Raw genomic sequence first — 144,179 nt, 5'->3', positions numbered from 1 at the left:
AGCCCTTCTCCTGCTGTTGGTTCCCTGACAACTGGCACTATAGCCAGTTCTCCTACGGCCAGTTCCCTGACAGGGTGGTAGTCGGACACCTTTGAACTTTCCAGAGGCACCAGGCAGGGCTGCCCTCTATCCCCTCTACTGTATGTCTTAGCCATGGAACCTCTAGCAATATCCATCAGATGTAACCCATTGCTACAAGGTCTACACGTGGGCGACCTAAAAGAAATAATAAGCATGTATGCATGTAGCAGATTCAGGCCCCTCCCTGACTGAATCCTTATGAACTGTTAAACACTTAGGTTCATTTTCGGGGGTCAAAAGTAATTGGGAGAAGTCGCAAATTCTCCCACTCGATTTTGCTCCCCAGACTGAATTCCAGACCCGATTGCCCCTACAGCATGTAAATAGTATCAAATACTTGAGTGTGAGTGTTACTAGGTCCCTGATTGATTATGTCTCTCAATGTGGAACCATTGTGTGCCCTGATCAAATCCAAAACACAAATATGGGCGCGCCTCCCTCTCGGGATACTGGCCCGTATCACTTATACTCCTCCATAAAATTCTATATAACTTATGGCACACCCCTGTGTATCTCCCACTGAAATATTTCAAAACCATGGATGCAATTCTCAAACCCTTTGTCTGGGGGAAGAATAGACATAAATTAGCATGGCGATTACTTAAAAACCCCACCGACCTGGCCGGTACGGCCCTACCTTGCCCTATACTACCTAGCGTCCCAACTATCCCAACTGTTCCACATAGATAAGACTCACAGAAAGAGATTTACTTTGCTTCTATTCCCCACCTGGGCCCAATTGGCAAATGACCCTATAGCAGCTGGCGTTGAAAGTACTACTAAATCAGAGGAACACAATTCCCTATTAAGCCACTATAGGAAGATATGGAGACTGGCCTCCATGAAACTAGACATATCTACACTTAACGACTATTCTCCCATCTGGCATAATAAGACACTACAGGAATTCTTGATTATACCAGACTCGGAAACATGGTGCAGAAGTGGAATTTTCTACCTATCACACTTATGCCGCATACAAAAGATCAGAAATTTCACCAGCAAAAGTCCAATGAGAGCTTTTGGTTGCAAAATGTAATCGTGTGTATGCTCCATTGGACTTTTGCTGGCGGGACTTCCGCCAGCAAAAGTTTGAGAGCATGTTCTCAAATTTTCGGTCGGAAAAAAAGTTCCTATCCGAAAAACTGAAAATTGTATACTCACCTTTCCGTAATTTTCCTTTCCTGATGCATCTTCATGGCACCACACACTGGGTTGTGACTCCGCCCCCACAACCTGACAGGATTGGTTAACTATAAATTTGAAGGGGAGACCTCCTGCTGCATTCTCTGTAAATATCATCATAAACTAAACAAACGGGAGGGAATTGTGTGGTGCCATGAAGATGCATCAGGAAAGGAAAATTACGGAAAGGTGAGTATACAATTTTACGTTTTCCTGACGCCTTCATGGCAGCACACACTGGGAAATAACTCGCCAGACGGGTGGGTAAATGCAAAATATATTTAATTCCTATAATGCCGAAGAGTTGGCTCTAATAACAGATCTACCAAAATCTGCCAAGGACAAATGGGCAGAGTTCACTCTATAGTGAGAAATGAAAGTATGTTCTGAAGACCATGTTGCTGCCCTACAAATCGTCTCTGGAGAAACTCTGCAATATGCCGCCCAAGAAGTAGCCACTGCCCTAGTAGAATGAGCCCTGATGTCTTCTGGAATCGCCAAATGTTGCGTGGAATATGCCTTTTTAATGGCTCTCACCAACCAGGACGCAATAGTGCGTGAGGAAGCTGGCAGTCCGCGTCCTAAAGGAGATAGTAGCTGACAAGTAGTTGGTGATGGTGGATTTAATGTCCAGCGGATGAGGATCTCCCTGATCATCAGTGAAGGATGGAAGGACAATATCTTGGTTATAGTGAAAGGAAGAAGCCACTTTGGGTATGAAACGATCTGAGGGTCTAAAGCCCCGTACACACGAGAGGACTTATGTCCGACAGACTTCCGAAGGAGTTCCGTCGGAGTTCTGCCGGAGTTCCGACGGAGTTCTGACGGACTTTTCGGCGGAGCGGACTTGGCCACACACAATCACACTAAACTCCGACGGATTCGAACGTGATGACGTACGACTGGATTCGAATACGGAAGTTCATAGCCAGTAGCCAATAGCTGCCCTAGCGTCGGTTTTAGTCCGTCGGAATAGCATACACACGAGCGGAGTTTTCGAAGGGACCCGGGTCCGGCGGAGTTCCGTCGGGAAAATTTGAAGCATGTTCCATATTCTAAAGTCCTTCGGACTTTGGCGAGTCAAAAGTCCGTTGCAGCCCACACACGATCGAATAGTCTGACGGACTCAGTCCGTCGGACTTTGGACGTTGAAAAGTCTGCTCATGTGTACGCGGCATAAGAACTACCCTGTCTGGAAAGAAAACCAGATAAGGCTCTGAAATATCCAGGGCTTGAATTTCCGACACTCTTTTGGCTGATGTTATGGCAATTAGAAAAGCAAGCTTCAAAGTCAAGTCCCATAGTGAAATAGATTCCACAGGAATAAACGGTGGACTAGAAAAAGCATGGAGAACTACCGACAGATCCCATGATGGAAACATAGGCTTCCTAGGAGGCTTTATCTTCAGACTAGCCTTAAGAAATTGGATGACCAGGGGATGAAAAGCCCATTTAGTGCCTGTTTTAGCAGAGAGAGCCGAAACCTGCACCTTGAGGGTACTTGAACTGAGGCCTTTGTTAATTCCTGACTGAAGGAACTCCAGAATTTGAGGCGGTCCCGGAGCAAGAGGATTCCAATTTCTTTCTCGGGCCATAAGGCAGAACTTCTCCCAAATCCTAGCATAGATGGAATTCGTGGAAACTTTCCTAGCCTGCATTAAGGTAGAAATGACCTCCTGGGAACAGCCTTGCGCCTTCAGCCTAAACCTTTCAACTTCCAGGCCATCAGATGTAACCTCTCGGGAGCAGGATGAAGGAACTGTCCCTGTGAGAGAAGGTTTGGTTCTAGTGGCAGAGCAATTGGTGGCTGGACACTGAGCTGTAGAAGGGTTGTAAACCACGGCCTCCTCGGCCAGAATGGGATTACTGCGATTACCGTTACTGAGGACCTCCGAAGTCTGGACAGGAACCTCGCAATTAGAGGAGTAGGCGGGAATATGTACCCCAACTTGAAACTCCATGGATGTATCAGGCAGTCTATTCCCTCGGCTGATGGAAACGGATTCCTCGACAGGAACCTGTGACATTTGGTGTTTAAAGGAGTGGCTGCTAGATCTATCTCCGGTGTCCCCCAGGTTTCCGTCAGGAGAGAAAAAATTTGAGGACTCAAAGACCACTCGTTGTTGGACAACGGCTTCCGACTCAGATAGTCGGCCAATGCATTCTGCGTTGCTGGGACATATACTGCTCTCAAGTCCGCTAGGTGAACTTGGGCCCATTCTAAAATGGGACGAACTTCCTCCATCAAGGTAACACTTCTTGTATCTCCTTGTCTCTGCACATAAGATACTGCCACCTTGTTGTCAATCCTGATAAGCACACTCTTCCCCGATAGCAGAGACGTGAATGTCGTTAGGGCATGGAAGGCCGCCCTGAGCTCCAAAATATTGGAAACTACTCCTAGGGCTTGGAACTGCCACTGGCCTTGGACTGCTAGATCCTTGTAGTGTCCTCCCCAGCCGCTCTGGCAAGCATCCGAAGTCACCACTTCTGGGTCTGGAGGGACTATTGGCTTGTATTTCTCTAAATTGTTCTGGTGTGTCCACCACCATACTGATCTTTTCACCGACTTGGAGATGACAATGGTCTGATGCATGGACACTCCATTCCACTGCTTGAGAAAGGAGTTTTGCAGGGTCCTCATGTGCCATTGGGACCATTGCACCATGGTCTGACATGGATCCCAGCATGCTTAGACAGACCCTGGCTGACAGATGACTTGCTGACAGCAGTCTCCGCATCTTTTGAATTAGGAGCTGAATCTTTGCCTGTGGTAGCTGAACTCTGTTCAGTTCGGTGTCCAGATGTGCTCCTAGAAACACCATCTTCTGAGTGGGTTGTAAACTGCTTTTTTTCAAATTGACGATCCATCCGAAGTTGTGGAGAGTTGAAAGAAGAATTTCCCGATGCTGAAGCAATAACTCTCGACTTTTTGCTAACAGTAGGATGTCGTCTAAATAATGGTGAATTCGAAGACCTTTTCCCCTCAGGAACGCTACTAATGGTAGGAGAGTTTTGGTAAAAGTCCTGGGAGCTGACGAAATGCCGAATGGAAGGCACCGAAACTGGAAATGGGAATGATTGATGGCGAACCGAAGAAATTTCTGAAAGGCCGGGTGTATAGGGATATGAAGATAGGCGTCCGACAAATCTACTGACAGCATTCAATCGCCCAGACTTATTGCTAAGAGTATGGACTGGAGACTCTCCATCTTGAAGGCTTCTATTTTGATGTTCCTGTTGAGCCTCTTGAGATCCAGTACTGGACGAAAATCTCCTGTCCTCTTTTTCACCAAAAATAACGGAGAGTAGAAGCCTCTCCCTCTTTGAGTCGATGGAACCTCCACAATAGCCCCCTTCTGTTTTAAATCTGCTACATATTCTATCAGGAGATTTTTCCTGAATAGTGTGGAAGGCAGTCTGGTAGGCTGAAAGTGGTTTCCTGGAAACCCGTTCACGAACCCCCATTTGTGCCCATACTTGATTGTGGACAGTGCCCAATTGTCCTGTATATGTCCTGTCCAGATCTGAAGAAACCCTCTTAGCCTGGCGCCCACCTGGGCTGGGTGAGCGGGCAAACTTTCAAAAGGACTTTGGATGCTCCCCTGCGGGTGTAGCCTTGGTCTTCTGCATTCTCAGAAAGGAAGGCTTAGTATTCTTCCAATCCCTCCTGAATTCTCTGCCGGGACGGTAGGATCTGGACTCCCTATACTTATCCGGAAGATTTCGCCTAAAAGAAGGCCCTTTCTGAGCCTTGGGTCTTCTATCGGAGGGAATTAGTCCAGATTTCCCTCCTGTGACTTTGGAAATAGCCGAGTCCAGTTTGGCTCCAAAGAGATTAGAACCATCATAAGGGATCTTGCACCAATTAATTTTGGAGGCTGTATTGGCCATCCATGGCTTCAGCCATAAGGCCCTCCTTGCTGTCACTGATGCCAACATTGTTCTGGCTGAGGATCTTATGATGTCCACTGAGGCCTCTGCTACAAAGTCACCTGCCAATCTAATCTCTTGCAAAGAAGAGACTAATTTCTCCATTTCTGTACCTTCTAGAAGATCCTTCTCCAATTTAGTAGCCCATCCAGAAATTGCTCTTGCCACCGCTGCCGTGGTAATAGCCGGCCTGCAGGAGCCCCCTGCCATGGAATACGCTTTCTTTAACTCCAAGTCCATTTTACGGTCCAGTACGTCTTTAAAAGAGACCGCATCTTCGATGGGTAAAGTGACATGACGGGCCAGACGCATCAGGGAGGAATCCACTATGGGAGCATTAACTAAAGGTTTAACCTTTGATTCGTCCAGAGGATACATTTTCGCTAATCTGTTAGCGATGCTTGGTCGTTTGTCTGATTCCCACTCGTCTTTAATAAGATCTCCGAGTTCCTCAATAAATGGGAAGGACTCTGGTCGTCTTTTTAAATTGGGAAAATATTTGCGGGTTTTCTGAGGTTCAGAAATAATATCCTCCCAGCCGATAGCCTCTTTGACTGATCTTGCAAATGGCTCCACCAAAGAAAAATCAAATCCTGCAGACATCTCCTGGCCGTCATTATCTGATGATGATTCCGAAGCCTGGGAGTGATATGGGTGTGCAGTGGATGTGCTAGGGCCTGCCACCTCCATAGCGGGTGCTGTTGCCAAAATAGATTCACGTACTGATTCCCTAATAAGGTCAGTCGCAATTCTGGCGTCTGCTTCCTTCTCCTTAGTTGCTTCATTGAAGCAAGAGCGGCAGGCAAGCTTCTCCGGAAGGGCCGGTGCGCCACATATCCAGCAGGCGTTAGCTGCGGGTCTGGCGTGATGGCTGTGATGAGAGGAAGGAGACCTGTGGTCCGAGCGGCTATGCCGAGGGCGACCGTGGTGGGAGCGACCATGTCTCTGACGAGATGAGGACCTGGAGCGACTTCTGTGCGATCTCCTACTGGAAGTGCGACTTGAGCCTCTTCCATGCCTGGAACTTGCTCCTCTTGATCTGGTAGGGCTGCCAAAAAAAGCAGCATCTTTAGCAGTCGGCACTCTTTTTCCTCCCCTTCTTCAATACTTACCTACGACGTGTAGAGCCCCTTACCTTTCTAGTTGTCGATGGTCTGCGTGGGCAGTGGACTCCATGAAAAAGGGTAGACAGAGTAGACTGAAGGGAAGAAAAAAAGAATTTTCCTTGCGATACCGATAACAGATAAATAATTAAAAAAACACACATTTTTTTTTTTTTTTATGAAAAAAGATTATTATTTTTTTTTAAAACCTGCCCCTTTAAGAACTAGTATTGAACAAGAAGCCTTGCAGAATACACACAAAAAGACTATGCAGATATAGTAGAGAAAAAGAATATTCTTACCTTATCCAGCCGAACAATAGAGATACAGGGCAGTGTTTGGTAAACAGCAGCATGCAGAAGCATACAGCTGTAATTTTAAAAACGGCGCCATAGCGGCGCCGAATGACGCTCCGCGCATGCGCAGAACGACTCGAGGATACCGGCGCCATCTTGGAAGAGGGAAAAACCCTCTCTTCAGGGAGAAAACAAGGATCCAGCTGCAAATAGACATGCGCAGAGCGATGAGGACACTAGCGGCGGCCATGACAGCTGTCTGGAGGACAGCAAGACCCAGCCACTCCTCCAGGAAAAAAGGTACCATTTAATAAGGAAGGGATAGGATACATAAAGGAGAGTCCACTGCACAATAAAAGCTTATTTAAAGCTTATAAAAAATTCCGTGAGATGTCCCCTGAGACCACCAGAACGGGGATTCCCTCCATAAAGCTCATTTAGAGACTGTACAGGAGGGACTTCCAAACAGGAGAGGCTTGAACCTGCTGGGGTGAGACGGTAAGAGGCTTATTCATCTGTAGGTATCTTTGAAACTCGAACAATCCAACCTGTCAGGTGAGGATAAAAAAGAGAATGCAGCAGGAGGTCTCCCCTTCAAATTTATAGTTAACCAATCCTGTCAGGTTGTGGGGGCGGAGTCACAACCCAGTGTGTGCTGCCATGAAGGCGTCAGGAAATCAGTTTTTGGATAGGTGGTTGCAGGAAAAAAACTTGCACCATCTATCGTCTGCTTAAGTATACAAACTTCAAGATCATTCAGATTAGTAGGAGTAGGATAGACATAATTCAAAGAATGTGAAAATGAATGAATGACTATAAAATTTTGTGCACTACTACACTTTACCAATTAGGTTTGGGGAGGGTTTTGGGGGGTGGGGGTGGCAATGAAATACTGCTAGAAAAGGGAGAGACAGAAGAGCATTAAAATGGATCTAAACCCTAAATAGATGACATATTGGTTGAACTAAATGGACTTGTATGTATATATGGGGGGATTTACTAAACCGGGAGCACACAAAATCTGGTGCAGCTGTGCATAGTAATAAAAATCAGCTTCTAAATAAATTTTGTTCAATTTAGCTTTGACAATAAAGAAGCTGACTAGTTACTATGAACAGTTGCAGCAGAATATGTGTGCACCAGTTTTAGTAACTCCAACCCCCCATAGTTTGATAAAGCACTGTATGTAGTTTTTTCTCCATAAAATACTGTTTTCAACTTTTTTCATAATTTTTGCATCTCATTGTTGCTCATCTCCTCCAGACAGCTGCTTTCTGTCTACACTTGCTCTAGAGTTGTCTGCACATTGTATTGGTTTCCAGGTAGTGAAAATGGTGGACCATGCCTGTCCAGGATGACAACACAGGAGCACACTATTTTTAACTAGAGTTCAGCTTTAGGCCTCATGCACACTGGACGTTATAAAAAAGCCAGTTACATTAGCTGTAGCGTACTTTTTTTAGCATTTTTGTAGTAGTTAGTGTTTTTTATCCTTTTTGAGCTTATGGCTGCGTTTTTCAGCATTTTTTGGGTTTTTAAGCTGTTTTCAGTTAGAGCGTTTTTACAGCGGAAAAACACCTCTCAAAACTCACTAGTTCTGGGGGGTTTTTCCAGCTAGAAAACGCCCCTGCCAAAAACTGCTGATAACAGCCTATGTGTTCATGGACACAACTGCATAACATGCTGGCGATTGTATTGACTGCAGAGTAAAACGTCTGAAGCCAAAAACAGCAGCTGTAAAAATGTCCAGTGTGCATAAGGCATAAGCTTCAAAATCTACTTTAACAAAAAGTATAATAAAATAAGTATATGTGTTGATTAAATATTTTCTACGCCTTTTCCTAGGCCTTTCCTTGGATGCATGAGACTATCACAAGTTGGACGGAAACCTTGAGATAACAGTGGTCACAACTGGTACAAAGATTGGTTCCCTCTGCCAAATGTTAGCAATTGGTAGTCATTCATATGTAAAATAATTTAAGATGTTAAAGCATGATCTGACCACCTTTTGATGTCTTTTGACCCAGCTCCTGTCCAAAACAGGAACACCCTAGTTGCATGAGCATTCCTGGCTGTGATGGAAGAAGGGGAAGGCTTGTTGCAGACAGTCTTTGTGCAAGAAATTCTGACCTTTTTTCTCTTGAAAACAAAGGACAGGGCTGTCTGGAGCTGGTTCATTGTTATTAGGTTATAGTCTGATCTAGCCAAAAATGACAAGCTTCAGAGACTGCCCTTGTTTGTCTAAGAGCCCCACGATATCAGACATTTGTTGTCAGGTCCATGAGATTTGATGCACAGTACACAGGAGATTGTAGTGCCATCTTCAAGCATCCTCAAGCAAGGTTAGATGAAATGAGTTGAAACTGAATATGTTGGTAATTTAATGATAGCGTTTGCAATGATATACAGTATTATTCAAGGAACACAGTGTCCTAGAATTTTTTTTCTCCAGGGAGGGCACCTAGAAGGGAACAATAAAGCCGCACGCTGTGTATGCTGCAGCAAATTGTAGGTCTGGTAAAACTGTGCTAACAGTGGGAAGGCCATACAGTGGAATTCCAGCCAAGATCTAACTAAGCTTAAAATGGCTCCCACCCACCTTCCAACTCCTATATTAACTACCCTATAAAAGGAAGATACTTATACTTGCATATTCTCAGGGCGCTTAGGTGTGGTCACGTGATCTCCCCAGCAGCCCGGCTTCAGGGGAGAGGAGAGAGCACCGACAACGGATGGAATGCCTGGGTGGATATGTCACCAATAGGCTTACTATCTGTTGCTGGATATCCCTCCTCTTCTCTGAAGCTGGCTGCTGGTAGCTGATCACATGACCGAACTGGAGCACCCTGGATATAGGTAAGTATAAGCATCTTCCTTTTACAGGGTAGTTAGTATAGGATTCAGGAAGGAGGTGGGAGGGGGGATTTAAGCTTAGTTGGAGCTAGACTGGAATTCCACTTAAAAATTGAGCCTAAAAAATAACATATGCCACAGTCCTTGATCCCAAGTTCCTTATGCACATGGACCTATGAGTACCTGTATAGTGTAAAAACAGGCATATTTCTGCATCCAGGAAGCTTAAATGTGGACTAGATTGGCTGTGCATGGGTATACAGTACTTGTGTAATCCCATGTATGGCAAATGAACGAATGCTCTGAAAGCAGAATTCTAAATTCAGGCAACAAATGTTGTATGCTATATGTGGGCTTACTCAAGTACCGCCCTATACCCAAATACAGCTACTCGCAGCCATTCATGTCTGTGGGCGGCTGTATGCAGCACCTGGACTTCCTGGGCATACAACATAATATGTCATACACACCCGTGAGAATGAAGCCAAATAGTTCAATAGTTTGTATGAGCAGTAAAAACACATGAGAGCAGTGGCACTAAACCAAAAAGAGTCCTGGGGAGCCTGGCTTATCACCTCCTACACGGTTCATCCATATGTGTTGTTCACATCGTCAAACACTTCCTCCTAGCCAATGCAACCAAACATAGTTCTCCTCTTGCTACTGCACTGTCCTGTCAATGGTGGAGAGACACAGGAGAATCCCCCTGGCTATGTGACTCCAGTACCTAAAAGTAGCTGCTAGTCTGGACACTCTGGGAAAGGTTTAGCCCTTGTACACACGGTCCGAGAATCTGTCGGAATGAGTCTTATCGGACTGTGTCGTCAGATAATCCGACTGTGTGTGGTATGCATCAGACTGATTCCGTCCGAATCTCCGTCCGACCCAATTTTCCAACATGTTGGAAATATTTCTCGACCAACTGGGCCGGACGGACCTAATCCGATCATGTGTAGAGCATTTTGACCGGACCAAGTGCCACGCATGCTCAGATCAAATTCCTACATCAAAGCTATTGCCTACTAGCCTGAATGTAGTCCCATCGTAACGAAATTACGTCATCACGTTCTGAAAGATCTGATTTTTCGCCAACTTGGCCCGACCGTGTGTATGCAACAGTTTCGGACACAATCCGTCGGACTAAATCCGACGGGCAAAATCTGACGGATTTGGTTGCCAAAATCTCCGACCGTGTGTACTTGGGCTAAGACCCCCCCCCCCCCCCCCCATACTGTGCTTTAAAAAAGTATTCATATCCCTTGCAATTTTCCACATTTTGTTATGTTATAACCAAAACAACTAATATATTTTATTGGAATTTTATGTGATAGACCAACACAAAGTGGCACATAATTGTGAAGTGGAAGGACAATGATAAATTATTTTAAAAATATTTTACACATAAATATGTGAAAAGTGTGGCATGCATTTGTATTCAGCTCCCCTGAGTAAATACTTTATAGAACCACCTTTTTCTGCAATTACAGCTGCAAGTCTTTTACAGCTACAAGCTTTGTACATCTAGAGAGCAACATTTTTGCACATTCTTCTTTGCAAAATAGCTCAAGCTCTGTCAGATTGGATGAAGAGTGTCTGTGAACAGTAATTTTTAAGTCTTGGCACAGATTCTCAATTGGATTTAGGTCTGGACTTTGACTGGGCCAGTCACATGAATATACTTTGATTTAAACCATTCCATTATAGCTCTGGCTGTATGTTTAGGGTCGCTGTCCTGCTGAAAGGTGAATCTTTACCCCAGTCTCAAGTCTTTTGCAGACTCTACTGCGGACTTTCCGCCAATAAATGTTGGCTAGCAGGTTCTCAAATTTTCCGGCAACAAATATTTGCTCTATCGGACTTTCTGATCGCGTGTACACAAGTCCGTTGGACAAAAGTCCACGCATGCTCGGAATCAAGTACAAGCCAGAGATATAACTAGCGTTCTTAATGGAGATATCACATGCGTCTTGTACGTCACTGCGTTCGTAATTGTTGGCAAATATTTGTGTGGCTCTGTGTATGCAAGACAAGTTGGAGCCAACACAAAGTCTGATCGTGTATACAGGGCATAACAGTTTTTCTTTAAAGTGGGGTACCCCCTAAAAAAAAAAAATTAAAAGTCAGCAGCTACAAATACTGCAGCTGCTGGCTTTTAATAATCGGACACTTACCTGTCCCGGGTTCCAGCGATGCGGGGGAACGAAGCCCCCCCCTCGCTCCCCGCTCCGCTCGCGGCACCGTCATGCATACTGTGGGCACCCGGCTGTGGCTTCACAGCCGGGCACCCACTGCGCATGCGCGAGCGGCGCAGGGCGCCGTGATATGCCGTACAGTCACCTGGGACACGTGACAGGTCCCAGGTGAATGTGCGGCGCGAGGGGAAGTGATGTCACCAGCCCGGGCAATGAAGAAGGCAGACTACGAGGGACCCCCTAGCAACCGGTATTTAGAGGTGAGTAAAAATTTTTTTTTTTGCCAATTATTTATTTTTGATTTTTTTTAAGATTTTTAAGTAGTTTTATTTTTTGGGGGGCAACTCCACTTTAAGTTTGCCCTGTATTTGGCTCCATCTATCTTCCCATCAACTCTGACTAGCTTCCCTGTCCCTGCCAAAGAAAAGCATCCCCACAACATGATACTGTCACCGTCATATTTAACGGTGGGAATGGTGTGTTCAGGTGTGTTAGTTTTGCTTTTAGGCATAAAAAGTCAAATTTTGGTCTTATCTGACCAGACCCCCTTCTTCTACATGTTTGCTGTGTCCCCCACATGGCTTCTTGTAAACTGCAAACAGGACATCTAATGGCTTTCTTCCTGCCACTCTTCCATGAAGACCAGATTTATGGAGTGCATGACTGATAGTTGTCCTGTGGACAGATTCTCCTATCTGAGCTGTGGATCTCTGCAGCTCCTCCAGAGTTACCACTGGCCTCTTGGCTGCTTCTCTGATTAATGCTCTCCTTGCCCGGCCTGTCAGTTTAGGGGGAAGGCCATGTCTTGCAGTTGTGCCATACTCTGTCCATTTTTGGATGATGGATTGAACAGTGCTCTATGAAACGTTCAAAGCTTGGGATATTTTTTTATAACCTAAATCTGGTTTAAAATCCACAACTTTATCCCTGACCTGTCTGGTGTGTTCCTTGGCCTTCATGTGGCTTTTTGTTCACTAAGGTTCTCTAACAAACTTCTGAGGGCTTCACAAAACAGCTGTGTTTATACTGTGACTAAATTATACACAGGTGGACTCTATGTATTAATTACCGTAGGTGACTTTGGAAGGCAATTGGTTCCACTAGATTTGAGTTAGGAGTATCAAAGTAAAGGGGGCTGAATACAAATGCACAACACACTTTTCAGATATGTATTTGTAAAAACAATTTGAAAACCATTGATCATTTTCCTTTCACTTCACAATTATGTGCCACTTTGTGTTGGTTTATCACATAAAAACCTAATAAAATACATTTATATTTTTGAAACATGACAAAATGTGGAAAATTTCAAGGGGTATGAATACTGTTTCAAGGCACTGTATGCCGCCCTTTATCTATGCCCCTGTGGTAACAGAAAACACAAGAAAGCTGCATTATTTTCTTATGAGAATATCCCTTTTTTGAGTGAAGCGATATGGACTGTCAGCAGAAAGCATAGTGTTTCAGTGTTTCTAGACATCGCTTGTCCAGTTTGAAATCAGTGAACACATATCTGTGCATCCAATAAACTGAATTATGGGACGTATAGTTCTCCTTCAGACTATTACTATGCAATTATGTACCCTAAGACTACACATCCCAGGGATCTTCGCGGTGACATCAAGGTTGCTGGGAGTGACCATAAAAGGAGCGAGAAGCCCACGCAGAAGTCTCTTCCTCCTGGGCCTGATGCGGGACAGGCCTCTCTGTGTAACAGGGAGAGAGGGGTTGTGGCCTACCAGGCGAGGCCTAAGGGGCCTAGTCCTGTGATTTGCTGTCAGACATCCTGTCGATAACCTCACTTGGATCGGCCGCCTGTCAGTGTGGGTGAATGGGGCAAGTTCGGAAGACCGAGACAGCAGATCCACTAACCGAGTGCTGCTACACGTATTCCTGTCCAGAAAACCTCGGATCAATTTGGTCGTGAGAGGGAAAATTGCTCGACCCTTTATCTATTCATTGCCACTATTACAGAACACTGTGCACAGACATCTTTACCCCAAGAACACTCTGCTGCATTGCTTGAACACTGTGCTCAGACGCCTTAGATCTGCACCACTGAGAACCTATTGCTTTAGTTACAACCAAACAGTTAGCAAGCTCCAACTAGCTAGCGAAGGACATCAGCTCTGCAATGTGGAACACTTTTGCCATTACTCAAAGGATAGCATAGGCTGGCTAGATTACATTTTTTTCAAAGTAGCCACATAAGTAGTTAACTGAAAAATCCATCTAGGAGGGGAATTCGGATCTAAGTATAGTGTACATATATGTATATAATATTGTTGTTATTGTTTAATAAGTTCCTCTATTTGGCTCAAGTAAATTATTTCATAACCTAATATTACTGAGTTGTTCAAACCTTGCTGCACAGTGTTACAAGAATGTCTGAACCCTGAGTGTCAGGTGGATTGTAAGGTTAACTTGGTCACGGCCGTGCAGATGAGCAGGTAATTTCAGCAGTCCACAAGGGGGCAGTGCTACATGAGTCTCATACTTTTTATCAGCTTTATCTTTGTATTTAAACATGTGTACTTCTGAAGAATATAATTATCGATCCTTTGTTGCTGGGCCAAGCAAATTGACCTTGATACCAGGTTATATTATTTATACTGTGAATTCTCAGGTCTGTCCTGGGAAGCTTTCATATATGTGACAGCTTCCAGTATAGTGCTGTATCCTCTGCCTAATTTAGCTATTGGCTGGGAGATTCCTTGGCCAAAAGCTAAATGCAGTGCCATCTTTTCACATGGGCATGCTGGGCAGTTGCCTGGGGGCCCCACCCGCCCAGCGACTCCAGCCAAGCATCGCTCACAGCCCTCAAAAAAGAGTGTGGGCTGCCTGGGAGTGGCGGGCGAGCCCCAGCGGCTGCCTGGGTTTGTTGGAGCTATTGTAGGTGAAGGGAGAATAGAGCCACCGCCGCCTGGTTAATTAGAGTGCAGGGAACATAACAGCTTTCATTTCAATAACTGTGTGTTCCCCGCCGCACACCATAATTTACAGCCCCTCCCCCTTGTCCAGGCACTTTGATAGACAGATCACCCATTCCAGGATTGGACGGGTGATCTGTTTATCAAAGTGCCCGGATAAAGGGGGGGTTGTATATGACGGCACGCGGTGGGGAACACACAGCTATTGAAATGAAAGCTGTTATGTTCCCCGTGCTTTGATCTAACAGGCAGCTGTCCTCTCCCTTCTCCTACACAGGTAGGCTGCATTGGGGACACACCTGCATTGGGGACACAGCTGCAATGGGGACACAGGCTGCATTGGGTACACATAGCTGCAATGGGGACACAGGGCTGCAATGGGGACACAGGGCTGCATTGGGGACACAGGGCTGCATTGGGGACACATAGTTGAAATGGGGACACAGGCTGCAATGGGGACACAGGCTGCATTGGAGACATATATAAAGTTGTTAATATCTATATGGTTATTCTGGTCCTGGGGCACTGTTTTTTTCATTTTTTTTTATATTTCACAGGTCCTAGGGTACTGTTTTTTTTATTACCTTTGCCAGCTCCTTGTTTAAACAATTATTTTGTTGGAAGTACCAATAAATATAGCCTTATTGATAATTTGCATTTTTATTCTCATGCATGATTGTGTAGACAGGGCCCAAGTGCACTGTATTGCCCTGGGGCCTATAATGCTCTTAAGATGGCACTGGCTAAATGTAAACAAAAGGGCCAAAGATACAGCTGATGTGATTACCCAAATAGGGGCAAGGCCCATACACAGGGCCGTCTTTAATATTGATTGGACCCTGCGCAAAAATGTTCTTAGCCCCCCCCCCCCCCCCTCCCCCATGCAATTTCGCTCTCCACCTGCTCTGAGACATACAATAAATAGCAGCTAGACTTAAAATCAGTTTACTGTATCAGTTCAGGCAGCAATTTTAATTGGTTGCCAGAGGTTACAGCATATCATTACTGCTTACTGACTGGTTGCTAGAGGTTACAGCACTCCTTAAGGCTCACTGATTAGTTGCTAGAGGTTACAGCACATTTCTGCTTGTTGATTGGCTGCTAGAGATTACTGTACAGTAATACTGCTCACTGGTTGCGATAGGTTACAGCACATCATCTCCTCACTGCAGGGGGGCATCATATACCTATGAATGCTGCCTTTATTTACATATCAATGCCGTTGGCCTCAGCTATTTACATATGCATGTGACTGCTATTTACATATGAATGCCAGTATTTACATGTAAACACAGGTCTGCGGGGCGTGGTCGGATGCGGGCGGATCCGAGAGTGAGTGAGTGAGAGAATGTGAACGCTGGACGTCCGGATTTAGTCTCCCCTCACTCCCCCTCCATGCGAAAGAAAAAAAAAAACCAGCCTCTTTGTAGAGTCGGTATCTAGCCGAGCCCGGTGCAGCCTAATGTAGCGGCCCTAGTCCCCTCACTTTGAGTCCGTGGAGATCACCACGCTGAACGCCGAACGCTGTAGAGCTCGGCGATACTAGCGGGTGCTCTCGCGGGAGTTCCTGTATCAGCGCAAGTCCAGGACCTTATCTACTAGCATTGTGGCATCGGGAGAGAGCCGAACGAGCCAGCGGGAAGCCCAAAGGAATCTTCTCAAACAGAGTCGGGACACCGCGAGACCGGCTACAGCAACCCGGCGGTGCGTACCGCGAAGATCCTGGTGGTGGCCTGTGGATACTTGCGAAGAAGCCTATGGCATCTACCTAGGCTAAGGGTAAATCGGAAGCGAGCCGGGGGGCGCTGAAGCCGGTTGCTGGCATTTAAATGATCATATAGATGTCTAATATAACGGTTTAGTAGCCATTACCCCACTAAACTCCCCTGCTGGGAGGTATAGGTTGCTGGCTTCTTGGTGCCACTGAGGCTTTTTGAACGGCCCAACGATCCTGCTTCCAGGAGGGACTTGGGGAAAGCCCTCTCTCCCCTCTTCTTTTTTTTTTTTTTTTTATATGGCTGTATGGGGGTGTTTTTAGTGCGATGAACTGTGCGATGAACTGTGTTAACTACTTTCGCAAATTCAATACAGTGCTAAGCATCAGATAAATTGTCGATTGAACAACCTCCTCCCCCCTGCTTACATGGTCAGCTTGTATGGTCAGCCTGTTGCCCTTTTGATCTGAGGCCACTGCAGAATTCTGGCTATTCCGTACGGATTTATACCATACTATACTATATTATACTTACACTAACCTTTTCTTCTTTTTGGGAGTAACTTTGTTGCAACTTAGTAATTCCACTATTACTCCTATAATATAATATATCCTAGGTAAGGTCTATTGTGATCTATTACTCCTAGCTGCCTGCTATGCTTAGCAAGCGGGCTAACGAGGATGGGCTGATGGGCGACGGGATTCAAAAAACCCGGGCAGCTAAAGAAAAAGCAAACCAGGCATCTGCTACAGCGGCAGCAAAACTGGAACGCTTCGCTCATGCAATCTCTCCTACCAGAAAGGGGCCCCACCAGACAGCAGGGCAGCCAAGGTCGCAGGGGGGTACCTCAGAAAGGAGAAGTATTACTCAATTAACATCTAACCCAAGCCGATCACCTAGTGGTAGCAAGACGCATGACGCTGCTATAGCAGCAAGTAAGATAGTGCATAACGCAATAACCCCATTGGAATCTCCTCTGACAGAGGATGGTGAACCTACACTGCGGGACATATTGCAAGCGGTTAACGAATGCAAGGTGTCTATAGGCGGCCTTGACAATCAGTTAAGCAGCATTAAAACTGAACTGCACTCCATGGGCCAATTACTGAGCAACACAATGGAACGAACCACGGCCCTGGAAGGAAGAATAAGCACGATTGAGGATGATTTTTCCCCATTACAGCAAAAAATAATTGGGTTACAGAAACAAATGGCCATACAGACAGCGAAATTAGATGCGATGGAAAATAGGAACCGTAGGAATAACGTTCGTCTGATTGGCCTACCAGAGGGAAGTGAGGGGCCTAACCCTATAAACTTTCTGGAAAATTGGTTCAGGGAACTTCTGGGCGACACCTCCTTTACTACCCTTTTCGCCATTGAACGGGCCCATAGAGTTCCCATAGGCATGCACCCACCAGAGGGCCGTACTAGGCCCCTGATACTGAGACTGGTGAATTATAACGACCGGACTATTTTGCTACGAAAGACCAGGGAATTGAACGATGTCTTCTATAAGGGATCCAGGGTCTCGTTCTACCCAGACTTCTCACCAGACCTACAGAAACAGAGAGCCGAGTTTGTCCCCACTAAGCGAACTCTCCAAAAATACAAGATAAAGTATGCTCTGCTGTACCCTGCCCGGCTGCGTATAACTGCCCTGGGCTCAACTTTCTTTTTTGGCACTCCAGAGGAGGTGGAAAAGTGGCTGGAGGAACACAAAAAGGATCTCTAGCCACTTTCTCCATCACCGGACCCGGGGGCCCGGCTTCTGGGGGGCCCTTCTTCCTTGGGGGGGTGGAGGGGAGCGTGACTGTTATCCTTCTTCTTTTCTTTTTTTTTTTTTTTGCATTGCATAGTATCTGCACGAGAAATAATCTCATTCACTAGTAATGTTGATTGTCCACTATGATAGCTAGAGTTAGCGTGAGGCACGATACTACAAGGCTACCTAGCACCTATTAAAGAGGGGTGAGCTAGGGTGTTGGTAGGAATAGAATAATACAATATAAATATCACTATAAACGTCACATAATCAAATCTTGGAGAGGCCGGTATTGAATATCCTCGGCCTTTTTTTTTTTTTTTTGCATGGTATAATATCGTAGGACACTTGCACTTGAAAGAACCTTATTTACTAGAAATGTGGAATGTTTATTATATTATTATGGCGATATGAGGTATGTTATTATAAGGTCACTTTTCACTGGGTAGTAAAGTGGGGAGTGTCAGGGGGAGGGTAGGAAGGGTACAATATAGTATAAATACTATCAAAACGTTTAGTAGTTAAGCATTGAGGGGGCTGGTATTGAATATCTCCCGCCCCTCCCCCCCCCCCTCTCTCCCCCCCCCCTTTTTTTTTTTTTTTTTTTTTTTTTCCTTTCCCTCTCCATGGTATAATATCGCAGGACACTTGCACTTGAAATAACCCTATTCACTAGTAATGTGGAATGTTTATTATTATTAGTATGGCGATACGAGGTATGTTACTATAAGGTCACTTTTCATTGGGTAGTAAAGTGGGGAGAGCCAGGGGGAGGGTAGGAAGGGCACAATATAGTATAAATATCATTAGGAATGTTTAATAGTTAAGCATTGAGGGGGCCGATATTGAATATCTTCCCCCCCTCCCCCCCCCTCTCTCCCTCTTTTTTTTTTATTTATTTATTTTTTTTTTTTTGAGAAGGTGGCGGGTCACCGCAGACCAGCTTGGGCATATGCCGCATTGAAAGTGGAGAGCTCGAGGAGTGAAGGGCCCCCAGCTAATTTGGGAGAGAGGGGGGAGTGGGGGGGGTGTGGAGATGGACGTCCAGGGTGTTGGAGAATATGGTAAATCGGGCCACAATAGTGACCCCTAGGGGTTGCCCAGCTGGGCTGGGGGGGGTGGGGGGGGGAGGAGAGGGGGGGGTGATGGGGTGGGTAGCAGGGCTAAGGGGGGCACCTCGGGCACGCATAGCTGGTACAATGGAATCGGGGGGGGCGGGGCGGTGGGCCCGTCGTGGGAGGGCGGGCCTCCTCCTCTCCCTCCTCCTTTCCCCCGCCCGGCTTAGAAAATAGCAACATCTATGGGTAGTGTACACATTATATCATGGAATGTGAGGGGGCTGGGAGATCCAAAAAAGAGGGCAGCAGTCTTGCTGGAAACAGCAAGGGGAGGTCCCGGCCTGCTCTTTTTTCAAGAGACACATCTTACCCCTAGCACAGCCCCACTGTTAAGGAACCGGAAGTTTTCGGCATATTACCACTCCTTTTACACATCCTACTCTAGAGGGGTGAGTGTTCTTGTTAAAAGGGGTACGCATTTTCTGCGTAAGGAGTCCTCTATTGACAAAGAGGGAAGATTTGTTTTTCTATATGGCCTGCTGAGCGGGAGACAATGTATCTTAGCCAATATTTATATACCCCCTCCTTTCAAACTGGAGGTAATGATTAAACTGATGGCGTTCTGCTTAGACAAGCCAGATGTCCCATGGATAGTAGTAGGCGATTTTAATGAAACGCTGGACTCACATATGGATAGATTTCCGGCTCCAGCGGTGACCAAAATAGGGCGCTTGCAGGGCTTTGCCTCCGAAATAGGGTTAAATGATCTATGGCGAACACGTCACCCTCAAGCAAGACAGTATTCTTGCTTCTCCAGTACCTATTGCACATTATCAAGAATCGACATGGTGCTGGGTAATAAAGAAGCTGCGGAGGTGGTCCAGGAGATAGAATACGGAGCAAGGGGGGTTTCAGATCATTCCCCCTTGTCCATGACACTGTCTTTGGGTGCTAGACCAGGTCCAAGGGAGTGGAGGATAAACCCGGGTTGGCTGGCATTAATGGGTGGCCCAAGTCCCCACCAGGATAAGATAGGGGAATTTCTTCAAATAAATAGGGGCTCTGCCCCTTTGGATGTAGTCTGGGATTCCCTAAAAGCCTACATCAGGGGCACATTAATACAACAAGTCGCAACTATTAAGAGGAAAGCTCGAGAACAGGACCTAGCAATGAGAAATAAGGTCGCCCAGGCAGAGCAAGCTTATATAGTAGCTCCATCGACTGCAAGCCAGCGGGATTGGTTGGCTAGTCAACAAGTCTATAAAATAGCTCTTCTAAAAAAAGCAGAGAATAGACGGATATTTCAGCGCCAGCATTACTTTGGCGAAGGAGAGAGGGTAGGTAGAACCCTCTCCCTCCTGGCTCAAACTAATGGCGCGCCAACAGTAGCCCAGGCAATTAAGTCCCCTACAGGCGATCTTGTCACCAGCCCCCCCGCGATTATGAGGGTACTCCATGACTACTATAAAAATTTATACAAATCCGTCATCCAGGGACAAGGTAACTCAGCTACCGATTTTTTACTTCGGACAGTAATACCAACTTTATCAATGGACGACAAACTATCCCTCGAGCTACCACTTACGCTGGAAGAATTAAAAAATGCGGTAGCTGCAATGCCCAACGATAAATCTCCAGGGCCAGATGGCCTCCCTGTAGAAATTTACAAACGTTACGGGGATGTGCTACTTCCGGAACTCCTGGGGACATTGAATTACGCATTGGAGACGGGGGAACTCCCCGCCTCGATGCGGGAGGCCAATATTATCTTAATCTTGAAGGAGGGGAAGGACTGCCAGGAAGTTCCATCATACCGCCCGATATCCCTGCTATGCTCGGATATCAAAATACTAGCCAAAGCATTAGCAATTCGGCTAAATACATATATCCATAAACTCATACACCCAGACCAGTCGGGCTTTATCCCGGGCAGGGCAACCAGTGCTAATATTAGAAGAGTCTTCCTTAACGTTCAAATACCCAGAGATAATGAGGGGGCGGGGGCTATTTTAGCACTGGACGCTACTAGGGCCTTTGACAGTTTGGAATGGGGCTATCTGTGGAGGGTCCTGGAGAGGTTCGGATTCGGCCCCTTATTTATCCAGTGGATAAAATTAATGTACAATAAACCCAGGGCCAAAATTAAGATGGGTACTGAAGTCTCTGAACTATTCCAACTGGAGAGAGGTACAAGGCAGGGGTGCCCGTTGTCCCCCCTCCTTTTTGTGCTGGCTATGGAGCCTTTGGCGGCTCTGGTAAGATCTTCCCCGGACATACAGGGATTTCGGCGGGGTAGTGATGAGGAAAAAATTGCCCTATTCGCGGACGATGTCCTATTTTTTATCGGCGACGTGGACTCTACCCTGAATAGAGTGATCCACCTGATGGGCGAGTTTGGTCAACAATCAGGCTTAGAGATCAACTGGGGCAAATCAGCCCTTCTGCCACTGTCCAGGCATGGGGAACAGGGGGTGCCCTCAACGATAGTAGGCCTGGAGACGGTGACCAAGCTGAAGTATCTGGGTATCTGGATATCTGGGGATGTAAGCCAATATGCCAACGAGAACTTAGCACCACTACTGCTGAAAATGAAGATGAAACTTAATAGGTGGTGCGGCCTCCCTCTCTCGGTGGCGGGACGCTGCAGCCTAGTAAAAATGCTTTGGCAACCCCAAATACTTTACATTTTACATAATTCTCCAATTTGGATTAACCAGAAATGGTTCCAAACCATGGACTCGCTCATCCGGGAACTAATCTGGAAAAAGGGGCATGCTCGGATAGGGTTGCATACGCTGCAGCTCCCCGTCGCGGAGGGAGGGCTGGCCATTCCCCACCTGGGTGCATACTTCCTGGCCGCCCAACTTCAGCATTTAGCATGGGCAGGGTTTCAAGAGGGGGGGCCTATTAACCATAAGTTGATGATGCTGGGAGCACCTCATAAATTGGTACCCGAAGCCCTGGAGGCTAACTCCTTTTTTTATAGATGCCCTACTAATATTCTAATGAGGAAGGTATGGCAGCAAGCAAAGCAAAAGCTAGGTTATGCGGGTGTAACTACTTATACCCCTCTATGGCGCAATTGCCATCTGCCCGAACTAAATAAGGTAGATAGAGCTCCGGAATGGGATAGCCAGGGGATTAACAGAATAGTGCATCTCTACGAGGGGAACGTAATGAAACCTTTTGAAACGATCAGACAGGAATTTAATGTCCCTAATAGGTCGTTCTATAAATATTTGCAGTTGAGACATGCAATTCAAGCCCAATACGGGTCATTCGCTATCGAACGCACTGAAATCCCTCAGCTCCAGGCCCTTATAGATCATAGGCATGTAAAAGGCCAGATTTCGAGGCTATATACAAAGCTTAGAGGCAGCTTTTTGAAAGGGGAAGGCCCAGCCAAGAGTAGGCAGGGTTGGATAGGGGACGTTGGCCCGATATCTCGGGAACAATGGGCTAAAACGCTCGAACAGGGGCATTTGGCCTCTATATCTCCATCTCAGCAAGTGTCCCATTTGTTCCTTATATACCGGGCATACTACACCCCCCAGAAGCTATGGAAAATGGGCAGGAAACCTAGGGATGAATGTCCTAGATGTGGGGCACCGGGTGATCTCTTCCACATGGTATGGAAATGCCCAAAACTGTATAGCTACTGGCTAGAAATAGTTCTTAAAATAAACAGAGCTTTCAAGACCACTCTGAAACCCGAGGCCAGGGCCTGTCTACTGGGGATATTTGAAGAGACAAATATTCCGTCGCCGATTAAGCCATCTGTCTTGAAGTGCCTATATCAAGCCAGGCGACTGATAGCAATTAACTGGCAAGCTAAAAATCCCCCGGATATTGGACATTGGGTTAATGCAATTAACTCTTTAATATGGTGCGAGAGAGCAATGCTTATAAAGCTAAATAATTTAAGAAAATTTGAGATATTATGGTATCCTTGGCTGAGCGACATGGGGTTCCCTTTGGAGTGAGGCCAACACAAGAATGGTTTAGTACCCGCTGGCTGGGGGGTAGGGAGGAGCATCTTCCCTCCCCCCTTAGGTGGACTCTTTTAAGGGTGGATTTTTCTACCCCTTTTTTTAAACGGTTATAGCTATCTGGTTATGACTGGGGCGGTTGCTGCCGGCGCTGCGTGCTCGAGGTGGGGCTAGGGTTGGGAGGGAGGCTCGGGGGGAATAGGGGGGGGGGAGGCGTATTGAGGGGAGGTACTAATGAGTAGCCGTGGTACGGCAGTCTTAGCGTATTAATTTGCTTGATATGTAACCTGTCTCTTTTTTCCCTTTCTATACAATATAATACCGCTATCTATGTGCGGAAAACTCTTAATAAAAAGCATTTCAATTAAAGAAGGGTAGGAGGAGGGAAAGAGAAGGAGAGTAAGATAGGAAAGAAGGGAAAAGAAAGGATAGGGAAGGGAAACGAAAAAAAAGAGAGAAAAAGAAGGGAAAAAGAGGAAAAAGGAGGCGTATGTTGGTATAGAGCGGGGGAGGGGGGGTTTCGTCTCCCACCCCATAACACAACTTTTAGTTGGGGCGTTGAGGTGTGGGGTCGATGCCACCACCCCTCGCCTATTACTAGCAATATACTCACCATTTAAGCTCAAACGTGATTGAAGTTATGTCTACGTTTTACTCAACTGCATTATATCCTATACCCCAGAATATATTAGGCTATGCTACCCTGCCTTTTTTAACTTGTTTCTTTGTATATGTGGAAACCTCAATAAAAATCATTGCAATTGAAAGAAAAAAGACGAGCTACAATGATGTGATGTGAAGACGAGGAAAACTAAAATGAACGCTAAGTTGATTGGCGCCTCGCAGATGAATTCGCTGAAGTAGCCCAAAAAAAAAAAAAAAAAAAAAAAAAACACAGGTCTGCAGGTGAGTCATCTGTACACAACAATAGGGCAGAGCTGGGCAGCATTAGTAGCAGCACAGGACTAAAACTTCAAGGGAATGTAAACTGGGATAGTTGGCAAGTATGAGGCAGCTGCTTTGGGCCCCACAACAATGACAGGGCCCTGGGCAGCTGCCCCTTTTGCCCTGCCTTAATGATGGCCCTGCCCATACGTGGGAAATGATCTGTTACTAGGTGGGCTGAGCCTGAGAGACTAACTCCCTATCAGATGACTTCACTTTTGTCACGTGCACAGCAGTGAGACTTGATGGGGGACAGATAGCTCAGATCAGAGCCGCTGTGCTAACAATACAATGTTAGTACAGCAACCTCCCCCGTTGTTCCTTTGTTCTGACATAAACTAAAGATAGGTAAGCTGCAATATATTACAATTTTGGTTTTAGGTTTTATACCGCTTAAAGTGTGGTACAAGTTTTTATTGCTTTTCACAGAGATCACAATATTGACCGTGATGATGCCTTCATCTGTTTTTCTTTACAGAAGGACAGACAAGTTGATCAATAGATCGATTTGTGTACAAATAGCCCATACAGGGATTGAAATTTGATAAAAAGAAGGGAAGGGGATAAAAAATGGGCAACGGGACTTTATATGAAACAAATTACTTAGGGTGTTCTTACTAACAACAGCTCTATTTGTTGCCTTTCACCAGTTCTTTTTGGGTTCATTCCCATGAGTGTTAATTGGCCCCAATGATTCCCATCCACAAGAGCCCTTCAACCTATCTCTATGGCCCGTTTGCCAGTCCAGGATGTCACCCCAGCTCCCGGGGAGGCTATTATACCCCTCCCAGCGCTTTTTATGTACACTACTACTACCATTCATTATATATCCTATCCGTCATCCATAGGTAAGAGTGGCTAGGACCATTGTTATGCTCCCCCTCTTTGCCTATGTATATAATTAATTACCATTGATTATTATTGTAACATGATTTATCACAAGTGTTCCAATATACAGCTGCTCCTGATGAGTGGAGACAATCCACGAAACGCGTTGAGATTTTCACCAATGGATGCCATGCCCCGGCGGCCTTGATTCTATTATGGGTTTGATTTATTTCAATCATCAATTCAATTTATTGGTTATTACTATATACACACTTTGGAATGTACTGCCAGTTTAGTGTTTACTATGTCATGTTCATTATTATCATTGTATCATGAATTTTATTGGACTATGCGACAATTATACTTATTATATTATTTAATTCTATATATCATATATCTGATTATTATCAATATACCCACTGTACTACCTCTTGATGTGTTTCCAATAAATTAGTAATTTGATATATTATATTGATTGAATTAATTCACCCTAAGTAATTTGTTTCATATAAAGTCCCGTTGCCCATTTTTTATCCGCTTCCCTTCTTTTTATCAAATATCGGGGATGGAGTCTTGTGTACTGGATGGTCACGGCTCATATAAAGTCCCACTTGTTCTCGCTTTTATTTTCATTTCTTCTAAAACAAATTAGGGATGGAAACAATTTACTTTTTTATCTTGATTTATCTCTTGGCCAACTGTGGGCTTGACATCCATTATAGCCAGTAACTATATATGCTTTATTGCCAACATTCCTGTGTTTACATTTTAGGTTATCCATCATTCGCTGGGGGGAGGGCTTTTTGCCCAATCCCGGGAGCTCCGACGTGCACCGCGGCTATCCTCCACCCCCCTGGTTAGGTTGCTATGGGGATGGTGGCCTGCCATCGCTGCACGTCGACACCACGCCCACACGCCGTATGTCCGGCGTCATGATGTGATGCCGCACGGCGGACGTTGTTTGTTTTTCCAACCATGTCCAAACACGTGGGACGCTGGGCTCCCCTATATGAGCGCTAGTCGCTCAGACGTGGATGCCTCTACCCCGCGGATATGGACACAGTTTAGCGTGATGTTGGTGTACATCCTTGATGGTGCTGCGGACTCTTCTCTCTACACTATTTCGTTTTCACAGTGTAAATTCTGGCTTAATCTGCCCTTACACCTATTTTTACTCCTCTAATAGACACTGTTCCGTGTAATCCCAGGTAAAATTAACTTTGGGGTTAGGCTTTTTTGGGTGATTTATGGTGGTGTGTCACTTTTCTGGTTTCACTTCATTGCACCATTTGCACATCTTTCTTGCTTCCCTTGTGGTGAATATTCCGGTTTAATCCGGAATCCCCCACTCACTTCCTTCCCTTTTATTACCTGTCTAATCAGGCACTAACAACAGCTCTATTTGTTGCCTTTCACCAGTTCTTTTTGGGTTCATTGCCATGAGTGTTAATTGGCCGAATGATTCCCATCCACAAGAGCCCTTCAACCTATCTCTATGGCCCGTTTGCCAGTCCAGGATGTCACCCCAGCTCCCGGGGAGGCTATTATACCCCTCCCAGTGCTTTTTATGTACACTACTACTACCATTCATTATATATCCTATCCGTCATCCATAGGTAAGAGTGGCTAGGACCATTGTTATGCTCCCCCTCTTTGCCTATGTATATAATCAATTACCATTGATTATTATTGTAACATATGATTTATCACAGGTGTTCCAATATACAGCTGCTCCTGATGAGTGGAGACAATCCACGAAACGCGTCAAGCTTTTCACCAATGGATGCCATGCCCCGGCGGCCATGATTCTATTATGGGTTTGATTTATTTCAATCATCAATTCAATTTATTGGTTATTACTATATACACACTTTGGAATGTACTGCCAGTTTAGTGTTTACTATGTCATGTTCATTATTATCATTGTATCATGAATTTTATTGGACTATGCGACAATTATACTTATTATATTATTTAATTCTATATATCATATATCTGATTATTATCAATATACCCACTGTACTACCTCTTGATGTGTTTCCAATAAATTAGTAATTTGATATATTATATTGATTGAATTAATTCACCCTAAGTATATTGTTTCATATAAAGTCCCGTTGCCCATTTTTTATCCCCTTCCCTTCTTTTTATCAAATATCGGGGATGGAGTCTTGTGTACTGGATGGTCACGGCTCATATAAAGTCCCACTTGTTCTCGCTTTTATTTTCATTTCTTCTAAAATGGATTGAAATTTGTCCAGTCCCTGCTGAACTGGACGAATATTGATCCATGTATGGCTGGCTTAATATGTGGATGGGGGAATCGTTTTTTTTTTTTTTTAATGAATCATGTATGGCCTGCCTTAGATTTTAAATTGTTGAAAGGAAAAGTCATCACTGGTGCTCGCAGCAACACCTCAGTGCTATGATCACCACTATTACAGGGAATCATTGCTTGTTTTCCTGGTGATTGTAGTTCTATCTATGAAGGGAAAAATATAAATATAAAACAATATAAATTTGTCTCCTCCTCTTGGACACCTCTAAACATCAGCCTACTGTCCCTAATGGTAAATCAGGCTCTGCTAGGAGGATATTGCATGGATCAGTTAGGGCTGGGGCTTAGAGATCTATGTAGGAGTTAGTTATGTATATGCATTCTAGAGATTGGAAACAAAGTTCAGCAATGCCATGATGGTCACCAGGTGTCAGGCTTCTAGTCCTTCACTACTCTATCCAAAGCGCAATAATGGCTGGAGTTCCACGTTAATCATCAAAAAAAAAAAATGCAGAATGACAACATTTGCTAAAGTCCTGAAAGATTTTTTTGGCTACTAAAGAGTTAACTGTTGTCTGCACACTCTACCATTTTACACCGAAACTCTTGTGGCTATTTGTATCTTCCTGGTATTCAGTGAATCTGGTTTCCACTGAGATCTCCTTGAAGCCAAGATCTTTTACACTGAATAAGAGAATGTATGCAGAGGCGGCAACTGTAATCTATCTATTGTGTGGCCTCAGGCATAGATTAAATGCTTGCTGTTGCCTGGATCCCAGAAAGGTGTAGGTGTAAAGAAATTGGCAGACAGACCTAGAAAAGGAGGATTAATATGTTGTAATGCAAAACATTTTCTTCCCGCCTTCCAACAGCAAGAAATGTACTCATACTGTAGGATCGTTAACAGATGGCAAATATTATATATCTATATGAAAAAAAGAAATGTTATTATAGTGTCACTTCACCCAAAACTCATATTTCAGTTTCTGGTGGAAGAAAGAGAGTTAAAGCGGAGGTCCACCCTAAAATGGACATTCCGCTCATCGGATTCCTCCCCCCCTCCGGCGCCACAATTGGCACCTTTCAGGGGGGAGGGGGGTGCAGTTACCTGGATAATCCAGGTAACTGCACCCACTTCCGGGCTAGCTCTCTGCGGAAAGGGGCGTAAATTACGCCCCTTTCCGCAAGTGCCCGCCCCCTTCTGCAAGTGCCCCGCTGCCTGCTGGGAAACACACAGATCCCAGAGGCAGCGGGGACCGTCCTCATTGCGCAGCGCGGCTCGCGCATGCGCAGTAGGGAACCGGGAAATGAAGCCGAAAGGCTCCATTTCCTGATTCCCATACCCAAGATGGCGGCGGCAGCACTCGAGTGTCGATCTAGAGATCGGCTTCGGGTGCCGACATCGCGGGCGCGCTGGACAGGTAAGTTTCACTATTTTAAAAGTCAGCAGCTGCAGTATTTGTAGCTGCTGACTTTAAAAAAAAAAAAAAAAACGCGGAGTCCCGGCGGACTCCCGCTTTAAGCTACCTCCAAATTTTTCACTTCTCCTAAACACCAGAGCTGTAATTTCTGTGCTTCTGGTCCCTTCTGTGCACATTTCTGATAAAAGGGGGTCCAGTTTCCCTTTTGAATTTATTTTTACAGTTGGTTATGCAAAAAGAGTAAAAGACCCCAAGGATGGCAGAAATACCCAAGCTACAAGACTGGTGGGAACATGGCAGAAACTACTGCAGAGAGCACCCTCAACTCAAGTCTTGGAGAGATGTACAAACCCAGCTCACCAGCGTCCCCCTGCATCGGAGGATTATTTTTGGATGGACGGACCTTTTAACAATGATTATAAATTGATTAATATAAATGACAATGATGTGTACAGGAAATGAGTTCATATGTTTATATTACTTACAATGTTACAGGGTAACATTTATTTTGTGCAATTTTTCTTTTGTTGCACTTACCCCTGAAGGGGCCACTGAGAATGTACCCAGGTTTCCCACAATAGTACAGAGGAACAAGTACAGTTACACACACACACACACAGACAATTCAGACTCAGTCTAGAGGAGGTCTTGTTAATATTTATTGTTGAAGAACAGGAGAGGGGTTTGGGGTAACAGGATACTCCAAAATGATCAATAGCAATAACAGGAGGACAAACTTCTTGCAAATCTTCTAATAGCAGCTCTTTCTGGAGGAAACGGGGAATGGCTAGTATATCCAGGATCCTACAGCAGCAGTCCCACAACTAATAGTCCCCAGCGCCACCCCAACATCCACAGGTAGAACCTCAGTGAGAGAGATTACCAGATCCCTCTCCAGACAAGGACTTCAGTGCAGTGCCTTCCAGCAAACATCCACTGGCAACATTTTCCAGGCCTCAGTCCAGCAGCTACTGAGGCTCAGGCTGAATTGCTTGTCTCAGTAAAGCTGCTCCAGATGCAGCAGCCCCAAGAGAACCAGAACCCTCCCTGGAGGGAAAATAACACTCTGTTCAGGCATTTTGCACATTTATCAACCTCCCAGCCACCTTCTGGATGCCTAAATGTTCAACTAATCATTTGAACCCCCCTGCCCTATGCTCTGGAAACTTCTTTCCAAAGCAGGTGCAAGTAATCAAACTCTCAGCTCAGGAAACCCTGAACAGATCAAAACAATAAATCACTGCTCCACTCACTACAATGAAGCCAAAGACTAAATTTACCTGACAGCCTAACTAAAAGAGGGTGTTACACTTTATTGATTAACCAACATAAAAAAAATGGCAAACAAAAACAAATAAATACATATTATATAACACTTATAGGCCAGGTGAAGGGAAATGAAAAGAATAGTAAATATATATATATATTTTTTGGTGCTGTCAAGAGTTTGTAACTGAATCTCTGCAGCACCAAATTACATGATGTCATGGGACACCCAAACAAAGCTATAACTGGAGCTCAACCCAAAAGTGGAAGCTCTGCTTGTTCGCACCCACCCAACCTACACTGCCACATTCTGGATGGGGGAATGGATACCTGTCAAAACCAGATACCTGCTCCCACTTCTGAGTAAGATCACCGCACAACGATGCAGTGATCTACGAAATTTCTGGCCCTCCCCCCCACTTCCTTCTGGGAGACACACAGGTCTCAGAAGACAGCAGAACCATTCAGAAATGCCCAGCATGACTCATATGAATGAAATACTTGTATAGCGCACAATGCGAACTGAATCGCCTCTAGGCGCTGGTACATGCGCAGTAGGAAACAGGCTGTGAATCCACAAGGCTTCACTTCTTGTTTCCCTTAGTAAGGATGCTGGTGCCTGCATCCGAAGTCGGTGGACGAATCGGCTAGGGGTGCCGACATTGCGGGATACCTGGGCAGGTAAGTGTCCTTGCATTAAAAGTCAGCAGCTACAGTATTTGAAGCTAATGACTTTTATTTTTATTTAAAAAGGCTGGAACTCCACTTTAATACATTAAATAATATAACCAGGCACAGCAAGCAATAAAATGTGAAAATCGTGCTAACGATTATATTTAGATAAACAAAACTACAGCAAGAATATTTTAGATAAACAGAGATTGTGCATTCATATACTGTAAATGTGGTAAAAAAAAGCATGAAATGATGGGGTGAACTAATAACTTGTTTTATAATCAGGACTTAAAGGGGTTGTAAACCCTCATGTACTGTAAACCCTCAAAACTTCTGACAGTCACCAGTCCCCCCAGCCCCCCATTTTACTTACCCGAGCCCAATAATTCCCGCCCCAGAGATGCGCTGTCCTTCTCTGCACGCAGTCCCGGCTCTTGATTGGATAGATTGATAGCAGCGCAGCCATTGGCTCGCGCTGCTGTAAATCAAATCCAATGATGTGGGGGCGGGGCTGAGTCCATCATTCGTGTCTTTGGATGCAAATGCTGGATTCGGGAGCATGCCCGCGTGGTAACTCCCGGGAGAGCGCTTCTCCTAGGAGGTTATCTGATGTAAGGAGGAGTCACGAGAGAGGGGACCCTAGAAGTTGAGGATTTGCCACTCTGTGCAAAATGAGCTGCACAGTGGAGGTAAGTATGACATGTTTGTTATTTAAATAAAAAAACAAAAAAAAACGAACATTTACAATCACTTTAACAAAGGATGAAATAAAGAAATACATTAAAAGGCATGGAAATGCCAATATTATCTCTTTATAAATAGGCCCTGGTGATATATGATGCTCTGCAATATGTCAGATTTCTTTGTGCATCACCTTAGTATCTGCTTTATGCTAATTCTACATAATTGCCTATGCAATGCCTTTCGACAAGCAGAACTTCTATTATGTGCATAAGATGTAAAATGTTTCACAGCAGTGTCACACAGGGCAATGGGATTACAGAAACTTTGCTTACCAACCTGTATTACAAGTTCTTTTGTGTATGTGAATGTACTAATATTATTCACACTGGCTTAGGAAAACTGCCATACGCAGCAATCACTCAATGCAACAATTATTTAGAACCTGAAGACTGTAATGCAATGAGTCAATGCCGAAGATCGAATGTACTTTACAACGCAGTGATCAATCACGCCGTGCATTTCATCATTTCACGCCCGCAGGCTACTTAACAAAAACTATTTGCCAACAAGTGTAAACAAAACTCAGAGAGGACAGAGTGGTAAAAACCTGCCAAGACACACATATTCCTGACGGGCTCAGACCATAAAAGGTGCATCCTATTGCACAGAGAACACAAAGACTGCCCCAACAGTTCCAGACAGAGACGGTGTAATTTTGCAAATTAATTATACCACGCAGACTGTCTGCACAATAAGAACACCCCTTTAATAATCATGCACACACAGCTGGGACATTTTGCCAGTCTATGCAGATTCAAGTATTCTACTGTTTCATGCAGCACTGGAACTAAGTATTTTAAAATGCTAAAAACATCTGTTTATTATAACAGTTCAAAATGCCTTGCCCATTTTGCAATTACAACTAAATGTACATACTTTGTGTTAATAAAATACTTTAAATGCCCTTGCCCCACTGCCATTATGGAAAAATAAGATCCAGACCATTAGGGCACAGAACCTCAAGAGATAATACTGTATGTATATATATATATATATATATATATATATATATATATATATATATATATATATGTGTGTGTAGCGCCAACTCCTGATGAGCATGGGCTATATGTTTTTGAAAATTAATATTCCTAAAACCACAGTTGGGTTTTAGGGCTAATTTTGCTAAATTATGGTTTCAGTACCAGTCTAGCTGGATTTCACTGAGTTCTCCTTGGCTGCAGGTGTCGCTGTCACAGCCAGCAAGTGGCAGAATGCAGTCTAGTTGGGTGTATTGAGTGCCATCCTTGCCATCAGAACCAGCCCAGTGGTAGTGTTTTCCTGCTGTGCATTCTGGGAAGTGCTATTTAAGGTACTGCGATCACGTGCTTCTGGGTTCTGGTCCAGAAGAGATTTTCTGTCTGTTTGGTCCTGGTCCTCCTGACCAGCCACCATGGCCCTCCTGGCAATTCCGAGATTTGGGGCTGGATAGCCTGAGGCGAAGCAACTGCAGGGACAGGCCTGAATGGATATGAGGCTGTAATGATTCAAAGGTGGTCCAGTGCCGTCTCATCTAGGGAGAGGCCCAGAAACTGGAGAAGCATTCAGGGGAGGACTCTTCGGGAGAAGACCATGCATAGGGCTGGTTTCTCAGAAGGAGCCTGGAGGCTCAGTTGAAGGACACTTCGTCAATCTATATTTATACCGTATCGCCGGACCGGCTGAGAGATACTGGTACGTTTCATAGTTCTCTAAATTTGTCTACGTCCCTCAGTTACACCCAAGTCTTTGGCAGAGACTTTTGCTTTTCAAGTGTTTTACATCCAAGTCTGTAGCAGAGACTTTTGCTTTTCAAGTGTTCTACATCCAAGTGTGTGGCAGAGACTTTTCTTTTGCTTAACACCCTGCCGGCTGCTAGGCCAAGTGAGAGGAAGTCTATCCAGAGGTTGTGAGAATCCAGCTGTGAAACGTTTATTCTCTGGATTTTGCAGTTCCAAAAGTACCTGAACTTCCTTTCTAACTCTCTACCTTTATTAAGAAACTGTGTTATCTTCTAAATAATTAACCCAAAAGAGGATCCAATGTCAGTTTCTTTGGGCCATCTACCACAGGAACCCCTAGACGGAGGCGAAGTCAAGAAGGTAATGGTAAGTGCCTGTTCACACTACCGTGACTTATCAGGCGACTTAGTCGCTTGACAAGTTGCGCTCCGTTCTGTACTATGGAACCGTTCTAGTCGCTCCGACTTAGAAGAAGGTTCCTGTACTATTTTGGGGCGACTTGCATTGACTTCTATACAGTAGTCGTTTTGCAAGTCGCTGCTGAAGTCATGTGCAGGTCACATCCGTGAGTCGCACTGCAAGTCGTGTCGCCCCTGTGTGAATGGGCACTAAGCCCAAATCAAACCAGCAGCTCCTTCGGGGGTCAGTGCTACATATACATACATATATATATATATATATATATATATATATATATATATATATATATATATATATATATATATATATATATATATATATGTGTGTGTATATATTGGAGCCCGGAATATGAGGCTCTAAGGACTTGTGTTCACACGTACAGTCAAATACAATATTTTTCGGGTGCTTCTCAGATGAGTCATGTGTCTGAATTGCTTTTATTTGCTTTTCAGCTAAAGGAACTGCTTCAGGTTGCTTTTGAGCTTCATCAAGATGCTTCTGTGGTAAATAATGTTTCTTTTGAGTTGCTTTGAGTGATTCTGAGTTGTATTAATGTAGAAGTATAGGCTAAACTTGTTTTTCATTTTTGATAGAGTAAAGCCCCGTACACACTATCAGATTGTCTGCTGAGTTTTTCCTTCAGATTTACCAAAACCATATAATATGAGGTCAAACCTTAGGAGTTTCAATGTGTATGCAATCAGGCAGGCCCTTCTACTACATGGTTTTGGTAAATCTGAAGGAAAAACTTAGCAGACAATCTGATAGTGTGTATGGGGCTTAAGGGAGGGTTATAACCAATGTAGCGCCCTCCAAGGTAGGTGCTAGAAGAAAGTATGGTTTTGGGGTCTTTCTGCTTACCAGGAAGACTGCCATGCACATTTAGATGCTTTCTGCCGACCAGGGAGCAGGGATCCATTGATATGGTCTGCTCATGGTGCTCAGGTACTGCCATACCTCCCAACCATCCTGGATTGCGTGGGAAAGTCCCACCTCTGGGAGGTCTGTCCCAGGTCCCAGCTACTTAATTCCAGGAGAATTCAGTTTCCCAGAATTGCCCCCTGGGCCGATCTGATGCCCCCTAAAATTATCACCACTGTCACTCACTGCCCTGTACTCCTGGCAACCAGTAATGTCATGACAAGGAGGAGAGCGGGGCCCCAGCATTCAGAACGGTGCCGGAGGTGGATATAACTTCCTCATCCTCATGCCTAGTAGTTAGCTCCACCCATCTCTTCCCTGTATATTCTCCAGTAGCATGGATGCAGATTGTGAAAGATTGTGACTGCTGAGAGGACAATCAGGAATCAGCAGATATTCTGGCAGAAGAGAGGACACTAACAGATGACATGACATCCTCGGAGGGATGGGAGGAGGGCACATCCTTGGATATTAGGGCATGGTTCATGCTGAAACTTGTATTCCTTCACTTTTGGGGATGGCACCCCACAAAAGTGAAGGACTACAGGTCCCAGCATGAACCCTGCCCTGATATCTATGGATGTGACCCCCCAATTAGCGAAGAACTGCAGGTCCCAGCATGACCCCATGAAATCTATGGCGTCATACCCTTAATTCTTAGGGGAACATGCGATGGTGGCAAGTGACACTCTGCATTTTCAAACATTTTCTTGCCCCCCCCCCCATTCTGAGACATACAAAAAAATAGCAGATGGGCTCAGTTTACTACAGCAGATCACGCAGCAATTTCAATTGGTTGCCAGAGTTTACAGCCTAACCTTACCATTCACTGGCTGGTTGCTAGGGGTTACAACACATCATTTCTGCTTGCCGATTGATTGCTAGAGGTTACTGCACATTATTAGCGCTCACTGATTGGTTGCTACAGGTTAATGCACATTATTACCACTCACTGAGAAGTAGAGTAATCCCAAATAATTGAGCAAGTAAAGCCGCACATTAATATAAATACTACAGGAGATGATCAGAGACTGCAAATATACTGCAGGAGAGCATCAGAGACTGCAAATATACTTCAGGAGATGACCAGAGAGTGCGAACATGCTACAGGTGACAATCAGAGACTGCGGACATGCTACAGGGGACAGTCAGAGACTGCAGACATGCTACAGGTGACAATCAGAGACTGCGGACATGCTACAGGTGACAGTCAGAGACTGCAGACATGCTACAAGTGACAGTCAGAGACTGCAGACATGCTACAGGTGATAGTCAGAGAATGCGGACATGCTATAGGTGAAAGTCAGAGACTGTGGACATGCTACAGGAGACAATCAGAGACTGCGGTCATACTACCGGTGACAATCAGAGACTGTAGACATGCTACAGATGACAATCAGAGACTGCGGACATGCTACAGGTGACAATCAGAGACTGCGGACATGCTACAGGTGACAGAGACTGCGGACATGCTACAGGTGACAATCAAAGACTGCGAATGGCAGCTTAGAAATGTGGTCACTCTAGGTGGGACATTCCCACATCTTCACCTTTGTCCCGGGGTCATCCCAGCACCCTGCACCATGTACGCAGTTCATCCGAGAATTCTGCACTCTTTATATAGCGCAACCCAAAACCCTGCACCCTGCACTCTGTATATAGCTCATTCCAGAACCCTGTACTCTGTATATACCTCATCCCAGAACCCTGCACTCTGTACGCAGCTCATCCCAGAACCCTGCACTCTGTATGCAGCTCATCCCAGAACTGTGGACTGTGTACGCAGCTCATCCCAGAACCATGCACTCTGTACGCAGCTCATCCCAGAACCATGCACTCTGTACGTAATGCACTCTAAAACCCTGCACTCTGTATGCAGCTCATCCAAGAACTCTGCAATCTGTACGTAGCTCCCTGATCTCTGTATATAGCTCAACCCAGAACCTTGCACTCTGTACGCAGCTCATCCCAGAACCCTGGACTTTGTATATAGCTCATCCCAGAACCCTGCACTCTGTACGCAGCTCATCCCAGAACCCTGCACTCTGTATGCAGCTCATCCCAGAACTGTGGACTGTGTACGCAGCTCATCCCAGAACCATGCACTCTGTACGCAGCTCATCCCAGAACCATGCACTCTGTACGTAATGCACTCTAAAACCCTGCACTCTGTATGCAGCTCATCCTAGAACCTTGCACTTTGTATATAGCTCATCCCAGAACCCTGCACCCTGAATTTAGCTCACCCCAGAACCCTGCACTCTGTATGCAGCTCATCCCAGAACTCTGCACTCTGTATATAGCTCTTCCCAGAACCCTATGCTCTGTATATAGCTCATCCCAGAACCCTCCACTCTGTACGCAGCTCATCCCAAAACCCTGCACTCTGTATATAGCTCATCCCAGAACCCTGCACTATGTACGCAGCTCATCCCAGAACCCTGCACTCTATGCGCAGCTCATCCCAGAACTGTGCACTCTGTACGCAGCTCATCCCAGAACTGTGCACTCTGTATGCAGCTCATCCCAGAACTGTGCACTCTGTATGCAGCTCATCCCAGAACTGTGCACTCTGTATGCAGCTCATCCCAGAACCCTGCACTCTGTATGCAGCTCATCCCAGAACCCTGCACTCTGTACGTAATGCACTCCAAAACCCTGCACTTTGTACGCAGCTCATCCAAGAACCCTGCACTCTGTATATAGCTCATCCCAGAACCCTGCACCCTGTATATAGGCTATCCCCTCTTCAGTCTATCATGAATGCTGCTGCCAGACTTATTACCTTAACAACTGCTCAGTGTCTGCCAACCCTCTCCTCCAATCCCTACTGGCTCCCAATCACCCAGCGAATTAAATTCAAAATACTAACCACAACATACAAAGCCATTTACAACTTTGCCCCGAGCTACATCACCAATCCTGTCTGCAAATATCACTCAAATCGTCCCCTCCGCTCTTCTCAAGACCTCCTACTCTCAAGCTCTCTTGTCTCCTCCTCCCATGCTCGTCACCAGGATTTCTCCAGAGCCTATCCCATCCTCTAGAACTCGCAACCTCCACTGGTCCGGCTATCCTCTACTCTTGCTACCTTCAGGCGATCCCTGAAAAGTCATCTCTTCTGCAAAGCTTATCATGTCTCCAACTAATCTCCTATCATTTCCATCAGCTCATTCCCCACAGTTCAACCTTTTGTACCACGTGCCCCACCCTATTAGATTGTAAGCCCTTCTTAGCAGGGCCCTTTAATCCTCTTGTATTTTATTGTATTGTAACTGTATTGTCTCCTTTTATATTGTAAAGCGCTGCGTAAATTGTTGGCACTATATAAATCATGAATAATAATAATAATAATATATAAAAAACAATAGTATGTGGCGCTACCTAATCAAAAAATATTATCACAATCACCTACAATAAATAGGTAAATAATACATAAATAAATATATATGTGCAAAATAAGCAATGTGCAAACAAATAATATATAAATAACTAAAGTGCAAAATCACACATAAGGTGCAATGATACCCACACTTATAAATAGAAAGGGGGCTCTCATGTGTAGTATGTGAAGCAACGCGTCAGGGAGGAGCCACGTGTCTTAGTCATCACTTACAGCCGTGGGCAAGACCAGAAGTTCCTTTGTTTACTCGCAAAATTGTCTACTAATGTGTAAGTGTGGATTTATTCTAGTAAAGCATTTTGTTTATATACTACACATGAGAGCCCCCATTCTTCTTATCTCTTTTTGCTGATGAATTGATATTATTGACGGGTTGGACACACGAAGAGGAGAGGAAGTGTGTGATTGCCACCAGTTTATGCAAAGCGTCTTATGGCCCTTGGTGGTCTGATATTGAGGTGAGAGACTGGGGGAAATGGGGGGTGCACAAGTGGAGCACTGAAGTATCCAGCTATCGGTGGACTGTCACAGTGTGGAGTTACATACACCCCTATTTCACTGCATGGATTTTGTGAACTTTCACTATTGGACATTTGTTTTTTGAATAGCACTTTTGTCATTTTGATCACTTGATTTGTGGTATATGGACTTTTTTTTTACCATTATTTGCACTTTAATTGTGGATTGCACGGATGAGATTATTGCACTATCTATTTATATGTGTAGGTATCATTGCACCTTATCTGTGATTTTGCACTTTAGTTATTTATATATTATTTGTTTGCACATTGCTTAAATTTGCACATATATATTTATTTATGTATTATTTATCTATTTATTGTAGGTGATTGTGATAATATTTTTTATTAGGTAGCGCCACATACTATTGTTTTTTTATTTCTTTTATGGTGTAGAGATCACTATATATGTTGGCAGCTTCCCGTAGTATAATTTGAGTATTAGATATTTATCAGGGATATTAGTTGGGGTTGTGTGCATTAGTACCTTTGTTTAAATAATAATATATAGCTCATCCCAGAACCCTGCACCCTGTAAATAGCTCATTCCAGAACCCTGTACCCTGTATAAAGCTCATCCCAGAACCCTGTACTGTGTACACAGCTCATCCCAGAACCCTGCACTCTGTACATAATGCACTCCAAAACCCTGCATTCTTTTATCCTTTTTTTAAATGAATGTGCTGGGGTTTGTATGTATCCATGAGACTCTTGATTGTGGAACAATAATAAAAGCATATTTTATATGTACAAAAAAGCCCAAGTTTTGTTTAATGATGCCTCTTAAGCTGCTCCCACTGTCAGAAGTTTCACCATGCCCAGATTTAACACTATGCAAGGTAACTTCCTTCCTCAAGTGTTCCTCATTCTGAAGTTCAAAATTTGGTAGGTATTAGCTCATGTTGTCTGAATGTTTCACACTGGTCCAATAGGACAGGGCTACCTGAGATGCTGGACAGCACCCTGTCTGATCCATTGGGCAACCCCGCCTTGTGCCTTGACTTCTGCTGAACCTTGAACTCTTTGCTCCTCCCAAGAACTTCTTGATTTAGGCCATGTCTCTGCACGTCCTGTTTGCTAGATTATATTTCTCTATTCAGCCAGTATCTCACGCTTGTCTTCCCTGTTGCCGTCCATATTGTGCTAGGTTATCGACCCTTGGCTTGTTCCTAGACTACGCTTCTGCCTGATCCCAACTTGTAACTACTCTTTACTGACTTTTGCCTTGTTTTACTGACTACGCTTCTGTTTGATTCTTACTTGCTTATCCACTCCTGGACCCCGGCTTGCTCACCTCCAGGTAGGGTGATCATGAGGACCGCAAACTTGTACTAACACACAGCTAAATCCATCTTCACCATCAGGAGCTCCGGTGAACACTGGTTAGTACTTTGACTCTGCACTTCAGGTGAGCCCGTGTCATTCACCAGGGTGACTGCCTGTGTACATAACCCGCTGGACGGTGGTATTTCCCCTACTGATATATCAACTGGTCTTCGAGCTTTACCCCTGATCAAAATGAGAAAAGGAAGGTAATGTTTATTCTCAAACTTTTGACCGGGGAAGGTCTAGCTTGGACCTCCTGGTATATAGAACAAGATGGTGCCACTTTGAATAATCTTCAGACTTTTTTGACCACGGTGAATCCAGTTTTTGATGATCCCAACCACTGTGCTACTGCCAAAGCACAGTTGCATAGTCTGCGGCAGGGCAAACACTCTGTCGCTGAGTATACAGCTGAGTTCAGATGTTGGATTGCAGATACCACTTGGAACCCTGCAGCGCAAAAGAGCCAGTTCCTCCAAGGACTTTCTGAACAGGTCTATAGCTTGCCAGAGTTGAGACTCCTAATGATCTTGAGGCCATTATCCAATTATGTATCCAAATTGATCAGAGGCTTACAGGAGGAAGGAGAGGCTGGGATTGTTTGGAAGAAATGGTGGCATGCATTTCCTTGCTACTTTATTTGTTCAGCAGGATTCCAGAGTTTCTCTGGATACTAACACTCCCAAGCCTATGCAGGTTGATTTTATTAAGAGATTAATTTCCATTCAGGAGAAAGAGAGAAGACATTCTAATAACTTATGTGGGGTCTCTGGTCATTATGCAGTTAATTGTCCTAATAAAGTTAGAAGAACAATTGGTGCGACTGATGTGGTTGTGCCTGAACAAAAAAACTCCATTAGCCAGTCTATCTCTCCTTTGGTTCATGAAGAAATTCCTTGCTCTGTGATGCTGGTCGCCTGGGCTGGGGGAAGCTTTATGGACATAGAATTTGCCCACAGCAATAATATCCAAACAAGATATATATCTACCCCTATCAATATGGAGACGGTGAATGGTTCACCCTTAAGATAAGAAGAATGCCCATCAGTTACCTCCTCATCGCCCATATGATAGTCCCATTGAACTGCTCCCAATCTATCAGAACCTGAATTAAAGGTACTCGGGGAGGAACTTGATGCAAATTTGGAGAGGGGCTTCATTAGACCCTCAACGTTTCCTGCAGGGGCAGCCCTGTTCTTTGATTAAAAGAAAGACTCCACCTTGTGTCCATGCATTGACTACAAGGACTTGAATAAAATCACTATTAAAAACTGTTATCCACTTCTTGTAATCTCTGAAATATTGGAAAGACTCTGTTCTGCCAAAGTCTTTATACAACTAAACTTATGGGGGGCATATAGCCTCATCGGCATTCGTCAAGGCGACAAATGGAAAACCGCCTTTAGAACCAGTAATGACTATTTTGAGTCCTTGTTTATGCCTTTTGGCATCTGCAATGCTCCTACAACTTTCCAACACTTCATCAATGATGTTTTTTGAGATCTATTGCACCAGTTTGTGATTGTAATTGTTTATCTGGATGATATTCTCATCTTTTCTAAACACCCCGATCACAAGCATGTTTGCACTGTCTTTGAAAGATTAAGGACGAACCGACTTTATATTAAATTGGTGAAATATGAGTTTGAATTAACCCAGATGAAGTTCTTGAGATATATTACTTCTTCTACAGGATTGAGCTTGGATACTGAGAAGATCAAAGCAGTGGTGGATTGGCCTGCCCCTAAAAATGTTACATAAATACGATTTGTTGGATTTGTCAACTTCTACAGAAAATTCATAAGAAACTTTTCTAAGGTGATAGCACAAATTACACAGGTGACAAAGAAAGGGATGCCCTTTGTATGGTCACCTGAGGCACAGACTGCTTTATTAAGCTAAAGACTATTTTCACTTCTGCTCCAATATTGGTACATCCCAATCCCTTTTAGGAAATACTTACCTTAGAACGAATCACCCGCACCACCCCCTGGTCACCGTTGAGGGGGCAGACATGTTGCCTCAGCGTTTCTTCCGGGTTCGCTGCATTTTCTACCTGTAGGTAAAAATGTGCAAGAGGAGGATACAACCACTTTCATGTCATCAGCTGAAAATAATTATGACATTGGGAATAAGGAGTTTCTGGCAATTAAGGAAGTTTTTTTTCTGAATGGAGGCATCTGCTGGGAGGGCTTAAGCATCTGGTAACTGTTCTCACTGATCATAAAAAGCTAGAATTAATTTGTTCTGCCAAGAGGATGTCTTCCAAACAAGCACGTTGGTTTCTGTTCTTTTCCAGGTCTCATTTTATTATCTTGTATCGACCTGGGTCAAGGAAAGGTATCGAGGATGTTGACTGAACCTCTTCAGGTAGGCAACTCTGAATGTACAATCCTGCCTCAAAAGAAATCCCTAGGGGCCATGAGTTTCAAGATATGCTTAGTTCTCCTCAGAAGGGGTATGAAAATGACCAACTTCTGAACCATCCTCCTACTGATATTAGCCTTGAGTACAAGAACAGCTTTTGGACCCATGCACATTGTCTCTATGTACCTGAATCTGCTCGGGGCATTTTGGGGTTTCTAAGACAGCAGAACTTTAGTCACGTTCCTTTTGGTGGCCAGGCTATAGGAAAGATGTCAAACACTATGTGGCCTCATGCCTAACCTGTGCACACAAAAAGACTCCCTGAGCTTCTCCTTTGCGGTTGCTCCAGCCATTCACTGTTCCATCAAGACCATGGGGGTCAGTTTCTATGGACTTTGTGGAAGATTTACTGCCCTCAAAAGAAATTACTAAGATGATTCATTTTATACCTGTTAAGGGGATACCTTTTGCTGCACAAACTGCAGAGTTAATGGTTTGAGAAGTATTTAAATTACATGGAATTCCTGATGATGTGATGTCTGACAAAGTAAAAAGTACAGATTAGATCAAAATGTTCGAAAAGCTTTTGCTAAACTTTAGGTGTAACAGTAAATCTGTCCTCTGCTTTTTATCCAAAGTCTAATGGTCAGACTGAGAGGACCAATCAAACCTTGGAACAGTACCTTTGATGTTTTGATAGTTATCTTCAGGATGACTGGGTGGATTATCTTTCTACAGTAGAGTTTGCTTTTAACAATTCTAAATATAGCTCCACTTCTCAAAGTCCTTTTTACTTAAACAACAGGTATCACCCAGTTTTTTTCTGGTTCTCCCTAACTCCACTCCAATTCCTTCTGTTACCAACAGATTAACTACATTGCAGGAGACTCAAGAGAAATTGATCGAGATGCTGAGGGAGGCTCAGAAATGATACAAGAAGGCTGCTGATAGACATCGCAGATCACTTCCTACCTTTTATGTGGGTGACAAAGTTTGGTTATCAACCAAAGATTTAAAGGTTCATGTTCCATCTGCAAAATTGGGCCAAAAGTTTGTGGGACCTTTCCAGATTTCTGCTCAAATCAACCTGGTTACCTTTTGCTTAAAACTTCCTGACAGTATGAAGATTCACCTTCTTTTTCACATATCCCTACTCAAAACTATTTCATGAAAATCTTTTTTTCTGTAAGAATTCTTTCACCTCCTCCACCTGTTGAGGTACAGGGTGAAGAAGAATTTGTGATGGAGAAAATTCTTGATTCCAGGATCTTTAGGAACAAATGACAATATATGGTTCAAAGTAAAGTATATGGGCCAGAAGAAAATTCATGGAAGCCTGAACAGAACATTCAAGCCCCTAGGTTAACAAGAGAATTCCACCAAAGGATTCCTCACAAACCTGGCCCTAAGACTTTCAGGGGACTTCCTGGGGGGAGGGGAGTACTGTCAGGGCCTGGACTTGAACCGAGGACCTCTGCTGTGTCTGGCAAAGACTCTTCTTGCTGAGTTACTTCCCATTGGACAACCCCAGCCTTGTGCCTTGACTTCTGCTAAACCTTGAACTCTTTGCTCCTCCCATGAACTTCCTGATTTAAGCCATGTCTCTGCACTTCTTGTTTGCCAGATTAGTGTGCTCTTTTCAGTATCTCACTCTTGTCTTCCCTGCTGATGTCCATATTTCGTAGGTTATCGACCCTTGGCTTGTTCCTCGACTGCCTGATCCCAGCCTCCCAACCCAACTACTTGTTACTGACCTTTGGCTTGTTTTACTGACTACGCTTCTATTTAATCTGTATCTGCTTATCCGCTTCTGAAGCCTGGCTTGCTCATCTCCGGGTGGGGCGATCCTGAGGACCGGGGCATAATACTAACATGCAGCTAAATCCATCTCCACCACCAGGAGCTCTGGTGAACACCAGTCAGTACCCCGCTGTCTGTGTCATCCGCCAGGGTGACTGCCTGCGTATCTATCCTGCTGGTTGGTGGTAGTCCTGCTACTGCTATAGCATCTGGTCTTCGAGCCTGACCCCTGATTGTGACATGAGGTCTGACTGCCTACATGTTGAAATGGTACAGTCTACCCACAAAGACCCTGCCAACACTATATATAAGCCTGATGTTGCCCCTCTGCTGGCAAGGGCAGGCTGACATTTAATGCTAATAACTCCTAAGCCTCATCTGACTTACGCTTATGAGGACCTCTAATAGCTGAAAGGGGAATTGCAACAGGCCACCTTTATGCCATACCCTACACATACCCCTGAACAAGGTGTTTATAATCTCAATAGCTGTGAAAGTGAAGGTAGATTCCTTCCTTTCACAGTTTTCACAGCTTCTCGCTAGTATTTATTTGATAACTGTGACAGGAGAGTAATAAATAGCTTCATGCAGCCTCTATGAACGTTTAAAATGTTATGCTTCTCATTCACAAGGTACACATGTTAAACTATATTTCAACTCTGTCTAAGAGAACACTCATCTACTGCTATGGCATGTCACGCTCACTGGCCAAAAAGCTGCAGAATCTCACTTGCAAACGAGGAGCAGTAATGGAGAGAAATGTCATTGGTTGAGTCACCAAAGAAGTGATGACTTAGAAGCAGGTGAATGTTCATGTTTTTTAGCGATCCTATCAATGGTGGGTGAGCCAGTTACAGGATCGCTAGTATGACCTTGAAGCTTAACCGCTTAAGGACCGCCTCCTGCACATTTACGTCGGCAGAATGGCATGGCTGGGCACAAGCACATACAGGTACATTGCTCTTTAAGTGCCCAGCCGTGGGTCGCGAGTGTGCCGCCGGCGGCGTGCTCGTGACCCGGTCCTGAGCTCCGTGACCGTCGCCGCGGGACCAGCGAACCCGATCGCCACTGAAGAACGAGGAGAGATTTGTTTACACTCCTACTGAGCCTGTCACTGATCGTCTGTTCCCTGTCTGTTCCCTGTTATAGGGAAAGACGATCAGTGACGTCAGACACCAAGCCACGCCCCCCTACAGTTAAAAAAAAAAAACACAAACACACTTAACCCCTCCCAGCCCGCTAGTGGTTAACTCCTTCACTGCCAGTGTTATTTACACATGAATCAGTGCATTTAAATAGCACTGATTGCTGTATAAGTGTCTGTCACAATAAAAACCGCCATTACTAGTAAAAAAAAAAAAATTTTTATAAAAATGCTATAAAACTATCCCCTATCTTGTATAACTTTTGCTCAAACCAATCAATAATCGCTAATTGGGATTTTTTTTCCAAAAATATGTAGAAGAATGCATATCGCCCTAAACTGAGGAAAAAAAAATTTTTTAAATATTTTTTGGGATATTTATTATAGCAAAAAGTAAAAAATATTGCAATTTTTTCAAAATTGTCACTCTATTTTTGTTTATAGCGCAAAAAATAAAAACCGCAGAGGTGATCAAATACCACCAAAAGAAAGCTCTATTTGTGGGAAAAAAAGGACGGCAATTTTGTTTTGGAGTCATGTCGCACAACCGCGCAATTGTCAGTTAAACCGATGCAGTGCCGAGTCGCAAAAAGGGGCCTGGTCCTTTGGCTGTGAATTGGTCCGGGGCTTAAGTGGTTAAAGAATAACTTCACTTTTGTTGAGAAAAAACAATCCCCTCTGGTTGATCAATGTATATTGCAGGGATTTTAACAAACATTTTTTCCTACCTGATCCTGCTCTGAAGAAATAGCTGTTTGTTTGACCATGTCCTGTTCAGAGTGATTCTGAATGGGAGTGACTAATTCATTATAAGCAGCTGATGCACTTTCAGGATTCTGATGAAAACGTTGCAGTGCGTGCATCCCTTTAATGCTCCATACACACATTTTTTTAAGCTCCTAGAAGCTATTATGAGCATTTTTTCTGCTCCTAGAAGGTAATATTGTTATCCTATGTGCCCATGCACTCTATTTTATGCTAGAAGCGTTTTTCAAACTTCAGCGTTTAGGAGCAGAAATAAAATTGTTTTATAGAGTTTTTGGGCGCGTTTTCCTGGCAGAAAGAGAATGCTTAACACTCCAAAATGCTTCTAAACACTACTAAAACACTCCTAGCTTTTTTTAATGTTTTTCTTTATGTACTGTAAATTTGCTATTAAAACGCTCCTAAAAGATACTAAGACCCTACTATAAGCCAGCACAAAAACCCTATTATCAGCATCTTTTCCAAGCATTTTTTTAACTTGTTGCCATATTGCATTTTTTTTTATAACATTAAATTACAATATGGCTTGTGTAGCAATTGTATTTGCTATATTATTATTTTTTTTATTATTTACTACATTTTTTCCACGAAAGTGGAGTTACTCTTTAAGCTACACTGACATGATTGAAAAACTTGATCATGCCTCTAAAATCATCTCTGCATTATCTTTTGGCTTGTGAAAAACAGTTTAGGAATAAAGTAGATGTGTGGTTGACTTTCAGAAGCGCAATAACACTTGTAATTGCAGACAGTAGCACATGGCTCCAAATCAGTTTTGTGTGATCACTGCAAATCGTTCAGCTGATTGAATTTCAGTGGAGAGAAGCTCACAACTGCTAACAGTAGCATAAAACAGTACAATAAAGTAATTTTCTGGTCTTGTTCTTGTGTATTAAAAAAGGAAGTTTATACACAGAAGAGAGATATTAATGATTTTAAACAGTATGGAGGTATTAGCTTATGTAGCCCCCTCTAGTGTGTTAGAATAGGTTAATTGTAGAGTAGGGAAATTTCCTGGGTTGAATCTGGGTCAGTGCTGAGTGACTCAGGGAGGCTGGGTGACATAACAAGCAGCACCTCTGGTAACACCCCTTGCTTTTTGAAACCTTGGAGAAGCTTCCAGAAGTAAAGGGTGGAGTCTGGGAGGAGCTGCTTGGAGTATTGATGCAGGCTCCAGCCAATCCATAGTAAAATGGGCTGGCAAGGGGAAGCAACCTTTTAAATACTTCTAGTCATGCCAGCAGGGGCATTTTGGTGGAAAATGAAGATGGAGTGCTGAGGAGGCTGTCGTGGCCCTTGAGCGTGCTCCCTAGTCTGAGGGCCCTCAGGCCTGGGGTTCGGGGGCTGGAGGGACCCTCTGCAACACACACAGAGGGATCCTTGCCTGGATGCAAGGGAGCAAGTGTGAAGACAGCAGGAGAAAGTCAGCACATCAAGGAGCTCTCCTGAGGAGTTAGCCGAGTGGGCTGGGAGGACTATGAAGTAGTAGCCAGGAGGGCTGGTGCGAGGGGCAGCTACAGCCAAGTGGGCTGAAGTGGTGGAGCTGGGATTAGTGGCCACAGGGAAGGAAGCTACACATTTACACATTTAAAGGGGCCTCGGGTCCCTACCTATAGGAAGCTGTTGCTCCCAGATCTGACTGAATATTGTGTCAGGATAATCTTTTGTCTAGTGTACCAGAGGAGTTCTGCAAGCAAGTGTGCTGGAGGAGCAGAGGAGTGTATGTAGACATAGGAAAGTCGTCCCTGAAGTTGTCTGAAATCAAGTAAGCATCCCATAACACCCCTTCTCCCCATTCAAGTTTTATCCCCTCGATAAAACACACACAAAAAAAAAACAACATGCTGGACTGTTTTCTGACTGTGGGAGACCGTGGAAATTCAAAATTGTGCCTGGCTGTGCAGGGTGGGGGATCCCATTTCACCTCCGGCTCCTACGTAGGGTACATTACACTTATTTACCATTCAACTGATCCTTGGGAAAAATCATGCATAATAGAAATTTCTTATTTGGCCCTTCTTTACAATGATGGGGTGCCTCACTGGTTAATATGAATGTACAGGAGGCAGGATGGAGTGGGAATCTTCAACACTAGGAGGAAGTGTCAGAGCTTTGTCAGATTGGAACAGACTGACATTCAGGCAAAGCAAGGGGCATGCAGGCTGCTGCAGCTATAAAGAGTGGAGATCAAGTGTAGCATTTTTGGAACTTTCCACCTCTCATAGGAGATCCATATTGTGTATGAAAAGAGATACAGCAATGCGTATAATATCCAAAAAAGGATTTAAAAAAACAATGAAAACTGATCTTGGATGCACAACGAATAAAATGTCCACAGGTTTAGTTACATGGGAAAATTATAGTCCATATATTTATTTAACTTTATAAAAAGTCCAACCAGCAGTGCAGCAACTCATGCTCCAGGTAATGTACACAGAAAAGGATTATAAGGGATGCTGCAACATGGAGGGCCTCCTATGTGATCTTGAGATAATGTCCCATATTTAAATCACTTAAGGCAGCAGAGCACTGAGCAGCTAATCAGGGGTTCATGCATTTTATACATGGTAGTAGTTTTATTTTAAAGTACAACTAAATGCAAATCCTTTTTTTTGTTTTGGGTAGAGTGCAAAGGGATTAGAACCCCTATTAGTTTTTATTGCTGTCTGTGCCCTGTTAGGGAGATTCACCCTCTCTATTTGTCCTGTTTGTTAGTATCATGGAAAGTGAAAGTAAACTAAATTTTGGGTTGTCCCCAGAAATGTAATAAAGGGGAAATCTTCCACTTCTGGTGACCCGGGGGTCCCTATGGAATTCCCATAATTTGCAGGGATTTCCTCTAACTTCCTGTTTGGCTATGCAACACCCCAGATAGCAAGGATAACTATATAAAAATCAATTCACACAATTACAATCACTAAAGGCAACTCCAGCTGCTATGCACTAAGGGTCAATAGATCAAATCCCAGATAAGCAAAAAAACAATAAAAACAGTGCAGTGCTAAATAAATAAAATGTCCATATGCAAGAAAATAATCACCAATATTATGTGTCCATAACTGTGTTGATAAAACAACAGTGCCCGTGGGTGACGTCACGTGATTTCCTTCTGTCCGTACGTGTTACGTCCCAGGGGGTGGGACTTTATCAGCGGATGGGAAAAAATCGTGTAACGTCACCCACGACCACTGTTGTTTCTGCAAACACACGCTTGAACACCAAGCACTGGGATTCAGTGCTCTGTTTGTAATTGCTATCATCTTTTTATTCAATAAATCTATATCTGGCAAAGAGCCCTATGTATATTTTTTATTTCATGTTATACATATGAAATCAGATACATGTTGCCGTTTGCATGTAGTCCATTGTAGCATGGTGAGAAGGCTCTGTTTATGTCAGCACTACCCCTTGTTATCTACAGCTATTGATACCCTGTTGGGGAAATATGCTTGTGACCCTGGTCTCAGGGGTCCAAGCTGGGAGGTGAGCTGCTAGTATTATCAGTGGTGGAGGTCTCAACATGGAATCACTTGCATGGATTTTATCAGCAAGGATAACTTGCCACAAATTTGTGGCAGTGTTGAATTGTAAGTCTTGTTGACTTACTGCACATTTTCGCTGCACGTTGTACATTTGCAGAGCACTTGAAGCACAACTTCTAGTTGACAAAACTGCATAGCAAGTCTCTAGCAAGAGCAAAGTTGCAGTGGTGAGTCTACAGCAAGGTGGGGTGACTATTGCACAACATAACCGAACCAGAACTTGCAGCAGACTTACAGAATGTTTCCAAAGAAAGTTGATCATGCAATGCAGACTTGCTGAAATTATACAACAAACTTGTGAAGCCTGGCAACTCCAAGCTGGGAGGTGAGCTGCTAGTACTATCAGTGGTGGAGGTCTCTCTCCGAATCACTTGCATGGATTTTATCAGCAAGGATAACTTGCCACAATTTTGTGGCAGTGTTGAATTGTAAGTCTTGTTGACTTACTGCACATTTTCGCTGCACGCTGTACATTTGCAGAGCACTTCTAGTTGACAAAACTGTATAACAAGTCTCTAGCAAGAGCAAAGTTGCAGTGGTGAGTCTACAGCAAGAGCTCTGCAAGTCACAGTGACCCCTGTGGTGGGATGACTATTGCACAACATAACTGAAACAGAACTTGCAGCAGACTTACAGAATGTTTGCAAAGAAAGTTGATCATGCAATGCAGACTTGCTGAAATTATACAACAAACTTGTAAAGCCTGGCAAGTCTAGCAATACCTTAGCAAATCATTTTTAAACTTGCAGCTCAATTGTTTGGTATCTGTGACAGACGACGAAAAAAAATCTGACAAGGGTTATAACCCTCCCTTGCTTTATCTAAAATGAAAATAAACATTTTGCCTATAGTTCTACTTTAAGTAACAGATGATATCATGTGCACATAATAATCTTTGACACATATACGCATGGGGGTTGATATACTAAAGGTAAATGGTCTGTGTACTGCAAGTTCAGTCTCTCTAGATCTGAGGGGAACATAAAAACTGAATTTTTGCTTGCACATGATTGGATAGTAGAAATCAGCAGAGCTTCCCTTCATTTCAGAGCTTCCCCTCAGATCTACAGTGACTGCACCTGCAGTGCACTTCTAGTGCACATTATATTTGTCTTTAGTAAATCAACCTCCTGGTATTTCTTCACTTCTGATGGTTGACATGAAAGAAAGGTAAATGCTTCTGGGGTACTAAACATAAGCCCCATTCATAGCTCTGCTCCCCAGATCTTGTCTGAACAGTCCAGCTAATCACTTTGCTTGCCAGGTCTCTGGGCATCTGGGAGTTCCTATCAACTCAGCTGCTAAAAGGCTGATAGGGATGGCACTACATTTGTCAGCTAGAGTGTTGTTTTAAGGCTGGAGAGGAGGATAGAGCACATGGCCACATGCATACTTACAAGTATGGGCAGTCTGTGTATCCATGGGGCACCCAAGCATGGGATGAGGATGCCTGCATGCAGTGATGTGGAAGCCTGGAGTTTACAGATGAATAAAGGAGGGAAGAGGGAGGCAGACTGTGTTCAAGATATTCTCTATTATTGTGGCTGTTATTTCCATGACCACATATTGCCTGTTTGTCGCCTGTGTATAGACACAATTGCTTGTTTGTTGCTGCGTATTGTTATGATTACCTGTTTGTTTCTCCCATATTGCCACCACTGTCCACTTATTGCTCTCATAATCCAATTATTGTTTGTTTTTTTCCCCCTGCATGTTGTCACAATTGTTAATGTATTGCCTGTATATTTTCACAGTTGCCCAAGTATTGTGATGATTGCCCATTTGTTGCCCTTGCATTTTAACAATTGCTTGTTCAGGCATTGTCAGGAATGCCTTTTTTGCCTCCTTATTGTCAAGTCATCTGTTTGTTTAGAGGACCATATTACAATAATTGAATCCCCTGCATGCCTGCTAATATTAAACCACACTACTGTTAGCCCTACATTTGTCTATGGTATGCTATGTGAACCACTATTAAACCACTTCTTCCATTTCAGCGTAGTATGCCCTGATTTTAGCCCTTACTCTTACCCCAACCTCAGGCTTGGAAAGTGATAAGGCATGGTTAATGCATGCATGGATGTGCACTATAACACTTATTAAAAAGCCAAAGAGAAGAACCACAGCAAGAGACCAGACATCTGTTACACCAGGAAAAGTGTCAGCAGAGGATTTTTCATCCTCTGTAGCGTTGGCACAGAACAAAGATCAGTGGTGTGGGCGGCAGGACAGATGAGTTTTAGATGACCTTTACCCTGTGCATTACCATTCATCCATATGGACAACAAAGATTCAGCAAACAAGATTTCTTACAGTGCACCACATTACAACACAGGTTTGAACAGAATGAAAATACTTTAACACAAAGTATATAAACACACACCTGCCATGTTCCCTGTTTATTTGACCCATAAACATACTCCCCAACCGTCCCTGATTCCTCAGGACTGTCCTAGAATTTGAGCATGGTTCTGGCGTCCCACGTATCCAGACAGTGTCCCTGGACTGAGTGGCAGAACACTCATTCCAGCACCTGGCTCGGCTCCAACATCTTGTACAACTGTTTGTAGTCAGAAGCTACAAATACTTTATAAGGACACTTACCTGTACACGGATCCAGCGCTGTCCTCACCTGAGAAAATTCTTCAATTGGCTTTGCGCCAGATGTAGGCATCTTGACTAAGGGAAAGCAGTAGAGAAGCCTTGCGGCTTCACAGCCAGTTTCCCACTGCAAATGCGCAAACTGCACTGTGCTTTGTGAATGGTCCTGCAGTCATTTGGGACCTGTCCTGCGTTCCAGAAGGGGAAAGAGGTGGGAATCGAAACATCTGCTTGGCGATTCGACCAGATGTTGGAGTCGGTACCTGTCAAAACCAGGTACCCGCTCCCCCCCAAAAGTGTCATTTATTAAAGAGTGGGGAATACAAACAAGTGGAAATTCCCCTTTTGGGTGACATTCCACTTTAAGGTAGACTCCGACTAAATGTCAGCTCTCTGTATATTGTTTTATTTTCTTTTAAATAGTTTTTTAGGTATATGTCTATCTGTGAAGCTCTCACTCAAAGCACAGTAACTAAATGGTATTTTATGGCTGAAAGTAATGTGGACTGTGTACAGGGTAAGCTATAGGCTCAGACTCTATTTCACCAATTTGCCCCTTAATGACAAGGCTATTTTTTGTAATACAGCACTGTGTCACTTTAACTGACAATTGTGCGCTTGTGCGATGTTGTACCCAAACAAATGTAATGTTTTTTTCCCAAAAATAGCACTTTCTTTTGGTGGTATTTGATCACCTCTGCGTTTTTTATTTTTTGCGCTATAAACAAAAAAAGAGTGACAATTTTGAAAAAAAAAACAACAATATTTTTTACTTTTTGCTATAAAAAATATTAAAAAGGAAACAAAAAAATAAAAAATGTCTTCCTCGGTTTAGGCCAATATGTATTCTTCTATTTTTGAAAAAAAATCGCAGTAAGTGTATATTGATTGGTTTGTACAAACATCATAGCGTCTACAAAAAAGGGGATAGATTTGTGGGATTTTTATTATTTGTTTACTAGTAATGACGGCGATCTGCAAATTTTTAGCAGGACTGCGACATTGCGAAGGACAGATCGGACACGTTTGACACTTTTTTGGGACCATTGACATTTATCCAGCAATCAGAGCTAAAAATAGCCACTGATTACTCTACAAATGTCACTGGCAGGGAAGGGGTTAACACTAGGGGGCGATCAAGGGGTTAAGTGTCCCCTAGGGAGGTGTTTCTAACTGTGGGGGGAGCATACAGACTGAGAGTAGAGAAAGAGATTGCTGTTCCTGATCCCTAGGAACAGAAGATCTCTCTCTCTACGTCCCTGTCTGTTTACATCGATTGATCGTGGGTGACCAGTGGACATCAGCTCTCCCACCATGCAACGATGCACACGCGCCTGCTATAGCTGTTAGAGGGACCGAAGTACAGCAACAGCGATAATGATAGAGGCTGGTTGGCAAAAGGAGGTTGTAAACTCTGAAAAAAAAACAAAAAACTGTAAGACAAAGGCATAATGAGCCAGTATGCATTGCATGCTAGCTCATTGTGAAATACCTTAGAATGAAGCCTTCTAGCAGCGCCCGCACACCGCTGAGACAGCTGATATCTTTCCCAGAGTTACTTCCGGGTTTGTGGGCTCCGGCGCTGTCAGTGGCTGAAGCAGCTGCCATTCACTGCATGGGGGTTGGAAGGAAGAGCGTATGTGCGATTGATGTCACTGGCTGCATTTAATGTAAATATCTCCTAAACGTTGAGGAGATATTGTCACTAACTATAGGTAAGCCTTATTATAGGCTTACCTATTGGTAAATGTCAGCAAAGGAAGTTTAATTCCTCTTTGTCAGTCGCAATGTCGCTAGGGATGCACCGAAATTTCGAACGCCGAAACATATCGGCCAAAAATGCCCCTTTCGGCAATTGCCGAAAGGAAAAAACGGCCGATAATTGAGCTGAAAATCATGGGAGATCTATAACACAGGAGAGCCGCCTCCGCCGTCTGGTTCAGTAGAGCGCCGGGAACATCACAGCTTTAATTTCAATAGCTGTGTGTTCCCCCGTCGCGTGCCGTCGCATACAGCCCCTCCCCCTTGTCCGGGGAACTGTGATAGACAGATTACCCATCCAGATTGGACGGGTGATCTGTCTATACCAGTTCCCCGGACAAGGGGGAGGGGCTGTATGCGACGGCACGCGACGGGGGAACATACAGCTATTGAAATTAAAGCTGTGATGTTCCCGGCGCTCTACTGAACCAGACGGCGGAGGCGGCTCTCCTCTCTCTTCGCTGCATCACTGGCTGCACGGGGGACAACACACTGGCTGCACGGGGCACAACACACTGGCTGCACGGGGCACAACACACTGGCTGCACGGGGCACAACACACTGGCTGCACACTGGACAACACACTGGCTGCACACTGGACAACACACTGGCTGCACACTGGACAACACACTGGCTGCACACTGGACAACACACTGGCTGCACAGGGGACAACACACTTATCTCTTTTATCATGTCGCCAGTCTCTGACCACCTCCTGTACCATGCCGCCAGTCTCTGACCCTCTCCTGTACCATGTCGCCAGTCTCTGACCACCTCCTGTACCATGCCGCCAGTCTCTGACCCTCTCCTGTACCATGTTGCCAGTCTCTGACCACCTCCTGTACCATGCCGCCAGTCTCTGACCACATCCTGTACCATGCCGCCAGTCTCTGACCACCTCCTGTACCATGCCGCCAGTCTCTAAACACCTCCTGTACCATGCCGCCAGTCTCTGACCCTCTCCTGTACCATGCCGCCAGTCTCTGACCACCTCCTGTACCATGCCGCCAGTCTCTGACCACCTCCTGTACCATGTCGCCAGTCTCTGACCACCTCCTGTACCATGTCGCCAGTCTCTGACCACCTCCTGTACCATGTCGCCAGTCTCTGACCACCTCCTGTACCATGTCGCCAGTCTCTGACCACCTCCTGTACCATGTCGCCAGTCTCTGACTACCTCCTGTACCATGTCCCCAGTCTCTGACCATCTCCTGTATACAAATATTTTTTAAAAACAGTAATTTTCGGTATCGGTTTCGGCCTAGTGTATTTTTCATTTTCGGTATCGGTTTCGGCACCAAAAAACCCATTCGGTGCATCCCTAAATGTTGCAGTTCCGCTAACAAAAATTCCGATTGGAAAATCCGATCGTCTGTAGCAATTCCGATGTGCAAAATTCCTACGCATGCTCGAAAACAATTTGACGCATGCTCGGAAGCATTGAACTTCATTGTCTTGGCTTGTCGTAGTGTTGTACATCACCGCGTTCTTGACGGTCGAAAGTTCAGAAAACATTTGTGTGACCGTGTGTATGCAAGCCAAGTTGCGTGGAATTCCGTCAGACCCATCTAAGATTTTTCAGACGGAAATTCTGCTCCTGTGTACGCAGCAATAGAAAGTAAAACACGTATTGGTTTAAAGAGGAAGTAAACCCTGATGGGTTTACTTCCTCTTTTTTTCCCTGCAAAGGTAAAGCATAATGGACTACTATGCATCGCATAGTAGCTCATTATGTGTCACTTACCTGACACAGGAGCCAGCGAAGTCGCCGCTGTCCCCTGTAGTCCGCCGCATCCATCTTGCTGGTGGCGTCTCGCAGCTCCGACGAATGACAGCGGCGAAGCCGCGATGACGTCACTCCCGCGCATGCGCACGGGAGTCGCGTCTCGCAGCTCCGCCGCTGCCATTCGGCGAAGCCGCGATGACGTCACTCCCGCGCATGCGCACGGGAGTCGCGTCTCGCAGCTCCGCCGCTGCCATTCGGCGATGACGTCACTCCCGCGCATGCGCACGGGAGTCGACAAATTAGGCAAATCCATTCTTGGACTTGCCGCATTTAGTGCGCCTGCGCGCCGCTGTCTACGGCGCATGCGCCGTAGACAGCGGTGCCCATTTTCGGGCAAATATCTCCTAAACCATATAGGTTTAGGAGATATTGCTTGGACCTACAGGTAAGCCTTAATCTAGGCTTACCTGTAGGTCAAAGTGGTTTGAAAGGGTTTACTTCCTCTTTAACTAGTCCATGTAGAGGTGTATGTATCAGACCAAAAAGAGAGACATGAAGGATCTGAAGCCTAAGGAAGCTCAGATATGCCCTGCTCTCTACAGGGAACAACCACCCCCAGGCGCGTTCCAGTCGGTGACGTCAAGAAGGAATGAGGCGAAGCGCTCGTGCACCGCCCACTCACCGCTGGATAGAGCGCGCTCCCGCGCCGGTTCTCGTGTGACCCGGAAGTAGTAGCCTGTGGAATCTGCGCAGAGCGAGCAGCGTCGGCCCAGCTGGCGGCCTGGAGCCCGGGGAGAAAGTTACAGCCGGGAGTGGAGCCTCCCGGGTTCCTGATGGAGAGTCCTAAGTGACCGGACGACGGTAAGAAGGCGAGGTTTTAGGCTTCTCAGTGCACACGGATACTTTTATCTCCGCAGCAGCCTCGGGCTGAGCTGTGGCGGGGAACATGGCTGCCCCGTTGTGTAGTCTGTTGAATGGGCAGAGCGGTGAGGCCTGTGAAGTATCCCCCCCCCCCATTACCGTGTGTGTGTGTGTGTGTGTGTGTGTGTGTGTGTGTGTGTGTGTGTGTGTGTGTAGGGCTTCGTCTCTTCCAGGTTGTTTTGAACTTTTTGTTGTGTGTATGAAGCGTAAAGTACGACTCCAATGTACGGAGGAAGTGTTTATATTGGATTTCCAGCTTTGCTTTATCTCGTAGCCATTAGGGAGCTGCTTACTCTCCATGATATCACGGCTGTGCAATGTTTACTAGGTCAGGGCCTGCAGATGAGTGCCACTTTCACATCACATTCGGCTACCCATCACATTTTGCTACCCGCTGATGTGTGCATGCATGACTCCACCATATGCGTTCCAACAGAGTGTCCCTCGCTTCGCTCGCCACTCTTCGGGCACGGCCTCGCTTCGCTCGGCATAAACATAAGCTCCTATGTCCACTAGGATGGTGGGGCTTGAACTTGGACTCAGGGGTGGAACGCATATGGTGGCGTCGCGCATGCACAGTTCAGCGGGCACCCAACTGTGATGGTTCGCCGTATGTGACGAAACACCCCCATACAAGGGGCATTTATTTCAATAGGAGTGATACTGGTCTACCTAGAAGACTGGCAATACTATATACATTATACAAACAGTGGTCATCTACTTCCCTGGTAAAGAGGCCCTGTCACCACAGTACACATGTAGCACTTAGTGTAGCCTCCTCTGTTATGTATCAGTCTGTCCTTTTTGTTTCTCAGTCACCCTAACACTTCCAAGAGTGTTAACTGCTGTCCTTGCCGAATAGAAAGCCTCTTGTAAGATGGCTTTGAGGCTTCAATTTAAAATGGTTGTATACCCATTGCAACGACTTTTATGTAAATGGACAGTTGCGGGTTTTAGAATAAGTTGCGCTATGTGAAAGTCTCCTTGCTTGCCTTTCCTGTATATGTTTCACCAGCGCTTGCACCTTTTATGTCCTAGTTTTCCGGCAAGCAGAGACCTTAAAAAATACAGGCGCTGTAATTTCCGGGTGACGACGTCAGCCCTGAGATCACATGAGGCTTGATTGCACTTCTGTAATGTGAAGATCGGGGACACCTTGGATAGCGCTTTTACTGCACGGGATTAGGGACAATAATAGCTGTGGGCGGAAGTAAAATAGAATACAGAACCCAGAAGACCACAGTTCCTATGGTGGCGGCTAATATCGAGGATGAGCATTTATAATATAAAAGAAAAAAAAGATTTTTGGGCATACTTTTAGGGTCGGTTCACACTGGGACGACTTGTCAGGCGACTTAGCCGCCTGACAAGTCGCGTTCTGTACAATGGAACCGTTCTAATTGGAGCAACACAAGTCGCTCCAACTTTGAAAAAGGTTCCTGTATGACTTTGGGGGTGACTTGCATTGACTTCTATAGCAAAAGTCGTTTTGCAAGTCGTCGCAGCGGTTGTCTTCAGGTCGCCTGAGGCAGTCGCGGTGCAAGTCGTGCTACCTCAGTATAAACCGACACTTAGTGCCCGTTTGAAAATTGATATTTACATTAGAATGTTGTTTAAATAGGCTATCTTCTAGAGAGTTTACTACCACTTTAAGGCTGACCGTATACTATACTCTGATTGTATAATCTCCTTTTAGATCCACCATGTAGTGCAGGGCCCTGTCCCATTGGTAATATTTTAATGAATTGTTTGGGTTTTGTCCTCAGACAGTGTAGTTTTGGAAAATATAAAAGATTGTATAGTGCAGGGGTCTCCAAAAAAGGTTTCCTTCAGATTTTAGCGGGGTGGCCAGTGACAGTAAACAGTGCACTGTCATTAGTAGAAATTGCGTGCCATTGTTGGAGTTATAGGGAAGAATTGTGCCCCTTCATCAGTGTCAGATTAAATAGTCTTCATCCCCCAGCCACAGTTTGGAGACCACTGGAATAGTGTATGGCCAGGTTAATCCACTCCGTGCAAACCTTGCATTATAGGATAGTAAACAATTTCATTCATGTGAATGCTGGCAGTTGCATGGCTAGATTTTGAGGACTTGTTCACTTTTAAACAAGAACCTATTAGTCTCCACCCCCCCCTCCTTCTTTAGCCCACTAAACTAGAACTCCCACAACTAGATGCTCTCCTGCACATGTCCAACGCTGGCTGTGCCTGCACAGGGACTTCCACTGGACTTATAGTAATGCTAGCGTAGGGGTCCATTCAAATCTGTGCAGATACACTGCAAAGACACTGCCAGCAAAGAATTTAAGCCATGTAGGGTAAACGCTGGAAAAGGTATATGAGCATCTGGGTTGGTGATTCTATGTTTATTAGTTTATGGTTCTTGGAGGTTGTTAGGCTAGATTTAAAAAAAGTGGAAAAAAAAAGTCCGGTACTAAGACAAAATTCTTGTTCAGTGATAGAACCAAGGGTTAATGTGCTTTACAAATGTTATAATATGGAAGTTATACAAGAAGCCCCATGCATTTGCTGCTGTATGTTAACCAAGTAAGGTATAAACAAAACAAATTTATTATTACAAAGCACAGAGTCCCTGGGAAGGAATAATGAGCAGTTCCAAATGTGGATGTGCTTCATCAACTGGCATGACTTGGTATCAATAGAATTGTGTGTTAGGGCCTGGGATGACATATCAATTATATAACTATATAGCCCTATTGTCCAAAACCAATCATGTCACTACAAAGCAGTCATATGTCTAAAAATTGTCCACTTTATTAAAAACTTTAAAACCTAACATGAGCCATAGGCATATCCCCATCCAAGGGCTCAATGTGTGATAAGAACTTAGTATGACTTGAAAAAAGAGGGCACTCCTCAAAAGTTGTCATTCTGGAGACCAAAGATGATTTCATCCATCCCATTCATTTTCTGGATAGCCAGCGGCACGTAACTTCTAGTGACGTAGCATTGGATGACTTCCATTGACATGGTCCTGATAAGCACATTGGGTTTACGTCTTAGAGGGAGTCCCGCAAATGTTGTTTTTTTTTTTTAAGTCAGCAAATACTGCAGCTGCTGACTTTTAGAATAAGGACACTCGCCTGTCCCAGGGTCCAGTGATGCCAGCACCCGAGGCCGAACCATTCCTCGGATGCTGTCATTGCCATCTTCAGTATGGGAATCAGGAAATGAAGCCTTGCCATGCGTGAGACACGCAGAGCAATGAGAATGGTCCGCGCTGTCTCTGGGACCCGTGTGTGTCCCAGCAGACAGCAAGGCGGGACAGGAAGAGGCATAGACTCCTGTGGGAGCCTATGCCCGGAAGTGGGTGCAAATGCCTGTCTTAGACAGGTATCTGCACCCCCTCCCCCCTGAAAGGTTCCAAATGTGACACCAGAGGGGGGAGGGTTCCTTGAAGTCTCATGTACACTGCAGCTGGTAAATGGACGTTGGGGAGCAGTTGGGCATTTTTTTTTTTCTTCCAGCTGCCCCTGAAATCTCCTCTGTTATCAGTACATGTACACAGGGTCAGTTTTTAGAAGCTTTTTTTGGAATATAAAAAATGGGTTCAGATGGATTGTTCAGAGGCATTTGAAACTCCAAATGCCTGTAACGGCTTGTAAACGCTGTTAAACAGGGTAACTTGCATTCAGCAGCATTTAGTTTTTTATAAAAAAACAAAACAAAAAAAATGTTTCTAGATGCAAATGTAACCAAAAGCCCGCTTCTAGACACCAGTTTCTAGCTGTCAAGTTAAATAGTTCAGGAGAGGTTGAACGTCCTGTGCACATGAAGCCTTACCTGCCATTTGTGAGCTTCTTGCCGGCAACTTTGGTTGCTGTGTGTCCCCACAGGAGTGGCGGCCCTGCAAGGGGGCCATCGCCTTTTGCACCATCCCCAAGGCTATGAAAAACTAGAGCGAACATTGGGACTTTATATGAGGCGGTATACTATATATACATACACCTTCATCCCCGATATATTGAAAAAAAGAAGAAATGGTGGGACTTTATATGAAACATGTCACTATATTAATTGAACCACTCGATTTACATATTATTCCATTTATTGGTACAAGCCATGCATACAATAGGTAAATAGTACATTATAAATTAATAATTAAGCTAAAGGATCATAATACATAACTGATTCAATAAAATACATAATAATCTCATAAAAAAGTATATTATAAATTGATAATTATAAATCCATAAAAAATGAATACTTCATAGTATAACATAGTTCAATATGATATGCATAGCACTCGACCTCAGTATATAGACCTAAATTGTAATAGTAACAGCATATAGACCTCAATAATAATTAGGTTCGTAAAAAATAATAAATTCTAAATAATAAATAAAAACACTGTGACAACGCATCAAAGGTAAGCTCTACGCGTTTCGTGGTTATATACCACTCATCAGGAGCAGATGCAGAAAATGGGGGTATCTATAATGAGATAAAAAAGCCAAATAAATAAGCGGTATATGAATAATATATGATATAACTATATGAAAAAGGGGGGAGCAAAGGGGACATAAATGGTCCCAAACATTCTCACCTATCCATAGTATATAGGTACTTTTGTTTGTAGAAACTAAAAGCGAGAACCATTATAGAACATGTTGTCCCCGGAAGCTGAGATGGGAAAACCTCGAAATACACGGCAAACACCAGAAACCAGGAAACAAAGAATTATATGTAGAGAATTCAGTGACATCAGTGAGGTGTGTGATGGTGGTGAAGTCAATCCATACTAAAACAACTTCCCAGAAATATCTGTGGGGATTAGAGAAAATAATAATATAGAAGAATAATAAAAAAAAAAAATATATATATATTCTCACAGTTGAGAGGTTTAATAAGGACTTGTAAAGATAGAAAAAGTAGGACGGGATGCTAAGTTGAGTAAAAGAAGGAAAATAGTTGGATGAAGATATGTGGAATTAAAGTGTGCCAAAAGGATGTGCTTAGATGTAAATACCTTTAAATTAGATGAGTGGAAAGAGGCAATCCAAGGCTATACCACACACCACGGGGTTCTTGTGGATCATCATGTAAGCTCATACTAAGTTCTCATCACACATTGAGCCCTTGACTGAGGATATGCCTATGGCTTGTCATGTCTTAAAGGTGTTTTTTTTTTTTTTTTTTTTTTTTTTTTTGACAATATGACTGCTTTGTAGGGGCATGATTGGTTTTGACCCTATGGACAATATGTTGATATTGGTAATAATATCTCATCCCAGTCCCTAGCACACAATCCTATTGATACAGATTCATGCCATTTGATGAGGATTTAAATAGCCCATGTGGGGCCAGTTGGTGACACACCTCTACCTTTGGAACTGATCATTGTTACTTCCAAGGGACTCTGCATGCTCTATTTGATAATACTGGAGTTGTGTAAAGCAATCTTGCATTTTAATACTTTGGGGACTTAAGTAGTCGTCTAAGGATGAAATCCCTGAAATTGTTACACCAGCTATATACTAAAATGATTAGTTTTAGTGTGTGGCAGGGGTCCGCTGTGCAGCAAGGTTGACAAACTGTGCTATTTATATTTATTTTTTTGACATTGCAAGGCACTTTTTTTTTCTTTCATTTTTTTTTTTTTTTTTTTATTCCTTTTAACTTTGTTGGAAGTGTACAAAGTGTAAACTCTTATTTAGGTCTCCACACAGCAGCAGCATAACCTGCTTTGCCTTGGCTTTCAGGGCCTTCTAGTGCACTGTGGAAAAATCCAGCTCTCATCTTTCTAAGGTGACAGATCTAGTTTAAAGCGGAGTTTCAGCATTTTTTATTTTTTATTTTTTTTTTTTCCTAAAAAAGCACCCTTGTGATGGTTGCAGCTAGGGTCGCACCGATACTAGTTTTGATGCCGAGCATTTGCACAAGTATCGGTACTCGTGCAAATGCACTGATACCTGAAACCGATAAAGCTGTCAAAAACTGTTTATTACCAACATTGCTCAGCCCTGAAACGCTAAAATAAAAAGAAACATTTGTTTCTTTTTGTATATTTCTGTTTCTTCATCTGCAGATCAAAGGGACGAACAAATGTTCCTGTGTTTAACTCTTTAATAACCCTTAATTTTCTCTAATCAGCCTTAATTATCTCCCTATTTTCCTCCATTTTAATTATTTTCCTGCTTTTTTTTTTGTTTGCTTTGTTAGTGAATATTTTTACACATATATATTAACATATTTATACATTTCACATTGAAATGTGCTAAATAAAAATAAATCATTTTATTTTGTGTTTAAATAACTTTTCTATGCTTTGTACCATTGCTGACAGCTGAAGTTAAAACAAAACAGTTGCGGTTGGTATCAGCAATTGGTATCGGTGAGTACTAAAAAAAAAAAAAAAAAATATTAGTACTTGTACTCATGTGTTAAAAAAAAATCTCTATAAAAATAAATAAATGGTATCGGTGCATCCCTAATTGCAGCTTATAGAATACATTCTGGCTTATGTATTAAATGTAGTCCTCTTTTTTTCCCTGTTAAGCAATGTACTCACTGTCACCTCTGTAGCAAGTGCACTCCCATCTTCAGTGTGAGCATCTGAAGCGCACCCATAACTCCTTCCTGGATACGGTGCTGCCCGCTTTTTGGCATGCACCTCCTTAACGTGCACAGTGTGTGCAAATACCGTGACCCTAGAAGCAGAGGCTGCCGCTGGGATTGTTGACACTCATCTTCCAGGAGCCAATGGGCAGTTCGATATGACATACCTTGCCATGGCAAGGTACAGCGGAAGTTAACCTGATTAATGGGCAAAAAAGGCAATATGCTTTGAAAAAAATAAATAAAAAAAACAATTCCGAACATTACTGCCACTGTGATCCGCAACGCAGAGGGCTGAACTTCAAAAATTGGGTAGAACTCTGCTTTAAGAAAAATTGCATGAAATGATGTAGTCTGTGGCCAACAGGAGTCATTGCAACATGGTGAACTGTAAGGCCTCATGTACACCACTGCTGCTAAACAGACGTTTAGGAGCAGTTGGGCATTTTTTTTTTCAACTGCTCCTGAACTCTCCTCTGTTATCTTATCGGTACATGTGCACAGGGTCATTTATAATGTTTCTAGGCAATTGTTTAGAACCTTTTTTTTTTTTTTTTTTTTGGAACGCAAAAAAATGGGTTCAAACAGATGTTCAGAGGCATTTGAAACACCAAATGCCTGTAACAGCTTGTAAATGCGACAAAACAGTTTTAAACGTGGGTTACTATCTGTCAAGTTAAATCAGGAGAGGTTGTAAACAATCTCCGTGTACTTGAAGCCTAAGTTGTGGGTTTTATAACTGAAGGTTGATGCAAGACTTTCCAAATAATTTTCCTTGTTATGTAATTTTATGTGCTTATGTTAATGACACTGGTTATGTGTATTTGATAGCAGAGCAGATAGAAGTCTCCTAGCATCTGGGATGTCTTGCACATGATTCTGATCTACTTGCCAGACAGGCACCCTGTGGAACTCAGCTTTTTCTGTGCTTTGCAGCACAGTGTTGCTCATAATTTTCCTAATGACATGACTTTTCCTAATCACATGATGCAGAGTTCAGGGGAAGTCCGGTCCTGATTCCTAGCTGTATGGCAGGTGGCCCATCTGACATGTACTGTGGGAGAGCTTTGTCTGTTTTTCTACAATAAAATGCACAAGCCTGCGTTGCTGGTCCATATTTTGATATTTTCTACATTAAAAGGATATTTATAAGCAAGAAGAAAAATGTGATATATTTTAGTTTACCAGTCGTTCAATGTGGCAGTTGCATTTTTGTTTTTTCAGGCTACAAATGTTTTCAGTGTATTTGTGCAATTACCAGATGAAAATAAAGGGAAAAGAAGCCTGAAAAAAATTACAGCTGCAGCATTTTAGGACTAGTAGGCTGCAGTACTTTTTTGGGATTAGATGAGTGTTTTTTTTCAAAGAGAATCTGTAAGAGCCCACTTACACGTGCGTTACCTTATGGACACTGTTATGGTTTAGAGTATGTATAATGGCCCGTACACACGATCCGAAAAATATTTAGCATACTAGTCTCATATCATAAATGGAGAGTTTAATAAAAGTTATGAAAATTCTCGTACGAGAGAATAAAATTGGAAGTAATGTATTTTCGGACGACAGCTGTACCGATTTAAACGAAAATCGTATGATCTGGTATCATTTTAGAAATTGTCGCGCCCGTCTGATCAGATAATATCGGATGTTGTGATCGGCTCTTGAAAGCTATGTACTTCCAATAATCGATTATCGCGCGATCGATTTGAAAGTGGTATTTTTTTGTCCGTTTTTTCACATTGTGTGTACGGGCCATATGGTGTGAATTTAGGGCAACCCTATGGTAAGCTGCGATTATGAATCGTGAACTTTTGTCTGCACACTTTGGAGGCTTGCTGCTACAAATAAGGAACATCATATCATTTAGGGCCCGTTCACACTGAGGCAGCACGACTTGCAGCGCAACTGCCTCAGGCGACCGGGATCCGACTTGAGCGGCGGCTTGTGAAATTACTTCTGTATAGAAGTCAATGCAAGTCGCCCCAAAAGTCGTACAGGAACCTTTTTCTAAGTCGGAGTGACTTGAGTCGCTCCGGTTAGAATGGTTCCATTGCATAGAGCGGGACGCGACTTGTCAGGCGGCTAAGTCGCCTGACGGGTCGCCCCTGTGTGAACCGACCCTTAGAGTCCATTCACACAGGGGCAACACGACTCTGGCCGCGACTTTGCGAGGCAACCTGGACATGACCTGAGGGAGCTCCACAGCAGGACAGGCGACTTTCCAGTGGCCAGTCAAACAGCAATCGGCTCTGTGGGAGGGAGGGGTTTGCCTGAGAAAACGATTTTCGCTTCCTGTAAAGTTGCCTCACGATGAACGGTGATCCGACTTGGAGGCGACTTCCATTGAAATCAATGGGTACAAGTCGCCTAGAAGTTGGATTGAAGTAGTACAGGAACCTTTTCTGAAGTCGGCGCGACTTCAGTAGTGTGTGCATTAAGACGGCTCTCATTCACTTACGTTGATTTTAGCATGCCGAGCGACTAGGGGCGACTTCAAGTTGGATCCAAAGTCGCCCCTTGGTGAATGGACTGGGTGTATATCTGGCTTCTGGCCTGCGGAGTTACTATAGCCAATAATATGAGGCAATGGATAACCCACCTTCACTATAAGGGCTCATTCACACTAGCAAAAATAACCACTGCGTTTATATGTGCACAGGGTATAGTTTTATGCGCATTTAAACAGCAATATAGTAATCAATGAGACCATACACACAGCTGCGTCGAAATGCATAAACCCGTACATATGTAGTCATTTATTGGAATGAAAAAATTTACTTTATGCAGGATCTTCTGCTAGCTCAGCCAGCATAAACCTAAGTTCCATGCAGAAAAATATGCATATGCCTGTAATCCTAAAGGACTCATTTCCACTTGCTTCGGCTTCAACAGGGCTTCGATCAGGCTTTGTTAAAGCTCCTGTCACTAAATAAAATGGTTAGCTTACAATCCTATTTACACCTGCTTTTTCTTTGCTTTGGCTTTGCTTCAAAAATTATACCCCATGTAGCTTCAGTGGTGGTTCAAAGCCTCCGTAGAATTCTTTGGCAAAGCTCACTTGAAGCTCCACCAACACCCCAAAGCCTCATCGAAGCACCAAGCAAAAGCAGTCAACGGCACTGTAAGCTAACCGTTTTTGTTTAGTGACAGGAACTTTGGCATTCAAAGAGCTTTAAAGAGGAAGTAAACCCTGATGGGTTTACTTCCTCTTTTTTTCCCTGCAAAGGTAAAGCATAATGGACTACTATGCATCGCATAGTAGCTCATTATGTGTCACTTACCTGACACAGGAGCCAGCGAAGTCGCCGCTGATCCCTGTAGTCCGCCGCGTCCATCTTGCTGGTGGCGTCTCGCAGCTCCGACCAATGACAGCGGCGAAGCCGCGATGACGTCACTCCCGCGCATGCGCACGGGAGTCGCGCCTCGCAGCTCCGCCGCTGTCATACGGCGAGGCCGCGATGACGTCACTCCCGCGCATGCGCACGGGAGTCGACAAATTTGGCAAATCCATTCTTGGACTTGCCGCATTTAGTGCGCATGCGCGCCGCTGTCTACGGCGCATGCGCCGTAGACAGCGGTGCCCATTTTCGGGCAAATATCTCCTAAACCATATAGGTTTAGGAGATATTACTTGGACCTACAGGTAAGCCTTAATCTAGGCTTACCTGTAGGTCAAAGTTGTTTGGAAGGGTTTACTTCCATTTTAACAAAGCAAGTGTAAGCTAGGCCAAAGGGTGCACTTACAGCAGCCATGTTGTCAGTGTGTGATGTTTCTAGGGAGTGTAGACAATTCTGTATAGGCAGGGATGCTGTGCTTTTTATTTGACATTGGTACATGTCCTCTATAGCAGTGCCTGACTTCCCATACCTTTTTTTTGTTTTACAATAGCTTGTTTATTAGCCCTAAAATTTGCCGAAAATAACAAGATTCACTGCTCCAATAAACTTTATTAGGCTCGGTTCACACAGTACGCGGCACGACTTGCAGCGCCGCGACCTCAGCGGCGACTTGCAAAACGACTTCTGTATAGAAGTCAATGCAAGTCGCCCGAAGTCGCCGCAAAAGTAGTACAGGAACCTTTTTTCTAAGTCGGAGCGACTTGAGTCGCTCCTATTAGAACGGTTCCGTAGTACAGAACGGGGAGCGACTTGTCAGGCGGCGAAGTCGCCTGGACAAGTCGCCCCTGTGTGAACCGAGCCTAAGGGTTTACCGCAAAATTTGAAAGCTACAGGTGCGATTCACTAAACTATTTATTAACTGAAGTCTGGCTAATTGACTTATCCCTGGTTTCTAAGGTGGGCTGCAGTGAGGAGTTGGATCTGTGTTGTACAGAGACATCCAGTCAGTGCATTTGTCTCACACAGCTTGCTCTCCACCATGATGTAGGATTGGACTGCTAGAAGATGGTGGAAGCTGTTACAACACATGTTGCTCTTTTTGAATAGCAAGGGGGGGAGAGTAGGACAGTGGACAAAAAATATTTTGACTTTAAGCCTGGGTTCACATTACTACGATGTTAGACATCACATGTGATTCACATTTGCTGTGCAAATCACATGCAATGTCCGTGTGAAGCAGATTTAGCCATACAGATTGGCCTGAATGCGATGCAAATTCAGTCATACAAAGTCGTGCAGAACCCTTTTTTGGTCTGTACCAGAATCGGATCGCATGGGTGTTCACTAGAGCTGCACGATTCTGGCCAAAATCAGAATCACAATTTTTTTTTTTTTTGCGTGTGTGTGTGTGTGTGTGTGTATATGTATGTATATATATATATATATATATATGTGTGTGTGTGTGTGTTCTAAGTAATTTTCTAGCAAAAAAAACAAACAAAAGATTTTTAACTTGAAACCAACAAATGTCAGAAAAAGGTTTAGTGGTTTCACTTAGCGCCCTTTCACATGGACGTGTCCATGTACGGGTTCCGCTTTGCTCATTGGGGATCGCTCCTTCGATGCCCACTGAGCAGACAGATGTCAGGTCTGTCTCTGAACACTGTGTAGGGACCGATCTGTCAGAGCACCACTCTCCTCTGAGGGGATAGTAGAGTCCATTTTCATCTGATCTGCAGATGGATGGAAAAGTAGGGTTTTCCTCCATCATTAGAAACAGCATAGCGGAGACTGATGTCAGTGGATGTTCGTCCGCTATTCCATAGGGATAAGTTTTTCATCCGACTGAAAGGGGCCTCAAACACAGTTTATTCCATTGACAAATTGTTAGAATTTTTATACTTAAAGGGGTTGTAAAGGTAAATGTTTTTTCACCTTAATGCATTCTATGCATTAAGGTGAAAAAACATCTCACACTGCCGGCGCCCCCAGTCCCCCCGTTTTACTTACCTGACCCCTCGAAAATCCCGCGCTCGCCCCCGCCGTCCTCTTCGCCGCTCAGCCTGGCCGCTGATTGGCTGGAGTGGATGGATTGAAAGCAGCGCAGCCATTGGCTCGCGCTGCTGTCAATCACATCCAATGACGCAGCGCGCCGGGGGGCGGGGCCTTGTGATACAGCGAGCGGCTATAGCCGCCGGCTGTATCACGGGAGCGCGCCCGCAGTGCTTCTTACCAATGCGAGGGAGCTCGCATTAACGTGAGAAGCACCTGCGGGAGGAAGCAGAGACAGCCGCCGAGGGACCCCAGAAGAGCAGGTTCGGGGCCACTCTGTGCAAAACGAGCTGCACAGTGGAGGTAAGTATGACATGTTTGTTATTTTAAAAAAATAAAATTTTTTACTTTACAACCCCTTTAAGTTCAACTAATAAAGAATGTTTTGATTCTTGGCAGACTGCCCAGTTTTTCTCTTCCTTTTGAAGGCTGTGGGTTGTCTATACAAATCACACCCTGAAGTTGCCAAAAGTAGTACAGAAACTACTTTTGGGAATCAGTGTGGCGTCGCACCGATTTGGCCGGTACCATTGCCGGCAATAGCCACCGATTGAATGTGAACCTAGGCTAAAAGATCTGTAGATCTGAATAGAGTGGTTATCAGGATTTAATTCCTGACTGTGTCCATATTAGGAACTCTCTATTTGACCATATCACTGAGGTCACCAGAGGTGAAAGTCAGGGGAAATCCAAAATTTTGAGTTTCCACCTGGAATAAGGGGAAAAATCCACTGGGGACACTTGTTCAAATTACAACTAAAAGCTGACATCCCCCAAATTTGAGATTTATATTCTCTTTCTGTTGAGTGGACAGGAAGGGAAAAAATCAGATGGAAAGAAAACAAACAGCGGTTTTAACCCTTCCCTACTCAATACAAAAATGTTTTGGCATTTTAGCCTCTTTAGCCCTAGTTTACACCAGTGCAGCTTTAAAATCGTGCTACTTGACCACTATTTTAAAGCCACACATCAGTGTACTTTGCACTGCTGATTCCATTTTGGCTTGCAACTTTATTTAATAGAAGTCTATGCAAGTCACAATAAGATTGGTAAAAAGTAGTGCAAGAACCTTTTTCTGGAGTTGCAACATTATGAACGGTTCAATTGCTGGCAATGGGGTGCGACTTTGTTATGTAATTTGGAACTGTCAAATCCCATCACCAGTTGCACTGGTATGAACGGGGGCTTAAAGCCCAACTGCTGCCAAAATGTGGGTTTGGGTAAACCAGGAAAGGCATGGTAGGTCAGGATTTTAATTTCCATAAATGTTTTATTGAGGAGGTTTAAAAAAAAAAAAAAAAAAAAAAAAAAAAAAAGGCAGAGAGCTCATATTAATTTTGAAAAGTTTGATAGCATACATATATTGAAACATTGTGTTTTCATCCTCTGCAATATACATTTGAGTGTCGTTTGGGTCTCAAGTTCTGTGAATCATGACATACAAAGTAATTGTCGGGTCTCGATTGTATCTGTTTTCAACTGCATATAGAGATTACCGTTATGCTTGCTTTTTGAAATAAGACATGATGGTTTGGGATGTGTACCTTGCTTATTCAAGATATTTTTCTTTAGTATAAAGTGGGTGATTAGCTGTAATATATTATTTTATGTAAAAGGACAGGTGCGGGGTGGAGGAGCTGTGGTAAACTGTGAATTCAATGCAGCAAGCCTGTGTGTGTATACTTGGTTCTCCGTCAGGTTTTTATTGCTTAAACTTATCAGTCTGTTCTGCTCTGGTCCTTCATACGCTTCCTGTTATGGGTGCATGGCCTGCCGAGATGCCAGGTATACCAATTGGCAGAAGATGGGCAAGATTCCAGGTAATCGCTGTCAGACAACAGTGATGCATGTGTCTAATGCCTGGTACACACAGGCAGTTTTTTTAAATTCCGTTCAACCCAACTGGCTGAATGAAAAGAAACAGGATCTCACTGAAATAACTATGCAATGCTAGTACAGAGATTTCCCTGCTGAGCTATTTTGTTCTGGTTGGGGAGGGGGGGTAGCCCCAGAACACATTGGTCAGTGCTCACAGCCGTTGGCTGCCAGCGCTGTTCTGTCGCGGATCAGCTGTTGGTTTTCCAGCATGCCCGTTTGACAGAAACCAGACAGGCTGCTGTACACACTTAACCGTATGTCGGCTGGTTTCTGTTGAACCAGCCCATACTGGCTGCTATTTGGCCAGTGTGTACCAGCCTTTAACACGTATCTACAGTAAACATTGATATCGTATTGTCTGGAGTGCTGGCCATTTACTTTTACTAGTTTTCATTGCCGTCTGTGTCCCTAACTAACAGACAAACACAAAGACCCTTTTCTAGTACACGGAGTCCTAAAAATGTAAACAGTGGGGTTGATTTACTAAAACTGTAGAGTGCAAACTCTGATGCAGCTGTGCTTGGTAGCCAATCAGCTTCTAACTTCAGCTTGTTCAATTAAGCTTTGACAAAGAAATAAACCTGGAAGCTGATTGGTTTCTATGCAGAGCTGCACCAGATATTGAACACTCCAGTTTTAGTAAATCAACCCGTGTTTCTCCGTCTTTCCTGACCTGAAACAAGTTTGGAGATCGGCAGTTTTGATCTCACTCTTGTAGCTCACTCGGCAGCTGAAACTGAGCAATCTTTCGGCTGCTGCCGGCACCGTTCTCGGTGAGGGAATCGGGAAGTGAAGCATTGCGGCTTCACTTCCCGGTTACCTGCTGTGCATGCGTGAGTTGCGCAGTGCAATGAGAATGCTCTGCGCTGTCTCTGGGACCCGTGTGTGTCCCAGCAGACAACACGGCGGGACAGGAAGGGGCATGGACTCCCGTGGGAGTCTATGCCCGGAAGTGGGTGCAAATACCTGTTTTAGGTATCTGCACCCCCCACCCCCCCCCCCCCCCGAAAGGTGTCAAATGTGACAGCAGAGGGGGAGGGAGGGTTTCCGAAAAGCAGAGGCTTAATTTTTGTGTGAACCTTCACTTTAAGTTCACGTGAAACTGCCTGCAAAATGTTTTGATGGAATCTTCTATAATTATGAGTGACCCTGTTCTCATCTTCTGTGAGATGATATACAGCACATCATGCATGAATTCAAGTGCATGTAACGGCACCAAAAATATGGGGGGGCTAGTTTACACTACAGTCCCTGCATTCAGTGTGCGTTTTCACACGCACATTTAGGTCTTATTCACATGGTCATGCTTAAAGAGAAGCTTCAGCCTGTAAACACAAATGTTAGCATCTACTTTAGCATTTTTTACATTTATATAACGCTGTAATATAGTGGATTCTAGTATTTTACAAGCATGTTTACTCAGTTCCACTGGGGATTCCTGACAGGGAGGTGGGGGGCGACGACAGAAGACTGCACATGGTACGATAAGACCTACCCCAAAAAATAACCCTTACTGTGTCTTTTGTTGCCAAAATTTAATATAAGACCCGGGCTTATTTTTTGGAGAAACACGGTATGTAAAATTGGGAGCAGTGGCTGCACGTACATGGGGACGCACACTTGTGCATCACCTTTGGACAAATATGGCCTTCCCATTGGCATATGCTTAAAGTGGTTCTAAAGCCTAAACATTTTTTACGTTTAATGCGTTCCCTGCATTAAGGTAACATAGAAGTAAAAGTGCAGCGCTAGAAACATATCTCAAAATGAACTGAGACCATGTTGTGAATCTCATATTCAATATTAATAATTATGTGAAATCTTAACCAGCGATACTGCATCAATAATGAAAAACCATCATGATTGTGCGTAAAGTATCATATGTGAGAATGATAAAAAAAATATATAGTGTCCATCAAAATTAATTAGATTAATAAAGTGTCCAACGTACTGAATGTGCAACACAATAGGTCCCCTTCTTGAGCGGAAAATACGTTGACGAGTTTCGCCACTCCTCCTGTGATGACGCCCCCCTGGAGGAGGGGCAAAACGCTTCAACGTAATTTCACGTTTAAAAGTAAAATCATTACACACCAAACCGCAGTCTTCGATCAGCTAACAAAAAGCTCCTCCTCGTGCCCAAAGCCCGGTATAAATCCAAGGGTGATCGGAGATTCGCTGTCCAAGGGCCCCGGCTATGGAATGCTCCACCAATCGACATCCGTCTGAAAGAAAATCACCTGGCTTTTAGGAAAAAACGTAAGACCTTCCTCTTTTAGCTGATGATCAAAGCTTGCCACAGCGCCTAGAGGCGATTCAGTTTGCATTGTGCACTATATAAGCATTTCATTCATTCAATTTCCGGTCTACAGTTTAGCCACTGACGCCATTTCCTGCCTCCGTGATCGCCAGCTAGCGTGCATTCCACTGAAGTTTTGCTCTGAATGTTCGATTTTCCAATGCATCCTGTAAGTAGCGCTTTATGCTCGCAATATTTCACCATTTCTAGTCTTTTTTTTTTTTCTTATCGGTGGAACACTTATATGAAAATCCCTCTGCAATCCGGTGTGCATTTGTTGGTTTTTGGAATCCCTATACCATCAGTTCATATATTTGTCTAATCGGTTGCGGTTGCCTGGGTGGGGAGTTCAGCCCAAGAAGGGGGCCTATTGTGTTGCACGTTCAGTATGTTGGACACTTTATTAATCTAATTTTGATGGACATATATGGGATGATGGGATATATATAATTTTTTTATCATTTGCACATATGATGATACTTTAGGCACAATCATGATGGATATTTATTTTTGAACATATTTATGTAGTCACTATTGCTAGCGCTGTTTTCACTGGTATAACTCCTTCAATAAGGCATAAACCAACTACCTTTCTTTCTTTTTAATATCATTGTTCATTAATGGACATGTATGGTTGTTGACCGCAGACCAGTGTCACCCCTGCTGGACTGTCACTAAGAATTTTTTAAAAATTAAACAGTAAGAGTTTACTTTTCATCTTGTATTTTCCATTCCTATTAGATTTGTCTTGAGATTTGTTTAATTCTTAGAATTTTTTAAAATTTATTTTTCACATTTTTTTTTTTTTTTGTGCATTCAGTGTAGGATTTTTGTCCCATGTGCCTATCTGGCCTCTATTTATGATGCCATTAGTTTACACCTTTGGCCATCCATCCCTTGTGACTGGAGGCTCGCCATTGTGGGTTACTGGCTGTTTACCATTCATGATCGGTCCCATAGGGTGGCTTGTGTGAATTAAAAAACGAGGCTGGATCTTCATTCCCGGCATCTGAAAACGAGGCTTGGCTTATTGTGTCAACAAGGCGCCAAATGGATGATGTTGGCGCTTTGTCTACAATCCTCCCCTCAAAGCGAGGCATGATGCGCATGTTTTTACGTCTTCTGGCTACGACAGGAAGCGTTTCCTATAGTGAGGCTTATTATACACTTAACAGGATTTTTTTTTTTTTTTACCAAAAACATGTAACAGAAAACATTTTGGCTTAAATTTATGACAAAATTCGATTTTATTGGATTTCTTTTAAAATAGAAAATTTTAAAAGAAATCCAATAAATATACCTGCGCTGCCCTATTGATTTCAATGGGCAGGAGAGGTGAAGGAGCGGTGTGTACACCACTCTGAAGATGCTGCTTGCAGGAGATTTTTTAACGTCCTGCCAGCGGCACCGCTCCAGTGTGAAAGCCCTCTGGCTTTTACACTGGAGATACAGCAGCGGCTGTTTAAGGGAGGGTGCTTTCAAAATGAGCGGGCTGAAATCGCATCACACAGGAACGCATAGCTTTCTCATGTGCGCTTCCCAACGTGAATCTGCCCTTACTGTTTCAGGTTGATAATGGCAAGCCACTGCCTTAGTGTTAGCCTGCCATGCAGATTTCTTCAGAAGGGCATTGGGCTGCCCGTCGGGTCTTTTGGTTTTCAGTCGGATAAACAGCCTCAAAGCAAGGTGCTGCTTTTTTATTGTAGACTCCATGCAGATGTGCAAAGCACAAATTGATATAGCCCTATATTATAAGGCCTCATGCACACTGGGTGTTTTTGGATGTTTTTACAGCAGCTGTTTTTGGCTTCAGATGATAATTTTTATTTTTTTTCTACAGTCAAACTCTCCATCATGTTATCCTATGTGTCCATGCACACACAGTCTGTTATGAGCAGTTTTTGGCTGTGGTGTTTTTTTGCTTTGCTAGTGGGTTCTGAGTGGAGTTTTTCAGCTGTAAAAACGCTCTAACGTCAAATGCTGATAAACAAACGCTGAAAACTAGGTCTCGCCAGCGTTTGTCAACGTTTTTGATCCATTGAGGAGAAATTTTTTTATTTAAAAAAAAAAAAAAAAAAACTATTGCAAAAACATTGATAAAACTCACTGCAAAGCTACTGGCGTTTTTTTTAACGTAATTTTAACGTCCAGTGTACATGAGGCCTTATACATAATTAAAGCCAAAGTTTAGCTGTGGCAGTTTTTACATAGTTACATTGGTCCAGCATTGCTTACATATGCAGACAGTCGGCATATCAGCCAGGGGTCTAAAGCCTAGTATAGACATGCCAATATACACATGTGAAAAACATCTGCCAATCGGCATCCAATCAGTCTCATCCAGCCAGCAGGTTGGAGTATAGGCTCTCACCTTTTTCAGTTCTCATCTTTGTTAAAAGATGATTGTTTACACAGCTTATCAATCACAGAAATTGCAGAGTATCTGCAAGGAAAGAGCCTTTGCTGTGCTGTTGTCTTTAGAAAACCCAAGGACACTGGGAATCCCTTGACAGTGTTTGTAAAAACAAAGATTGTGTATGGCTGTGTATATTCTATTGATGGCAGTACAGTCAAAGTAATAAAAATGTGAGCTAATCAGAAAAGGACAAATCTTTTATTTATTTATTTTTTCAGTGCAGCAATGGGCATTTGGACTTTAAAGTTAAGAAGATAGTAAATTTTTATACAGATTTTTAAGCTGTTATTTTGGTAACTGATTCTGATGTTGGAGAAAAAATCATTTGTGCAGATATTTTTTTTTAAACCTGGCTTTATCTATGTGGGAGTTGGAAAGAGACCTGCAGTTTGTTCTGCATCACAAGCAGGCATGTTCGAGGAGCATATGGAATTACCGACAGAAGGGACTACTGAAATACTACCTGGGTGAAGAACTGAATATGCTGTTCCATGTATACTTCTGATGGCACATTTTCAGTTTGGACTGTGTATACATTAGGTCCATCATAGATTCTTGTGCAGCTTTCAACACATTTGTAATATTTCCATTAAAACAGTTGTACACCTGCAGGAAAAAAAAACAACTTTTACGACAAAGGCATAATGAGATAGTATACACTGCGCATGTGCCGCTGACGTCGGAGACTGCATGCAAAGTGACTATCTCCTAAAATGTTCAGGTTTAGGAGATATTAATTTTACCTACAGGTAAGCCTCATTATGGGCTTACCTGTAGGTAAAAATTAAAAAAATATATATACCACTGCATTAAGATGTATGGGTTTTTTATTTTCTAATCCTACTTACCTCGGTGGATGGAGCATCAGACCGATGCTGCAGCTGTCCCCCAGCATCTCTGCAGTGAGAATCAAGTCACTGAACCCCGCCGATGGCTTGGTCCTCGCTCCTCCCTGAGCAGAGCGATGCTGACCGTCAGTCAGCATTGCTCCTGGTTTGGAGAGCTGAGCTGTGGAGGGGCGAGGAGAGGCCGCCTCAGTGGCTCGCTGAGGCTGCCATCAATCAAGGCAGCTGACAGACCCAGACTTGGGAATTTGGGGTGATGCGCTGCCTCGACTGATGGCAGTGATGTCAGCGGAGAGTGGACTTCAGACCGATCTCCACTGAAAAGGGTCACAGAAGTGCAAAACGAATTGCACTCCTTTGACTCTTAGGAGAAGCCCGGCCTAAAAAGCTCAGGCTGGACTTCTCTAACATCACTATTCAAATACATTTTATGATCTTTTAGATGTATTATAACTATATTTAATGAAGACAAACCTAAATAGTCATATTAATTTGCATGTATCTGATTAAGCAGGCTTCATACTACATTGTTTTGTTGGTAGATCAAATTGTACAATCGGATTGTATAGTGTATTGTTGCCTTTGTCGTTTTTGAATTTAATTGTAACTGTGCACACTGTTGTCCCTTTCACTTTTCATAGTGTGTGTATATGCGGGTTTGTTCACTTGAACCTGTATCTAAATACCAATCGTGGTGACTTGTAGTTTCATGACACATTGAAAAGGTTTCTTTTGGCCTATTGTACTCGTGAGAATGTCTTTGTTATAAGGGCTCTCTGAACTTAGTTTAACTGAAGCTTGCATTAATCCCTCCATTTACATTACAGTAGTTGTGAAATATATGTAAGTTCTTTTCTTTCTGCTTTAGATGGTTTCTGTTAATCTAACCACATTCCACCACAAAGAAAAAATACTAATGCTGGGTTCTTTGGTTTAGATAATGAAGATTCATGATGACTAATTGTTGTAACTCTGGCTGACAAAAGACATTTTAAGTGATTAAGATCTATTTGGCTAAATGGTTGGTTGGTGGCTATTGGGTTCCAGTTTTTTTATTTATTTATTTATTTTTTGAATAAACTTGTTGGAATTTTATCCTTGTCAGTAGTCCTAAAGGAAACCTAGGTTGAAAGAAATTTTGAGAAGGCTATTGCTGTCCTCATTCTGATGCTTGTTTTGTGGTCAATGACTTTAAAGTAGAACTTTCTTTAAAAGTAATATTCCCAGATGAGATCTGAAGGCCGGTGAAGCACTGTCTCGTGTTAAGCACTGGACTTGAGAGTATCTGTTTATTAAAAGTCAGCAGCTACAGTATTTGTAGCTACTGACTTTTAATCATAATTCCTCTTTAAAGCGGTAGTAAACTGCAATACATTTTTTTTTTCGGGCCCCCCAGATGGGAGACCAATAGGATCTTCTGTCAAAAATATCCTGTCTGTCGGCATGTTTTTAAAAAATTGGCTTTACTTCCACATTAAAGCGGACCTTCACTTATTTTATCAACTTTCCATCTATTAGATCTTCTGCCCTTGTTGTTGTTAACTTTGGACAGTAAAACATTTTTTTTCTGCCAGTAAATACCTTCTACAGCCCACTTCATGTTTCTTGTCTGGTCATTAGCCTAGGCATATGACGACATGCACAGCTCTCTCACTGTGGTGAGAGTTTGCCAGGAAGGGGGGGTTGAGTTAATAGAGGACCAATGAAAGCTGCAGAGCTGGAGGTGTGCCTCTGTGTGCCTGTGTAAATGCAGGAAGTGAGCAGGCAGCAGCTTCAGGTGCCCACAGTTAAAATGACTGCAGCCAGACTTGGAGGGAGATTTCTGCAGTCTTTTTTGTAAAGTACAGAATCACCGTATTTATAAAAGTGATTGGAGGGAAGCTTCAGAATTGTAAAGATATTTTTATTACAAATTATGTGAGAAGACTGCAGTTGCTCTTTAAATGTGTTAACCACTTCAGCCCCGGAAGAATTGACCCCCCCCCCCTTCCTGACCAGAGCACTTTTTTGCGAATTGGCACTGCACCTCTTTAACTGACAATTGTGCGGTCATGTGACGTGGCTCCCAAACAAAATTGATTCCCCCCCCATAGAGCTTTCTTTTGGTGGTATTTGATCACCCCTGCGGTTTTTAATTTTTGCTCTATAAACAAAAAAAGTGCCAATTTTGAAAAAGCGCATTATTTTTTTACATTTTGCTATAATATCCCCCAAAAATATATTTGCGCAAAAGTTATAGTGTTTACAAAATAGGGGATAGTTTTATGATTTTTATCCTGACTGCAACATTATAGCAGACACATCAGACATTTTTGGGACCATTGTCATTTATACAGTAATGAGTGCTATACAGATGCACTGATTCCTGTGTAAATGACACTGGCAGTGAAGGGGTTAGCCACTAGGGGGCAGTGTAGGGGTTAAGTGTGTCCTAGGGGCGTGTTTCTAACTGTGGGGGGCGTGGATAAATGTGACACGTCACTGATCTGTGCTCCCGATGACAAGGAGCAGAGATCAGTGACACTGTCACTAGGCAGAATGGGGAAGTTCTTGTTTACATTAGCATCTCCCTGTTGTTCCTCCCTGTGAGGTGATCGCGGGTATCCCCGCAGCAATCGTGTCAGTGGGACCCGCGACCCGACAACCAAAGCTTGCTGGCGGCGCGTGCTGGCCGCCTCTTAAAGGACAACGTACAGTAGAGCTGGGCAACTTTCTCAAAAAAAATCTGCGATTTTGAATCAAGTTTTTTTCTTTTATATATTTTTTTGATGGACAGCGTGCCGGTCCTGAGGTGCAGCGGGCGGGAGTTTCTAGGTGAGGCCGCAGCTTTGGCCTAGTCTGTAGCGTCCGGCCTCGCGGACTAGGCCGAAGCAATGGCCTTGCCTAGAAACTCCTGCCTGCTGCACCTCAGGACCGGTACAGTGTCAGCGTCGGTCCTGGAGAAAATAATTTAAAAATCTAAACAAATTGATTTGACCTCTCAACTCGATTCAAGATTTAAATCATTTTTTTTTCCCCCAGCCCTAATGTACAGGTGATTCTGCCGGTACAAGCCCTTCTGCTGATGTATATTGGTGTGAGACGGTCGGCAACCGGTTAAGATGACTATATGGATTGAAATTCCTACTGAACCAGTCGAATGTCAGTCCATTTATGGGCACGCTGGTTGTACTGAAGTAGGTCTATCGATCAGCTTCAGTACAGCCAGCCTGTCAGGTCTTTCTCTATGGATTCTGCTGCCGGCTATAGTTGGCAGCAGTAATCATTTAATTCTGATGAAGGGGAAACCACCTGCTATCGGAATACAATAGCGCAGTGGGAGGGATTCCCTCCAGCAGCACTGAATGTATCAATGAGGGAATAGAGCGACCTTTCTTTCCTTCAAGTCATGGTTAAAGGAAAGAAAATTGCTTAAAATGATTGTAAGCCCTCACTTTGTAAAACAATCCATTCAGTTTAAAATGGAAATGAAAGTCAAAACATTTCTGTACAGCTATAAAAAAACTGATGACATTCCCTCCTGTTCACAACTGCACAGGAGCTGGGGAGAAGAAGCTGTAGCAAACTCATCTTCCCAGTAAAAGGCTGTGCAGGAGGGCGTGTCGGGACAAGTCTGATCATTGGAGGAGAGCAGGCTGAGTTCTCAGCATAGCTAGAGAACGGACCACGATGTGCTCTCTTGCTTAGTGTGGTCTGTTTTTAATAAGGAAGCAGAGGGACTGGCAGGAACACCAGGGATTTCACACAAAGGAAGCAATACAAAGAGAACAGTATACATTCTTATACAAGTACATGGTACAGCAGGCTCATATCAGGAATATGAAATGGTGACAAACACTTAAATGTATGGCCTGCCTTAGTCAAAAAGTCAACATGACTGGCCCCTATTTTTCTCTCTGTATAGAAGCACTTTAACGTGATCCTGCTATCTTGTGTACTCAATAAACAACCTCTAAAAGACAAGTTCTATACTTGTCTCTCTAGTGACCCATGTATTAAAACTGCATCATTTTGCTGCTCCCTGGTCACAGCAAGTTTTTGTCTCTTTGGGTGGGTTGAATACCGATTATCCCTGCCACATGCTGTAGTTCCTTCTAAAGGCTCATATGTCCTGTATTCATGTAATCTTTAACATTTCTGGCTGAAATATATTTGACAAATGTGCGTAGTCTGTTGGTCTAAGGTACCATCAGTATGTGTTTTTTAGTATTGACTATTTAGAATTTAATGTCATGAAAGATAGTTTCTTCTTTTAATAGAAGTAGAGCATATGAACTGAATCGTGGTCACTCCGGAGATGAGATCTCTCTATTAGTATCCACTTTAGCAGTCTTGCAAAGCAGGCAGAGCAAGCCTTGTACTTTGCCACTCTGGACTTTGCATTTTCCATAAAATGGTGAATGAACGCTAGCCAGGTGGCCCTCTCACAAAAGCTCCCCTGCAGAGGGCCACAGTACTTTTGTATAAAGATGTGGAATGCACCATTGAGCGTCAGCTTCAAGAGAAGCTTATCAAAGAAAATTGAGGTCTGAGTGCTTCATAGCTATGTCAAAAAGACTTCCAGCTTTTCATCAATATCTTGGAAAATCGGCCATGCATGATTTATTAAACCTACGCTTTAGGAGGTACTCATTATTTATCCATAAATCTCCATATTTAAGTTATTTTCTGACTCTACTCATCTCCTGTTGAGTCCTCAAAGGGAAATTCTGGTGTGTTTTCAATGAGCACATCATTTCTTTTAGTTTTATATTTTTATTTTACAACCTTACTCTGCTTTATTTATTATTATATAGAGATATGTAGGTTAGCCAGAAAATGCTGTCACTGACTTGCAATTTAATAACTGCCACATATAGGTGTAAATTGTGAGACGGTACAGTAAAGCTCAGTTATTGTGTGCGCCACAAAGTGTGGATTCTTAAATGAGGAAATATTTCTGGCCCAAACTACAAATATAATTACAGATGGTACGTATGAACATGATTTTTAAAAATATTTAAACAAGAATTCTAGGTATGGATATTTTTAATTACACTGGTCCAGTCTGGGCCGAGAACCATACAGCATGAAGAAGCCTGGAAATGACAAGTGTTTGCATAAAGCCTAATCAATGACAGATTGTGGCTGTACACTGTCACAGAATGTCCAAGCATTTGCATATATATGTACATGGAAGGATGAGTGGCCCTGGATGCTGCTTGCGTCCAATGCCACGCATTCTTCCCTGTATGCATGCAAACACTTATATGTGCATTAATGATGAGCTTAGCCGTGTTCGCAACCCGCACACGTGCAGAGCCCGCCAGTAAGCCGGCACTGCACAGCGCTAATCACAGGCAGTGAGACTTTTACCCGATCTGTGGCTGCAGAGATCGAGAAATGTCTCACTGCCGACTTCCTGGCCGGCGCTACATGTCCAGGTTACGAACATGCCTGAGCTCATCCTTAATGTGCAGTTAATACAATTGCACTAATTCTTTTTTGTTTGCACATGAAGAGTTTTGAAGATTGATGAAGATTGATCTTAGCTGACAAATTTTACAGCTCGTGTACATCTTAACTTTGTTTATTAAATGAGCAGCCAAAAAACTGCACGTTGAAACCAAATTATTAGAAAACTGTTGTACAGAAGCTTTAAAGCGGGAGTAAACCCGCTGACATTTATTTATTTTTGCCCTGCAAGGGAAAAGGTATAATGAGCTAGTATGCATACTAGCTCATTATGAAATACTTACCTTAGAACGAGGCCAACAGGGCAACGCGACTCTGGCCGCAACTTTGCGAGGCGACCTGGGCACGGTCTGAGTGCGCACCACTTGGGGCGACTTACGAGGCGACTTGAAGTTGCCTCCAGGACAGGCGACTTGAAGTTGCCTCCAGGACAGGCGACTTGAAGTTGCCTCCAGGACAGGCGACTTGAAGTTGCCTCCAGGACAGGCGACTTGAAGTTGCCTCCAGGACAGGCGACTTGAAGTTGCCTCCAGGACAGGCGACTTGAAGTTGCCTCCAGGACAGGCGACTTGAAGTTGCCTCCAGGACAGGCGACTTGAAGTTGCCAATCAAACAACAATCAGCTCTGTGGGAGGGAGGGGTTTGCCTGAGAAAAACAATTTTCTCTTCCTGTATTGCTTCAGTTAAGACATGATCCGACTTTGGAGGCGACTTCCATTAAAATCAATGGTTAGAAGTCAGATTGAAGTAGTACAGGAACCTTTTCTGATGTCAGAGCGACTTCAGTAGTGTGCATTAAGACGGCTCTCATTCACTTACATTGATTTTATCATGTTGCGCGACTTCAAGTCAGATCGAAAGTTGCCCCTGTGTGAATGGGCTCTTATTTATTTATTTTTTCCAGTATGAATACACACTATTCTTTTTTGAAGCTTCTACATGACCGTTTTCAATATAGTTTGTTTCAACATGCAGTTTTTTCACTGCTCATTGAGGCTGGGTTCACACTGCTGCGGCAGCGAGAACCGGATGTGATTCGCACCGCACTACAGTGCAAATCACATCCGATCTCTGTGCGATGCGAGTTCAGCCATACAGATAGTATGGCTGAATTCGCATCGCACCCGCCGCAAACTCGCACAGGACCCTTTTTTTGGTCCGCAGCAGAATTGGATCGCATGGGTGTTCACACCATGCGATCCGATTCCTGTCCGAGTTTGCAGATCGCACTGCGATATGCGAACTGATCTGGGGTGTCATTAACATTTCACTGACACTCCCAGCAGTCCGCATAGGGCAGTGTGAACTGCCGGCGGGAGGAATGCGATGCGGGAAAACGCTGCGGATTCGCAGTGTTCCCGCATCGCTTCAGTGTGAACCTAGCCTAAAGCTGAACTTCACCCAAAAGGGTGACGTTTTGACAAGTCAAATAGCATGCCAAATCGGCCCAATGTGAACGTGGGCTCAAACAAAGTTGAGTTGTACATGAGGTGTAAATGTGTCAGCTAATGTCAGTCTTGCCAAAACTCTTAATGTAAACCTTTCTGTTGAAAGAAAAAAGTGTAAGGCCCCTTTCACACTGACGTGCCGTTCAGGCCCGCCTGTCAGTTTTTCAGGCGGACCTGAACGGGTGCTCCATAGAGCTCTATGGAGCGTCGGATGTCAGCGGTGACAAGTCCGCTGACATCCGACCCGCTCCGATCCGAAAAAGTGTAACGGAGGAAAAAGCTATTTTTCTATCCGTCTGCGGATCGGATCGGGTGACGACGGGCACTGCGGTCCGTCGTCATCCGATCTCTCATAGGGGAGAGCGGCGCTGTGACAGGTCCGTCCCTGCGCAGTATGCAGAGACGGAGCTGTCATCTCCCTGCTCAGCGGGGATCGGCGGAGTGATCCCCGCTGAGCAAACGGATATCCACGGGGCGGATCAGAACTGATCTGCCCCGTGTGAAAGGACCCTTAGTGTGTCGCTGCACATCCAAGTATGTGCATGCATACAGGCAAAAATGAGTGGTACTAGGTGCAAGCTGTGACCAGGGCCACTCGTTTATCCCTGTACATATGCAATACTTCAGGGGGATGTCCATATGCAAACCCGTTTTATTTTGGAACTACCTTTGATTAAAAAAAAGAAAAACCATACCTGAAATGTGATGTTATGGCTTTGCGTTGTGTATGGCTCAATATTTGAAGCAATGAGTGAAATCTAGCTCTGGAATGTGTAACTCTGTAATTTTGCTTTACAATAAGGCAAAATGCCTGTTTAAGATGCCTCTGCTGTTTTATATTGGTAAAGTAAACATAATATTTGGTTTGAGACAAACATACTTTGCCTGAACCTGTTCCCACTTTCAGCTTGATCTTTGAGGAAGCAAAGTAACTTATTTATTTGCTTGAGATGTACCTTATAGAAACAGTCATTTAAACTGAACGGAGAGGAAATCCAATTTTTCAATTGCCCTCTTTCCTGTCGCTGTTGCGATAAATGTTCGTTTCGTCTAGGGGTGCAGGGATAATATGACGGGTTTTACTGTGGGGTCCCTCAGCCCATGTGACTGGCCCCCCACAGAGTCCTTTTTATTTAAAGGTATTTTGGGTTGCGGGTGCAGGCTCGCCTTCACAATTCCTATGCTAATAACCCTGCACTGCAGGAGATGATTCAGAGAGAACATTCAGAGCCCTACCAAAACTTGAGGGCAGGGCTGAATCCAGAAATAAGACAAAATGCTGCTTATCCCTGTACTCTGCTTACTCCTATAGATCTTGCTTTTGTTTAAAGTGACATGAAATTATATCCATATTCTCCAAAATGCACGTCCCCTGCATAATGGCCTTGTAATTATTTTTCATTAAATCATTGTTTTTTTTTGTTTGTTTTTTTGTAATGTGTTTATAAGTGTGTGTATAGCAGTGATGGCGAACCTTGGCACTCCAGATGTTTTCGAACTACATTTCCCATGATGCTCAACTACACTGCAGAATGCCAGAGCATCATGGGAAATGTAGTTCCAAAACATCTGGGGTGCCAAGGTTTGCCATCACTGCTGTATAGTTTTATAAAAGGTTAGGTTTCAATACAGTGCGCAAAATAAGGCTATTGATGGTGTGAAAGAACAGGCCTCTAGAGCACTAAATTATAGTAGTAATATCCCCTAAACGGCAGTGATTTCACAATAAAAGGGCTATTCTCAAAATACATCAGCCCAAAATGGGCAATTGTACACAGTGCTAACAATATACAGGCAGCAAATAGGAAAGCATTATAAAACAGCCAGTTCTGACCATATGTTGGTGACATATACAAAAATGACAATGCGCAGGTAACAATCAGTCTTGACTATATGGTGGCAACAACCTGGCAATATTTGACATGCGGACAACATGAGTGACTTATGCTGATAACAGAGTAATGTATGCTGTTCCCTTTGGAAACGGCATCTCCTTCTCATTAAAATATACAAAGATTGAGTAACAGAACTACCTTTCCACTCTCCTCAACACTGACGTATTCTGTCCCTTTCCATGGCCTTGGTTATAAAGTTAAGGAGAGTAAAGGGAGGTGGGTAAGCTTAAAGTAGAACTAAAGGTATAACTTTTTGCCTCCTTTTTGAATGGAGTAAGGGAGGATTATAACCCGTCAGTTTTTTTTTTTTTTTGCTATCTGTGTCCCGTTGGAGCGAATTCCCTTCACTTGTTGTCCCATAGCCAAAACAAGAAATCCAAAATCCCTGTAAAATAAGGGAATTTCTAGGGGACCCCAAGGTCACCAGAACGAATGCCCCCATTGCAAGATTCCCCCCTCCCCCCCATTCTGGGGACAACCCAAAATATGGAATTTTCTTTTACTTTCAATAATAATGGTAAACAGGACAAACGGAGGGTGAACTTCCCTTATGGGAGCACAGACAGCAATGAAAAGCTGACAGGTGTTCTAATCCTCCCCGCTTTTTTTTTTATAAAGTATTGATTTTAGTTATACTTTAAGCCTGGGTTCACACTTGTGTGGTGCAGGACACTGCATGTGCTTCGCACAGGAATCGCACTGCATTCCTGTGCAGATCACATGCGATTCCTGTGGGTGTGATTTGAGCCTTTGAAATGGTTCAGGACCTTTTCTTCCTGTGGGTGTGATTTGAGCCTTTCATTTTGTATGTCCCAAAATGGTTCAGGACCTTTTCTTTGCCTCACTTGAATTGGATTACATGGGTGTTCACACCTATGCAATCTGATTCTGGAAATTGCACTGCGTTTTGTGAGCGGTTTTGGGGTTGCGTTAATTTAACTTCGACACCCACAGCAGATCGCATGAACACCATGCGGTGCAGGAAACCCACTGGATTCACTGTGTTCCCTGCATTGCAACAGTGTGAACCTAGGCTCATAACAGCTGAACTTTTTAGTCACTGACACGATTAAGTCTGCATATACATATATATTATCGTACATCATGAGAGACAGAGCCACAGTAGTTAATATGTAGCTTATAGGCCACCTTCAGGTGATGGACACTGGCACACCCTAAGACAGGAAGTGCACTCCCTATATAACCCCTCACACTACTAGGAGTAGCTCAGTTTTTTCGCCAGTGTCTAAGGTGTTGGCCAGGAGTAAAGATGTGCTGTGCTGAGCTCCGCTGGGGCTATCTATGCAGCCGAATTCGATTCAAAGTGTCTTTTCAGGCCGAATTGAATGATACCCAGGCCTCATGGCGGATGAAAAAAGGTTTTGCCTGTCAGGCTTTTATTTTTAGAGAGCTGGACCCCTGGGATCCAGAGCTTTGTTTTTTTTTTCCAGCCATAAAGATTTATTCTGGCAGGGTATTTTACAGGTGCAGGAGTGTGGGTTCCCTGAGGGTCCCCGGTTCTTGAAGGTTTTGCAACCGAGCCCATCGTGAGAGGTGAAGATTGGATCTGTTGGTTTTTACCACAGAAAACCCTGCGGCGGGAAAGGTAAGGGGAGGTTTCTAAGGAATTTTTTTAATTTTCTTATGAAATGTCTCCTTTAAGAAAGTAAATAGTTACCACTGGAGGCTGTATAGGGTAAATACCTTGTCATGCTTTCCTCAAACCTCACGCTTGTCACAGAGGCAGCATCCGGCGAGCAGCTCACATCTTCGGTAAGATTGGGGGGATTTTCTTTCACGAATCCCCCCACCTGGACAAAGCTCACCCCCTCTTCCTGCAAGGGGGAGGCCAAAAACGATTGCCGATGCTTCCCCCCACACGCCGATCCTATCGGATCGGAGGCCCATGCTAGAAAACCCTCTTTTGAAAAGCGGGGGCAAGATGCGATGGAAGGGGCGGGGCTTAGCCCTGCATGGGCGTCCCCCAACGTCCATTGCGAGAGTATTTTTAAAAGCTGAATTTTTTTGCTGGCTGCAGATGGGCCATATAAGAGGTTGGTGACACAGGCCTTCCCTGACACATTTGCTAAAAGCATCAGGCTGAACGTTAATAGTAGCGGCAGTGGCTGGACTATTGCTCAAGCAGTGCATGCCATTGCTTCTGGTAGTACCTCTGCTTTTGTGCATCTGGCTAAGGTCAGAAGGGGAGGTTGAAACACCCCCAAAAAAGGCTAAAAGGGTCTCCCCCCAAGCTCCAGAAGGCCTACTCATCTCTACAATGGCATCCTCCCCTAAAAACCTTTGCTAAGCACCATGCAAGAAGCTCCTGGCTAGTCTTCCTTTTTGTGGGGAAACAGCTGTTTGGGGATGATTTGGATAATGCAGAAATCAAGAAATTCTACTGGAAAAGTACCCCTTTGCCATTTAAGAAAAGTAAACTTATTTAATTTTAACAAGCTCCTTTTCCTGTGCCAGGGGCATCAGCCTCCAGGCAGTCACGACGGCCTCCGCCGTCAAGTTCAGAGGTAATCCTCAGGGTCAACCCAAGGGACAAAAGAGGTCTTAGGGGAGGAAACCTACAAAATACTAAAGCCTCCTTATGAGAAGGCACCCCTGCTCGCATGAGTAGGGGGAATACTTCTGCAGTTCTCATGGATCTGGCAGGAAGAGTGTTGAGACAGATGGGGGACTTCCTCAATAGCTCCAGGGTACAAACTGGAGTTCCAAGAGTTCCTGTCTCCTCGTTTTCTCAGATCAAATGTGCCTAAGGATCCAGAGAAAAAGAAGCATTTCTTTCAAACGTTGGACCATGTTTTGGCAAAAAGTAATCATGGTGGTCCCCATGTAAGAGCAGGAGTTGGGGTTTGGTTGAAACCCTTTTTCACGGTGCCAAAACCAAATGGACATTCTGGATCTGAAAATTCGATTTCGATTCCAGAATATAACTGCTCTCTTTTAGAATGGAGTCAATCTAATCGGTTTCCATCCTACAAGGAGGAGAACTTCTGGGCTCAATCGACATAAAAGATGCATACCTCCTTGTGCCTATTTCCTCACCAGTAATATCTACTTTTCAAGGCAGAAACCTTTTTCAGTGTGTAGCTCTGCTTTTCGGTCTAGCTACTGCACCTTGAGTGTTTACAAAGTTTCTGGCCCCTCCTCGAGCCATATTAAGGGCCCAAGGTATAACGATTATAATTTACCTAGATGATCTGTTCTTGATAGACCAGTCAGTAGCCTGCTTAGACCAATGTATGGTCACCACATTCAACTATCTGGAATACCTAGGTTGGATTCTCAACCTAGAAGAAACCTTCCTTAAATCCATGAAGAAGGCTAAAATACTTGGGTCTGATCATAGATACTCAGAAAAGGGTATTCTTGTCCCAGGCAAAGATCAATACCATAAAGAAACGGATTCAGGTGGTCGAAGCAAGATGAATTCTTCTATACAGTATTGCATGAGGTTGTTGGGAAAGATGGTGGCTTCATTCGAGGCTGTTCCTTATGCTCCGTTTCATTCAAGACTGTTGCAAAACGGTATCCTATCGGCTTGGAACAAAGGTTTCAAGCTTTAGATTTCGCAATGTGTCTGACTCCAAAGGTGTGCAGTAGCCTCAGTTTATGGTTATTAACCAAAAATCTGCAAAGGGGAAAATCCTTCCTTCAGTATCCTGGTAAGTGGTAACAACATGCCAACGTTTTTTGGGTTGGGGAGCAGTCCTGGAAGAGGCAACTGTCCAAGAGAAGTGGCCCAGATCAGAAATAGCCTTGTCCATTAACATTCTAAAAATTCAGGCTGAGCACGTGGTCCTGAGGGCCTGAACGTTCAGTTTACATAATTGTCCTGCCTAGATTCAATCCGGCTCCGGGGGGCAAGCTGCGGGTGCGTGCTCCCCTAGTGGCAACCATAGGGAGTGCCATAACATAACGGCGATTCGCGCAACCGAGCCATGTTGCTGCCGCTGGTTGGCAATTGGTTAAAATTCAAAAAATTCAAATTGTAAATTCGTGATTGTAAATTCGTTTGGTATATTTATAGAAAAGAAAAGTTATACTTGCCTCTGTGCATTGGATTTGCATAGTGCAGCCCCGATCTTCCTTTTCTCGGGTGCCTCTTCTGTGCTCCTGGCACCTCCCTCGTTGCGTGCCCCCACAGCAAGAAGCTTGCTATGGGGGCACCTGAGCCGAGTCACAGCTGTGTGTCCATTGAAACACTCAGCTGTGGTTCTGCCCCGCCCCTCTCGCTCTTCTGATTGGCTAACAGACTTTGACAACAGCAGGAGCCAATGGCACTGCTGCTGTGTCTCAGCCAATAGGGAGGGAGAGCCTGGGATGGCCGAGACACTTGTGTATATCGCTGGACGGAGATGGGGCTCAGGTATGTATGGGGGAGGGGGGGGGCGCAGTGGGACTGCTGCACACAGAAGGCTTCTCTAAATGCATAGAATGCAGTAAGATAAACTTTTGACTTAACAGCCACCATTGTGACGCACTGCAGTCAGTGCAATATCATGCAGCGATGTGTGTTGTGCTGTGTAAAAATACAGACGTGCCCTTGTGTTCAATTCAGATCAACGCAGCTGGTGTGAATGAGATGGAATGGTTGTAAATGAAGAGCAATGATAGGCCGTTTGACATCAAAATCCCCTTGTCATAAAGGGGTAGTGTATCGGATCAGCAATGTAATGAATAGGGTAAAGCGATATAGTTAAAACAATTCAACATGCAAGGGTAAGCTGTGGAAACATTGCAGTTTTCTTAACTCAGTGGCAATGCTTAAAGTGATTGTAAAGTCAGAAGGTTTTTATCTTGATGCATTAAAATAAAAAGCCTTCTATGTGCAGCAGCACCCTAATACTTACATGAGCCCTCTCTAGTTCCAGCAATGTTGTAGCAATGTCTCGACCCTTCCGGGACTCTCTTCCTCATTGGCTGAGACAGCAGTCAATTGGCCATTGGCACCCCCTGCTTTCAGCCAATGAGAAGGGGGTGAGGTCAGACCGCAGCTCTGTGTCTGAATGGACACAAGGAGCTGTGACTTGACTTGGGTGCCCCCATAGCAAGCTGCTTGCTGTGGGGGCATGAGAGCTGGAGAGGGACCTGAGAAGAGGAGGATCTGGGTTGTGCAAATCCACTAGCCATAGTAGGTAAGATATAGAGAGAGATAGATGGATAGATACATTTTTTTTTTTTTTTTGGAGTAAAAACAAGACTTTACAATCACTTTAAGCAAGGTCAATATAGCAAGACCTGCATCATTGAATGTTAACCAGTCCTGGAGGCCTTGGCTGTCAGGTCACTGTAACTCTACATCTGTGGAAAGAGAGGGTAAGATTGGTTATGTCAGGAGGGGCAAAATGGTAAGCGCATTTCTTTTTAAAGTGCACTTATCCTTTAATGTTAGGCCAGAGATTGTGTTTATTTTACTTCTTCTTTCTTTCCTCCCAGCCTCCCTTTTCAACAGAGGATTATTTTGGTCCTGGTGACAGTGTGTGGTGGGGTAAATGCTTGGAGAGAAAATTCAAACAGAACTTTTATTTTTAAATGTACATCGCTTGGTTTATTTTTATTTTTTCCTGCCTGCATTTGTAATTTTCTTGCACAAACTTTTTTTTAATTTTATCGGTTACTTAAAATTTTCAAATAAAACCTATTTTTGATGTTTTATACAAAAAGGGAGGCTACACAAGTGTCATTTTGAATGTTCTGTTGCCTTTTTACATTAAACAGAGGAAACCTGTTTTGTTGATACCTTATTTATTCGCATTACCTCATAGATTCTCAGCTCTGTCAGCTGTATATTTATCTTACAAACAGCTATGCAGGTCAGCGTTTATCTCAGGAGGCTGATAGGTAAAAATGTACCTCATACCTGCCCCTTCCATCTATAACACGCTCAGCTCCTTCAAAATGTCAAGGTTTGGACATATCCCAGGAGCTGTAAAGAATGCATGCTTTTCATGTGCTTTGAGATGTGAAACCTTCCCAACGGCCAGGGATAAGTGAGACTCTGTGCTCTCTGGGCTTATTTAAACACTTGAACCTTTAGACTCGCTGTATGCCAAATGTGTTTCTCAAGTGCCTTGGAGTTGGAACAATTCATAAATTGTAACTGCCAGAAGCCGCTAGATGTCTTGACCTTTTTGCAGTGAGTTCTAGGAATAAACATAAACGCTGATTAAAGAAGCCTTAGGGGTAAAGTAACAATTTACTGCTTTATATGGACTAAATTGGAAGCATAGTGAGAATAAATGCTGACAATTCTGTTCATTCAGAATATTTTTTGGTGTTTCGGTGTATTGTTAACTGTTGGGGTGCATGCACCCACACTGCGATTAAAGAACCCCAGTTCCTATAATTGGCTGCAGTGGAAGGCTGCTGGCTCACACAGCTAATCATAGCCACTCACATGTAATCACTCACGCAGCGAGCATGAGTGAGCAGCCCTGGACGCAGAATGCCTGCTTTCAGAGCCAATCTTTAGCATGTGATGGCTGCATGAGAGATTGCTGTGATATTAAAGTGAAAGTAAACTTCCATCACTAAATGTTACCTATAGGTAAGCATATGATAAGGCTTACCTATATATAGGTAGTGCAAATCTCTCCTAAACTTGCACTGTTTGGGAGATATTTACTGTACATGCAGCCAGTGACATCACTGGCACATGCGTTCTGAAGGAATGGCCACCCGTGCCATTCCTTCAGAGCCATGTGCTGTGAACGTCATCGAGGCTCCAGCCAGTCAGAGCCTGAGTCCATGAACTTGGAAGCAAGACAAGTGAAGATCGAAGCGGCCTCCAGCGATGACATTACAGCGCTGGAAATCTTATTTTTCAGGCAAGTTTCACATAATGTGCTAGTATGCGTTGCATACTAGCACATTGTGTCTTTACCTTGCAGGTAAGAGAAAAAAAAACAAAAAAAACATCCAGCAGTTTACAACAACTTTTAACAGCTAGAGCTGACAGTCTCTTGTTGCTTTCAAAGGGGCTGCCTCTTGCAGCCAATTGTGGGACCCACTGCTGGGGTTTTCACATCTAATCAGAGGCAGGGAGCATTTGCAGGTGTGAATGCACCCATACAGTAAACAGATATTGAAGGATTTCTATGGTCACAGCATACGCTTTTTTATTTTTATAATATTAGCATTGTAATTGCAATACAAACAATAGTTTTATTTGACAATCCAATATAAGCTCCCTTTCCTTTCATGTTGTGAGTTCTGTCTGTCACCTGGCCATCTTATACAACTTCTTGGATTCTTCTTGCAGCTTCTCCTCTGCTTTTTGCTTTGCCATTTCTAAGGACTAGCTATCCCATGATTCTTTGTTCCCTGCAAGCACTAATTTCTGTACTGACTCTGTTTTTTTTAAAACTCCTTCTGTCGGCAACTCTGTAGTTCAGAAGGCAGGCTTTGTGAAATGTGTGACACATGGCATGTGTGAGCATAATAAATGTGTCACAGAATTCAAGGAAGTAAATGTGTTGGGATCTTCACAAAGTAAGTTGACAAACTTCAAGAGCCTTCAGATTAAAAAGGATTAGAAATAATTGAAATACAATGTGGAACTTATTCTATGATTTTAAAGTGGATATATAGACAAAAAAGTTTTTTTTTCCCATTTTGGTTAGAGCAAGGGAGGGTTATAACCCCTGTCCAATTTTTGTTTTGTCATCTGTGTCCCAGTTTCAGAGATTTCCCTTCACTTCCTGTCTAACAGCCAAACAGGGAGTGAGAGGAAATCCCTTGGGGGCCCCATTGGAAGATTTCCCCTCTATTTTTTGGGACAACCCAAAATGTGGGATTTACTTTAAATGATAATGGTGACCAGGATAAATGTAGAGAATGACTCTCCCTAATGGGGGTCACAAAAGGCAATTAAAACTGACAGGTGGTGACTCGGGACATGTACATAAGCTCACCACTGCAGCTAACCAGCTCAATTAAGTAATGTGTAAGACACCAACAAGGCTGCTCTCTATATGTTTTTACTCCTCTTTGTGTGTGTGTTCTATGTCTTTTGTATGTTGTATAATGCAAACATTTTCAAATAAAGATTACGTAAAAAAAAAAAAAAAAAAAAACTGACAGGTGTTATACTTTTAATTTTGACCATAGATACTCTTTCATATTAAATCTCTGGCCTGATCAGAGATTGTTTCTGAATTTCTGTTGACATGGGCTGCCATTGCATCTAATAATTTTTTTTGTTTCTTACATGTGGGTTTTAAGGGACTGTTGTCCTTTTCTTCCAGCACCCATAGCACAGGAAGGACAAATCATATCTCGGCTTCAGGGTCTTGGTGCCACATGCTTTCATTTTGGGGCCTGCATGCTATTGGTACAGAGGCTACTTGCAAATGCTCACACCAGTATGAAGCAGGCTAGAAGTTATTTGGTGTGAAAAATCCCCAAAAAATCCACATCTGCCAGCATTCTTCCAGTCCCGGTTGCCAGTTCACCAAGAGATTTCAGCTCCATAATTAAGTAGCGTGGAATGAACTTTATTCAAAGAGCTATGAAGGCTGATGTTTTTTTTTTTTTACTGCGTGAAGGCAAACCCCCCCCCCCCCCCCCCCCCGAAAGACTGCAGCGGGAGACGCCAGGAGCACCAGTGGGGACTGAAGAAGAGGGGGGTCGGGGGTCTGTCGATCGGCGTATGATCAGCTCTTTCAGCCAATGGCTTCTAGGGTCGACCAGTGTGTTCTGGTGGGGTTGGGTGGGCAGAACACAATAGCTCAGAGGTGGAGATCATTGTACCTAACATAATACAGCAGCTCCTCCTGAGCTCTTTCATTTTATTTTTTTATTTTTTCATGTAGGCTCCTGGGTTGAATGGGAAAAAAATAGCAGTGTGCATCAGGCTTCCTTACAATATTTACAGGCTGTCTTTAGCCCTTGTGCTGAAAGCATGTTTAGAGACACCAATAGCTTTTACAAACGGGGTTGGACAATTCTTATGCAGTTAATCATCCTGTATGAGGCATGTTGGACAAACAGAGCCTCAAGGCAGGCAACAAGCCACTGCTGTACTGTGTTTTTAGTTACCCTGCATGTTTTGCATGTTTTTGTACAACAAAGATTGTATACATTAGTTAAAAAAAAAAAACACATCTCAGTTCATATCAACCCCAGTCTGTTTATATAGTGTATGTACAGGTGTGTGTGTGTGTGTGTGTGTGTGTGTGTGTGTATATATATATATATATATATATAATACTATAACAAAATTCACCAGAAACCTGCCAGTGCTCTTGGCTCTTCCTTTTCTCAATGTGCCACCACAGGATGCCGCTTACATATGTGCAGGCTTGATCCTGAGGCAGTTACCACTTACCGACTGCCGCACGATGATGTACGTCCCTTTTTTGAAGAGACATATCTCGGTAACAGCAGCAGCTGCTGCCACAACTGAGGTATCCATATCTTCAGGCGGTGGTTCAGTAAACTATAATGGTTGTCTCTGCGGCAGATTCGCCACGAGATCACCGTTATCGGTGGCAGGAGAGCTGCTATCCCCCTCCGGAGGCAGTGATCGGGTCCTATCCGTGGCTGGGTATGGAGATGAGTGAGGCTAAGATGGCCCCCAATACCCGTCTCCATACCAGGGCGGAAGCGGTGTCAAAACGTCACTTCCGCCTATACGTCTTAAAGGCACATTTTTTCAAATGACAATTTTTTTTTTTATATTGTCAGTCCAAATATAGATCCGAGGTCTTTGACCCCAGATCTCATATTTAAGAGGACCTGTTATGCGCTTTTTTTCTATTACAAGGGATGTTTACATTCCTTATAATAGGAATAAAAGTGACCCAAAATTCTTATTTTATTTTTACACTTTAAAAAAAAAAAAAAGGTGTTTTTTTTCTTGTTTTTTTAAAGCGCCCGTCCCTACAAGCTCGTGCGCAGAAGCGAACACATACGTGAGTAGCACCCGCATATGAAAACGGGGGTCAAACCACACATGTGAGGTATCGTTGCGATCGTTAGCGCGAGAGCAATAATTCAACTCCTCTGTAACTGGAAACATGCAACCTGTATAATTTTTTAAATGTCGCCTATGGAGATTTTTAAGGGTAAAAGTTTGACACCATTCCACGGGCACACTTTTGAAGCGTGGCATGTTGGGTATCAATTTACTCGGCGTAACATCTTTCACAATATAAAACAAATTGGGCTAGCTTTACTGTTTTTTATTTTTTTTTATTCAAAAAAAGTGAATTTTTTCCAAAAGTGCGCTTGTAAGACCACTGCGCAAATACGGTGTGACAAAAAGTATTGCAATGACCGCCGTTTTATTCTCTAGGGTGTTAGAAAAAATGTATATTTGGAGTTCCTAAGTAATTTTCCAGCAAAAAAACACGTTTTTAACTTGTAGACACCGAGTCTGAAAAAGAGGCTTGGTCCTTAACCACTTGCTGACCGCCGCACGATGATGTACGTCGACAGAATGGCACGGCCCCCCCCCCCCCCCCCCGGTGCCAGCGGCGGTCGGTTTTCGTTCAGAAGCGATCCGGGATGAGGGGGCGGCCATTCATTCATGGCCACCCCCTCTCGATCGCTCCTGACGAATGGAAGTGAGGCGTGACATCACTTCCTCTCCTGTAATGTAAACACAGGAGAGGAAGTGATGTCATCTCTACTCCGTGTCGGTATTTTTCGTTCCGGCACCGAGGAGAGAGGATCGGTGAGTTGCACCAACACGACACTTCACAGTAGAAAATGCCAGGCACACTCACACCCCCCCTTGCCCCCCGATCACCCCCCCCAATCACCCCTGCCCCCCCAGTCACAGTGACACCAATAGCATTTTTTTTTTCATTGGTGTCATTTGTGACTGTAATAACTGTTAGGGCAGTTAGGGTTAGCCCCCTTTAGCTCTAGGGTACCCCCCTAACCCCCCCAATAAAGGTTTAACCCCGTGATCACCCCCCGTCGCCAGTGTCACTAAGGCTGGGTTCACATTGCAGCGGTTTGAGAACGGATGTGATTCGCACTGCAGTGCAAATCACATCCGATCTCTGTGCGATTCGAGTTCAGCCATACAGATAGTATGGCTGAATTCGCGCCGCACCCGCCGCAAATTCGCACGGGACCCTTTTTTTGGTCCGCAGCAGAATCGGATCCGAGTTTGCAGATCGCACTGCGATATGCGAACTGATCTGGGGGTGTCATTAACATTTCACTGACACTCCCAGCAGTTCGCATAGGGCAGTGTGAACTGCTGCCGGGAGGCATGCGATGCGGGAACCCGCCGCGGATTTGTGGCGTTCCCGCATCGCTCCAGTGTGAACCCAGCCTAATAAGCGATCGTTTTTCTGATCGCTGTATTAGTGTCACAGGTGATGCTAGTTAGGCAGGTAGGTATTTAGGTTCGCCGCAGCTTTTTATAGCGCCAGGGACCCCCATATACTACCGCATAAAGCCCCCTGATTGCCCCCTAGTTAACCCTTTCACCAGTGATCACCATATAACTGTTACAGGTGACGCTGGTTGGTTATTTTTTTATAGTTTCAGGGCACCCGCCATTTATTACCTAGTCTCACTAGTATACCCCTAAATTTAGGGGTGTCTACTTTCCAAAATGGGGTCATTTGGGGGGGGTTTGTGCCATCTTGGCATTTTATGGCCTTCAAAACTGTAACGCCCTTAGAAAGCCTGAAGGCGGTGCTTGGTTTTCGGGGCCCCGTACGCGGCTAGGCTCCCAAAAAGTCCCACATATGTGGTATCCCCGTACTCAGGAGAAGCAGCAGAATTTATTTTGGGGTGTAATTTCACATATGCCCATGGCATGCGTGAGCAATATATCATTTAGTGACAACTTTGTGAAAAAATAAAATAAAATAAAAAAGTTTGTAATTTTCCCGCAACTTGTGGCAAAATATAAAATATTCCATGGACTCAACATGCCTCTCAGCAAATAGCTTGGGGTGTCTATTTTCTAAAATGGGGTCATTTGTGGGGGTTTTGTGCCATCTTGGCATTTTATGGCCTTCAAAACTGTAATAGGTAGTGAGAAGTGAAATCAAAAATTTACGCCCTTAGAAAGCCTGAAGGCGGTGCTTGGTTTTCAGGGCCCCGTACGCGGCTAGGCTCCCAAAAAGTCCCACATATGTGGTATCCCCGTACTCAGGAGAAGCAGCAGAATTTATTTTGGGGTGTCATTTCACATATGCCCATAGCATGTGTGAGCAATATATCATTTAGTGACAACTTTGTGTAAAAAAAAAAAATATTTTTTTGTCATTATTCAATCGCTTGAGGCAAAAAAATAAAATATTCAATGGGCTCAACATGCCACTTATCAATTTCCTTAGGGGGTCTACTTTCCAAAATTGGGTCATTTGGGGGGCTTTTGTACTGCCCTGCCATTTTAGCACCTCAAGAAATGAGATAGGCAGTCGTAAACTAAAAGCTGCGTAAATTCCAGAAAACGTACCTTAGTTTGTAGATGTGACAACTTTTGCGCAAACCAATAAATATACAGTTATTGACTTTTTTTTTTACCAAAGACATGTGGCTGAATACATTTTGGCCTAAATGTATGACTAAAATTGAGTTTATTGGATTTTTCTAATAACAAAAAGTAGAAAATATCATTTTTTTCAAAATTTGCGGTCTTTTTACGTTTATATCGCAAAAAATAAAAATCGCAGAGGCAATCAAATACCATCAAAAGAAAGCTCTATTTGTGGGAAGAAAAGGACGCAAATTTTGTTTGGGTACCACATTGCATGACCGCGCAATTACCAGTTAAAGCAGCGCAGTGCCAAATTGTAAAAAGACCTCTGGTCATTGACCAGCAAAATGGTCCGGTCTGAAAGTGGTTAAGTGGTTAACACAGAGTAGCTTAACCCAGCTCCCTCCTACTAGATTTGATTGACATCAGCAGGAGCCAATGGCACCCTCTGCTGATTCCTTGACCAGTGAGAAGAGAGCAGCGCTGGATCAAGATCGGGCACAGGTTAGTATCTGAGGTGCTAGGGGGAGCTGAACATTGTTTTTTTTTTTTTTTTTTTTACCTTAATACGGTGAATGCATTAACACTTTTTTACTTTTTACTGCTGTTAGAGCTCCATTAGTGATATCTCTAACAGCAAAACACACAGAAATAAAATTGGTGAAGTAGAAAAAATATCTGGTAGACATTTGACATGATCAATGTATTACACTTGTTTTAACTTTAAAATGAATACTGCAATGCAATTTTCTTTGCCTCCTTTTATACATCAAATTGAGTATTTCTTGTCAGACAAGGTAGTTTGGCAATGTAAAAATAATTAGCTTGGTTCTGACTGTTAAAGCTGCATTATTACTCAATACCCAAATCAGTACAATTAGAGCTGCTTTTTTGTGTTTTTAAATTATCGTTTTGATGCCTTCACACTATTAGCTATGACATTGGACTGATGAAGTAGAATTATGGAAAAAATGTGAGTAAGGGGGGGTTAAAACCCCTGTCGGGTCCTTCTTTTTTTTTTTCTCCTCTTTTCTTTTCCCCCTTGTTTTCTGCATCCCATTGTGGAGATTAACCTTCACCTCCTGTCCCATAGCCAAAACAGGAAGTGAGAAGAAATCCCTGCAAATTAAGGGAATGTCTTAGGGTCACCAGAACTAGTGTCCCCATTGGAAAATTTCCCCTCCTATTACTTCTCTGGGGACAACCCAAAATTTTCTTTTACTTAAACTTTCAATGATCATGGTAAACAGGGAAAATAAAGGGGGCGAATCTCTACAGAAACTGAGCAAACATGGATGTGTCATCCACCCTCTCTGCTTTGATGAACAGGGAATCCGAGCTGATCCCTGCTCATGGGGTACACCATGAGAACATCGGAAGACAAAGTCCACACAAGGCACGATTGTTTCATTTTTTTTTTTTTTTTGTTTTTCTGACCCGTGTACACAACTTTTGACATCTGATTCAGACTTTCCAAATGAAAATTTCCAAAGGAACTAACTCCAAAAAATGTTCTCGTATGTGAAGCGAACTAACGATTATCGTTTAATGTGTACTGTTTTCATACGAGAAAAATCGCATAGGAAAGACTGCATGATCAGACACAAGAAAACAATTAAATAAAGCCTTTATCCTACGAGAATTTTCATACAATTAGTACCAAGTTACAAGTACAAGTTTCAACTTGCTGTGAAACATTGAGGAAAACTGGACGATCATTTGCTTGATTTTATAGTGGGTACCCAGCTTAAATACAGCTACGTCTGCAACATATGGCTTCTGAATGCTTCGCATTTCATTTCTTGTGCACTTTGTAGCTGTTGATTTTCCTTTATGCACAAGTTGTGTGGTCTGGTCTTTGTGCACTGGGTGGTCAAAAACAAAGTTTGATTTGATGAATTGGTGTGATCACCATGAAAGTGTGCTCTGAATAAAAGTAATGTGTTGTATATGGTACAAATAGCTCATATTTACCCGAGTGTAAATTCCAGATTTAGCCATTGCATGTTGTCCAAATATTCTGTTTTAAAAAAGGAAAAGGGTCAAGCTTGCTGTTTGGCTCAAAATGCACACTGTGTACAAAAAACATTTTTATTGTTTTTATGTGCATGTGTTTTTAAAATGCGTTAAAACAAAAAAAATTTAAATGTACATTAAAATGCACAAAAAGCACCAAACTTGTTATATGCTTATGACAATTAAGTTAGAAGATTAAGAAGATTACGAAGATTCAACTCCTTATTGAAAATTGCTATGTACTGATTTCAACTGAGGCAGTTGTCTACCCGTGGTTAAAACTTTTGCTGAATAATTGTTGGTCATCTGTGTAGCCCTAACCTGAAGCAAACTGGGTGTTTGTAGTAGTGTGTGTGTGTGTGTGTGTGTGTGTGTGTATATATGTGTATATATATATATATATATATATATATATATATATATAATATAATTTTTTTTTTTTTGTGAGAAAACCGATCTGACAACTACTGAATCATTTTAAAGCTTGTCTGATTCAGTTCTTGGCATGTCCATACATGGACTTTATGATGCACAGATATTTCACCAAAAACCGTGGCAGTGGCAGCTGGTTGGACCCACCCCAATAATTTTTACAGTTTGACCTCCAGGGATTTGCAGTGCAGTCAAATCCCTGTATAAAAAAAGTTGAGCACAACTGGAGGAGATTTTCCAACAAGTTGAGAAAATATCTGCATATGCTAAAGAGTATTGCTCCAGCTCTGCTGTGGGGAATCATCCCGGGAATGGATTGTGATTGGAGACTCTTAGAACTGGGTTCTCAATCTGTCTTGAACTAGAGCAGCTAACATTGCTAATAGAAGTTATGTAATGCCCCATTTTTTCATTAGACCCAGATTCATATGTAGTGCCTAAGTCTTCAGCCTTTCCAGCTTATTCCGTATTTTTTGTGGTGTTACTAGTGCATTCATAATTAGAAAAACTTTAGTTGAATTGCTCATTTATCCCATGTATTTGTCTTAAGCTTGATTATTTTGTAGTCATTGACTGTGAAATATGGCTATGATAACATTGCTGTGTTTATCGAGGCTATGTAAAATACAGAATCATAGGCACTGATCCTCTAAGTCACTTTCTCAACACAGAGGAACTCTTAAAATAGTTCTCTGGTCTTGGGGAGTCCCTGCTAAAAATTAGAAATCTACAACTCATGATACAATAGTGTGATGGTCAGTGGGAGGAATGGTCCTTACACTTGTGATCATTGGGAAGAATTACCTCCTTACAGATAGCTAAAAAGATCAATGGTGTGAGTGGGAACTTATCTGAGAGGCAGAAATTGCCCAATGCTGAAGGAACCCCTAGCAACCTTTTGGAGGAACCCTAGGTTTCCACGGAACCCTGGTTGAGAATCAGTGCTCTAAGCTGTTAAATTGTTTTTGGATGTCTGTAAAACATCACTTGTATTGAAGGGACTAGAGATCCAGTGATTGTGCTCGATAACCTCACCTCTCTGGGGACTCTCACTCATCATTGGCTGAGACAGTGGCGGGAGCCATTGGTTGTCAGTCACAGCCAGTGAGCCAATGACAGGAGGAAGGGGCCAGGAGCGCCGGCAGGACACCCGAGAAGAGGAGGATCCGAGCTGCTCTGTGCAAAACCACTGCACGGAGCAGGCAAGTATGACATGTTTGGTATTTAACCAATTCGATACTGGGCACTTTCGCCCCCCTCCTTCCAGACCAATTTTTAGCTTTCAGCGCTGTTAAACATTAAATGAGAATTGCGTGGTCATGTAACACTGTACCCAAATTAAATTTTTATCATTTTTTTTTCCACACAAGTAGAGCTTTTTTTGGTGGTATTTAATCACCCGCTTGAACGTGGCGTTCACCAGAGCTTCACTGGTTGTCACTGGAGTCCTCTTCCACTCCTCGATGACATCGTCACAGAGCTGGTAGATGTTAGAGACCTTGCGCACCTCCACCTTCCATTTGAGGATGCCTCACAGATCCTCAATAGGGTTTAGGTCTTGAGACATGCTTGGCCAGTCCATCACTCTTTATCCTCAGCTTCTTTAGCAAGGCAGTGCTTGTCCTGGAGGTTTGTTTGGGTTTGCAATACTGACCTGCGGCCCAGTCTCCAAAGGGGGGGAGATCATGTTCTTCTTCAGTATGTCACAGTACATGTTGGCATTCATGGTTCCCTCAATGAACTGTAGCTCCCTAGTTCCGGCAACACTCATACAGTCCCAGACCATGACACTCCCACCACCATGCTTGACTGTAGGCAAGACACACTTGCCTTTGTACTTCTTCTCACCTGTTTGCCTCCACACATGCTTACACCATCTGAACTGAATACATTTATTTTGGCCTCATCAGACCACAGGATATGGTTCCAGTAATCCATGTCCTTGGTCTGCTTGTCTTCAGTAAACTGTTTGCAGGCTTTCTTGTGCATCTTTAGAAGAGGCTTCCTTCTGGGATAACACCCATGCAGACCAATTTGATGCAGTGTGCGGAATATGGTCTGAGAACTGACAGGCCGACCCCCTTTCCCCTACCCCTTCAACCTCTGCAGCAATGCTCCATTTCCCAGACCTCTTATGGATATGGTGCTGAATACGTGCACTCAACTTCTTTGGTCGACCGCGACGAGGCCTGTTCTGAGTGGTACCTGTCCTTTTATACTGTATGGTCTTGGCCACCAAGCTACAGCTCAGTTTTAGGGTCTTGCCAATCTTATAGCCTAGACAAGGGATAGGCAACCCTGGCACTCCAGCTGTTGTAGAACTAGAAGTCCCAAGAGGCATTGCAGGACTGGCTGCCACAGGCATGACCCACAGGAGAAGAGGGATGAAGGGATTTGTAGTTTCAGCACAGCTGAAGTGCCAGGGTTGCCTACCCCTGGCCTAGACCATCTTTATGTAGAGCTACAATTTTTTTTTTTTTGTTTTTCAGATCCTCAGAATGTTCTTTGCCATGAGGTGCCATGTTGAACTTCCAGTGACCAGTATGAGATAATGAGAGCGATAACACCCAATTTAACACAACTGCTCCCCATTCACTCCTGAGACCTTGTAACATTAACAAGTGACATGACATTGGGGAGGGAAAATTACTAATTGGGCCCAGTTTTGATATTTTCACTTAGTTGCCAGCAGTTTAGACATTAACCACTTCCCACCCGGCCAATGCACATATACGGCCGGGTGGGAGCCGCCTACTCCTGATATGACGTTCAGGAACGTCATTCAGGAGTAGCGGGATCGCGCGCGCCCGCGCAGCGGCGCAATCCCGATGCGCCCGTGTCACCCGGACACGGCACATCTCAGATCGGCAGGAGGGCTCTGTGATTGGCCCTCCTGATCACATGACGGCCGTGTCCAATCACGGCCGTCATGTGATGTAAACAAACAGCCGGTTGCTAGGCAATCGGCTCCTCCTCTCCTCACACAGAAGTCATCGCTGTGGAGAGGAGAGCAGATCGCTGCAGCCGGCTGCTGATCAGTGAGTATGAGCTGCTTTTTGCAGCTTTTTACTCACTGATCACCAGTCTAGTGTACACAGTAAACACACCACACAGTAAACACATCACACAGTATAAACACAATGTCCCCACACATGTCCCCAAAACATACATGTCCCCAAATAATAAAAACACATGTCCCTAATAATAAAAACATGTCCCCCACATATGTCCCACTAAAATCACATGTCCCAATGATTATCTGCACACATATGTACGTGATCACCTGCACACATATGTACATGATCATTTGCGTACATATGTCCGTGATCACACAAACCAATTATACACCTGACGGATTTTTTTTTACCAAAAACATGTAGCAGAATACATTTTGGCTTAAATTTATGACAAAATTTGATTTTATTGGATTTTTATTGAAGTAGAAAAAAGAAAATATTGTTTTTTTTTTTCCAAATTTCCGCTTTTTTGCGCTTATATCGCAAAAAATAAAAAACGGAGTCGTGAATAAATACCACCAAAATAAAGCTCTATTTGTGCGAACAAAATGATAAAAATTTCATTTGGGTACAGTGTAGCATGACCGCGCAATTGTCACTGAAAGCGCTAGAGATCTCAAAGCTGAAAATTGGGCTGGGAAGGAAGGGGGCGAAAGTGCCCTGTATTGAAGTGGTTAATGGCTGTTTTGAGATATTTTGAGGGGGCGGCAAATTTACACTGTTGTACGAGCTCACACTCTCACTATTTTACATTGTAGCAAAGTGTCATTTCTTCAGCCTTGTTCCATGGAAAGTTAATCGACATCTGCACAGAATGTCAAATTATCTTCGCTGGTATAGAAAACATAAGGAAAGTCCCAAGCTCAGGTAAATACCATTAAAACTCTTGGTGGGTTTAGAATCATAACAATCTATCCAGCACTAACTGTGGAGCAGTGAGACTCGGGGTGTCAAGTCGGCTCTGCCAGACGTAGCTGAACGTTCTGACCGCATTATGATGGCGATAAGTCAGTTTTATAAGTAGAAATAGAATTAACATAAGTTATGCATTGGACCTTGGTAGGTACATTTGATGCCATCCAAAATTGGGCAATTTGCTTTCTAACGAGGTATAATAATCTAGTTACCATGATGTAGATACCTTTTTGGATACATTTCAGCATCAACTGCACCCAACAGACATACCAACAGGATGAGAGTTATACGGTAGGTGTTTTAGCTAAATCGGAGATAATCTGTGTAACCTCCACCCAATATTGTCTACTTTTTGGGCATCACCAGATCATGTGTAATGGTCTCCTCTGTGAATTGTGCATTTCGGACATAAAGGAGAATCCCTCCGACCCCCAATCAAATAGTTTGGCAGGTGTACCATACGTTCTGTGCAAGATGAATAGTTGTGAGAGTTTATGGGAAGCCGATACCGACACAACTGGAAGAGACTTTAATGGAGTCTCTATGCATTAAGGTAAAAAAATACTTTTTTGGGTTCAGCTCCAGCCCTCCTTATACTTAAGTCCCATCTCTATCCAAAAGCTCCCTTTTTTTCCCCTTTTAGATTAAGGCTGGCCACTTCATCCATTATAAAAGTGGTCTTTCTGCCTTTGATGTGAATCCTCTGTCTGCCTCTTACCACCCTGCACTAATGTTGCCTCAAGTTTGCTATAAGTAGTGTGAGAGTGAAAAAGAAAGACCTTTCCCACTTTAAAAACAGCAGAAATTTCTGTTGCCAAGGAACCTCTTAGACCGACTTGCTGTCCATGTTGTATACAAAAGGTTGCTAGGGTAACTTGTGCTGTTAGGGGAAGAATGCTGGGAGAGCTCTCAGTATATGGAGGAGAGAAGAAATGTGCTCTATTTAGAGAGTTGGTGATAGTAGTTTTTTTTCCAAGGGACTGTGCACATGTATCTTATGCCTTTTTTTTTTTTTTTTTGTGTTTAATAAAGATAGCATAAGTTTAAACTCTGTAAACATTCTGAAATGTTTCAGAATACCAGTTCTGAACTGTCTAGTAATCACTAGAGCTTTTAGCACCCGTATACTGAAAAAATGATTCATGCACAGTGCTCTTTTACAATCCTCCTGCTCTGATGATTGTAAAAGAGCTGACAGTTATTTTTTTTCTTTCATAAATTGAAAAAGAAAAGGCTATAAACAACATTTGATATATTCACCCATCCCCTTTGTTTTTCATCTTATGACCCTGCATGCCCTTTATCAGAAATGTGTTTTATATATGCAATCATGTGACTGCAAAGCTTCCGGTCCTCTTCCCCACTCAGGCGTGGCTGCTGCAGCTGGTGAGAGGACACTTCCCCCTCAACAACGTATAGAGTAGTGGATGACGTCGCTGCTCTATTCAGTTCATCCCTGTTGTCAGCCCTCCCCATTGCAGAGAGGACTTGGAGCTTTGTGGTCACGTGATCACATGTATAAAAGTTAAAAAAAAGGTATTTAAACAGTGATTTGCAATAAAGGGTGTGCAGCCCCATAGGGGGAAAAAATGGAAGGAATATTTAATTGTACGTTTGATCTGGAGCAGGGGTGTCCAAACTTTCTAAACAAAAGGTCAATTTACTGTCCTTGATTTGTTACGGGGACTGGACTGTGGCCTGTGTGAGTAGAAAATGCCCCGATGTCAGTAGGAGTAAATGATGATTTTAGGGGGTAGGAATTAGAGCTGCAAGATTCTGACTAAAATGAGAATCGCAATTTTTTTTGCTTAGAACGTAGATCGCGATTCTCGCAGCACATCATCTTTCACATTAAAACAAAAAAATTGTGCTAACTTTACTGTTTGGTTTGTTCTTATTTATTGAAGTATATTTTTACCCAAAAAATTGCTTTTGAAAGACTGCTGGGCAAATACTGTGTGACATAAAATATTGCAGCAATTGCCATTTTGTTCCCTAGGGCAGTGATGGCGAACCTTGGCACCCCAGATGTTTTGGAACTACATTTCCCATGATGATCCACTACACTGCAGAGTGCCAGAGCATCATGGGAAATGTAGTTCCAAAACATCTGGGGTGCCAAGGTTCGCCATTGCTGCCCTAGGGCAGTGATGGCGAGCCTTGGCACTCCAGATGTTTTGGAACTACATTTCCCATGATGCTCTGGTACCTTGCATTGTAGTGGAGCATCATGGGAAATGTAGTTCCAAAACATCTGGGGTGCCAAGGTTCGCCATCACTGCCCTAGGGGGTCTCTGCTAAAAAAAAAATTATATAATCTATTTTAAGTGGTTAAACTTCCTGCATTTACACTGGTTGAAAGCTTGGCATACGGCCCAGATTTTTTGTTTACGCAAGAAGTTCTATCCCTTTAATCTAAGAAGTAAGGGTTAGTTACAATGTTTCAAGTTCTAAACTTGGCAGATTGCCCGGGATGCTTTCTTTTGACAGCTGAGTGAGCAGATAATCTCTCCACTTGTTTATATGAAAGAATCGCCTACTCGGCAGGAGAGATCGTCAGGGGGGGTGAATCAAGATCGCGTTTTTTTAAACGATTAATCATGCAGCTCTAGTAGGAATAGTGCCTCCTCATTGGTGTCGGTGAGATGAATGGTGTCAGCGGCAGGAACTATGCCCCACTGTTGCTGACAGTGGGGCGAATAATGCCTCAAGGGCCGGATAAAAGCAGGCAAAGGGCCACATCTGGCCCCTGGGACGTCGTTTGGATACCCGATCTAGAGGTTCCGTGTACATGTACTTTAAACCCTTTTTATACATACAAATAGATTACAATTAAAATGACACAGCCATTAAAGTGTACAACCCCAAGTCCTCAAAAATTGGAACCGCTGTGTAAAATCTACATAAAAATAGAATGCAATGATCTGCAAATCTCATAAACCCATATTTTATTCACAATAGAAAACATATATCAAATGCTTATTCTGACAAAAGGCATCATTTAAAAAAAATAAAGAATTTTGAAATAGATGGCACCAACACATCTCAAAAAAGTTAGGTCAGGGCTATGTTTACCACAGTGTAGCATCCTCTTCTTTTAACACTCTGTAAATGTCTGAGAATGGAGGAAACCAGTTGCTGCAGTTTTGGGATATGAATGTTGTCCCAATTTTGCCTGATATAGGTTTTTAACTGCTCAAAGATCCTGAGCCACCTTTGTATATTTTCTAGATACACAAAATATTTTCAAATGGTCAAAGGTCTGGACTGTAAGCAGGCCAATTAAGCACTTCGGATTCTACTACTACGATGCCATGCTTTTTTCATAGATGCAGTATGAAGTTGTCCTGCTGAAATATACAAGGCCTTCGCTAAAAAAAATAAAAAAAAAAATGGATGGGAACACATGCTGCGCCAAAAACTGGATATATATTTTTTTTTTTAGCATTGACATGGTGCTTTTCCAGATGAGCAATCTGCCCAGTTCATACTCATTAATGCATTCCCATGCCATCAGAGATGCAGGCTTTTGAACTGAGAACTGATAACAAGCCAGAAGGTCCCTCTTCTCTTTAATCCAGAGAGCGCAGTGCCCATGGTTGCCAAAAAGAATGTCAAATTTCAATTCATTTTTCCACAGAACTGTTTTCCACTTTGTTACAGACCATTTTAAATGGGCCTTGGCCCAGAGAAGACTGTGGCATTTCTGGATCATGTTCAGATATGGCCTTTTCTTTGCATGATAGACCTTGCATTTTTGGATGGCACGGCAAACTGTTCAGACAGTAATATTTAGAAATATTCCTGAGCCCATGCAGTGATGTCCATCACAGAATCATGCCGGTTTGTAATGTAGTGCCATCTGAGGGCCTGACGAACATGGACATCCAATTTTGCATTTTGACATTGTCACAGATTCCTCCTGATCCTCCTGATTTTTTTATTTTTTTATTTTTTTTTATTATGTACTGTGGATGATATTATATTTATAGGAGTTGTAAAGGTTAGTTTTTTATTTTCTAAATAGGTTCCTTGAAGCTAGTGCATTGTTGGTTCACTTACCTTTTCCTTTGTTTTCCCTTCTAAATGTTTTTTTTTTCCTTTGTCTGAATTTCTCACTTCCTGTTCTTCCTCAGTAAGCTGTTCTGGCTGACTAAACACCTCTCGAATGATGGTGTGAAGTTTACTGAAGAGAAACAAACCTTTAGAACCCCTTTAAAGTCTTTGCAATTTTACTTTGGACATTATTATTTTTTTTTTTTGACTTTTTTTTTTTTTTTCACAGATTGGTGAACCTCTGCCAATCCTCTGAGATACTGACACTCTAAAGCAGAGTTCCACTAATTTTTTGTATTTTTTTTAAGTCGGCAGCTACAAAAAGTGTAGCTGCTTACTTTTAATGCAGACACTCACCTGTTCCACAGTCCAGCAATGTGGCCATCCAAAACCTTGCTTCTCTCCCTTACCTATCCACGGCGCTGGCATTGCAAGTGTAGGCACGCGGCTGCGACAGCTTGCGGCTTCACAGCCGGGTGCGCACTGCGCATGAGCATGTTGCGCAGCGCCTCTCCATTGGTCAGGCAATCTAATGGGACTGCAAGATTGCAAGGAGGGACACGGCTCGAGCTGAAGTAGGAGCAGGTGCCTGTCAACACTAGGTACCCGTTTCACCACCTCAAAAATTACCTTTCAAATGTGGCATATTTGGGGGGGGGGGGGTGCTTAAAGCTGAACTTCCCCTTTTGGGGCGGAGATCCCCTTTAAATTGGTTTTTATTTTGTTTTTTAATACCCAATCATGTTACTGACCTTTTGCCAATTAACCTGCCTAGGCCTCGTGCACACAGGATGTTTTTTACAGCTGCTGTTTTTGGCTTCAGGCGTTTTTTTTTCTTTTTTCTTCCTGCAGCCAGTAAGCGCTCCAGCATGTTATCCTATGTGTCCATGCACACATAGGCTGTTATCAGTGTTTTTTGGCAGGGGCTTTTCTGGCTGGAAAAACCCCCCAGAACTAGTGGGTTTTGAGAAGAGTTTTTCAGCTGTAAAAATGCTCTGACACTGATAAAATCTGACAAACGTGGCTATTCAGCATTTGTCTTGTGTTTTTTGAAGCCATACGATTTTGTGGGAGTATAGTTTTGCAAAACTAAAAAAATTAAACAATCAGCTGAAAAACTCTACTACAAAAATGTTGCAAAACTCATTATACAGCTTACACTACTGTCGTTTTTTTTATAAGGTCCAGTGTGCATGAAGCTTTAGGAGGAGTTTTTCTGTTTTAAAAACGCTTAGATAAAAGCCATGAAAAATGCTGCAAAACTCATTCTACAGCTTTTTACAGTTAACGCTACTGGCATTTTTTCATAATGTCTACTGTGCATGAGGCCTTAATTGCAAAATATTCCAGCTTTTCCTTGTTTGTACCACTTGCTGCCATCAATTTGAAAATTACCCTTTTTTTTCTTTCTTTCTTTCTTAAAATGGTACATTTTACTTAGCTTAACAGTCTCCAGACCTTTTAAGAGCTTCCATATGCTGTAAGGTGGGGGTGGGCATTCTGGTCATGTGACTGTGGTGATTGGCTTTCAGAGCGGTCACATGATTGGAAAGCTTTTGATCACAAGTATGCATCTGGAGCTTTCCGATCCCTGCCAGCATGCATTGCAGGGCACGCACACCCAGCACAGAAATGTTTACATTTAGGCCGCATAAAGCACATTAAAGCCCACTTGCCAAGATGCCAAAGATGTCAAACATGTGACATATTTTCTATTGTGAATAAAATATGGGATTTTGAGATTTGCAAATCCTTGCATTCTGCTTTTATGTAGATTACACCGTGCCCCAACTTTTTTTGGGTTGTATTCAGGGGAAAAGAAAAGATGACCAATTGGTACTTGTCTCCAAGTAACGCATTTCCTATAAAATATCTAGGAGGCCAAAAAAGTGTTTTTATAAAACGCCCATATTATTGGATGTCTGCTCTGGCCAGCCTTCTATATGTCCTATATGTTATAGGTAGCGAGGCCTTCCATCATAGTGATGTGACGCACAATATTGTTTGAGCATTACATTGTGCTGCACCTACTGGAACATTGTATAAAGTACAATTTGAAAGAAAAAGTGGTGTGTTTTTTTTTTTTTTTTTAGTTTTTTTTCATTCTTTTGGCTCTGTTTCTTGTGTGAAAAATTCAGCTGACTCACTCTGTTCCAGTGAAATTATCATACAGGATTTATATAGCACCAACATTTTATACAGTGCTTTTCAATATGAAGGCAGACTGGACAGTTACAATCAATTTAGTATAAGAGGAATTTGAGTACCCTGCTTGATAGTTTGATCAAAGATGGAATAGAGAGGGAAATCGCTGTGCATTATAGTTATTCTCCATTTTATATATAGCGCCAACAGTTTGCGCAGTGTTTTAAAAGAAGAAAAAGAATAAGACAGTATAGTTGCAGCACCTTTTTAGTGTTAGGAGGCTCCGATCATGAGCATACAATCTAAAAGGGAAGAGTGAGTAATACAATGCATAACTGTGAAGGGATGAGTTGATGAAAGGGGTTAGGAAATATTATGAGCTTGGTTTTGGAAAGATTGAGCTTGTGGGAGTGGTGTGACATCTTGATCTGTAAAAGTAAGTTGGTGAGTTTTAGAAGGGTCATTTCTGTGGAGTGTTGCCAGTGTTCTATTGAGAAATGGCTTCCAAAGAAAAATGCCCCGGATGTGTCTGCGTATGCGCAGTAACAAACGCCACTCCAACTGATATGTTGATCAGCTGGCTTGATGTCAGTACAGCACATGTACAGATAGTCTGTGCCATTATCCGACCACTATGCAAACCGCGGGGGGAACGTAGTTAACAGATTGAGCCTGCGCTGTTTTTACTGTGTTGGAGGTGACTGACGGTCACTGCTATCTCCTCAGAGCTGACTGATCGGCAATCATGTGATCGCTCAGTTCTCAGGCTTAAAGCAGGCAGGATACAGTTGCAGCATCATGGAGTTATAAGTATGAAAGTTTTACTCCCTTAGTGACCAGGTCATTTTTTGTGACACGGCACTGCGTTACTTTAACTGATGTTGTACCCAAGCAAAACTTGTATCCTCCCCCCCCCCCCCCCACATGTGGCACTTTTGGGGACCAGTGACACCAATACATTAATCAGTGCTAAAAAGCACTGTCCCTGTATAAAGGACACTGGCAGGGAAGGGGTTAATAGGGGCAAACAAACAGTTAAATATGTTTTCTGGGTGTGCTTTCTTACTGTGTGGAGGATGGACTGACTGCAGGAAGAGACATCTGTGCTCCTGATTAGGAGGAACACAAGATCTCTCCCTCTCCCTCCCTGACAGAACTACAGTCTGCCTTGTTTACATAGGCAGACCGCTGTTCTGTCTCTCTTCCGAGCGATTGCGGGCTGCTGACGGCCACCGGACCTGCTGATTGGCTCCCGCAGTGTCCAATTACAGAGGGCCACTGTGATTGATATATAGCAGGTTACCAGTCCTTGGATGTGGCTGCTTTTTGTTTTTTTCAGGCCAAGAACATTTTCAGCAAACACAGAACATACCCGTTGATGTTGCGAGAAATGCAGTGTATTGATACTTAGGATTTCCCTTAAAATGAAATTGCTGTGGTAATTACTAAGGCAATGAAAACTGATCAAATCACCTGTGTAAAATAGTGGAAATTCTGAAAACATGACCTGTTGGTGCACCTTGAGCACTGGAGTTGAGAAACACTGCTCTAAACACCTTTCCCCGTCCCCATAAAATAAAGACCAACAAAGGCAGATATTTATGAAGTACAGGCTGGGTACCCTATAGCAATGCTTGGATAAAAAAAAAAAAAAAAAAGTTTATACAGAGACTGTGCTTTTGTATGCATCTCAAAATTAACGTTTTCCTTGGTTGGTGTAACAAATGAGAAAATATTCTCTTTTCTGGCAGCTTCTTTCAGGACACTAGTACTGAGTATGACCAGTACTGAATATGATGGGCAGCATTCAACCATGTTACCACTGATTCAGGTTTTAAAACTTCTGTAAGCCCCTGTTCACATTAGCGTGATTTGACAGGTCAAATCACGCCAATTGCCAGCAATAGTAGCGTCCCAATCAGTGCGACGCCAACTTTTTGCGGTGCTGCAAACATTTCCAAAAGTAGTTACTGCACTACTTTTGGCGACTTCGGGACAATTTCAATAGACATCTGTGCATGAGCTCACGCAGATGTCTTTCAAGTCGCCCCAAAGTCAGACTGAAATGCGGCTTTGAAATCGCCCGAGTTCAGATGAGCTTGCACAATTTCAAAGCCGTCTTCAGTGTGAACGAGAGCCAATTGCTTTAATTTTGGGTGTTGCAGGCTCATCATTCAGGTTTTTTTTTTTTTTTTGCTTATCGTACAAAGGTGCATACAAGCTGCAATCTCTATAGAAAAGTATGTTTTCTAGCCTCACCCTTCGTTGACATGCCAGCCAGTGCCACCAAATGCACATTGACGCTGCATTGATGGCAGGCTGACAGCACTGGTCCATTTAGTTAAAGCAGAAGAGCTTTGATGTGTAACGGCAGTGAGAGATGATGCTCATCTCTGCTGCTTGCCGCACCTCGCTCCCAAATTGAAGAGGGCCGGCTGTGAAGAGCAGACTTTGAGCGGGCGGAGAGAGATGTCACTCTGCTTGTCCGCCCGCTTGTTTCTCTCCTCTCCACTGCCTCTCTCATGCAGCCAGCCCGCTCACTGCAGCAGCTGCAACCCACTGGTTAGGGAAGGACCTTGCAGCAAGAGACTCAGGGCTATGGGCCCCAGATTCGGTCTATAGCCCCAATAGCCACCCCCTAGCAACGCCCCTGGCCACCGGTAGTGATCACATGCAAAAAACTCAGACAGGCTTGTTGTTTTGAAGTCGATCGATGGGCAGTCCCTGCTGAATTGACAGATTTAAATCATCTATGGCCGGCTTTAGGTTAGACAGTATGCACATCCAAATCAAATAAATGTGTGGCATGCCTGACTCCCATTTAGCAGCTCTAAATCAATCAAAACCGACAAAGCATTCACACTATTTCCCCACTTATAAAAACTGTGGTGAACTACAAGTGCAGTGAAAGCACCTGGAGGCAGATCGCACAGAACCCAACATGCTGGCATTTGAGGAACTTGGGACTACAGGAAAGGAAGGGTAATCTTCAAGGTGGCAATAGGGCACAGCAGGACTAGTCCTCAGGGTAGCTATATGGCACAGAAAGGAGGAAAAGTCCACAGGGCGGTAATATGGCACAGTAAGGGAGCTAGTCCTCAGAGTAGCATTATGGCCCAGCAAGGAGAAATAAGGGGTAGAATGTTTCAAAGACTCAACGCTGCTGAAGTCTGACTGTTTTGGGTAGTCGGTGTGGTGGTCTTGGCATCAGGGGACGGGATCCAGGAAGGGCACTCTGGGCACACATCAGAGAGGACATGTGGAACTCTGGGTACACAGTGCAGAGGGGAGGGAGAGCAATCTGTGGAGGACTCTGAGAACACACCAGGTTCTGGCAGCAAATTGCTCCTACTGAAAAGGGTGTACATAGTGGGGAGAAAAGGGAGTTTTTGTCTGGAAAGCAGTATAGACTATTTGGAACTACAAGTCACAGCAGTTCCAGTGTCCAGAAAGTATCAGAAAATGGTTTATACTGAACTGTCTCAGCAGTTCTAAGCACCGTCTAGTCTTTTTCCAATGAGACCTACAGCCACGAGGTCGTCTGTGCCCATCACTGGGATGAACTCATGTGATCCTTTTTCTTCTCTATATTGGCATAGGGCTAATATATGATGACCTTTACTTAAGCTGAAAGCTGATTGGTTACTATGCACAACTTCTGCGCTTGCAGGTTCTGTCTTCTCCAGCTTTAGTAAATCCCCACTGCGCACACCCCCACATGCTGTACAGATAGGTGTTGGCTGTTCTTTATTACTGGAGAAATAGCATGAATGTTTCATCTGGTTTCAGTGTGCAACTGATGGTGAAGACCAGCCAGCACATGACAGACAGGATGCATTGTGGTAAACATAAGAGGATAGCAAAGTCCATTTAAAAAAAAAAAAATTTCTAAGTGAAGAGGTAAGCAGCAATAAAAAAAAAAAATGATGTTCATTCTATGTTAATGGGAACCTGTAACCTGTTATCCCTATTTGGCTGAAAAGTGGAAGTACACTTTAAGCAGTGTGAATGTTCTTGAATTGCCTGCCAGATCAGTGTATGTCTCCAGGCTGCGTCCCAGGGAGTGTTTGCTCATGTGTAGGTGGATGAACGTTTTTCTCGGGTAAATGCATTCTTATGGGATGCTTATGGTACATTTATTTAAGACTGATCAATTGTTCCTTACCATTTATGATGACTCTTTCAGATAGTTTTAACTACTCTATTTTCATTGGCTGTTTAAAACGTGCCTAATGGCTGATAGTAGAAAGATACCTAGGTTAAAAAAAAAAAAAAGTTCTGTCAAATGATTCAGGTTTATGCTGCAACTATTACAAGAACAAAAGACCGTGGAAATTTGAGTGTAGGATGTGAAATTCTAGGGAAGTGACCTGCGTAGATTACTTGGAATATGTGACTGTAGTGCCTAAATATAAATCATTGTTGCCAGTAAGAAGTTACTAATAATTTTCCTTTTCTCTCTGTAAAGGTTGGAAGCTATTTAAGAATTTGGTACGGTATGCTATCATGGTACATGACTGACGCCCTAATGCTGCAGCAGAGGATATGGAGATTAATGGCCAGATCTACGTAAGTTCTCGTTGCTGTGATTTCAGAATTTCCTGCATCTAAAATCTAAGTGTCTAGGTGCAGTATTAGTAACACTTGCTGGGGAGAAATAATTGTACATCGTTTAGTAAATGTAAAGCTGTTCCTGTGTAAATAGTAAGTCTAGTTTTAGGGCCGGTTCACACAGCGAGGCGCGGCGAGGCGTCTCCGACTTGCCTCGCCGCGACCTGCGGGGACCTCAGCGGCGACTTGCAGCGGACTTCTGTATAGAAGTCAATGCAAGTCGCCCCCGAAGTCGCCCAGAAGTAGTACAGGAACCTTTTTTCTGAGTCGGAGCGACTCGAGTCGCTCCTCTCAGAACGGTTCCATTGTACAGAACGGGGGCGACTTGCGGGAGCAAGGCGAGGCGAGCCGTGTCGCCTCGCATCGCCTCGCTGTGTGAACCGGCCCTTAGAGACAGTTCACACAGCCTGCGTGATAAAACTCCGTAATTTACCATGCAGGAAATGTCAATTTGAGCCAGTGGTGACTTGCACTTTTAAAGTGCAGAGCATTTGTTTACTTTGTTAATTTTTTGAAATGCCACAGTGCAGCCTTTAGTTCATTTTTGTGCTCTGCAGCTGAACTTCTAAAGTCCAGTTCTTGCACACAGCACTGGCATACTTGCACTTAAATGCACCCCAAGGTGGCTGCTCTGGTGTGTGTGATCAGGACACTCGGGAGGCTGCACTTGGCGTGGCTGTGAGCAGCACCGGGGCTGTATATTGGCTGTAGGGTGGGTGGCAAGTGGTTAAACTGCCAAGCGCTTGCAAGGTCAAGTCTTTTGTCTGTAATTTGTAATTGTAATACTGTGATTATAAACATTGTTGTATTTTCTGGAGACACATTGACCTTGTGTACCATCTCCTAACTGCTGTTAAATATTATGTTTCTAGTGATCACATGGTCTTCTAAAGAAGCAATGGGTAGCTGTTGTAGCTGTCCAGATAAAGAAGCTTTTGTAGATAACCAGCAAAATAGGTTCAAGGTAAGTGTTAACTTTTCACTTGTTAAGGCATAAAGTGACCCTCTCGCTATAATGAACTTTTTCAGCAAAGCTTAGCTTGTAAAAGAAGAACGTAAATGCGTATTTTTTTCCTGCTTGCGCTGTCCAATGTTTCTTATGTTCATGAGAAATGGTCCCCCAAAATCTGCTGGAAAAGTGAAACTTTTGGGAGTTTTGATCTCCAGGGTACCGTTCAGCGCTCACTGGTTACTGCTGCTGATCTCCATGTCATTACTGTGTCTTGCAGACTTGTGGAGGTCACCAATTTGAACCAGTGGACACTGCAGGCAGCCATTGAGATTAACACTTCCAGATGTGATGGCTCCTCAGTTGTCTTCAGGGACTGTTTCACATGAACGTAGAGCTCTTGGGTAACACAGGCAGGAGGGGAGGGGTAAGTATACACAATAAATTAAGACAAAAGGTGCTGCGCTACTTTCCAATTTCTGAAATACATGAAAAATAAACATAAACAACAAAAATCTTGAGTTATCATCACTGTGCAATTTAAGTATAACAATCTTCCAGTATTAACCACTTCTGCTTAAAGTGGTTGTAAATGTTCATCTTTGCCTTATACCTTTTAAGTAAGCCTATAATAAGGCTTACCTTTTGATACTGTAAATATCCTAAATGTAAATATCCTAAACGTGCAAGTTTTAGGAGATATTTACTATGTATGCAGCCAATGACATCATCGGTGCATGTGCTATGAAAGTTTTTTTTGGGAGGGGGGGCAGTGGTGGTTGGGAACCTGCAAGGTAAAGGCATAATGTGCTAGTATGCATCTCATACTAGCAGATTGATACTTTAAAACAAAGCCCTCCCCCGCCAAGAAGTCGGCGCTGCAGGGTCTCCCATCTTCACCTGTCTTTCTTCCAGGTTTGCGGACTCCGGTTATGTGACTGGCCGGAGCTGCGAGCCGCCTTTCACCACAGGGCTCTGAAGGAATGGCACATGTTTGTGGGAACACAATCCTGGGTTTTTGCAGCAGCCTTTTATTTTATTATTCATGCACACGGACTCACTGGTAGCACAAGAGTTTACACTGTTTTAATTTTATATACACTCTACCTTTACAGCAATGCTTTGCTGGTAAATTTTACTGTAGCAACATTTCAAATACCAATGCAAGGACAGTACACACACCCCCAAAATAACATTTTTGGAACACTTATGGGGGGGGGGGGAGTAAAGAAACCTGCTTTTAATGAGCACAGATGATGCTAGGACCAGCTGGAAACGGGACATATGGGGACAAGGCACGTCAGAGCTGTCCTTTGATGCCTACACAGGCACCGACAACGGTTTCTTGAAGTGCATGTGAGCAGCTACGTTCCTCTACACAGGCACACTGTTGTCATTAAAGCTCAGGAGGTTTTCTGATTGTTTAGATTAGACTATTGTTTCTAATCAATCGGCGATTACAATAATGCATAATAGAAAGGTTTTAGTTCTTATACGTAGTAACCAAGGGCAAATTTTCATTGAAAAGAATTTCACTTTAATGTTCGTGTTTCACAGAGTGAGGAGACAAAGGGCTTCATGTAAAGGTCACAAACAATGGGAGGATGCAGATGAGTTTAATGTGCACTTTTAAAGGGAGGTGAAGATGTTAATATACAGGCACTACAGAGACAGAATGAAGAAGAGACGTGAAAGGGTTTACAAAAAAAAATCGCACAACAAAATGCGTTTAACCCCTCCAATCCTCCATTCCTTGAATCTGAGTCTACCTACCTCCCTAGGATCCCTTTATTCATAGAGTTTTCCTCCCTCCATTGTGAGAGGAGGGGGGTGCTCTCACTTAGAAACAGTGGTAGTGTTTGTAATTACTGTAATGGCCATCACAATGATCACAACCCACAGAGCCGCACTGTGTCTCTGCGTTTTGCTTATAATCTGCTTCTAACCCTGTGATCACAGGCACTCCAGAATACCACATCCACCCTACTTCCATTTTAAAAAGAATGATGCTAGACAGGTGGTTAATTAAAATCGTATAGTAAAAGCTAAACGGTGTCTGTCGCAACTTTGTAAGTTGGAGCACTTTTAAAATCTTATAATTTTCTAAAAGACTTTTTGTAAAAGCACATATATTTCTAGTAACCAGGGACTAATTTGGGCAATTTCTGGAGCCTTCAGTGGGCCTAACTATTAGCTGGCTTTGCATGCTATAATACTTGGACACAATGTTGTGCCTCCTGCTTAGAGATGGTCTGGTGTAAGTGGCTCTATAAAATAAGCCGATCAAGCAAAGGTCATGCGAATTAAACAAAATTGCCTGTACCATGAAGTTTCTCCCAGCCACAACTTATGATCAAACCTACTTTTGGAAACTTGTGTGACAAGAAGCATAGAGAGAAGTTACACCCACACAGACTTCAGGGAGTACACTTGGTGACCTTGTGAGGTGTCCTGTATTCTAGCTACATTGAAAATGGATACATTAAGTTAAATGTTCCATTTTTTTTTTTTCAGTGCCTAATTACATTGGTCCAGCTTAGACCAATGTAAGTATGCATATTCAATATCTGACCGATTCCCGTGGAAGAGAATCTCTATAGCAGTCGCTGCTACTGCAGTAATTTTAGCTTTCTTCCAGGTCCAATGCCTGGAGGCTGCCCTCTTACTAAGTAACCTCAGGAGGTCACCCGTTTGGCATGGGCACCATTGAGCGAACTTTACCTTTTCTCAATGAATGCAACTTGTTCTCTGCTTGGACGAGGTGGGTTGGTGATGGCATGATCTCCACTTCCACACTATGCATTCAGAGAATGCCTTGTATTAAGGAAAAATATAGGTGTTCTCAGAATGGCACCCATGTCGAGCGAGGGACCCTCAGGTTACTAAGCAGCGGGACAGCAACTTGCTATGGGAACTAGAATTCAGCTTGAAGATACTTTGAGTGTGGGTCCTGATTTTAGAATTTTAATGTATGCTTCAGAGAACTTGTGCAACAAAGTGGAGTTTCACTGCAAACTTTTTTTTTTTTTTTTTCCCCTCTTCCTGTGTTTCTGAAAGGTTATTAATGTGGATGATGATGGTAATGAGTTGGGCTCTGGCGTGATGGAGCTGACAGAAAATGAACTCATCCTGTACACACGCAAGCGCGACTCAGTCAAATGGCCTTACCTCTGCTTACGCCGTTATGGATATGATTCAAACCTTTTCTCTTTTGAAAGTGGGCGGCGGTGCCAGACTGGGCAAGGTGAGTTTATAGACTTTCTTTTTGTCAGGAAGAACATAATAGACGTAGTGGCATATACTCTTATTCTGCTACAATAAAGCACCTAACATTTTCCATATGAAAACATTTAAAGTGACACTAAAGCTAAGAAAAAAATAATCCTATACCTTGCCTTTTATTTGTTATCTATGTCCCTTCTAATGTACATTTTTTTGTGTGTACTGTCTCTTTAAATCATGTGCATATAAATATCTCCTAGTGCGTGCAATTCTGAGGTGCACAGTACATGTGTTTGTGCATTTAAGCACAAGTCATTAAAGCCAATATCATTAAAAAAAACTCCATAAAAATATATCACGAAAGATATCAAAGAAGAGTCCGCGATTTCATGTGAAAATTTGTAGTCCACAATATACTGTATAAAATGTAATGTGCTTGATGTGCAAAAATATCCGTATATTAAAATGTAAATCATAACAAAAAAACAGTTCACTAATCCATATAGGTGATCCTAATCCAAAGTGACTTGTGCCTGGGCAAATGGTGCAGTGTAATTCACTGGTGAAAGATAGGTGAACTCCACATGTGCTCCCCCTCAGATCCGCACTCACCACAAAACTGAACCCCTGCAGGGCTTGAAGGCACCACACTAAAGCTGCTTCTGATCCTTATCCAGTGTCTCCTCCACCTCCTCAGGTCTGGTCACTGGGTACACTCATATAGGGATGGATGGACAGAGGCATTTCATAGTGTAAATCCATAAATATATATTGTTAAAAAGCACTTACAAAAGTGCTACAGGGTCAGTACAATAAAAATGGCAATATGCCCAGGATGCCTTGCGTTCCACGGGCAAGGATCTCTGAAACCAGAAATTAGGTGATGCCTCTTCAAGCTCCGCCTTGCGTGTTTTATCACATAGATGTCATCTGGAGCAGCCCATCTCTAAGTGCATTGATAGTTGAGAAATATAGTTTGAGCAGAGTAGTACACGGGTCTGTGATTGACGTGCACCACAACAGAAGTTGAGGGAACAGCTTGGGAGCTATCATTTAAAAGACAAAAGAATGGTATGTGCAAGAAAGTTTCAACTTTTTAAGAAATTTCGGTGATTTAGTGATTATGCGGAGAATTTCAATTAATGCTGAAGCCCAGCTGCTCCAGGGACTTGAATTGATAGTAAGAAAGACCCTTTTCACACCACACCGCCCATAATGTCGGCGGTAAAACGCCGGTGTTTTACCGCCGGATTTGCGGTGCATTTCGGCAGCTAGCGGAGCGCTTTTACCCCCGCTAGCGGCGGTATTACAGCGATGCCCCATTGATTTCAGTGGGGAGCAGTGGTGGAGGAGTGGTAAACACACCGCTCCTTCACCGCTCCAAAGAAGCTGCTGGCAGGACTTTTCCCTGATGTCCTGCCAGCGCACCGCTGTAGTGTGAAAGGCCTCGGGCTTTCACACTACAGACAATGGTGCAGCTTTTTTAGGGGGGATTGCAGGCGCTATTTCTAACGCTATAGCGCCTGCAAAACGCCCTGGTGAGAAAGGGGTCTAAATGTCCTTGTTTTAGCTTTGTCTGGGAGGACTTAAATGCTGACATTTCCAGTGGAAATGTACATATGACAATAAATATAATTAGAATTGCAATTTTTTCTTTCTTTTTTTTTTTTTTTCTTCCCCATTCTGTTGTGTTAATGGTCAGAATTTTTTTTTTTTGTAGCATAATGGATAGTATCTGTGTTGCAATCTAACCACATATGGCTTTGGTTTGGACAAATTGCAGCACTGCATCTGTGAAGATGAATGAAGAGATTTATATATATATTACAGTGGATCTAAAAAGTCTAAACATCCCTGTTAAACTGCCAGGTTTCTGTGATGTAAAAAAAGAGACGCATAAATAATTTCAGAACTTTTTCCACCTTTTAACCAGTTCCCGACCAGTGCACGCCGATGTACGTCGGAAGAATGGCACGGGCAGGCATATTGGCGTACAGGTATGTCCATTTTTAAATGCCGCCCTGCCATCGTGAGCGCACCGCTGGCGGCGAGCTCGCGTGCCGGTCGGGACCCCCGTGAGTCTGGTTGCGGGGATACCCACGATCGTCTCACGGGGAGATGCACTTGTAAACAGCATCTCCCCGTTCTGCCTAGCAACAAGTGATGCTGATCTCTTCTCCATGTGATTGAAGCAGAGATCAGTGTTCACTAACACAAAGCCCAGCCCCCCACAGTTAGTAACATGCCCCTAGGAACACTTAACCCCTACACTGCCACCCCCTGGTTAACCCCTTCACTGCCGGTGTCATTTACACAGGAATCAATGCATTTGTATAGCCTTGATTGCTGTATAAATGACAATGGTCCCAAAAATGTCCGATGTGTCCGCCACAATGTCGCAGTCACAATTAAAATCTCTGATCGCCACCATTACTAGTAAAAAAAATTAATAAAAATGTCATAAAACTATCCTCTATTTTGTAAACGCTATAACTTTTGCGCAAACCAATCAATCGCTTATTGCGTTTTTTTTTTTAACCAAAAATTTGTAGAAGAATACATATCGGCCTAAACTGTGGGGAAAATTTTTTTTTCATATATATTTTTGGGGGATATTTATTATGCGTTTATTTTTATTTTTTTCTCAATTGTCGCTCTATTGTTTATAACGCAAAAAATAAAAACTGCAGGGTTGATCAAATACCACCAAAAGAAAGCTCTATTGGTGGGAAAAAAAGGGCGTCAATTTTGTTTGGGAGCCACGTCGTATGACCGCGCAATTGTCAGTTAAAATGACGCAGTGCCGAATCGCAAAAAGTGGTCTGGTCTTAATCCAGCAAAATGGTCCGGTCTGAAAGTGGTTAATGTGACCTATAAACTGTACTCGGTTGAACAACTAACTGAAATCGTTTAGGTGGTGGGAAGTAAAACAAAAAAATATATATATATATAGTTGCATAAGTGTGCACACCCTTAAACTAATACTTTGTGTGTTGAAGCACCTTTTGATTTTATTACAGCACTCAGTCTTTTGGGGTATGAGTCTATAGCATGGCACATCTTGAATTGCCAATGTTTTACCACTCTTCTTTGCAAAAACATTCTAAATCTGTCAGTTTGCGAAGGCATCTCATGTGCACAGCCCTTTTCAGATCACCCCACAGATTTTCAATTGGATTCAGGTCTAGGCCATTCCAAAACTTCAATATTTTTCTGATGAAGCCATTCCTTTGTTGTTTTGGCTGTATGCTTTGGGTTGTTGTCATGCTGAAAGATGAAGTTTCCTCTTCATGTTCAGCTTTCTAGCAGAAACCTGAAGGTTTTGTGCCAATAGTGACTGGTATTTGGAACTGCTACTAGTTCTCTTTACCTTGACTAAGGCCCCTGTTCCAGCTCAAGAAAAACAGCGCCAAACATATCTTTTGGAATTATGGCCAAAAATGTCGACCTTGGTTTCATCAGACCATAACACATATTCACACATGCTTTTGTGAGACTTCAGATATGTTTTTGCAAAATTTAGCCAGGCTTGGATGTTTTTCTTTGTAAGAAAAGGCTTTCGTCATATTCCTGCAGCTCCTTTAATGTCGCTGTAGGCCTCTTGGCAGCCTCCCTGACCATTTCTTGGTAATGTCAATGTTGTACCATATTTTCTCCACTTGATGACCATCTTCACTGTGTTCCATGATATATCTAGTGCCTTGGAAATTCTTTTGCACCCTTCCTCTGACTGATCACTTTTAACAATGAGATTCCTCTGATGATTTGGAAGCTCTCTGCAGACCATGGCTTTTGCTGTAGGATGCAACTAAGAAAATGTCAGGAAAGACCTACTAGAACAGCTGAACTTTATCTGTGGTTATTCAGAGGCACTTTAAATGATGGCAGGTGTGTACAGACTCCTGTTTAACATGAGTTTGAATGTGAGTGCTTAATTCTAGACGCAGCTACATCCCCAGTTATAAGAGGCTGTGCACACTTATGCAACCACGTTATTTTAGCTTTGTTTGTTTCTCAATTGAGTTGTACAGTTTATAGGACAAATTATAGGTAGAAAAAGTTCTGAAATTATTTTTCTTTGTCTCATTTGTTTGCATCACAGAAACCTGACATTTTAACAGGGGTGTGTAGGCTTGTATCCGCTATGTGTGTATGTATGTATGTATGTATGTATATGTGTGTATGTGTGTGTGTATATATATATATATATATATATATATATATATATATATATATATATATATATATATATATATATATATATATATATATATATATATATATATTAATATACACGCACACATACAGGTATTGTTCAAGAATATCCCTCTATTTGGGGCCGCCAGTGTGGTGGCTGTCCCTCTGGTACTCAGCTGGTACAGTCAACTTAAGTTTTTTTTTTTTTTTTTTGTTTTCCTTACCCTACCTATTTTGATGTTTTACAAGGATTAGGAATGCCCATGGCATCCTTTTTTTGTTGCTTCGAAATGCATTTCGGTACATTACTCCTTTGCGGAGGCCCTCCTGTGGAAGTGGACTCCACCTCCTGTCGTGGACCTTCCCATCTCTAGGTTTAAAGGCAACCATGATTCTTTTTCTGACCCTCGGTAAGTCCCCAACCAAGCATCTGGGTCAGTTTCTCGTCTTGACGTGGGCCAAGGTGTTCCTCCTGCCAGACAAGCTTCAGAAACTCTGGACTGCAATTTGCTGCTGTCCTGCAAGTGGTCTTCTGTGTGACCAAGTTTTGGGCCTAACGGGGTTGTTCTCCAAGGCGGTCCTTTATTAGAATTTCTATAGGAGGGTTCTTTAGAAGGATCTTGTATAAGCGAGACAAGTTTCCTATGTCCTTAGACAATGAGATCTGTGTGGGATGATTAGCCATGACTTCCTTTCTCTGGTGACTTGAGTCTCCCTGTCTTTGGGCCAGCTTTGTCCTATCCATGGTACAGTGGTTACGATGGACGCCAGCTTGTCTGTCTGGGAGGGGGCTTCTTGGCCCAAGGTCAGCTCAGGGTCGTTCAATGCTGTTTCAGCTACCTATCAGACTTTGATTCTTTCAACAGAGCTTCTTCCAGCACCTCTACTCAGGATCCAGGCGAACAATACCGCAGTGGTGACATATCAATCACCAGGGCAGAACAAGGAGCTGTCTTTGTACGGAATTTCATGCGCCAGCTTTCCCCACCATTTACGTTCCAGGTGTAGTAAACTGGCAGGCACACTACCCATGTTGTCAAGGCGAGTGTTCACTGCAACAACTCTATCTTCGATGGAGCACACTAGATGTGGATCTGCTGGCCTCCCATCTCAACAGGAAGGTGTCAAGTTTTGTGGCAAGAGCACCCTGGAGGATTTAACTGATGCTCTGGTGGCACTATGGAGCCATTACGCTTTATCCTCTAGCATCTTCCTCATCTGCTGCACCGTATAGAGCACAAAGAGATCCTGGTCATTCTGGTGGCTCCAGACTGGCCTTGGCGATTCTGATGCACTGACGTGGTGTGGCTCTTCTGCGGGAAGATCTTCTGTCTCAAGCACCACTCTTCCACTGTGCTATAATATTGCTGGCTTGGCTATTGAAGCCAGGTTCTAAGACACCTTTGTAATTCCCATAATGTTGAAGGCATGTAAATCCACCTCTTTTCCATCGTATTTGGAAGGCTTACATTTCGTGGTATGAGGCTGTAGATTTGACCACTATTTTTTCTTGGTGTCTCGGATGTTGTCCTTTATCCAACAGGGCATTTGATTAGAAGCTAGCCTTGAGTACCATTTAAGGGGCTGGGTTTCTGTCCTTGCGATTTTTCTTTCAGCACTCTTTGCCTTTTGCCACATACTCCTTGAGTAGTACCTTGTTTTAAGGTGTTCAGCATGTAGCTATTCCAGTGCAGTCTCCGTTGCTGTTGTGGGACCAGTACCTGTTTCTTTATAGTTCTTCAGAAGCCTCCCTTTGAGAATATTGGGGATCTACCCTTACGCTCTCTCAGAATGTCAGTCACCTTTTGGTTGCTGTCACATCTGCACGCCATGTGTTGGAGCTGACGACCTTGTCCTGTAAGTCTGTCTTCTTTTTCTACAGGGATCAGGTATTTTGCCATCTGCATCCCTCCTTCCTTCTGGAGATGGTCTCTGACTTTCACCTGATTGAGGACGTCATCCTTCTTTCCCTGTGGATGTTGACCTGCACTTCTTTGATGTGGTTTGGGCGGTTTGTATGTACCTGTCTGCTACTTCTAGTTTGTGAGCTCTAACGAGCAGGGCCCTCTAGTCCCTCCTGTATTGATTTGTATTGTAAGTGTACTGTCTGCCCTCGTGTTGTAAAGCGCTGCGCAAACTGTTGGCGCTATATAAATCCTGAATAATACTGCCTAATGAAGGTTGTATTTTTTTATTTTATTTTTGTGAATACGGATGACCCTGAAAAAGGCCTGGCGACCTCCTCTGACACTATTTCTCCATAGATTAGGCAGACAGCTGTACAGGCTTATGCCATTTAAGGGGCGGGTCCTTCCCTTCCCTGTTGTGGCACACTTGCCAGGGCACTTGGTGCCTCCTGGGCATTCCGACATCAGGCATCTGTGTCTCACTATTGCAAGATGGCTACCTGGTTGTCTGTCCACATCTTTACCATATAAAATTGGATGTTTGGGCATCTTTGGATGCGTGTTTCGGCTGTGACATTTTGCAGGCGGCCATTGATTCTCAGGTGCTTGTGTATGTTCTTTGGTTATCCACCCCTCACTGTGGCACTGCGTTGGGACGTCTCTACGGTCAAGAATAAGGAAGAGCGGTGTCATCAATGAATGTAAAAGAAAACGTATGGACACTTATTTTTATTGTTATATGTAGGTGCACTTGCAAAATGGGCCAGCCTTCTTACCTGAGCCTGATCCAATCCAGCTCCATGCATGAGAGAGCTGGTGTTTCCCTGCTCATAGGGCAGATTGATAGCAGCAGGAGCCATTGGCTTCTGCTCCTGTCAATCGACTCCAATGATGAGAGAGTGGGGGTGGGTCTGCATCTATTAACACAGTGGGGCTCGGGAGCACTGGTGCCCTTGTAAGAATCTATTTCATTTTGGGGCTCCAGCAAGAGAGCGAGACGGAAGCACTGGCAGGGAACCTGGGAGGAGGAAGATCGGGCTGCTCTGTGCAATTCTTTTGCACGGAGCAGGTAAGTATAGACATGTTGTTTTTTTGTTTTTTTTAAATAAATAATTTGCTTTTACAACCACTTTAACACGGAGAATACGTTAAGGTAAAAAAAAAAAACAAAGTGGAGGGCTACCTTGAAAAAAAAAAAAAAACCCATTAAAAATTAGAAAAAAATCTGAAAAAAAAATTTTTTTTTTACTTACCAGAAATGCCTGTTGCTAGGCACATCATCCTAATCTGCCTCTTCCTCCTCCGCGGAGATGTTCCGTCTTCTCTCCTCCGTGCGACGTCTTCTGGGTAATGGGTCGCGCTGTGTTCTGAGAACTGTGTGTCCCAGAACACAGCGCGCCCCATTCACAAAGCACTGCGCGACTCGCGCATGCGCAGTAGGAAACGGGCAGTGAAGCCGCAAGGCTCCACTGCCTGTTTCCCTTAGCCAAAATGGCAGTGCCAGGACCCGAGACCAAGGGACGAGTCAGCCTCGGGCGGCCGACATCACGGGCGCCCTGGACAGGTAAGTGTGCTTATTAAAAGTCAGCAGCTACAGTGTTTGCAGCTGCTGACTTTTATTTATTTTATTTTTTTTAAACCGGCCCTCCTCTTTAAGCCATTACAACCATTTTACCATCCATGATGGCTCATACAGGTCTGCTTCCTCATTGCACAGGCACTACTGGTACCTGAGGGGATTTCTGTCAAGGAGAAATGCACAGTACTGCAGGATGCAGCTTTGCTACATTGGACAGGGGCCATTTACTGTATTTTTAGCTCAAGAGGAGTAGGATGGTGAATTAGAGGATTTTAGTTTTAATATACAGTTGTCCTATCTAGTGAGCATCAGTTAGCCAAGATGTCATAAGTAACATGTTGCATGTTTTGAATAAGCACTCAAGGATCACAAATCAAATCATACAGTAAAGATCCTTTTGTAACAAGATTGTTAATTTTAACTTAATGCTTGCAAAAGGAAGAGCAATCCAAAGCTGGGACCTCACTGGTTGTCTTTGCTGGTACTGGTAAGTTGGGCTCCCTCTGCTGTCCAAAGAGGCACGGTACATCAATATAAATGCCTCCTTTGTACTGTCTGTCTTCTTTCCCTCTCCCATCTCTCCCAGAGGCCTACAAGAAGGGGGCAGTTTTCTTTTTCACCACACCAAGGAATAAAATAAATAGTGCATTGCATATCATGACTTCATAGCTACATAATCGCCACTTCTCTTTAGTCCTTTTAAAGGCCCAAATGTCTCCTAGTATTTGCATCCTCATGTACCAAGCATACAACCTCTACCTTGTGTTATTGCTTTCCTTATGCAGGATATCTTGGTATGTTGTGTATTCTCGTCACAGTGAATGATCAGTAGTGTTGTGATTATCCCAGATTGTGTGTAACTAGCTTTTTATCTCCTGAGTTTTATGATGGAAGTTCTCATTCGTTTTTTTTTTCTTTTGTTTCCAGGAATATTTGCCTTTAAATGTGCTCGTGCAGAAGAGCTTTTTAATATGTTGCAAGAAATCATGCAGAATAATAGTATAAGTGTTGTAGAAGAACCAGTGGTGGAAAGAAGTCCTCAGACAGAGCTTGATGTCCCAAGAACTCCACGTACCCCCACAAGTAAGCACTAATCCTATACTAAAATGCTAAGGTACCAGTTTTCTTTCAGCGTGTCCCGTTGATGGACCCACAGAGAACGTTGACATAAATACATGCAGTAACAATTAACCCACACCAAACAGTTACTGATGTCACTGGAGGGTTAAGTCCTCAGTACCCTGAACCATGGTCGCACAAGAAGTTCCAGTTTATTGTGGTACCAACACTACAACCCATTCCCAGAATGCTGGCTGCAGAGCATTCCTTTGGTCAAAGAAAATAAATTCTTGACTTCCTCCATAAATATACTCCTGTCAAAACTGAATATTAAACTTTCAGATGTTCACTATGAGCTTGGCCTACTTGCTGAGTAGATCTGTGTTTTTATTTTTTTCTCTTGAATCCAGACATTACTGAATTATACCTGACCACCCTGCTCATTTTTGTTTGTAATCTGTTGAACCTGAAATGGTGCTGGAACATGCTCCTTTTCCGTCCTTCACACAAGCAATTGCCAGAAGTTTTTCACAGCCTGCCTGGGAGCACACTCCTATTGACCCTCTGCAGAGCTTTGGCTGCTTCTCTTGCATGGGATCACGGAACTCAGATGAAAGTGTATCTAAACACAAATCGTAAATGTAAAATATGCTGATGGGATGTGGTGACTGCATTCATTTTCATCTCTTAGACTAGGAACATTTTCAGCAAGTAAAGAATATGTAAAAAAAAGTGCTTGATCCCCTGTGCTACTTTGTGCACAACACCTAAATATACAAAGTGTGATGGGGTCTGCTGCTATATACCTAAGTGTTCCTCCTTGGATTTGGACTGTGTGTGTGATGTGAATAGATGGTAAAGCACTCCCCTCCACAGATGCTGAGTCCACATTATGAGCTATGAATACATAAACTAAAACGTACTATGATATCTTAAGAAAAAATATAAACTTAAGTGACAAATATTTGCACGCTGTTGTGATCGCTGTGACAATGTTACTTGCAATGCTATAACACAATCTGAAAAAGAATATACCCATCGATCTTGTTGTTTCCTGTGAGCAGAAAAGACCACAAAATATTTTATTTTATTTTTTGTAATCTACTAATCGTATGTGTCGACCATGTATTGGTGATCAACAAAGGCAAGCATGTTTTACCTCTTGCCAATTACATTATCTCACAAAAGTTATTTTATATATATATGTGTGTGTGTATATATATATATGTGTGTGTGTGTGTGTATATGTATATATATATGTATGTATATGTGTATATATATATATATATATATATATATATATATATATATATATATATATATGTATGTGTGTGTGTGTATATATGTGTGTGTATATATATATATATATATATATATATATATATATATAATTTTATATTATATCTTTTCATGTGACAACACTGAAGAAATGACACACTGCTACGATTACCACTGACAACAAAAGGGAGTACACGCCGAAGTGAAAATGTTCAAATTAGGCCCAAAGCCTCAATATTTTGTGTGGCCACCATTATTTTCCAGCACTTTCTTAACCCTCTTGGGCATGGTTTTCACCAGAGCTTCACAGGTTGCCACTGGAGTCCTCTTCCACTCCTCCATGGCGACATCACGGTGCTGGTGGATGTTAGAGACCTTGCGCTCCTCCGCCTTCCGTTTTGAGGATGCTTAATGGGGTTTAGGTCTGGAGACATGCTTGGCCATTCCATCAGCTTCTTTAGCAAGTCAGTGTTTGTCTTGGAGGTGTGTTTGGGGTCGTTATGTTGGAATACTTCCCCTTCAGCCCAGTCACCGAAGGGAGGGGATCATGCTCAGCTTCAGTATGTCACAGTACATGTTGTCATTCATCCTTCCCTCAATGAACTGTAGCTCCCCAGTGCCGGCAGCACTTGTGCAGCTCCAGACCATGACACTCCCACCACCATGCTTGACTGTAGGCAAGACAGACTTGTCTTTGTACGCCTCACATGGTTGTCATCACACATGCTTGACACCATCTGAACCAAATGTTTATCTTGGTCTCATCAGATCTCAGAAGCACTGACAGGTTGACCCACCCCCGCCACGGCCACCGTGCTGCAGCTCTATTTCAGGGTCTTGGCAATCTTCTTAAATCCTAGGCCATCTTTATGTAGAGCAACAATTTTTTTTTTTTTTTCAGATCATCAGAGTTCTTTGCCATGAGGTGCCATGTTGAACCTCCAGTGACCAGTATGAGAGAGTCGGAGCGATAACGCCAAATTTAACACACCTGCTCCCCACTCACACCTGAGACCTTGTAACATTAACGAATCACATGACACCGGGAAGGGAAAATGGCTAATTGGGCCAATTTGAATATTTTCACTCGGTTTAGACATTAATGGCTGTGTGAGTTATTTTGAGGGAACAGCAAATTTCCACTGTTATACAAGATGTACACTCACTACTTTACATTGTAACAAGCTGCACACTCATTACTTTACATTTTAACAAGCTGTAACAATTGTCATTTCTTCAGTGTTGTCACCTGAAAATGTATAATATATTTACAAAAAATGTGAGGGGTGTACTCACTTTTGTGAGATGCTGTACATAACTTATAGGGCGGCAGTACCTAGTACGTGATCTGGCACATCCGGGTAGGGGGGCGGTTGTGATTTCGACACAGCACAAGCAATCAGTGGGTGCTGGCCAATAGATGTCCACCAACACCCGCTGATCTGCAAAGAGAGACAGATCAGAGCTCTGTTCTGTCAGCAGGGATTTGATGGATTATCAAAGCAAGAAAAAGCACCACACATAGTACAAGAAAACACTGGTTAGGCACACGTTTAACCCTTTGACCGCCCTAGATGTTTAACTCCTTCCTAACACCGTCATTAGTACAGTGACAGTGCATATTTTTAGCACTGATCACTGTATTGCCGTCACTGGTTCCCACAAAGTGTCAAATTGCCCACCACCATTACTAGTGTATATAAATAATTCCACTATATATACCATAGTTTGTGGACGCTATAACTTGTGCAGAATACATATTCGCCTAAATTTATGAAGGAATTTTTTGTTTTTTTGAAAAATTTTTTAAAAATGTATTTTTTTTTTTATTCATAGCGCACATAAAAAACCTAGAGGTGATCAAATACCACAGAAGACTGCTCTATTTGTGGGGGAAAAAAAACATAAATTGCATATGGGCACAGCGTTGCATGATTGCGCATTTGTTGGTTAGGCCTCAGGTACACTGCTGCTGGTAAACGAACGTTCAGAGGCAGTTGGCTGCTTTTTTCAGCTGCCCCTGAACTCATACAATGTTATGCTAGGTGTACATGTACACAGGTTCATTTAATGTCGTTTTTAGGCAGTTGAGTTTAGAGGCTTTTTTGGAAAGCAAAAAAATGAGTTCAGACGCTGAATTTAGAGGCATTTAAAAAAAAAATTCAAACACTTCTAAACGCGTCATGTAAACGCGGCAAAACAGGCGTTTTAAATGTGAGTTACTATCCATCAGGTTAAATCATTCAGGAGAGGTTGTAAAAATGTCCCGTGTACATTAAGCCTCAAAGTAACGCAATTAAATACTACAAAAATGGCCTGGTCATGAAGGGGGTAAATCTCCTGGAGGTCACGTGGTTAAAGTCCAGCCTGTGTGACTTCCATGGGTCCCACCGTAGATACACTGAAGAAAATGTAGACACCCAGGGACAGGAAGTGGTGTTTACAGAATTTCTAGGTGAAAATATAGGAAAAAAACTTTTGCAGTTACCTCATCTAAGGTTTGGTAAGCGGTCATAAACATTTTTGTTTTGGTGTTTAGATACACCTTGCAAAATGCATCTAAAACAAATTTTAGCTATGTGGAATAAAGTAGCGAAGCATTGACTTTTTGACTTTTGAAACAGTTGCTGTGTTTACTGGACAGAATTGCCTAATGCATGTATGCGTTGCTTGGAGTAGCTTAATAAGGCAACATACAGGATATTGTCAAGTCATAAAATGTAGATTTTCTGAATATAAAGAAAACTGGTATAGGGCTTGGTTTTAGTGCAGAATACAAAAATTTTACTTGGACCTACAGAAGTTCACTTCCCACTTTATAAGAGTGTAAACCTAGCATTGACACCCAGTTTCCACATGTGCAGCACTGCAGAATAGGATTACCTTAAATGCAGCTCATACATTTTAAGGCCATTTGGTTGCAAACCCTTTAATTGCTTTTTCAAGTTAAAGTACAGCCTTAGTACTTATATAATCTGTTTTGTTTGTTCTTCTGCAGCTCCTGGTTTTAGTGGTTCAAGTATACCTAATGGATATCCACGTTACCCATCTATTGGTGATGCATCTTCACATCCCTCTAGTAGACATCCATCAGTAGGGAGCACACGCCTTCCTTCTGTGGGAGAGGAGTCTACACACCCACTGCTTGCTCCTGAAGACCATGTAAGTATCTCCATAGTATAGCTATATTTGGTGTATTTTGTGTGCATCTTCAAATGCAGTTCACTGTAAATGCTTCTTGCTAAATGTGTGACACCGTGGAGAACATATAGGGGTATGAATGGTCTGTTACAGTAGTATTTCTGGGGTGGTTCTGGTGCTGCTTGGCTTCAGAGAAAAACTGTTTAACTCTCACTCAGTGTTAAATGTTAATGTCTTATTTCAGAAACTTTAAACTCAAATGTAATTCCACTACTACTATGGTGAAAAGTTATCAAAACTATTAGTAAATCTTTGGTGTTCCAAACTAGTATTTGGCAAGGGAGTCAGGAATTCATAGATTCCACTAATATATATATATATATATATATATATATATATATATATATATATATATATATATATATATATATATATATATATATATATATATATATATATATATATATATATATATATAATATATATATATATATATTATTACACTATAGGATAAGGCTCTTGTTCTATTTAATTGAATCTACTTTTTGTGTTTTCTCAAGGTGCATACATATGTTAACACGACTGGGGTGCAAGAAGATCAAAGGCAAAGTGTACCGACACCACTTGAGCAACGTCTTTCCACTGCTGAAGGAAGTGTAGCCCGAGGGGAGCCCAGTTCCATTCCAGAGAGAGACCCCCAGGTTATCCTGGAGCCTGAAGGAGTGAAGTTTGTTTTAGGACCAACACCTGTTCAAAGACAATTGATGGAGAAAAAAAAACTGGAGAAACTTGAGGAACAAGCTGTCGGAAAGGATAACAGCAGTAGCTGCCCTAATAGCACAGAGTGGGACACTGGTTATGACAGTGATGAACGCCGAGATACCCCTTCTGGCAGTAAAATGGTGTATGAAAATGTTAATGGACTATCTCTGCCGCCTTCTGGGCTTAGGAGGGGCCGTATTCCACCACCTCTGTCCACTGATGTCCAAAATATTAATAACTCTGCCCAGAGGAGAACTGCATTAATAAACTATGAAAATTTACCATCTCTTCCTCCTGTTTGGGAAGCCCGAAAATCCAGTAAGGAAGAAGATGACCTTTTAGGACCAAAGACGCCATCTATAAATGGATTTCATAACAGCCTAGACCCCATGCATAACTATGTAAACACGGAGAACGTAACTGTCCCACTAAGTGCTCACAAGGTTGAGTTTTCTAGGCGTCGGGACTGCACACCAACTGTTTTTAATTTTGATGTAAGACGCCCAAGTTTAGAACACAGGCAGCTTAATTATATACAGGTTGATTTGGAAGGTGGCAGTGACTCCGACAACCCCCAGACACCGAAGACCCCTACCACTCCTCTTCCGCAAACTCCTACCAGACGCACAGAGCTTTATGCTGTGATAGACATTGAAAGAACTGCTGCTATGTCCAACCTGCAGAAAGCACTACCACGTGATGATGGTGGTTCTAGAAAGACTAGACACAACAGTACTGACCTACCCATGTGAGCAGGTTACACCTTTTGCACCTTTTTTTTTGTGTACTTTTTACAAAAGACAAATGCTTGTATAAACAGAAATGGGAAAAATCTACCATTCACGTCTTAAACACTAACACTATTTCATAGGTTTTATTTTTTATTTTTTTCCATGTGCATTCGTCTAAAGGGAATTTATGTAGAGCAGGTACTCCTAAATAAGGTTCACTCTACAGTAGTAGTATGTACTGTATAGTTGCATAGCTGTATTGCCTTTTTTTTACCTATTTAATTAAGTTAGGTTGCAGTGACATGCCAATTTTGAGTTTATAAACTTACTAGACATTTGCCTATGTTTTTGCATCTAGACTGTTGCCATTTAAAGATAACTTTATTTTTTGGGATGTCATTTACAGTATGAATGTGTGAAATTATATACAAGTATGTATTTTTATACTAACTTTTTATAAGTCCAGAATTTTGCCAAATTTGTCGCACCAGCATTTTGCATTGAGGCCATTGGTACGACTGTATATTTACATTTGACGAACGGAGTGTTAAAAAGTGCTGGCCTTCAGCCCTCCAACATGCAACGTCACTCAAGCGTGTTACTTTTTTTTTTTTTTTTTTTGCACATGAAGCACTATTCAGACTATTCTCCCAAAGTGGCTGTTGGTGTCTTAATTTTCATAACAGGCTTTGGGTGTATAGGAATCTAGTTCTATTCGTGAAGGTTTGGTGTTTTTAGTTACAGTATGTCAGGGTTGCATTTATATAATGCAGACATATATACATTTTGTATAAAGGCCAAAAATGATTCTCCCCTTTTTTTATCACATTGTATGATATTGTAAGATTATTGTATGTTCCTAATTTGCATTATAAATTCAAATTTTTTTTCATACTTAAAAGTATATAAACAGTAACTTTTGTATAAAGGTAGTGTAGACAATTTTGATTTTTTTAAGATATGTAGATGTGCATTGCCAAACGTTCCATGACATTTAAAAAAATATTTTGGGTTTATATCTGGACTTAACATTCCATGATACTGTCTTGATATGTGACCCTTCGAATGCTAGGAAGCGCTCAGCAACAGAATTGGCAATCTTTGTTTCTACATCATGTGTTATGCTGAGCCAACTGGGTGCTGACGGTTGTCTTTTCTTGGACTACCACATTTTGCAGAGTAGCGTCTGCTGTTTGCACTGAAGGGTTCAAGCAAATTATACTATGCAGACAACTTTTTTTAAGATGAAAACTGTGTTCCATTCTGAATAGTTGCTTTTAATTTAATTTTGGTGTGCATCAGGTACTGATATTGCTTACCAAATGTTCATTAAAATATATATTTTTTTGATATGGACTACATTCTTCATTTCATTGGTGCCAACATCATTTTGTAGCATGGCAATAAAATACTGATTACACATGATATTCTTGTTGGCTCTTTCTTTAAAGTGAAACTAATTAAAAAAAAAAAAATGCAAACGGCCAGATTTTTAATGCAGGAGAGACATGCTATGTCTTTTCTTCATTAAAGTTACTTCACACTGAGCTGCGCATGCACAGGTTTGTGTAAGAATTTCAGGAATGTCGAGATAACGTCATCTCTGCCTGGGAAATGGAAACAGCTGGGGAACGATGCACAGAAGCTGCTAGACTATCAGCGGCCAGTGTGGAGCTCTGGGACATTGCCATGCTAGAGAACAGGTAAGTATAGTTTCGCTTTAACTTAAAGTTGATGTAGTTTCAGTATACAGTGCATTTATAAAGTATTCAGACCAGCTTCACTTTTTTCAGTTTTGTTTAGTTACAGCCTGATTACAGTTGTTGAAGTTAATTTTTTTTTTCCCCCATTGGTCTAAACTCAGTACCCCATAATGACAAAGTGAAAACAGTATTTTAAAAGTGTCTGTGAATTTAATAAAAATAAACTGAAATATAACCCTGTAAAGCAAAAATTGCTATGCATGCCTTTTCTGCAGCCAATCTAGTCCGGTCTCCAGTGGCTTGGCATTATGTTGGAAGGTGAACCTTCAGCCCAGTCTGAGGTCCTGAGCCCTGTGGTTTTTCATTGAGGTCTCTGTAAATTGCTCCATTCAGCTTTCCCTTAACCCTAATCAGTCTCCCAATCCCTGCTGCTGAAAAAACACCCCACAGCATGATGCTGCCACCACAGTGCTTCACTGTTGGGCTGGTATTGGGCAGGTGGTGAGCAGTGGTTTTCTCTAGACACAACGCTTTAGAATTGAGGCCAAACAGTTAAATCTTGACCAGAGAATCGTGTTCCTCAGTCTGAGAGTCCTTCAGGTGCTTCTTTGTAAACTTTAATAGGGCTTTCTTGTGTTGAGAGGCTTCTGCCTAGCCACTCTGACATAAGGCCTTATAGGCTGAAACACATCAACTGATTTCATCTGCGTTTGTCCACTGTGGCTTTTCAATAAAATGAAGACATTTTAAGAGCAACAACCGGAGTGCAAATCATTTTTCCCACATTACCATACTCGGCCAGCCAGACTGTGGATCGAGCACCTGGGAGCTCTGCTATGTGTCATATGGGTAGTAGCACTGACTTGTCTGTTTATACTCTGACCTAAAGCCCAGATCAGGGGAGGGCTGCAGTAATGGTTGTCATTCTGGAACCTGATCCCATCTCTACTCTGGATCTCTGTGAAAGCCCGAGTGCTTTCACATTGGAGCGGTGTGCTCGCAGGACGTTAACGTCCTGCAAGCAGCATCTTTGGGGCAGTGGAGGAGCGGTGTATACACTGCTCCTCCTCCACTGCCCCTGCCCATCAAAATGAATGGGCACCACTGCCTTTCTTCGGCCGCTAGTGGGGGTTAAACGCACCCTGCTAGTGGATGGTAAAGCGCCGCTAAAACTAGCGGCGCTTTACCACTAACGTGGCCGTGCTGTAAGTGTGAAAGGGGTCTAAAGGACTGCTGAAAATGTTCACTTTTTCTAGCCATTATATTCATTTGTTGTATTAAAATAATTGCTATTGAGTAAAAGCCTTTATTATTCTGCCTTGAATAGGCATCACTTCTGCTGAAATCCATAAAACTTTCTCAGGAGTCATAATTTTTTTTTCTCTTGCATCTGAAGTCCTCCCAAAAAGTAAAACCTATTTAAGTGAGATTTCACCATTTGATTTGCACCTTTAAAAATGGATAGCAAGGTCACTTGACCATCCAGCACATCACTACAGCAACACCTCTTTTAACACTCTGTAAACATCTCGGAACTGTGGAGACCAGTTGCTGGAGTTTTGGGAGAGGAATGTTGTCCCATTCTTGCCTAATATAGGATTCTAACTGCTTCAAGGGGTTGTAAACCCTTGTGTTTTTTTCACCTTAATGCCTTAGGTAACAACCCCCCAGCCTGCCTCCTGCAGCCTGTTTTTTTTTTTTTTTTTCTGCCTAGTGAAGGAGAAGGACCTAGGAACCCTGCGGGCCCATCTGTCCGTGGATTTTTTTCTGCAGAAGTATGCCTTTTGCACAAGATTTAGATCCTGTGATCTGCTATCAACAGCCAGCTGGGGAACAAGCTGGATACCCTTTTCCTTGTAGTCTCCCCAGCCTGGCTAGCGAGCGTGTGCAGACCAGAGCTCCACGCTGGGTTGGCCACGACATGCCTCCAGCTCCAGGGGCGGCCAGTGAGCGCAATGCTCCAGGGCACACATATGATCGGGCTACTGATGTCTGCATCACAGTGTGTCGGGCCAGCAGCCACTCTGTACTGATCAGAGAGTGGTTCTGTGATGGAATGTTCCCCAGCTCATCAGGACTGGTAAATACAGCTCTCCCTGCCTCTATGGGGCTAAGCAGCTGTCCCTGGGAGCTCTGTGGGTCCCCCACCTCCCTCTCTTCTCTCCATGTTCCTATCTTGCCTCCCACGCCTGTGTGGTATGCTGCATGGGCTGCTGAGTGGTGTGTGTGCCATACAGGGGCTCCCTGGGGGGGCTCTCACCTGGGGTGGGGACTGCGCTGGGTAGCTGTGCCCTGGATGTCGGTAGGTCTCTCCCCTGGGTGTCTGGAGGCTTTAGCGCTGTTTGCTGCCAATTCCTCTGCCTGCTTTCACTGTCCCTCATTGCATACAGTGCTCGGCGGCCATTTTTGGTGTCACCAGGGAGTAGCATGGTCTGACTCCATTTTCCTGTAGTCCAGCGGGCATTTTTCATGTTTGTCCTTTATACTGGACGCTCAGCGGCCATTTTCTTGAAGCCTGAACACGTTTCATGTTCAGCGCTGTACTCTGGGGCTCAACACAGCGTGGTTTTCTCTCACAAGCATCTCGGAGCTGACACAGGACGTAGGCACACCTAGCTGGACAGCGCAGACTTTGCTCAGGGTGTCCTGCGTTGGGGGCCCCTCACCCTGCAGCAGTTAGGAGGGTGGGACCATCACTGTCCTAAGTCCCCAACAGGCGGCAGACAGGGTAGGGTCAGCATGGCTTCAGAAACTGGTTTCTTCCCCCAAAATCCAGGCAATTGCAACCGGTTCGCCTGCAGCAGTGCTCTGCCTCTGGGCGCTTTGTCAGCGGTCCTTAACACGTTCGTTGCCAAGATGGAGGCGGTACGTGGGCGCAAAGGTGGTAAAAAAATGACCCTGTCCCCTCCCCCGTGAGAGCTCTGAAGCGGACTCGGGCCCTGCTCAGGCTGGTGACCCCTGCTCTGTCGTTTTCAGATGACGCTGACTAGGACCGATCGGACAGGGAGGATGAGGTCCGTGCGAAATACAGCGCTTGTTGGAGCACTTATCACAGCTGTGCGTGATACCCTGAATATTCAGGAGACAGCAGATCCCTCTGCTGATGTAGTGGTCCCTTTTGGGACCCGTAAGCCAGCCCGTACACCTAAGGTGTTTCTGTATCTTATTTCGATAAGTTCATTTACAAGGAATGGGGTTGACCACAACTGACCTTTTCGGTCCCCAAATACATGGCGGTGTGTGCGTTACCCCTTTGAGGAGAGCCTTCTCAAAAAATGGTTGGCTCCTCTGGTAGTGGACCCCCAGTATCCAGGTTAAACAAAGTAACCACAATCCCGGTAGAGTGGACCCCTGCCTTTAAGGACCCCACCGACAGGAAGGCAGAGGCAGTGGTTCGTTCCTTGTTTACGATTGTGGGGTCAGCAATGCGACCAGTACTGGCATCCGCACTTGTGTCACAGACACTTACTGAGTGGGCAAAACTTTTGCACTGTGAATTGGGGGAACAGGCTTCCCCTGTCTGTGTGAAACTAGCAGACGAGTTAGTGCAAGGCCTTAAGTACGTTTGTGACACGGCCCTGCATACCCTTCCTCTGTTATCCAGGGCTTCAGTGTCAGCAGTGGTGCTGAGGCGCCTGATTTGGCTAAAATGCTTGGAATCTCATTAGATGACATTATTAAAAATGCCACAGGTGGTAAGAGTACCCTACTCCCACAGGCCAGGAAGGCTAAAGAGCCACACCGTAGGCAAGGGCCCTCATTTTCCGCTCAAACGGCTTTTTCGTCCGACCGGAGCTTTGGCTAAATGTTCCCAGCCCGACAGGACGACCTGACCTCTGTTTGGACGTACGCCTTCCTTTTTGGGGACTACAATCTTGGACCTGAAAGCACTCAATTACTTTGTAAAAGTGCAGAGGTTCAGAATGGAATCGGTTAGCTCAGTAGTCCCTGCACTCTATCAGGGGGACTCCCTGGCATCTTTGGACATCCAGGATGCGCACCTGCACATACCCATATGCCTTCAGCATCAGAAGTTTCTGAGGTTTGCAGTTGGGGAAGCCCACTACCAGTTTGTGGCTCTCCCTTTTGGCTTGGCATCAGCCCCCCGGGACTTTACCAAGGTATTGGCTCCTTTTTTTGGCATTGCTGCGCCAACGCGGAATCGTGATCGTAGGTTAGCTAGACGATCTCCTCCTGAGAGCATGTTCCGCCTCAGAATTAGAGGAGGATGTGACGATCACCATGCAGACCCTGCAGAAATTTGGGTGGCTGTTGAACCTAAAAAAGTCAGTGATCGTTCCGACTCAGCGTTTGGAGTACCTAGGCTTACTGCTGGACTCCATGGAAGCAAGTTTTTCTCCCTTCAGACAAGCTGCAGACTCTGAGCCACGGTTAAACTGCTGATGAACCGCAGGTGGTCATTTCTACGCTTCTGCATGCGAGTCCTGGGACTCATGGTGGCCTCTTTTTTGAGGCCGTACCGTATGCCCAGTTTTACAGCAGTGTCTTGCAGAAGGATATCTTGACAAAATGGGACAAATCTCCATTATCCCTGGATCGGCAGATTCAGGTGAGCCAATCAGTCAGGGACTCCCTGCTCTGGTGGTTGAGATCCCCGGCACTTCAGTCCGGGAAGTCGTTCCTACCTCTGAATTGGACAGTGATCACAACGGACGCCAGTCTAACCGACTGGGGTGGAGTGATGGTAGTTCAGTCGACCCAAGGCCTCTGGTTGGAGGAGGAATCCAAGTTGTCGATCAATGTGCTCAAGCTGCGAGCGATCAGGCTATGCCTCTCCACGTGGTTGATAAGACTTCAAGGGCGTCCGATCAGGATCCACTCAGACAACGCCACGTCGGTGGCATATGTCAATCAAGGAGGAACAAGAAGCTCGGCCACCGCACAGGAGGTCGCTCACATCCTTCAGTGGGCAGAGCGACAGATACCAGCCCTATCGGCCATTTACATCCCGGGAGTGGAGAACTGGCAGGAGGACTACCTAAGTCGCTAGATGCTGGACCTAGGAGATTGGCCATTGCATCTGGAGGTTCAGGCTACTGTGCCTGTGATGGGGTACACCAGACATGGATCTCCTGGCTTCCTGTCTCAATCAGAAGGTGCAGAGATTCGTGTCCAGGACAACAGATCCTTGGGCAGACGCATCAGACGCCCCATGGGGTTAGTACCGGCTGATCTATGCCTTTCCTCCGCTAAAGCAGGTACAGCGTCTGCTCCGCAGAGTGGAGGCCGAGGGGCTTACAGTAATACTGATTGCCCCAGATTGGCCCCAGCATCCCTGGTATGCAGACCTAGTGCGCCTGATGACGGATGCCCCCTAGTGACTGCCCTTGCGAGAGGACCTTCTGTCTCAAGGTCCAATTCTCCATCCTGCTTTACCATCGCTGGTTTTAACGGCATGGCTATTGAGAGCCAGGTGTTGAGGAACCGGGGTCTTTCAGACTCTGTGACCCCAACTATGTTGAGAGCACAGAAATCTTCTTCTCGGAAGATATCGCCGTACCTGGGAGGCTTACAGCTCCATGTGAGGAGAAAGCATTGCGTCCGCGCTCCTTTTCTATAGCCAGGATCCTGCTGTTTTTACAGCAAGGTGTAGACCAGAAATTGGCCTTAAGCACCATTAAAGGACAAATATCAGCATTGGCTGTATTTTTTCAGCGACCCCTGGCGTCTCACTCTCTAGTGAGCACTTTTGTTCAGCGGGTCCGGCGTGTAGTTCTTCCGGTGCGTCTACAGTTATCCCCGTGGGATCTGAACCTGGTGTTAGAAACCGCCATTTGAGAATATCGGAGTCATCCCTCTGTTCACTCTTTCCCAGAAAGTGGTTTTCCTAGTGGCCATTACATCGGCCAGGAGGGTTTTTGGAACTGGCGGCCTTGTCTTGCAAGTCGCCCTATCTGGTTATCCACAAGGATAAGGTGGTGTTGCGTCCGCAACCTTCATTTTTTTTTTTTTTTTATTCTTTATTTTTCCTTTTTTTGTCATTACAAAACGGTGATATACACCTCTCGCCAAACAATTTTGTTCAATAAAATACAATCACATTATAAACATACATTTTTAAATTGCCTTCTCATTCTTCCATTAGATATATACCATTTTCTTTATCTCTCTCCCCATTCCCTCTCACCTATCCCAAGCCCTCTCCTGGTATTGCCTCTTTAGGCATAAAAATACCAGAGGGGAAAAAAGAAAAGAAAACTGCAGTATCCATTCCTCTCTCTCCTCCCCAGTTCGCATCCTTTTTCAGTCAAGGTGACCTGTTCCTTATATTGCAGATATGGGGCCCAAGTCCTCCAATATTTCTCCTCCTCTTCCTTCAATGTCATAGTCAGATCCTCCATTTGTTGGATTTCTGAGATCCTAGCCAGCCATTGAGATCTTGAAGGAGGTATATTACTTTCCCACAGAGCTGGAATATGTGCTTTGGCTGCAATGAGTAGATGTTTTAACAATGAGTTTTTATACTTCATTTGGTATCGGGGTATCATGTAATAAATAAGCTGCTGGATTTTCTCCATGCACCACACCCGTAATCTCTTCTACCGTCACTTCAACCATCTTCCAAAAATCTCTCAACTTTGGGCATTCCCAGAAGATGTGTAACATAGTGCTTTCTGATTCCTCACATCTCCAACAAACATCAGATACTTCAGGAAACTGGGGTAGTGCTGCTGGGGTTCTGCACCACCTGGTGAGAATTTTATACCCTCCTTCTTGGTACCTACTTGCCACTGAGGCCTTATGGGTTAATAGTAAGATCCTCTCCTTTTGGGCCTGCGAAAAAGACACCCCCAGATCTGTTTCCCACCGCTGTATAAAAGGCAGTATCTGTGGGGTCTTGACCTCAATTAATAAGGCATATAGGTATGATGGGGAGTGTCTCAGTGGTTCTCCCTTCAGACACAGCTGTTCAAATATTGATGGATCACGTACCACCCCAGACTTAGTCCAAATATATGTACTCCGCTGCCCCCAACGTAGAAAGTCTAGGTCTGCTGAAAAGTTTCCTTTAATCTCTCTGCTAGACATGACTCGCCCCTCTGTTGAAAAATGCACAAGCCTACTAATGCCCCTCCTTGCCAGAGCCCTAAAACAGGGATCTGTCATTCCTGGTTGAAAGGTTAGTGTACCCGGTACTGGGATCATCGGAGTTGGAACTGGCGAGATGGGAGTGGTTTTAAACAGCCTTTTGATAGTTCGCAACGTTCCCCCCACTACTGGATGTTTCTTGGCAGACTGCGGAATATCTCTGTCTGGCATCCAGGCAATTCCCTCCAAAGGAGTGTCATTAGTTGCCTGTTGCATTTCAATCAATGTTTTTATTTTATTTTTATTGACACACCAATCCAACACCCTTGCCAGCTGCGAGGCCTGATAGTATTTAACTGGATCTGGGACTCCGTCCCCCCCTTTCTCTTTAGGAAAGGATAAAATGTTTCTTCTTAATTTTGCTGGTTTTCCAGCCCATATAAAACTCATAAACCAAAAAATATAAAGCTGCGCTAAAACTTATAAAGTGCAAAAATGATATTGTGACATTGAATTCTAATATCAAAATGCTAAACAGTGTATACTACCAAAAATTGTGCAAAAAAATTACTCAAAATTAAAACGCATAAAAAGTCCAAGGGGAGGAGAAAAGCAAAGAAATAAATTCAGTCCATTGAAGTTACTCTTTAAAACACCCTTCAGATGTATAGCAGGTGCGCCCAGAGAGAGAGTTTTATCCACCACCAAATTCAGTAAGGCTTACCAGCTGACAAGATCTCTTTTTAGGGAGATCATACAAGCTTGAAAACAAAACGATCGCTCCTGGTCTCTCCAATAGGTTCTGCTGGCGTCTCCAACTCCTATAACTCCTTCTTAGAGCGTCTCACATTTCACCATAGTTATTTGGTAAGAAAAAAGAGAGGCTCCCATAGCATAATTCCGTATAAAATTTTAATCCGGACGTAATAAAATAATAAACTCACAAATTTCCAGCTGAGTACAAGCGTGTGTATAATCACGAGCCGGCCGTCTCTCTCCTATTTACACTGCCCGCCCTTCCTGGTCAACGGGGAATGGCGGTGACGTCAGCACGCCGCTCACCCTACGTCGTTTCGTCAAAAATGACTTCTTCCTGGGGTACAGGCGGTGCGCTGATCCACCGCCATAAATACTCACTGGCAAAGAACGTAACCGCCCACTTCCGAGCTCCTGGCTACAGCTCCTAATCCGCCATTTTAAAATAGGGCAAGATTGATCGTTCGCCCTAACCATTGAATAGTAAAGCCACTCTAGGGAATCAGAAACAAACAGTTTCCCAAAACTCATAAACTCAGATCTAATATCCCTCAAAAATTTTATTGGAATTTTATAGGTATTATTTGAAACAAATACAACATCCTTGGCATAACATTCATTTTGATAATATTGATCCTGCCAAACCAAGTGAAAATCTCTCTGTTCCAGCGCTGAAAATCTAATCTAAGTTGTGGGATCATTGGAGCATAATTCAGCCCATAAATTCTAGCTAGCTTCTTTGGTATCTTTGTTTCCAAATAGCCAAGGTGTGAGTCTGTCCACTTAAAGGAGAATTGAGTAGAACTCCACCCCCATCGCCTCAGATTTTTCATAGTTCAACTTAAAATTGGACAGTTCTCAGTATCTACGTATAGGGATGAGCTTGGTGTTCGAGACGAACACATGTTTGACTCGAACATCGGATGTTTGCACATGCGGCGAATACCGAACGTTATGGGCTGTTCGCGCGCCAAATTCGTGTGTCGCTCACAGCCCACAATGCACTGCACCATCGCAGTGTATTGCTGGCTTATGATTGGCCAAGCATGCACTGTGTCCCCGCATGCTTGGCCAATCACAGCGCTGGCAGCGAGGAGAGCCATAATTGGCCACAGGCAGGATGCCTGTGGCCATTTATAGCTCAGGGGGTTTAGTACATGCCCCACACTATATAAGGCCTCCAGTGCGGCGGCCTTGTGTAGTGTGTTCCGGTGTGCAGGGAAAGAGCAAGATAGGCAGGGACAGTGTGTTCTTTTCCCAGGCATCTGCAGGAGTTAAAGTGGGTGTTGTCTGCCTCCAGCACAGTATACACCTGTATCTACCCTTTGTTGCTGGTGTTCTCTCATACAGGCATCTGCGGGAGTTAGTGGGTGTTGTGTGCCTTTAGCACAGTATACACCTGTATCTACCCTTTATTGCTGGTGTTCTCTAATACAGGCATCTGCAGCATTTACAGTGGGTGTTGTGTGCCTCCAGCACAATATACACTACCCAATTGATGGCTTTCCCATCTCCCTGCAGGCCATTACTATGTCTGGAAGGCCAACAAGGAGAGGCAGACAGTCACGAGCCAATAAAAGAGGGCAAGCAGGCTGTGTCTAGAGACAACAGTGCTGGTCGTGGACACGGTGCATCTTCATCAGCACGTGGCCATGGGAAAAGCTTGTCCTTATTATCGGCAGCTGGATGTGTTGAGCCGCATCATGCCGAAGACTTGGTAGAGTGGATGACCAAGCCCTCCTCACCCTCTCTCACCCAGGCTCAGGGTACTAGCAAAGCAGCTGCCAAC

General features: G+C 43.5%; 1 protein-coding gene across 1 annotated transcript; it reads left to right on the top strand.

The window, feature by feature from the left end:
• Window positions 1–55,970: 55,970 nt before the first annotated feature.
• Window positions 55,971–134,231, top strand: FRS2 (fibroblast growth factor receptor substrate 2). Its single transcript, XM_077469059.1, has 7 exons — window positions 55,971–56,133; window positions 113,914–114,014; window positions 114,929–115,020; window positions 118,063–118,249; window positions 126,838–126,993; window positions 131,246–131,409; window positions 131,949–134,231. Exons 3-7 carry the CDS (start codon window positions 114,955–114,957, stop codon window positions 132,900–132,902), a joined length of 1,527 nt encoding a protein of 508 aa, XP_077325185.1. The 5' UTR covers window positions 55,971–56,133; window positions 113,914–114,014; window positions 114,929–114,954; the 3' UTR covers window positions 132,903–134,231.
• The last annotated feature ends 9,948 nt before the right edge of the window (window positions 134,232–144,179 follow it).

Source organism: Lithobates pipiens, unplaced genomic scaffold (assembly GCF_037356315.1).
Source record: "Lithobates pipiens isolate NorthernLeopardFrog02 unplaced genomic scaffold, aLitPip1_a1.2 Scaffold_8, whole genome shotgun sequence".
NCBI classification, from domain to species: domain Eukaryota; kingdom Metazoa; phylum Chordata; class Amphibia; order Anura; family Ranidae; genus Lithobates; species Lithobates pipiens.
This window is presented reverse-complemented; position numbering and strand designations above follow the sequence as displayed.

Coding starts and splice junctions, on each gene's coding strand:
- FRS2 (XM_077469059.1), top strand. CDS start 114,955: ATGGGTAGCTGTTGTAGCTGTCCAGATAAAGAAGCTTTTGTAGATAAC. Junction 118,250..126,837: donor GCGGTGCCAGACTGGGCAAG/GTGAGTTTATAG, acceptor TTTTGTTTCCAG/GAATATTTGCCTTTAAATGT. Junction 126,994..131,245: donor AACTCCACGTACCCCCACAA/GTAAGCACTAAT, acceptor GTTCTTCTGCAG/CTCCTGGTTTTAGTGGTTCA.